Genomic DNA, 144,179 nt, shown 5'->3' on the forward strand with positions numbered 1-144,179 from the left:
ATAAAGGAAAAATTACATTTTGGCTTTGAGAAATATCTTCAAGAATAAAAACATTCTTTCATATTCATATATTCATAGAGCATAATGCTCTCTATAGTACATTTTTAGCTTTGCAAATATTTTTGAGTAGAACATAAAAGAAATATCTAACTTCCTAATATCAGGGATGGTGTGAACATCAGAAAGCTACCTTTGTTATCCTAAAACAACTTAGGTTTTGTTGAGAAAATAGAATTAAAAACAGTCTTATTCCAACCTTGAAAACCTCTCTACAGAGGTAGAAGAGAAAAAAAGCAATTTTATTATTGAATAAGCATGAAACCAGGATGTGGTGCACATCACAGGCAATCCACTAAAGAGAATGCAGACAGAAAGGAATCTCACCCTTTTATATAGCCAAACAGATGCAACCTATTGTATACACCTTTTCATTGTTGTGAGATAATCATAGGATGTAATGTACTTACACAAAATTGGATGTTGTTATAGCACATAGGCTATATTTTATAGCCTATTGCTCCTAGGCTACAAATCCGTACATTTTACCAATTACTGTAGGCAACTATAACACAATAGTATTTGTGTATCTAACTATATCTAAATATAGAAAAAGTACATGAAAAATACATTATAATCTTATGAGACCGCCATCGTAATATGATCCATTGTTGAACAAAATGTTGTGATGCAGCACATGACTCTGTAGGCCTTTTAGTAATTATTCAATCTTCCTAAATAGCTTTTTTCAGTTTTGCAACTCAGTAACATCCTTGGCCATCATCTAATATAAAAGTCTTGGCCGGGCACAGTGGCTCATGCCTGTGATCCCAGCACATTGAGAGGCCGAGACGGGTGGATCATGAGGTCAGGAGTTTGAGACAGCCTGGCCAACACGGTGAAACCCAGTCTCTACTAAAAATACAAAAATTAGCTGAGCGTGGTGGCGGGGGCCTGTAATCCCAGCTACTTGGGAGGCTGAGGCAGGAGAATCGGTGGAACCTGGGAGGCAGAGGTTGCAGTGAACCGAGATCATGCCATTGCACTCCAACCTGGGTGACAAGAGCAAGACTCTGTCACAAAAAAAGTCTTATTATAAGGTACAAACTGAAAGGCACAGATTAAACTTTGAGTGTTTAATGTATATAGCTATTATTATTTTAAATCTTGAAGACAAACCTGTAGCCTATAGGTATTTTTTTTTTCCAGTGTGGGATCTAAACCAATATCTCTACATTATAATAGTCAACAAAATATTCATGAGTAACAGAAATTTAGTTTCATGTATCAATCTATACTTAGTTGGGAGAGAAGTTACATCACAAAGTTAATTAAGTAACAATAAACCTGTTTTTGTAGTCGCTATCTTACAATGCCAAGTTTCTATTTTTCTATTAACTGGAATGTTTGTTTTCAATTAAGCCAATTAATTGTTTTTGTTTGTTTTACAAGTAGAGCTTGTCTTAGTCCATTGTGTTTTGAGATAGCAGAATACTAAGATGGGGTAATTTAAGAAGAAAACTTTTTCTTACATTTCTGGAGACTGGGAAGTCTAAGGTTGAGGAGCTACATCTGGAGAGGTCATCTTGCCGTATCATAACATGGCAGAAAGCACCATATGGCTCAGATTTCTCCTCCCTTTCTTATAAGGCCACTAATCTCATCACGGGGGCCCTATTCTTATGACATCATCTATCACTACATCCCAAAGACCCTGTCTCCAAATAGCAACAACACATAAATTTGGGAATTTAATTTCTGACACATGGAATTTGGGGACACATTCAAACCATAGCTAGGCTTGAATACTTGGATGCATATTAGTTTTATTTTATTATCAACAATTATAAAGAAGATGGTATCACTTTTACTCTGCCAATAATAAAACTGTTGGTTATACAATTCCAGATCCTGTTTCTGCTGGGAGGACAATTTGAACTAACTGGAAAGGACATCGTGAGAACCATTACTGGGAGTACAGAAAGAAAAGGTCATGTAACAAATAACTTTTGATTCCTAGTAAAATGTGATTCTTAAAGTAGTCAAAATAATCCACTGGAAATAAGACAGTAAGACCATCTAAAATGTAATATGTAATATGTTCTCTAGAGTACCTCTTCATCTGAATTCAGTACCAAGATCAGTTACTCTTGAAAACTTAAATTTCAAGGCCTTGTGAGAACCACAGTCAAGTCTTGCCTGGGTGCTGTCTCCGTGTGGGAAGCATGACTCCAGCTGAGTTGTTTCTCTTTTGTTTTGGTTTTGGTTTTTGTTTTATTTTGTTTTAATCTCTGATAGCCAAATGAGTGATCAGCAGCACGTGAAAGCCTTCTTTCCAGCATGGTGACTGTATTTTCTTTCTGGAATACCTTTTTGTAGATGAAATTTCCTGGTCCACAGAGATAGCCAATTTCCACTGGTGTGTCCTTCCAGATCCTATTGTCTTTAAGTTTTAGGGTTTCTAGGGAAGATATAAACCCTTTTAGGCATTGGAAATGGTTAGAAGAGGATTTGCTTATATCAGGCACAGGATGTGCTCTTAGACCCAAATTCATGGGCCTGCCAAATGTAGGTTCAAAGAGAAGATTCTGTGCTTGAATGCAGAGGCAGCAGGAAAAAGACTAATGATAAAACTGGAGATTTTAACCCAGTACATAGCTGAGTCTTAGCTAATTATTTTTTAAAATTTGATCTATCTACTTTATTTATCTGGAGGACTGAGGAATATAAGGTGTATGATACATTATGGAAATCAGCACACGTTTGCATAAATCCTAGGCAACGGTACAGATAAAATAACTTTCTCTGTCTGATTCAAATACTGTGGTATCCCAAAAGTTAGAACTAAGGCTTTTAAGAGAGTGTTTACCATTGCCTGAAAATCAGTTTTTATGTTTTGTTTCATTTTTTTTTTGAAGAGGGTAAGGCCTCAGGCCATCCAGACATCATACACACAGTAAACAGACAAAGCTCTTACCTTTTACATGTAGTTCTATGGAATTCAACTACCAAAAGGTTCCTGGTAGTTACTCAGAGAGCATTTCCTGTGGTTTCTTAGGAGTAGCATGTAAATAATTCTGCTGATGAATATCACATCTCTCTAATATGTTTGTATTAAAAAAATCTTTTTTGGTGTGCAGGCTCAGAGTCTAGTGACTTTAAAAATCATTTTTTCTTGAGATGATTTGTTGATGACATAATAACCCTAACCAAGCTGGGCACGGTGGATCACTCATGTAATCCCAGCACTTGGGGAGGCTGAGGTAGGCGGATCACGAGGTTAGGAGATTGAGACCATCCTGGCTACCATGGTGAAATCCCATCTCTACTAAAAATACAAAAAATTAGCCAGGCGTGGTGGCAGGCGCCTATAGTCCCAGCTACCTGGGAGACTGAGGCAGGAGAATGGTGTGAACCCAGGAGGCAGAGCTTGCAGTGAGCCAAGATCGTGCCACTGCACTCCAGCCTGGGCAACAGAGCAAGACTCCATCTCAAAAAAAAAAAAAAAAAAACCCTAACGAAAGCAAATAAAGGTTTTGATATAGGAATTATTATTTAATGGAATAAAGATCAGCGAAAACAGGACTTAGTAGAACATGGTAGGTACTTTGAATTTTTTCTTTGTGAGGTATAGAAACACTGGATCTTCTTACTTTGTGTAAGAAGTTAAACTCACTCCATTACAAAATGTTTATTCTGACTCTTGTGTTGAAAATAGAGTAAAGGCGATAAGACTGAAGGCAGAGAAACTGGCAGATGAGTCAGAAGATTGGTGAAGCAAGTGAGAGATGCAGCATGGACCAGAGTAGCACCTGTGGACTTGGTTATAAGTGGGGGGATTGGAGTTACGATTGGAAGGTAGAGCCAATGTTATTTCCTAATAAATTAAATGTGGGGGTAAGGGAAGAAACATGAGTTAAAAGTAACTTCAAAGTTTCTGCTGAGCTAAAGGAAAGTTATAGTTGCCATCATGGGGGATAGGTGAGACTATGGGTGGATCAGGTTTAGGTGTGAATAAGTAGGAAGAAGCCAGGAATTCAGGTTCTGGGACTTTTTAAAATTTCGACATGTATATTGAATATTCAAGTGGAATGCAAATAGGAGTTGGAAAGTCAGAAAAGTGTTCTGAGATGGAGACGTAAATATGTGAGTTACTGGCTTTTCAAGAGTGTTTAGAGCATGGTAATGAGTGAGGTCATCAAAAGCAGTAGCATGAATACACAAGAAGAGAGGTCTAAGGCCTGATACCTGGAATACTCCAATGTAAAGAGCTTGGGGAGAAGCAGAGAAACTACCAAAGGAGATTGAGATGGTGTTGCAAATAAAACAGAAGAAAAATCAAAAGCCATGTGATACCCAGCTCTAGGAAGCACAAATGGTAATTTTGTGCAAATCAAAAATGTGTCCTTTCCTCATGGCACAGTACTGCCATCTGCTGGAATATGTTTCTAAAAACTGTATTAAGATTATAATGCCCCCAAGGTAAATGTCCTTCAGTGCTTAGCTGTAAGCAGTAGAGAAAGTGTATGAAGGTGGAGGAAGTATCAAATGTTTCTGATCTGTTTAAGGCTTATGAGTATTGAAAAACAGTTAATGGATTTAGCAACATTAAGTATGTGGTGACGTTGACAAATGTCGGTTTGAAGTCATGAAAATGAAAGTTTAGTTACTGTTGAGTTTAAAAGAAAATGAAAAAAAATTGTACACATTTTCATTTCCTTTTAAACCCACAGTAACTAAACTTCCATTTTCATGACTTCAAAATGACATTTGTTATGGTCACCAAATAATCTGTACAACAAACCCCCATGACACAAGTTTACCTATATAACAAACTGCACATATGTCCCTGAACTTAAAATAAAAGTTAAAAAAAAAGAAATAACTGTAGATAGTGACAATGGACAATTCTATCAAGAAATTTTGTTGGAAGAAGAGGCAGAGAAATAGGTTAGTCTGTAGTTGACATGGAAGTTGCTTCAAGGAAGTAGGGTGGAAAAATTGGTAATGAAGGAGAAATAAGAAAAATTAAGACCACAGCAGTCTGTAGTAGATGAGAGAGAATAAGATCTAAGGCACTAATGAAGGAATTGTCTGTAGAGAGAGGGAAATATATAGTTCATGCACAGGAGATGGGGAAAAACAGAGCATGTGGGTAGAGGCTCTAGGAGGGCAGATATGGTAATTAGAGTCCATAGACACTTTCTTCTTTTCACAGTATAGTAAGAAGCAAGGCCAGCAAAAGCAAGTAGGGATGAAAAAGGAGATGTGAGGGCTCTCTGGCTAGCATCTTCTCACTTTACTATTGCTATGGGAACTGGGAGAATCTCAAAAGTATTTACATACTTCTTGGAGAATACATTTTTCTGATGAATATTTAGTAGCACCAGCCTAAACAAATATTATTTAGTAGAACATGCTTGTTTTTAATAATCTTCTTTCCTCACAGTGTAATCTGCTCTACTCATGTATTGCCAAGTGACCATTTCATCTGAATATTACCCAACAGGTTTGCATCCTTCTCTGACCTTGGACAGTGGCATGTGTTTCTAACCTGGTTTTCTTCTCCATTAATGATGCACATTATTATTTAATTTCCAAACTCTGTCAAATAAATGTGTGAAAATATATTCATGTGATAAAAATAATCACTGATAATTTGTAATACATTTGTAGAAGTGTGACTTGTACCTCATTTGTGTGCTGACGTCTAGCGCAGATCTGAGAGTCAGGCCAACTCTCCATTGTCCTCACTATCCTACTTGTCTTAGTCTGTTTTCTGATGGTTATAACAAAATATTTTGTACTGGGTAACTTATATTGAAAATACATTTATTTCTAACAGTTATGGGGACTGAGCATTCCAAGGTTAAGGGCTACATCTTGTGAGGGCTTTCTTGCTGATGGGAACTCTGTACAGACTTCTGAGCCAGCACAGGGAATCACATGATGAAAATGCCACATATGATAACATGCTGTGCTCAAGTCTCTCTCCCTCTTCTGATAAAAACACCAGTTTCTTTCCCATGAAAACCAATTAATTAATTAACTATTTAAATACACCAAACTATGAATGGGCTATTTCATGAGGCCAGAGCCCTCTTAAAGGCCTCATGTCTCAATACTGCCACGTTAGGGATTAAATTTCAACATGAGATTTGGAGGGGACCAACCATTGCGCTTCACTTCCCCATTTTCTGAACAAGGCCTTCAGACTACAAAGTAGCTATTTAATTCTATGTTTTTGACATTGTCCCATGCCTGCCTTTTAGTCGAAGAGGTATAGTTTCCATGGTTTGAAACAATAGTAACAGTCCCAACTATCTTTTCTTTATAAGATCAATATGGAAAATTTGATGAAATAAATGAAAAAAACTGTATATATACTAAACTACTATGATCTAGTTAATACAGAATTTCTTGTCTCCATTGTTGATGGGGGTGACTAAAATTTGAGTTGAGTTTCTACCTAATTTCAACTTTTATTCTTGAATGGGGGATTTCCCCACTTTTGAATACTACTATATTCAAGAAGCCAAGCACAAGAAATATTTAAGGATAATAATGGCTATTTTCTTGCCCAAAGTGGATATTTTGCATCTCTAGGTTTCCAAACTAATTTATATTGCTCTTACCAACTTGTTGCCTGTAATCATATTTTCCATATTGATAGTGAGAATCTTTGTCTCATTCCCTGCCTTTAAAGATAACTTTTATTATAGATTTTGTTACTGTTTACAGGATAGAATGTTACTTTAATTCTTAGTTTTCAAAGAGTTTTTATTACAACCAAGTATTGAACTTTTACTTATCTATTACACTAGCCATATATTTTTCTACTTTAGTTAACTACTTTGGTGCATTGAAAAAATACATTTTATAATGCGTAGTCAACTTTACAGTCCTGAAATAAACTGATAATTATGTCATAATTTTATTAATATATCCTGGGTTTAGGCTAACCACTGGTTCATTTAATGGCTTTAACATTTTCATCTGCCTCACTTTGAGTCCAAGATAAAACTGGCCTACGGTATTATATTTCTACTTTCTTTGTTCAATAATGTTACAAATGTTACCCTAACCTCATAAAACATATAAAATAAATTTTAGTATCATCAAGTGGTGAGATAATTTTTGTTTTCTATTTCCTCTTACTAATTGTTTCCAAGATACCTGGCTTCTCCGTAAGGCTAGTTTAAAATGTTACACTTCTTACAGAATTCTAGCTCTAGATAGGCCATAATTACATAAATAACAGAGGATGAAAATCCCTTCAAAGGATGAAACATAGAAATTGATGTAGTGAAGCTTCAGGCTGTCCAAGATAATGTTTTCTATTTAAAATATTGCAAATCTGGCCAATTGAAGTAAATTCACTTTGAACAGGCTATATAATAAGCACTTACTTTTGGTGTGGGTAAATAACAAATAAATCGCTTAAGAAAATATGGCATTATTCCCCCTCATGGTGCATTTAAACTAGAATAAAAAATTGTTACGAGAGGAAGATGAAGTCACCAAAAGAGCTGAGAATTGTTAAAGAATTTCAGGCAGAATACTCATAAGGTTGAACTGATAACATAATTAGGTACTTGCTAAAAACTTACCAAGATACAACCTGGGCAATAACACCCTCTAGAATGGCAACCAGACTATATAGAGTGTTAAAAAGAAGAATCTTGGTAAAAAGGAGGCTAGCAATTAAAAATGAGAAAACTAAGGATAAACAGAAAGGGTTCTAGAAACAATTCAGGAAGAGATATTTGAAAGGCATGTGGTATGATAAAGTTTAAGTGACAAAATTAATAGTAATATCATGAAGCAAAAAGCAGAAATGGAAAGATATAGAATGAAAGGGGATACTCATTTGAATCACAAGATTATATGTTTGAGTTCAGTACACTGAAATATTTCATTTTTCAATATGAAAGACATATAGTGACCTCTAGGCACTCATTTTAATATACAAGAGCCATTAAAAAGGCACTTCAAGGTGTTAGCAGGATCTACTCCATTATAACCATGGATGGGAGGTTTGCATTCACTCTGAAAAGAGTTTCCTTTGCAGTTTTATGTGAGAAAAATACAGTATCAAAATGATTATATTGCGATACAGAATCTCCCTATTAACCAATTGCAATGACCCAAATATAACCCCACAAGAAGTGAATCTGGTGCATATAACTAACGAGATGGGTGAAATTGTTCATCCTGTAAAATTGATGGTCAGTCACTGAAGAGAAGAATTTGGGACTGTATTTCAGGAAAAAGAACCAAAACAGTAACAGTTCTGCTTCTACATAATTATACGGACCCTCATGAATCACCTGTGAAGAAAACAAAACAAAACCTCTTCTCGAAATTCTGTCCACTAATTTCTAAGGAAAAAAATGTGGTAGATAGGAAACATGGTACTGCTAGAGCACAGAGATGCAGATAATGAATGAGAAATCTTTCTCTAAATTAAGATTTTTAAACATTGATTTTGCTATTTGAATATAGGAAGATGACTCCTGTTTTCTCATTTGATATATTTAATGGTGAGTTCACAGATACAATTGTTTCCTCGGCTTAAGGTCAATGATCATGGTGGAACAGGAAAATAGAGAAAAAATGCTGAAAGTTTTCAGCTTTAGTGTATTATCTGTTAAAAAGAGTATTTCAGAGACACTGTTTTTACACTGTTTTAATGAATTCAGACTATGTCTCATGATCTTTTGGAAAACTGAAATAATCTCAAATTATTTTCCTGAGTACAAAATGTCAATGTAATGAGAGTTTAAATGTGATGACCCAATTATTTCAATTAAATTATACAATATTTATTAGACTATAAGTTGCAAACTGCTATCACATAACTATGAATTGCAGAAGATAGAAGAGGATGAAATAATACATAAGACCATAAAATTAATTATATCATTCTCTCTTTCATAGAAACAGACAATATATGCTTATTATAATATCTGATGACTTAGCTATCATAATCAGTTCTATGTTTTCACAATACTGTTTATCCTGTTATAAACCTAAATTCCGTTTGATCAATTATCGGTCTCAGAGCAAGGGAATCAGTCTTGCATGTATTAATTGAAGCTTACGGTATGAAGTACAGCCCAAAGATTAATTTTGCAAGAAATATAACTATAAAACAGATTCTGACACCTCTATACAACACATTTACACATCTTTGTCATAAGCACGATTCAAGACAACACCACTTTAGAACTTTAGTTCTCTGCTGTTGAAGGTTGGGAGATTTTGTAAAAATTTTTTACAAAGAAAATCTAGTCATTTCAAAAATCTGCCATAAGAGAAAGATTTTAAGTTTGAAAGAAGTCAGAACTATAGTTAATGATACTGTATTGTTTACTTGAAATTTGCTAAGAGGGTAGCCTTAAGTGTAACACTATGTTACACGCATGTACAAGTGAGTCTTAAACACTCATGATTTTACTTGTAGCAACTTTGATTTGCTCTCTTTACAACAAAACTTCTTGAAAGTAATTTTGACTCCCAGTTTTCAATTCCTCATTTAATATTATTTTAAGTCATAACACATTGCTTCATTTAAAGCCCTCCTAGTCATACTCCTAACTGTTCTTGTCTCTACCAGGCACTTGACATTTATCCAAGCATTCAGTTATTAAACAAATATTTTTTCAGTGCTTAACCTGCTGCCTATTGCTGGGATATGTCCTGGAAATCCAACAGTGGATGCTTCTATTGTTTTGTCTACCTCCATAAATAGCTCTGCTTCTGTTGGTCTCCAGCAATGCTGTCCAATCTCAACCAGTTAGTTATGCAGAAAATGTTGTAAAACTCATGTGCCAGCATTATCTTTATTTTTGCCTCAAAAACAGAGCTTATTGACAATAAGAGTAAAATGTTTCAGTTCAGAGGCAAGAATTATACAAGTGAACATTTTGAAGTAATGACAATGAGTGACTATAACAAAATTTAGAGACTTATAAAGGAAACTACGTGATGCCCAGGTGCTGAAACACCATTCATAGTGGAGAAATCAAAGTCACACCATGTGTGTTTTACAAATCATTAACACATTCAGAATAAATGCTTGAAAATATGAATAGCTTAGAGAGGAAAGAGTTTTTCTGTCCTACTTACTTACCTATCTGATAACGTGTGAAAATGGCTGCTTCAACCTGTATACACATTCAGTGTAACATTTCCAAAACCTATACTTTCTCTAATATCACCGAGCCATGTCAGATGAAAATACACGTAATTTCTGTAGCTATTGTTTTGTGCTAACTTTACAGAATTTTTTCAGTCAACCAACAGTATTACATTACTTAGTAGTGCCCTTGTCTCAGAGCCAGTTAATCATAAACATTCCGACAGGTTGAACCATCTAACAATGGAATGGATTCTCATGTGTTTTCTGCACACTTGCTCCCCAATTATGTTCTATGAGAAGATCCAGAAGAGACTCCCTTCACTAAGGGACTAAGAAACATATGGGTAAGGGGAGATTTTCCATCAGTGAAAGTTCTCTGGTTGCTCACTTCTGTGGGCCAGATATGACTATAAAAGAGGCCACAATTGAGAAATGCTCACAGATTTCAATAAGAATGATGTGATTCCAGAAAATCACATGCAACATTGTAGCACTTAACCACCAAACAAAATGTGGGCATACCTACAATCAAGGCTACTAGAGTTGTACAGGTCATCAGAGTGTCTTGGACCAAGAAAACTTTGGCAGGGGCTAAATGATTTTGACATCCTTAGAACAAAATAGAGGCCCTTTTAGAATATTGCTTAATTCATATGACAAGAAATTCTTCAGGTCTGGAGCCAAAAACTTGACTCCAGTCACCACTGTGGAGATATAGCCTCCCACCAAGTTTTATGTTAATTTTCTGATTCAGAGCCCTTTGATTAAATAGGGTGCCTGGAGGACTCTGCACTATTGACGCACCACTCACAGTAAATCTTTCCCCATGCCTTCCCCAAAGAGACCTGTGGCCTTCTTTATAGCATATCTACTCTGTGAAGCAATTCACTGTGAATAGCTTTTCCTGGCACCTGAGAAGTTTACCTAGATACTACTCTTCATGGATTTCATAGTCTGGGACTACTGGTCACATCTTTCTTTCCAGAATACTTTCCCATTTTTTGTTGTTGTTGCTGTTGGTTGTTTTGAGACAGGGCCTCATTCTGTCCCCCAGGCTGGAGGGCAGTGACACTATCTCCACTCACTGCAACCTCCGCCTCCCAGGCTCAAACGATTCTCCCACCTCAGCCTCCTGAGTAGCTGAGAACACAGGTGTGTGCCACCGTGCCCAGCTGATTTTTATATTTTTGTAGAGACAAGGTTTTGCCATGTTGCCCAGGCTGGTCTTTAATTAGAGGGCTCAAGTGATCTTCCTGCCTTAGCCTCCCAAAAGGATGGGATTACAGATGTGAGCCACCACGCACGATCTGCTTTTCCATTTGGATTCATGGAATAGCCTCTCCTGATTCTACTTCTATATTTTTAGCTACTTTGTATTATTGGAGCATAATATAGACACAGAAATTGCCCTAAATTATGAGAGTGTAGGTCAATGAGTTTCTCAAATAGAACAACCTCATATAATCACTACATTGATCAACAAATAGGGCAGCCCCCACACCTTAGATATCATCATTTTGACCTCTTCCAGTTAGTGACCATCTAGGTTTGTCATTACCTTGACTTCTAACACTATGAATTAGTTTCATCTGATTTTGAGCTTAATATAAATGTATCATACGGTATGCATTCTTTTATGTGTGGCTTCTTTTGCTCAGCATTATAAATCTAATGTTTGGAAGATTGCTTCAATGTTATATATCATTATAGTAACATTCATTTTCTTACCTCTTTTGTATGAGTAAACACAAATTATCCATTCTACTTTTGATGAACATTTTGAGTTGTTTCCCAAATATTACTGTATTATAATGAAAACTGTTATGAACATTATGTACAAGTCTTTGGAGAACATATTATACACTTCTGTTGTTTGATTCACTCATTAAATATTATTTTTACCAGTGTTCTCAAATTGGTCCTCTTTGGTGATCACACATCACTTTTGTTACTACTTATTTCTTTAAAATTTCTACAAACACATCTGTCTGCTGAGAACTTCTGAACTTTTAACAGGTACTTCCAGTACTTAATATTTAATTATTTTTCTTCTTTAATTTTCCTTTCTATATTACCTTCTTAGATTAATGTGTGCAAGACACACGGTAGAGTTACTTAAAGTATTGCCTTTTTCTTCTCATTTGGTAATGAAATGTGTCAATTCTACTTAATTAACAACCCTATACTTAATGATCTTCTGCCACGGTCTTAGTTTCTGCCTTCATCTTATTTGAAAGTGTTTGTAAAACTAATTTTCTGATAGCAATGCTGATGTCTAGTGATTTAGAGTAGTTGGGTTGTTAAAAATTAGTTACCGCATTCCAAGATAAAAGTTGTTATTATCAACTTTTGATAAAACTCTTTGAGCAATCCTTCTTGTAGCAGTGCACGAGTGAATGAAGTGAATATCAACTGAGAAACTGGAAAATAATAAGCAACAAAATGCTTGAAAAGAAAAAGAAAAAGTAAACAGTTTTTGTGAATGTTTGGCAGGTGAATCCCCTGAGGAATGAATGCCTTGGTATTTGTGACTCCACATAAATCAAACGGACATAAAAAGAGATCTCAATTTTGGCACAAACAAATTGATCTGACCGGATGGTGGCTGATAAAATGTATCTTTACCCCAAGTTCAAAAAGATCTTGCCTGATCAAGGCAGCAATTCAGAAGATAATAAAGTCTGGAGAGACTTGAACAAGTTTTGTGGAGTTTATATAAAAGGAAGACTGAGAGGGAAATGTCAAAATATTGAGGAGTACAATACCATGATCATTATAAACATTACATTACTGAAGGTTGCATATATGGATATATGCAAATGATATGAAAGGGATGAAACCTTTTCATAAAAATATAATAAAAAATCAACATTCATTTTCACTGGTTATTTATTCTAAGCCTTATTTCTAATGATGTGTGTGTGTGTGTGTGTGTGTGTGTGTGTTTCTGGGATTAAATAAATATGTGCCTTTCTTCTGGGATTAAATCTTTTCACTCATTTTCTCATTGCTGCTTTGATTGTGTCCAAACATCTTATGACAGAGATTTGGCTTTTGCTTTATTTCTGAATGCTTCTCATTAGCACCTAGGTTCCTGCTGTATCAAACTTTAAATGTTTGAAATACTACATATAATTTTAGTTTTCTTGGCCTTGGCTCATATGGTTTAATTTTCCTGGAATAGTTTTACCTTACTTGACCATTTGGAAAATTCCTATTCTTTTCTAAGATTCCGTTCCTGGATCTCAGTATTTTTGAAAGCTTCTCTTGACCTTCATAAGCAAACCTGTGTTGTTACTTCTTCTTGTGTCATTTTTTTCATAATATACAGCCTTGGCTCTTCACCTTTAGCATTTAAAAAAATTGCCATTATTTTAAGTGGACTTTCCAGCCCCAATGCTAAATTTGCTCACAATAATTTTTAGAATAAATTCAAAAATACACTAAGAAGATTCTTATACAAAAAGTTTGAGTATCTTACTTTGAGAACACTGTTCCATAGCTATTATCACTTTTCACATTAATATTTTCTAACAGTCTTTGTTTTCCTTAAGGGAAGGAATGGATAACATTTATTTTCCTAGCACCTGTTATAGGGATGGACAAGTAGTATTAATTTAATAATTGATAATTTTTGTTTATTATACACTTATGTGGAACTTAATGTAGGTCTATACAATTGTAAGCTTTTTATAAGTATTAAACTGATTGTCTCATTATTAGCCTGTGAAGGTGCTACTCTTATTCCTTGTTTTCAGGTGAGTAAACTCAACAGACAAGTTACTAACTTGCCTAATTTCAGGCAGTTAGAAAGGCAGCTCTAATTAAAATATAAGAAACATGATTTCAAATTAAAGGAATTTATCCACTTCATAACACTCTGGAATGTTGATTTTTAAAATATTTATTGTAGCATAACACTGACATATGTACCAACATCAAATGTACAGCCTGAAAAATTATCCAAAAGTCAGCACAGCATTGTAAAGATGACTCATGTGAAGTAATAAAATCTGAGCTGAATCCTAGGAAATTCCTTCTTTCCCCTACACAGTAGTAAGTCTCCCTCCCACCATTATCCTCACATCTGTTCATACTTTACAGTTACTTCTTTCACTCAACATGCAGTTTCTGTGTAAACGTAACACATTGTACTTATTTATTCCATATTTGATATCTATTTTTCCAGTTTGGATCTAATATAAATTATGTTTCTAGAAATATTATTATACATATCTTTAGGAGGAAGTATATGTACACATTTATGTATGTATTTCTATACACACACTATATATACACACACTGTATATATGAATACATACACACAAACATGCAAACACCTGTATGCATATATAGTGAGGATGGATTTGGGCAATGAGGTCGAAAGGATACGTTCATTACGTTCATTACAAGATTAAGTCGAATGTTTTTCAGAGTCGTAGTGATTTACATTCCCTTCATCAGTGTGTGCAAATTTCGTTTGTGCAGCTTCTATAGAAACCCTAAATACACTTTATTTTTTAAAGTTTAGCTTTTTAGTAATTATAGAGTAGAATTTATTTTTATTTTTAATTTGTATTTAATAAAAGTAGCTTGATTTCCTTTTATTTTTTTCTTTCTTTAATTTTTTTTTTAAATTCCGTGTGGTAAAGTGCTTTGGAAAGGCCTTTCTTGATGTTTCATTTGGTTGTACTTTTATTTCTTATTTATTAATTTTTTTTTTTTTTTTTGGAGATGGTTCTAACTCTGTCACCCAGGCTGGAGTGCAGTGGTTGATTACAGCTCACTGCATCCTTGACCTAGGCAGAGTTCTCTCACTATGTTGCCCAGACAGGTCTCAAATTCTTGGGCTCAAATGGTCCTCCCACTTTGCCCTCCCAAAGTGCTGGGATTAATGTTGTGAGCCACCGTACCTGACCATGTTTTTATTTTTTCAAAAAATTCATTTGTAGAGTTTAAAAAGTATCTTTTAAGAGTTCTTACTGTATTTATGTTGCAAATTTCATTACCCATTCTGTTGCTTGCCTTTTCACTCTCAGTGAGTTATTTTATGATTACAAATCCTTGTTTATGTTATTTTATTACTATTAACTTATTTATCTTATTTATTAGCCTTCAGTGGTTAGTTTTTTAGTCTTTTTTTAAATCTTAAGGTCATAGAAGTGCCCTCTATATTACTTTTTAAAAACTGTACTGTTTTATGTTACACATTGGCTTGTATATGAAATAATTTTTGTGTATGTTGTGAAGTTGGATGTTAATATTCATTTTTCTCTATGGATTTATGAAAGACAACACAATTTATTGAAAATACATCTTTTCCTTGCTGTACTGAAGCACTATTTTTTTCACACATCAGCTAAATATATTGTTGTGTGGTTCTCTTTATGAGTTCTCCATTCTGTTTCATTGAAATATCTATACTTGCACCTTTTCCATAATGTCATAATTAATATACATTTATAAAAACTTTAATAGTGTAAGTCTTCACATTATATTTTTTTCTTCAAAGTTATTTATGCACTGCATTTTTATTTGCATTTTACAGTCAGTTTTCCAGTTGCCGCCAAATATAATGCAGACAAATTACACTATTACTAATCACAGTATTGTGATCTTCAGTGTATTACAAATATAGATTTATTTAAAATACTGACTCTTCTAATACTGGGAATAACATAGAAACATGGTACATCTTTATTTCTGTTGAATGTCTTTAATTTCTCTTAATCTTTCACAATTTTCAGTAAAGGGATTGAATATAATATGTTATATTTTATATTAGGAATTCAATGTTTCTTCCTGGAAACATTTCAGATTTTTAATATTTTACTTGATTTAGACTCACTACATTTGGAAAGCTTCAATTATAATTTTACTTTTAACAGATACAGAGCTACTCAGATTTGCTATTCTTGTGTCACTATTTACGATTTTTTAGAAATGTCATCTATTTCATCAAATTATTTCAAAATTTTTGACTTAAACTTACTTATTACATTCTCTTTTTCTCTCTCATGACTATAGAATCTATAATGATTTCCTTGTTATTATTCATGATATTTAGAATTTGTGGATACCCTTTTTTAATTTCATGCATAATCATGGTATATTTTCATCAGTCTTTTCATAGTAACTTTGGCTTTTGCTGATTTCATTTATTTTATGATTGTTTCTTTTTCTCCTGCTTCTTATGTATCTTCTCTTTTTTAATTCTTTGGATTTAATTTGACATTACATTTAAAATTTTTGAGATTGACGATTACATTATTAATTTTCAAGCTTAATTTTTTTAACATATTTATGTAACCATATACATTTATCTCCAAGCTGAGGTTTGCCTAAGTCTCCCAACTTTTAACAAGCAGTATTTTTACTTTCATTTTTATTAAATTCAAAATATATTTTAATGTTCACTGTAATTACTTTTTTGATCCATGAATAACTTAGAAATGTGATGCTTAATTTCCAAACATTTGTTAACTTTCAAAGTCTTGCTATAGATTTCCAGCTTAATAACATTGTTGTACAAAAAACACTGTCAAAGATTTCAAATTTTTGGTATTTATTGATTCTTGCTTGGGGCCTAACCTCAGCCTCTATCTATCTATCTATCTACCTATCTATCTATCTATCATCTATCATCTATCTACCTAGACAGAGATATCTATAGATATCTATGGTAAATTTTGAAACATGTTCCAAATACACTATAATAAATTGTATGTGTTGCTGTTTTTGAGTGCAGTTTTTATGTCAAAGTATTTAATTCTACTGATTTAAATGTTTGTATTATTGATATTTTGTATCCTTTTTGCTATCATGTATCAAAAAATGTGTATTAAAGTCTTTATGATTGAAGATGTGCCTATTGCTCCTTTTAGTTCTATAAATTATGCATGCGCGTTAACTGTGTGTGCGTGAATATAAATACACAAGTTAGACAACTTCCTCAATAATTGATTCTTTTATGTGAATGATGTATACATCTTCCTCTCAGGTAATAATTTCTGCCATAAAATCTCTATTGTCTGATATTAACATAGCTAAACAAATTTTCATTTGGCTTGTGTTTGATTATCTTTTATATACATATATGAAATTTTTAAATTTAGATGGTTCCATAGATAGAAGATAGATGATATATAGATAGAAGATAGTATATGTCTTCTACAGATACAGATATGTATATGTATATATACTTATATTAATATTTATACCTATGTTTATAAATGTATATATGTAGATAGCTATATATGTATATCTACATATATATCTACATACCTATATATCTCTATGTGTGTATATGATATCTATATACATATAGATATAGATATGCAGGTATATACATACATAGATAGCTATGTATATATATGCACATGTAGAAATATAGATGTAGATATAAATATATATCTGTATAGAGTTATGTGTAGACATATATAGATAGATAGGTCTATATAGAGAACCATCTACCTATATCTAGATAGATATCTATCAATTGATATCTCTATCTATCTAGCTCTAGATAGATTATCTAATCTATCTATAAAACTATCTTAAAACGATCCTAATTTAAAAATCAAGATTCGTTTTAATTTAAAAATCTTAACTTAAAAGTTAGGAACCATCTTTATTTTGTGGTTCATATACACCATGGAATACTAGGTAGCCATAAAGAGTGAGATCAAGTCATTTGCAGGAACATGGAGGGAGCTGGATGGAGGTCTTCATCCTTAGCAAACTAATGCAAGAACAGAAAACCAAATACTGCATGTTCTCATTTACAAGTGGGAGCTAAATTAGGAGAACACATGAACACATAGAGGGAAACAACAGGCACTGGGGTCTCTGGGAGTGTGGAGGGTGGGAGGAAGTTGAAGATCAGGAAAAACAACTAATGGGTACTAGGCTTAATAGCTGGGTGGTGAAATAATGTGCACAACAAACCTCTGTGACACTAGTTTACTCACATAACAAACCTACACAGGTGCCATTGAACTGAAAATAAAAGTTAAAAATGATGAAAATACGGAAATAAAAATCTTCAATCAACACAAGACGGTTCATCTCAAGAATCATCTTAATTTAAAAATCTTTACATCTTAAGAAGCTACACGGGAGGCTGAGGCAGGAGAATCATTTGAACCTGGGAGGCGATGGTTACAGTGAGGCAAGATCGCGCCATTGCACCCCAGCCCAAGTGAGAGTGTGAGACTCTGTCTCAAAAAAATAAAATGAAATAAAGAGCAACTTTGCTCTTAAATAGAGTATATATCCGTTTACATTTAATGTGGTGAATGAAAAATTTGGTTTTCATTTACCACCCTACAATTTGCCTTTCTCAACTAATACTTTATAGATAAAAGGACTTACAGAAAGCAAATATATGACTCAATATTCCAATAAAAGTGCTTGAAATAATTTATATTGAGCACGTTATCCTTCTTTCTTAAAAATCTTAAGCTATACACATTACATAGATAAGCACTGATGAGAATCTAGTACTAAATAACCATTATTCCAAAGGCATAGATAGAATGCTTTCCAGGTATGGAGTGTTTCCATACTCCCCTTCCACACATTTTCAAGCCATTGCATAACAAATACGGAATTTTGTGGAGAGGAGTGAATTTATATCCTTTAATATTTTCTCACTTTAGAAATGCAGTCTTGGAATGATATAAACTCTGTAAACAGACTATCATATTGTATTTATGGAGAATTATATTAAGGTGTCTATTTTTAAGACAAGAATAAAAAATATGTTTTTGTTCTAATAATAGAAATGGATAAGCAGAATTCTGGCTTATAATAATGAGAACATACTATCCCCTAGTTTAAAATAAGTTAAATAATTTAACTTTCTCATGTTATCTTGAAGTTAATACATCGTTTGTATTGAATGTATCAGTGCACTACATGAAATGGGACATTTGGTGCTGTCAGGCCTCTGAGCCCAAGCTAAGCCATCATATCCCCTGTGACCTGCAGGTACACATCCAAGTGGCCTGTTCCTGCCTTAACTGATGACATTCCACCACAAAAGAAGTGAAAATGGCTGGTCCTTGCCTTAAGTGATGACATTCCACCACAAAATAAGTGAAAATGGCTGGTCCTTGCCTTAACTGATGACATTTACCTTGTGAAATCCCTTTTCCGGGCTCATCCTGACTCAAAAACTCCCCCACTGAGCACCTTGTGACCCCCCATGCCTGCCTGCCAGAGAACAAGCCGCCTTTGACTATAATTTTCCTTTACCTACCCAAATCTTATAAAACAGCCCCACCCCTATCTCCCTTCGCTGATTCTCTTTTCGGACCCATCCCGCCTGCACCCAGGTGATTAAAAAGCTTTATTGCTTACACAGAGCCTGTTTTGTGGTCTCTTCACACGGACGCGCGTGAAAGTTACCATCCCTTTTATCCTACGCATAAAATGATTCCGTGGTTTAAAACACTTCTTTCCATATCCTGCAGTTTTGCATAGCAAAAGAAACATGCACTTTGAGGAAAATGTACCTTTTAATTTTTTGTATTTTAAATATTATGGGTACAAAATATTTGTATGTAATTATGGAGTACATGTGATGTTTCAATACCTCCTTTTTGATCCCAGATCTTCCCTGAATTTTTTGTCCAATTTGTATTGCATTATTTAAGTTTGAAAAGGAGTAATGATGTTTAGTATATACTGTTATAAAATAACTGATTCCAAAGATGTAAAGTATCTGATACTTACTATGTCCAAATATAATTTTTAAGGAAATGTTCCTAACAATGCGTAAATAATAACATGGAATAAAATAAATTCATATAACTTTATGATAATAATTTTACTTAAATTAAAAAGTGTTATGTGCAAACAGATGGTATATGACGCTTGGCATGCAATAATGCAATTGAGTCCAATTAAATATATTGTTTGATTTATTTCCACAATCTGATACGTGTATTGTAGACCAAAACATCAAAAACCATAAGTAGGGCCGGGCGCGGTGGCTCAAGCCTGTAATCCCAACACTTTGGCCAAGGCAGGCAGATCATGAGGTCAGGAGATTGAGACCATCGTGGCTAAGATGGTGAAACCCCGTCGTTACAAAAAATACAAAAAAATTAGCCGGGCGTCGTGGCGGGCGCCTGTAGTCTCAGCTAATCAGGAGGCTGAGGCAGAAGAATGGCGTGAACCCCGGAGGCGGAGCTTGCAGTGAGCGGAGATGGCACCACTGCACTCCAGCCTGGGCGACACAGCGAGACTCCGTCTCAAAAAAAAAAAAAAACAAAACAAAAAAACAAACCATAAGTAGCCTGTATAATGTCTTTTTATTCGCTGTCATGTTTTTAATATAAATATATAAGAGCATCTTAAATTATTTAAATAAGTCAATTATTTTATAAGTGAATTTAGTATTAGAACATATATATTCTTTTGCACAGGAAGCTTTTTTAAGTATCAGAAATTATATACTTATATAGAGACTTTTGTTCACAAAGTAGTTAGTTGTAGGTACATTCAACATACTTGAAAAATATTTTTGTCGACATTGGATGCATTTTTCTCTTATAGACTCTTAAAAATGTTAACAAGCCAACATGTGAATGTACTGAAGTATTTTTTTAATCTTTTCTAGTGTCGATAACGAGTTGGTTGATATAAAGTCATTAGAGTGGCAATTCAACAAATATTTTCTATCGCATAACAAATGTCATTAACTTGCTAGTCTCATGCTGTTGCAAAGATAAAGCCACATTCATTAGTGTTTTTTGTTGTTGTTTGTATTGGTGGTTTGTTTGTTTTGTTACATGAAGTGGCCCACTTCTTGTATTAAATTATTTATTCTTTCTGAAAATGTTCAATCAAAATGTAATAAAACCTTTGAAAAATGATTTAAAAATTTATTCCTGTAGGTGGGAAATTGAACAGGTGAGAACACTTAGACACAGGGCAGGGAACATCACACCCCTGTGCCTGTCGTGGGGTGGGGGCAGAGAGGGAGGGATAGCATTAGGAGAAATACCTAATGTAAATGAGGAGTTAACGGGTGCAGCAAACCAACACGGCACATTTATACCTATGTAACAAACCTGCACGTTGTGCACGTGTGCCCTAGAACTTAAAGTACAATAAAAAATATATATTTATTTCTACTGAACAAAATGTCTGTATATTAGATGGCCTAGGACTGGTAGGGGTCTCTAATCCAGGGGATTGTTGATAAACTGAGACAACTTCTATAATTTTTACATTGTTACTCTTAAAGTCTTGTCATTGTCTGATTGTCTCGATATTGGAAAATAACGTCAATATTCAGTGTAATAAACTAGAAGAAAAATGGGCCAATATCCCATTCAATTAAAGACATTGAAAAGAATGTGTATGTATTACTTTTACTCACATCTTAATACTCATCGTGTTGTCACCAAGCCAGATAGAACCATATACTGGGGAATGTAATGTTTATCTGAGAAACCAAATGCCTAAATACAAATTTTAATAGTATGAAGTAAGAGGAAATAAATATGGGGGATTTTCTAGTCTTCTCCATTAGATATAAATTGCAAGATTTGGCCACTTTAAAAAATATTAATATTTACTAATTTTTCATCAATTCAAATATCATATCATAGAGAGCAATTTAATCAAATTAGAAAACAGTTCTAAATACAAAATTTAACTGTATATCTCCCAGAAACCAAAAAATGAGAAATTATCTGTGGCTTTTGGCTAGACAAGGGTTTCTTAGATGTGGCCCAAAGAACAACCTAGGGAACAAGCAAAAAAACCAATTACAACAACAGTAAATGTGACTTCATAAAAACAAAAAATTCTATATTTCTAGCCTAAATGACTCAAACTTGGAATAGACATTTCCAAATTATGTCTGATAAAGGATGTGTATCCAAAATATGTAAACTCAATTTTAAGGCAAATTACAGTCCAATAATAAACAATAAGGAAAAGAATATATTTGAACACATACTTTGCCAGAGGAAATTTAGAGACAGCAAATAATCACATTGAAAGATGTTCAATATCTTTAGCCATTGGAGAAATACAAATTAAATGAGATGCCATTCCACACCTACTAGAATAAATATAATTAAAAATACTCATCATCTTGTGTGTTGGTGATGATTTAAAAAATCTGTAGCTCTCAAATACTGATGGTAGGAAAGTAAATGATACAGCCACTCTGGGGAAAAAAAATGGATTCTTTCTTACAAAGTTAAATAGACACCCACTATTTTACCTACTTACTCTACTGTTGTTCTTTAAGCAGAAAACAGTAGAGCATATATACATATAAGAATGTGTTTACAAGTGTCCATGGCAAACTTATTTATAATAAGACTAAACTGTCAACAACCCAAAGTTTATCAATGGGTGAATAAATAAATCCAACACGGTATACTCATAACATGAGATATAACTTCACACACACATAAAACCATATTTTCAGCAAATGGTGCTGGAACAATTGGACATCCACATCCAGAAAAAGAATCTAGACACTGTGTTTACACAATATACAAGAATGGATAATAGATTTAAATATAAAAATGCGAGACTGTAGAAGAATGTTATAAATTGAATTTTATATAAGTTAGTACTTCTGCTCTAGGAAAGACATAGTTTATATTTAAAAAACAAGCCAAGACTGGGAGACAATATTTACAAAACATGTATCCATTGAAGAACTGGTATGAGCACCCCACAGAACTCTTAAAACTCAAAAAGAAAAAAGGATAAATAATCCAGTTAAAAAGTGGGCAGGACATGGATGAAATTGGAAACCATCATTCTCAGTAAACTATCGCAAGAACAAAAAACCAAACACCGCATATTCTCACTCATAGGTGGGAATTGAACAATGAGATCACATGGACACAGGAAGGGGAATATCACACTCTGGGGACTCTTGTGGGGTGGGGGGAGGGGGGAGGGATAGCATTGGGAGATATACCTAATGCTAGATGACGAGTTAGTGGGTGCAGCGCACCAGAATGGCACATGTATACATATGTAACTAACCTGCACAATGTGCACATGTACCCTAAAACTTAAAGTATAATAAAAAAAAAAGTGGGCAGGAGATCTGAACAGACATTTCACCAAGGGAAACATATTAATGGCAAATAAGTAAATGAAATTTGCTCAACATCATATATTGTTAGAGAACTGCTCATTAGAACAAGATACCACCATAGGCCTACTAAAATGGCTAAAATCCAAATCACTGACAACACTAAATTGTGTTGAGGATAAAGAGCAAGGGAAACTCATTGATTGCTTGTGGGAATGCAAAATGGCACGACCACGTTAGAAGATAGCTTTGCATTTCTTACAAAGTTAAATGTAGTCTTACCACATGGACCAGTAACTTCACCCCTATCCAAATGAGTCAAAAATATTTCTACACAAAAATGTCACATGACTCCTTAAAACAGCTTTTCTCATAACAAAACTTGGTAGCTACTAAGATGCCCCCAACAGGTGAGTGATGGCTCAATAAACTGGCATATCTATAAAATGGGATATTCAGTGATAAAAAAATAAGCTATCAAGCCATACAAAACATGCAAGAACCTAGAGTACATATAACTAAGTGAAAGAAGCTAATCTGAAGAAGCTGTACACTGTATCATTCCAATGATGTAACATTCTTAAAAAGGGGAAAATCTATAAAAAGATCAGAATTTCCAGTAGTCTCCAAGGGAAAGGATGAATAAATCAAGCACAGAAATTTTTAAGAAAGTAAAACTATTCTTATAATACCATAGTAGTGGGTACATGACATATGCATTTGTCCCAGCCCATGAAATGTATAATGCCAAGAGTGAACCCTAATATAAAACTAATATATGGACTTTCATTTATAATAATATGTCAATATGGATGCATCAGTTATAACAAAGGCACCACACTAATGCAAGATACTAATCATAAAGAATATGGAGGGTAGAAGAAAGTGTTTGGAAATTCTCTGTGCTTTGTTAGTTTTTTCTATAAACCTAAAATTGTTCTCAAAATAAAATCTATTAATTTAAAAAAGAATGAACTATTGTTACCAGTATCAACATAGGTGAAAGTCAGAGTAGTTATGTTGAGTGCAAAAGACAGACAAAAAAGAATAGATTTTGTGTGATTACATTTACATAAAATTCTACCAAGTGTAAACCATTCTGTAGTATCAGAAATAGATTAGTAGTTGCATGGAGATTAAGTAGGGAAGAGGGGAAGAAGCCATTCCTAAAGACACAAAGCAACTTTGGGGGAATGAATATGTTCATTATCTTGATTGCCATGGTGTTTTCTTATGTACCAATATGCCAAAACTTTAAAAATAATATACACTGGATTATGTTCAGTTTATGTCAATTACACTTCAATGAAAAACATTTAAAAATATTATGTATCTTGATTTTATATTTATTCAGAGATATTATTATTCTCTATCTGCCATATATGCCTTTTGGCAGTGTAAAGATATATAAACATAGTATATAAATATGGTATTTGTAATATTCTTATTCATATGCAAAGATAGTTTACATTTAATTTTTTTAACTTTTCTTCTATTTGTATTCTGTATCCTCCAGACATTAACATTGAGAACTTCATATACTATTACATATTTAAAAATGAGTCATGTCCAGTATAATACAAAATTTCAGCAATGTAACATGACAGGAACAAAATATAAATGAAGTTGCTTTATATAGATTCATTTTTCTCATTAAAACATTTCATAGAATAAATCACTTATTCAAAAGTATTAACATATATATTTAAGTGCACTATGAAAAAACAGAATCAAGAAATGGATACCAGATTGATACTCACTAAATCGTATGTTAAAGCATATTGAATAATTTTGTAGTTTTTCAAAAGTAATTCACACATGTCACATATTAATAATGTATATATTTATTTTTAGGAACTCCTTTTAGATAACTATTAGGTATATAGTTTTATGCTGAGTTTTATGAGAACTAGAAAAAGCATATCATTTTATGTCAGAAATAGTATATTGGTTCCTAGGTCATTTTCTATAGCTGTCAAAATGTTTCAACATCTTTTAAAACTCAAGAAAATGAGGAAGAAATACAGAAATATTCCTAGGTTAATTGTTTTCATATCCTAATCTAGTTCTTTCTATTCTTAATTATATTAATTCTTCCCAATGGCTTATTTAAAAATGGGTCTTCAATTGTCTTTCATTAAAATTCTGTGGGGTCTCATTACCTGTAAAAAGGTTTTATTTCACACGAAGTATTTTTTGGTTATGTAAAAGGAAAATAAAGCTCTGGGCTAAATAAATAACTTTTTTAAATTTTCCCTATTGGGAAGTAGTTGAATATATACATTGCTGTATTCAGCTAAAACATATTAGAATGTGCTTTTATTTACAATAAAAATGAAATAAGGCTGTGTTACATTGGCAAGCTGTAATGGGAAATGTATTTGTCACCCTAGGCAAACTGAAAAGGCAGGTATATTGAATTCAGTAATGCTGGGTAATTAAGCCTTCACTTACAACCCTTATATTAGATAATTCAACTTAATAAGTTATTTTCCAAGTGTTTGTTAATGTATCAAAAGGATTTATACATTTCACAAACGGAGACTCAAGCTAAGCTGAAGATTTATAAACACAACCAATTCAGTAGAGAAAGAATTTTAAGCTTGTTTTTCTTGTTTTTCCAAACCTAACTCTTTCATGGAAAAAAATAAAGGCAATATTATAAAATAGATGAAAGTGCAGGTAATTACCTTAAGTGACATTGAGAAGCCTAGAGCTCACCTGGTCCACATTATTTGATAATCTATGTCACCCCTCATTTACTTCCACGGTTCCCTTCAAGATTGAAGAGCTGTCTGAATACCACAGTCTTAGTATATTATATTTTTGTAAGGAAACCTGCTCACTCAAGAACATCTGTGAGAGCCAATCCACTCAGCATGTTAGGAAGTTTCCTTCCATGTATGATTCAGGCCCACCTGATCCAGTGGATTGGACAATGAATGAACACTTGATTTAGGTGGAAGTTATCCATTTATTGATTAGAAATCAGTAAGCCTCTTTCACTTGAGAATTCCAATTGAGATGAAGAATATAATAGGTATGCATACTGGATGAGCAAAGCCAAATAGCCTCCGTAATGTTATAAAGAATAATATTGAGCCACAGGCAAGCAGTGGAGATACAAAGAGTACAAGAGTAAGGGAACAAATGTTGCCCTGGAGTGAGAGAAATTGATAAAAAGCCACTGCCTTGATGTTGGACAGGTTCTTAGTTCTATGTTCAGCCTTTATTTTCTGCTCTTGGATTCTACACTGTACATTTCAAGTTTATTTACAAATGATTTTGACTACAGAAAAAGCAAGTGTGCCATTATGTCATTTTTGACATATTTTGGGAGAAATAAAGTAAAAACTATTTTTTCCTTTTCTTTTATTTATTTTTATATTTATTTATTTATTTATTTTTTGAGATTGAGTTTCTCTCTTGCTGCCCAGGCTGGAGTGCAGTGGTGTGATCTTGGCTCACTGCAACCTCCTTCCCCCAGGTTCAGGTGATTCTCCTGCCTCAGCCTCCTGAGTACCTGGGAATACAGGCGTGTGCCACCATGCCCAGCTAATTTTTGTATTTTTAATAGAGTTAGGGTTTCACCTTGTTGGCCAGGCTGGTCTCGAACTCCAGATCTCAGATGAGCCACCCACCTTGGTCTCCCAAAGTGTTTGGATTACAGGCGTGAGCTACCGCACCCAGCCACAAAAAGTATTAAGAGAGTTTTTCAAAGTAGTTTCTGAGTTACATGTAAAAAGAAGATAAAAAAATTTACTAACAGCTCTGCAGCTTTCAAAATTAAGCAGTCAGATTTCTATGCGGCTGAGAATTTCTAGCAGTCTCCTCCATTAGAATTTGCCATGCCCAAAATGTCCTATGCTGTACAGTTAAATGATTGATGTTTGAGTAATATTCAGTTTGAAAGCTGACTTTAAATGTTTCCTTGAGGGGAAAACATGCTTAGCATTTCATTATAAAATTATCCAAGCTTTCCTCTCATTTCTATGTTCAAATTCAATGCATGAGTTAAAGCATCTTAAGACTTCCTTTTAAGCAATTTATATATTTGCCCTAAGATTTCAACTAGTCCTAATCTCAGAGGATCACTTCATTGGAAAAGTTGTGCAAAAGTAAAATGAAATGGAGATTAACTGTACTAAATTGTCATGTTGAGATTCGTGATAAATTTAGTTACAATGATATTATTCAAATTGGAATTAACTGCAACTTTCCTAGGTATGTAAATGAAAGTGGAGTGAAATTGCTATATAAACCTAGGGTTATGACCATCAAAATACATGATATAGCAATACAATAATTTAATGTTGACTCAGGGAGTAATAAATCAGATATTTCATTCAACAAGCTGTGATTTTTTAATTATAACATAAGAATTATAAATTAATATTTATAAGTATTGTTTCTTAATGAGTTGACAAAAATAATAGTTGAAAAATAAAATTATATAGCATGATTATATTGTGAAAATTTACATTAAAAATTAAAATAATGAATAAATCACCTTTGGAAACTACTGTTATTTAAAATATCAGGAGTCCAGAAAATTGCAACTTTTTTTGATCTACATAATCATTTTTACATGAAAATTTAATTCCAAAACCATTGCAAAGATTTATTATTTTCTTAATAACCATGGTATTAAGAATCAGTTTCTGGGAAAGTACAATAGAATACAAACATATCCTAGATGTATTGTTTTCTGCATTTATGCAAGAACAATAAGATTTTTTAAATGTTTAACTTATCTGTGGAAATAGGATAGAGACAATTGTATGATTTGGTTTAAGGATTACTCCTTTCTGCACTTAGATGAGGTAATTTTTTCTTTTCTAGATAAACTCTAATTCCACTTTTTTCATACAGTACACACCTACGCATGCATATATAAGTTTCTGTTAAACAACAGTAGTAAGATTTGAACAGATTATTTACCTGCCTTTCTGAAAAGTGTCTGTTAACATTGTTATAAGCCTATAGGGGAAGAAAGGGACTATATTACAGAAGAACAGAAATGATCCAGGAGAGTATGAATACAACTGGATTCTAAGAATACTGGGCTATTGGATATTGGGATGTAGATTGGGATAAAAGATTATACCCCTATCAGAACACTGTCAGTTTCACTACTGATATGGTACAAACACATGATAGGATGGTTTGCAGTATCAAGGAAAAAGTGATGGCCTCAGGTGAGGTTGCAATGTCAAATTTCCCATGGAAGCTGACAGAAGATGCACATGTCACAAAGAAAATAACATGTAGAATACTTAAAATCTACTCTCAATAATTTTTAAGTTATTTTAAATTATATGCTGTTGTTATTAAGTATAGTCACTATTGCCATAGTCGCTATAATTACAGTCACTACAGATCTATTACATAATGTACAATAGATCTCTGAAATTTACTTCTCCTGTCAATTTAAATTTTGTTTCCTTTGACCAACATCGAGACAGCAATTTTTATCACAATTTAAAAATTATAATAACATAAAACAATATAATTTTATAGCAAGGAAAAGGCATTTCTTGAAAGTTAATTCACAACATTGAATGAATTGCTAAACAAAACATTGTCAAGAACCAAAACAACTCTAGATATCTCAGGCAGAATGAATTCAAAGAAAATGACTGTGCATATTATTTCTCAACATTAGATTCACAATGGAATCACCTGGGGCAATTTTTTAAAGAAACAAATGCCTAAATATCATGTCCAGATTCTAATTTATTTGTTATTAGATATGGCCTGGAATCACTCTACTCCTGACGTCCCTGCTCAAGAATCAACTTCCAGGAAGAGAGATTGGGACTCACTGATTTTGGTGCTATTCAGTTGAACTATGCCCCTACTGATTTTCCACCTGCTGGTTCTATTCATTATGGATAGGGAGATGTTAACATCTCCAATTATAATAGTAGATTTATCTGTCTGTTCTTGCAGTTCTATCTGTTTTCACCTCATGTGTTTTTGACAGCCCATTACATGCAAACACATTAAGGATTGTTATGTTTTCTTGGAAAATTAAACCCTTTGTTACTATGTGATATCGCTTTGTATCCCCCTATAATTATTCTTGCTCTGAAGTCTTTTTGTTGGAAATTAATATATTAATCCAGCTTTCTTTTAATTAGTATTATCATGTTATATATTTTTCAAAGTTAACTCTCAAGCTTGTCCACAATGCGCTTCCAGAAATTAATCAACTACATGTTAAAGTTTTCCGCTCCATTACTAAAATCTATGGGGGCTCCTGGGCTTTTGCTCCACTAAGCTACAATTCTTTGCATTTCCCCATCTCTCTAATTAAGTGGGGATTTAGGGTGGGGGCAGCAGTTTGTTCTGTGGCCTCAGTCCCCTAACGGATCTAAAATGAGTTGTTGATACTCTGTTTATACAGCATTTTTCTTGTAAGGATGGGAGTGATGACTTCCAAGTTTCTTACATGCTCGAATAACTGACATTTTTTACTATATTCTCACCCCTATGGTGGTAGAAAAATGCTATAATTTTTGGATCCACAGAACTAAAGTACTAGGAGAGGGGTTTTTTCACAGGAAAGATGGTTGCTACTGAAAAAAAAAAAAAAGAAAAAGAAAAAAAGATAAAGTCTTCTCTGCTATCTCTGCTAGATTCTCTAAACTCTCTTCCTGTCTCTGGAGTCCAGACACACAAGCCTCCTTTTAGTTTTGAGCTTTCACTATGCTTTTATCTTAAAAACTTTGCCTACTATGTCCTTTCTGCTGAGAAAGCACCTTATCCCCTCAATTACCTAGTTAATATCAAATATCAAATCATTCTTCTTACTGAAGGCCAAGTACCACCTCTAGAAGTTTTCCCTAAGAACAGCCTACATACACTTAATTCTGTGAGCCCTTTTCTTATATCCTTCGAATGCTCTTCCTTCACATTACTCTTCCTTCACAGCCTTTAGCCGGGCAATATATTACAGGAAAACAGGGAGAACATGATTTTGCCATTCACTCTTACCTTTGCCTAGCCCAGTGCCTGGCAAACAATAGATTCTCATTATGTATTTTTTTGAATGAATTAATAAATCCAAGTAAAATAATTGATGTTTTGGAATTATCTAAGACTGTTAAAATCAGTTAAATATAGTTAATGTGAAGCAAAAAACAGTAAACAAAATTAATGTAATATACATGCTGATGTTATTATTTTAGAAAAAATACAATAATTTACAAATTACTTTCAATAATTCAATTAACTTTTATGAGATTTGATTGAAGACAAATCTATGAATGCTTTGTTATAAATAAAAGGTAATCCTTGTAATAAGCAAAAATAAATTAACATAACAAATATCAATTTACAGATAGACAAAAAGTGATTGTTTTCTAGATGAAAGCAAGATTATTAATAGTTGGCATAAGAAATCAAAAAATTAGTTCAACAATTAGTCATACAGAAATGTCGAATATTGACATTAATCTGATAAAGAAAACGAGAGTTTCTGCAAATAACCTCCCATCTCTGATGTGAATCTTTCACGTCATTCTATAGTTCAACTAGTTCTTAATAACTCAAAAACAAGAAGGATAAAATCCATCATTTTGTTTGGCTACCCAGATCCCTCCTGTAGCTGTCATACAGAGTGTGATTTATGAGTTGTAAGTTGTGCTGTGGAGCTTGACAAGTAAGTTTGATTTCATTTAGTATCTTCTTTAAACCATCTTAGATCTTCTCTTTGACAAGAATTTATGTTAGTGTTCTCAAAATGTAAAATGGGTAACTTAATGAGAACAAAAGTTGTACCCTAAGATATATTTGCATTATCTACATACTCACAATTAAATCTTAACAGTTCAAATATACCCATTTGTAATAGAATCTAACAGTTTTCCTCTTGAATTTTTTTAGACACCAGAAATTTTTAGTCCTAATAATGTTTAGCTTCCTAGTCACAAACCAAACAGAAAGCAAATTTCATCAGCTTAGAATGGTTAAAACCAACACAGCTGCAATATTTTTATTTTTGTTTTAAAATTTTGTTTAGTCAAATATAGTTTTAAGATGAGTAGAAATTCTCCTGAAGATAATAAAGAAAAAGTATGTCATATAATATCTTAAATAAAAATAATAATAGTTATTAATTTTTTCTGCTCATTATGTTCCAGAATCTGTACTAAGCATTTTAGAGGATTATTTTATTTAATTCACACAATAATCCCTTGAGAAATATATAATTATTATCTTTAATTCACAGTTATTGAAAATGAGACACAAACAGGTTAAGAATTTTGTCCAAGGTCAGGCAGCTAGTGTGACTTAGCAAGGGTGTAATTAAGAAAAAGTAAGTCTTTCTTATCTTATGGGAAATTTGGAAAAGCAAATATCTAGGTTCTCTTTTTAATTAAAAAATATAAAATGTAAAATGTGAGTCTCTCTTAAAGCAGGGAATCAACTTTAATTAAATTGAAACAATACAGAATCTTTTGTTATTCAGGCTCTATATTATTATTATCTCTGCTGACAGCAAAAGCTAAGAATAGAAAATATTTCTGACCCAAGTTGGTAAATTATGAATCAACCTGCTAGATAATCAGAATAGGCTAACAAGTGGAATTAAATGTAATTATTCTATATTAAATATAATATAAACAATTTCTTATTATAATTTTACTAAGATTCTACCAGTTGCAACTGAAATATAACATTTTAATCCAAGCTTAATAAAAGAACTTGGCATGAGATGTTTTCATAGGAAATAGTGACAATTCATATTATTTTTAAGTGTAAATGAGATGTATTATTTCTGTATTTCATTTTCCTTCTAAAAGTTATTTTTAAAGTTTTAGTTTTTCTGAAGTTGATAGCTATTACTAACTCTTTTGGGCAAAGTTTTTTGAGATAGATTAATTTATACAATTAGGAAGAAACTAAAGTAGTTGTGAAAGTTTCTAAAAAGATAATAAAGTAGTTGTCTTTATGTTATAATAGAAAATGAGAATGTGAACGCAGATCATTTTGACTCTCAGAGTTTGTGTTTTCAGCAAATATTACCTGAATATTGATATATAAATTAGAATTCCCCAAAGGAAAACATTTAAAAATGTTAAAATCAATAAAATCATTAGCTTATATACTTGTCCTTAGTATCAGGACATTCTCCAGTGGATTCAATAGAGCATCTGCAGTTTTTTTTGTTGAACAAAGGTTTCTGCAATATAGACTCATGGTGTGAGCTTACTGGGTCACGTTCTTTGTTCCTTCTTGAAGCTTTGGGAGGCATTTATAAAAGAGCTGCTGTAGTAGAAGGACTGAGTTGTATCACCCTGAGGATTTAAGTTTCTACGGGAGAATCAAATTCACTTTAGTATAGGGATTTAGTAGGTTTCCCTAGCCTTATTAACAAAATATCATGGACTGGATTATTAACAAAATACTAATACGACATGAAAAATGCACACTTTGTCTTACAATAATCCAGTTAAGACACTATTTTTGTATAGCAAAATTCTTTACTATACACTAGTTACAAATCAAGTGAGCAAGAGGTGATCATACTGCTCTGCTTCCTATTCCTGCCCTTTCCTCCTACCCCAGCTGAAAATACTTGCTGCAAATGTCCTTTTATAGGAGACTTTGACCCCAGGGTGTAGAAAGGGAAAGGAAAAGGTCAGATATATATGTCTTGTCTATAACTTAAATCTAATACCAGCACAAAAGCCTGAAAGGACTGATTTTTAGAGAGCGTTGGCAGGAAACTGCTCTGCTATCATCTGTTTTAAGCTACTTTTATACAATTTTTTTTTTTTGGCTTCTACTCTGCTACTATTCAACTGCAATTTGTTTTATTGTACACTTCAACACCATGAACAGTATCTTAGTTATTATTGAAATGTATTACAAGTTCATAAAGAAAACAGCATTTTGTTTCTTCAGTCATCTACTTTGGATGAAAGTGTTATTTAGAAAAGAATAAATGGGAAAAATAATACATTAAAAATAAAAATTGCATATTAATTTTTTAGATCAAATAAACCAATTTTCCGCATTTTCGTGGACCTTTATAACCAAAATAAATAAACATTTAAAGACAGATGATTTAATTCAGTATTTTGTTTCTTGAAAATACTGGAATATGTGTTTTAGATAATGTATATATTTCTGTTATTGAGAAAACCTAGGCATTACCATTCAGGACATAGGCATGGGCAAGGACTTCATGTCCAAAACACCAAAAGCAATGACAACAAAAGACAAAATTGACAAATGGGATCTAATTAAACTAAAGAGCTTCTGCACAGCAAAAGAAACTACCATCAGAGTGAACGGGCAACCTACAAAATGGGAGAAAATTTTCGCAACCTACTCATCTGACAAAGGGCTAATATCCAGAATCTACAATTAACTCAAACAAATTTACAAGAAAAAAACAAACAACCCCCTCAAAAAGTGGGCAAAGGACATGAACAGACACTTCTCAAAAGAAGACATTTATGCAGCCAAAAAACACATGAAAAAATGCTCATCATCACTGGCCATCAGAGAAATGCAAATCAAAACCACTATGAGATACCATCTCACACCAGTTAGAATGGCAATCATTAAAAAGTCAGGAAACAACAGGTGCTGGAGAGGATGTGGAGAAATAGGAACACTTACACTGTTGGTGGGACTGTAAACTAGTTCAACCATTGTGGAAGTCAGTGTGGCGATTCCTCAGGGATCTAGAACTGGAAATACCATTTGACCCAGCCATCCCATTACTGGGTATATACCCAAAGGACTATGAATCATGCTGCTATAAAGACACATGCACACGTATGTTTATTGTGGCACTATTCACAATAGCAAACACTTGGAACCAACCCAAATGTCCAACAATGATAGACTGGATTAAGAAAATGTGGCACATATACACCATGGAATACTAAGCAGCCATTAAAAATGATGAGTTCATGTCCTTTGTAGGGACATGGATGAAATTCGAAATCATCATTCTCAGTAAACTATCACAAGAACAAAAAACCAAACACCGCATATTCTCACTCATAGGTGGGAATTGAACAATGAGATCACATGGACATAGGAAGGGGAATATCACACTCTGGGGACTGTGGTGGGGTGTGGGGAGGGGGGAGGAGTAGCATTGGGAGATATACCTAAAGCTAGATGATGAGTTAGTGGGTGCAGCGCACCAGCATGGCACATGTATACATAGGTAACTAGCCTGCACAATGTGCACATGTACCCTAAAAGTTAAAGTATAATAAAAATAAAAAATTAAAAAATTAAAAAAAAGAAAAGTTTTCAATAGTCAGCTGACTTCATATGCAACTTTTTGCAAATAATAATACCATTTTAAACTTATTCAAGGATTTTAGGTGTTCTTAAATATTATTTCATAACTTATTTTACTCCCTTAAAGTAAATATTTATGGCATCTGTAAGCCATTGTACAATTGGTATAGCATAGTATTAGGATTGTCCTTTGTAATATTTTATAGTATTCACATTTGTATTTAATCACAAATTTGATATAATTTAGCCAAGCCTTCAATACATTTATAAAGAGAGCACTACTGAGACTTTATACAATGGAATAAAATAACAAAATGTGATGGCAGCATTCTTCCACTCAAAGATATATATATATATTTTATTCTATCTAATTTTTAACTAATTTTATTTTTTGCACCCAATGGAGGGGAAAATTACTAAAAGTGTGATTAAGGCTATTATAAGATAGTTAAACTGTATGACACAAGCATTCTCAACTCAACTTTACACTCCACACTGTTTACGAACTTAGTATGCCAGCTTTTTAAGTGTGGTGAGGTCTGGTATTCCACAGTTATATGTCTCTGAATCCCACCCTTGTGCTGATGCTAAGATGAACTGAAGCAGGGATGAATTTTTCTCTTACATGGAAACACGAATATATTCCAAACTGGACGGAGCTCTCACAAGCAGTTCGCCTACGGTAATTACTTTGTGCCTTGTAATGGGTCACACAGTGTCCTCAAAAAGGTGTGTCTGAGCCCTAGACCCTCTCCCATCCCAGTACCTGTAAATGTCACCTTATTTTGAAATAGGAGCTTTACAGATAAAATAAAGTTAAAGATCTCAGGGTGAGATCATCCTGAATTTAGAGTGAGTCATGGATATTTGGCACACAGAAACACAAGCAAGGTCATGTGAAGATAGAGACAAAGGTTACAGTTATGCTGTCACAAGCCAAGGAGTACCAGGAACCACCCGGAACTAGAAGAGGCAGGGAAGCCATCAGAGGAAGTATGGTCCTGAGTACACCTGGATTTTGGTCTTTTGGCCTCTATAAGTGAGAGATATTATTATATTATTATTATTATTATAATTTTAAGCCACAAGTTTTGTAGCAATTTCTTTTGGCAGCACTAGGAAACTAGTTAATGCCTCTATTATTTGGTTAAACAAAGAACACTATTAAGTATTTTTAAAACAATGTATGTCAATGTTGATTATGGTAAGCAAACAGTTTATAATCAGATCAGTTTCTATGTAAAATTTCATGTTATTATATTGATTTTGTTTTGTTTTAACCATACAAGACTTGCTTGGATGTGGTACCATTGAACACCATCCCCATTCCCTCCTGTCCCACAACTTTTTGAAATTTATGGGGCTTTGTTCTAGACTGAATATTTCTTTTCCCTCAAATTTCTTATGTTAAAGCCCTACCCCACAATGTGACAGTATTGGGAAGTGAGGTCTTTGAGAATTAATTAGGTTTAGACAAAGTCATGAGCTTAGGACCCTCATCAATGGAATTAGTGTCCTTATAAGAACAGGAAGTCTGTAGAGTGCTCTCTCTCTCTGTGTGTGTGTGTCTCTCTCTCTCTCTGTCTATCTGCTACGTGAGGAAAAAGCAAGCTGGGAAGAAGACCTCACGAGGAAACAAATTTGCCAGCACCTTAATCTTGCACTTTCCAGCTTCTAAAATTCTGAGAAATAAATGTCTGTTGTGTAAGCCATCCAGTCCATGACATTCTGTTATAGAATCCTGGACTGACTGATATGGGCTGGAACATGCTGGAGAGACGGTACAAAATCTAATTTTAGAAAAATATTTTAAGTTGTAAGATCTGAGGCAAAGATCAGCTAAATATTACCATTTACATTAACCAAATTACTCCATTTGCAGTATCAAATTAAGGAAATTTATGTTTTATTCAAGCTTTTAAAATCAGTACACCCACTTTGCAGAAGTAATTAATAACCCATGATTATTAATTATGTTTGCCAATTTAATTTTCATCCAGTATTACTTGCAGGGAAAGTTTGAAATTGATAAATCATCTTCCTTTTGAGATGTCACTTGTATCACTAAAGGCTACCTATAATTTCTGTAATTGTTACTTTTTAATGCAACTTTAAACTTCTAAGAAAGATGTTTCAATAAATTTTTTTTTGGTTTTTGTTTTTTCTTTTCCTTTTTGTTCATTTTGTTTGATAATGTATCTTTTTATATTATTATTATACTTTAAGTTTTAGGGTACATGTGCACAATGTGAAGGTTAGTTACATATGTATACATGTGCCATGCTGGTGTGCTGCACCCATTAACTCGTCATTTAGCATTAGGTGTATCTCCTAATGCTATCCCTACCCCCTACCCCCACCCCACAACAGTCCCCAGAGTGTGATGTTCTCCTTCCTGTGTCCATGTGTTCTCATTGTTCAATTCCCACCTGTGAGTGAGAATATGCGGTGTTTGGTTTTTTGTCCTTGCGATAGTTTACTGGGAATGATGATTTCCAATTTCATCCATGTCCCTACAAAGGACATGAACTCATCATTTTTTGTGGCTGCATAGTATTCCATGGTGTATATGTGCCACATTTTCTTAATCCAGTCTATCATTGTTGGACATTTGGGTTGGTTCCAAGTCTTTGCTATTGTGAATAGTGCCACAATAAACATACGTGTGCATGTGTCTTTATAGCAGCATGATTTATAGTCCTTTGGGTATATACCCAGTAATGGGATGGCTGGGTCAAATGGTATTTGTAGTTCTAGATCCCTGAGGAATCGCCACACTGACTTCCACAATGGTTGAACTAGTTTACAGTCCCACCAACAGTGTAAAAGTGTTCCTATTTCTCCACATCCTCTCCAGCACCTGTTGTTTCCTGACTTTTTAATGATTGCCATTCTAACTGGTGTGAGATGGTATCTCATTGTAGTTTTGATTTGCATTTCTCTGATGGCCAGTGATGGTGAGCATTTTTTCATATGCTTTTTGGCTGCATAAATGTCTTCTTTTGAGAAGTGTCTGTTCATATCCTCGCCCACTTTTTGAGGGGGTTGTTTGTTTTTTTCTTATAAATTTGTTTGAGTTCATTGTAGATTCTGGATATTAGCCCTTTGTCAGATGAGTAGGTTCGGAAAATTTTCTCCCATTTTGTAGGTTGCATGTTCACTCTGATGGGTTGCTGTGCAGAAGCTCTTTAGTTTAATTAGATCCCATTTGTCAATTTTGGCTTATTGTTAAATTGACTTAAATGACTAAGACTGTAGCTTAAATGAATGAGATTGTGGTGGAGAGGATATTCCCCAAACTAACTCTGTCTCTGACATTTAGGGGTTTGTTGTAATAGTAACACCTTGCTAGCGACCATCTAGTAGTGATTTGCTCACAGAACATGCTGGAGGGAAGGAGTGTCTGAGTCCTAGACCCTCTCCCATCCCAGTACTTGTAAATGTCACCTTATTTTGAAATAGGAGCTTTACAGATATAATAAAGTTAAAGATCTCAGGGTGAGATCATCCTGAATTAAGATTGAGTCATGGATATGAATATATGCATATATATATATTACATGCATGTGGAAGCAGGTTGTATATAATATAATATGTATATATATTACATATGTATAGTGTGTGTGTATATGTGTGTGTGTGTGTGTGTGTGTGTGTGTATTATATACATCCTGCCTCCACATGCATGGCCTCCCTCATTATCAGTATCCTCCCCTAGAGTGGTACAACTGTGAAAATTGACTTGCCTACATTAACACAATGTTGTCACCCAGTGGTAAATATACATAACATAAAAGATATAATTTAATCATTTTAAATTCTAAAACTCAGTGATATTGAATACATTCACAATGCTGTGTAATTAACACTGTTTTCATAACTTTTATATCACGTCAAACAGAAATTCTGTACCATTAAGCAATAATTCTCCATTCCCCTTGCCCCAGCCTCCATGCCCTAGAAACAAGCAATCTGCATTCCCCCTGCATGAATTTGACTATTCATGATCTTTCATATAAGTAGGATCGTGTACTATTTGTCCTTTTGTATCTGGCTTATTTTATTTAGCATAATGTTTTCAAGATTTATCCATGTTGTAAACATGTATCAGAACGTCATTCCCTTTTTATGGCTAAATAATATTCCCTTGTGTGTACATGCCACATTTTGTTTATCCACACATACCGGTTTGTTTTCACTTTTTGACTCTTGTGAATAAGAATGAGTGATGGTATCTGGCATGTGCAGGCAGCCACTTTCTTGCTAAAGACCAATAGCATCAAGCACTCTACTAATGGTTGTAATTTATCTGATTAGGATCCAGATTTCCAAAAATGTTAATTCTTATTTTTTCCAGTTTAATGGCAGTTTTCATGGAGGTATTGACTTCTAAAACTTCCTATTCCAATCTTCTGAAATCCACTTTAAAAGAATGGTTTAAATTCTGTGTTTGTAGGATGAAATTGATAAAAAATATTTTAACAACTTTCAAAATTGCATTACAGAGGTAATGTCTTTGGCTATTGGGTGTTCACATATTTGGTATGTTATAAACAACTTTCTGGAAGGTAAAGGCCTTTTATCTCACACTTAATATTAAGACAGGAACCATTGTCCTAGCAATGGCTTTTGGGTTTGATGTGATATATTGTATGTAATGAGTTTTTAAAAGTTAGAGTGAAAAGTCACCTCATACAAAACAAAATAGTTTTTATTGTTATAAGAAAGTAGTTATTAATTACTTATAAAACATGCAAGTATCTTTATGATATTTGGTGATTTATTTTTCTCCAGTCATCTTGTGTTGTTCTTAGTGGAGAAAAAAATATGGGTGCTCTTTGTCTATGACAATGTGAAAAGTAAGTATATGGTTTCCCTAAAAATTCTTCTTCTAAGTTTTTAATCCTCTAAAATGATCATTGATATGTACAAATAAATATTAATAATAGCGACTTAGGGATCATTTTTGCTGTTATCAGAAATTGAAAATACTGTAACAGTACATCAATAGAGAAATGGTTATGTATATTATGATATATAGCATACATAGCATATGTCCATATATAGAATATGTATGAAATGTATGCAACAAAGTACAATGAATACACGATTATATTAAGATGGATGGGCATGGATCCATGTATTACTCTGTTTATACATGGTCTTTTCCAAAAAGAAATAAAATGTAAGAAAGAAGAAAAAAATAAAGAGAAAGAGAATAAAGGCAACTAAATAAAATATAAACCAGGATGCGTAAGTGGTCTCATCTTAGGACTGCAACACCAGTAAAGCCTCTCTTCTCTGGAAGAAGTTTAGGTCTCTGAAGTTTTCTCAGTGCATCACAACTGACAGCAGCAGGAATGTGGTTTTGCTAACAGCAATAGAAAAGCAAAACTGTCTCAAGATTGTAATATTAATCCAAAGGTTAAAACTTCTTACCTTAGTGTTGCTGCTTTCTCTTTTTTTTTCTTACATGTCCATTTATTAAACAAGAGTTCCTTCATGACAATTTAATACAATAGTTATTAACGATTAGTGTTGAGAAAATTATTTCCCTCTACATACAAAAATACAGATTTGAACACTATGAAGAAGATCAAGACAAGTACCATGAAAAATTGGTCCTTCAAATGAAAGGGGGAAAATTGAGGGCAATGTGAGGCTTTGCCTGCTGTCGGGGACAAATCAATAGCAGCAAAGCTTTGGGGCCCCAACCCACTCCATACATACAGACTTGAACCTGAAAGCCAGGCCAGCCAGGGGACGCCCACCCAGGGCTTCCACGTCAGCTGAAAAACCAAACACATAAACCTAAGTTTGCCCAACGGGCATCGCCTCAGAAAGCCCACAGTTGTGTCTTTAAACTGCTGAAATGAAAGAGACTTGACGAGTAAAATGTGATAGTTGTTAACATTGCCCCCCAAAAGTGTCACCAGGTGAAGTACCACGGAGAAATCATATTGGAAAGTTACTACTTAGCCATCTGACTTGACTTCCTTGGTTAATAATAATAATAATAATAATAATTACATATTCTGACCCTTCAGAAGGACACCAAAAGCTACAATTTTATGTTTCAATCCATCTGTACCTTCATTTGCAATGGCTCAGCTAGTTTACTCAAGGGTTTTGGGACCAGACATAACTCACGTCCTACAGGAAGGAGAAGCAAAAGGAGCCGGTGAAGAGTATGTGTCTGAGTCTTGGTGTCATCTAGCTCCTCACAGCAAACAGCCTGTTTTGTTCAGGCTTGAAGCCTGGAAAAGGCTGCCAAGCCTAGCCAGAGCACCCACAACGAACCAATCTGAGATCCGAGTGGAAGATGAGAGCCCCGGAGCTGGCTCAAGTCCCCCGGGAAGCTTCCCACTCTGCAGCGGCAGGAAGGCCATGCCTCTGCAGGACGCCTGCACTGATTCTGGAAGGGGCCCGGGCCAGAGAATATGCATGGGCTCAGTTCACCAGCCCAAACCACAGGGGAAGGAGCCGGACACCGGCCTCTCACCATTTTACACCCAAAGACAGGAGGTCAGGGCTCTGATGTTACTCTTCTGTTTGTAAAACATGGAACCACTTAGTGTTGCTGCTTTCTCTATGCACATCCCAAAGGACCTAGGAAGGTGGAAAGGACATAGGAGGTGTAAAATGTAGAAAATAAAAAAATAAGGTAAATTTAAAAGGTAATAAGACTAACATTCATTCATTCACATTAAGCTCCTAAGTTGTAACACATTCTCTGGTAGACACTGCGGATATAGCAGTGAAAAAAAAGAAAAAAATATGCCTTTTTGGAGCTTATATTCTCTTGGAAGGAGATATTATATAGCTTAATTACTTTTGTTATTATATATGTTAAGTGTTGATAAGTGCTGTGGAGGAAAAAAAGGCAGACAAAGCAATCAGGCAGGAGAAAGAAAGAAAGGGTATTCAATTAGGAAAAGAGGAAGTCAAATTGTCCCTGTTCGCAGATGACATGATTGTATATCTAGAAAACCCCATTGTCTCAGCCCAAAATCTCCTTAAGCTGATAAGCAACTTCAGCAAAGTCTCAGGATACAAAATCAATGTGCAAAAATCACTTGCATTCTTATACACCAACAACAGACAAACAGAGAGCCAAATAATGAGTGAAATCCCATTCACAATTGCTTCAAAGAGAATAAAATACCTAGGAATCCAACTTACAAGGGATGTGAAGGACCTCTTCAAGGAGAACTACAAACCACTGCTCAAGGAAATAAAAGAGGACACAAACAAATGGAAGAACATTCCGTGTTCATGGATAGGAAGAATCAATATCGTGAAAATGGCTATACTGCCCAAGGTAATTTACAGATTCAATGCCATCCCCATCAAGCTACCAATGCCTTTCTTCACAGAATTGGAAAAAACTACTTTAAAGTTCATATGGAACCAAAAAAGAGCCTGCATTGTCAAGTCAATCCTAAGCCAGAGGAACAAAACTGGAGGCATCACGCTACCTGACTTCAAACTATACTACAAGGCTACAGTAACCAAAACAGCATGGTACTGGTACCAAAACAGAGACGTAGAATACTGGAACAGAACAGAGCCCTCAGAAATAATACCACACATCTACAACCATCTGATCTTTGACATACCTGACAAAAAAAGGAAATGGGGAAAGGATTCCCTATTTAATAAATGGTGCTGGGAAAACTGGCTAGCCATATGTAGAAAGCTGAAACTGGATCCCTTCCTTACACTTTATACAAAAATTAATTCAAGATGGATTAAAGGCTTAAATGTTAGACCTAAAACTATAAAAACCCTAGAAGAAAACCTAGGCAATACCATTCAGGACATAGGCATGGGCAAAGACTTCACGTCTAAAACACCAAAAGCAATGGCAACAAAAGCCAAAATTGACAAATGGGATCTAATTAAACTGAAGAGCTTCTGCACAGCAAAAGAAACTACCATCAGAGTGAACGGGCAACCTACAGAATGCTAGCAAATTTTTGCAATCTACTCATCTGACAAAGGGCTAATATCCAGAATCTACAAAGAACTCAAACAAATTTACAAGAAAAAAAACAACCCCATAAAAAAGTGGGCAAAAGTTATGGACAGATGCTTCTCAAAAGAAGACATTTATACAGCCAACAGACACATGAAAAAATGCTCATCATCACTGGCCATCAGAGAAATGCAAATCAAAACCACAATGAGATACCATCTCACACCAGTTAGAATGGCAATCATTAAAAAGTCAGGAAACAACAGGTGCTGGGGAGGATGTGGAGAAATAGGAACACTTTTATACTGTTGGTGGGACTGGAAACTAGTTCAACCATTGTGGAAGACAGTGTGATGATTCTTCAAGGATATGGAACTAGAAATACCATTTCACCCAGCCATCCCATTACTGGGCATATACCCAAAGGATTATAAATCATGCTGCCATAAAGACACATGCACATGTATGTTTATTGCAGCACTATTCACAATAGCAAAGACTTGCAACCAACCCAAATGTCCATCAATGATAGACTGGATTAAGAAAATGTGTCACATATACACCATGGAATACTATGCAGCCATAAAAAATGATGAGTTCATGTCCTTTGTAGGGAGATGGATGAAGCTGGAAACCATCATTCTCAGCAAACTATCGCAAGGACAGAAAAACCAAACACCACATGTTCTCACTCATAGGTGAGAATTGAACAATGAGAACACTTGGACACAGGAAGGGTAACATCACACACTGGGGCATGTTGTAGGGTGAGGAGAGAGGGGAGGGATAGCATTACAAGATACACCTAATGCTAAATGATGAGTTAATGGGTGCAGCACACCAACATGACACATGTATACATAGGTATGAAACCTGCACATTGTGCACATGTACCCTAGAACTTAAAGTATAATTAAAAAATAAATAAATAATAAATAACTTAAAAAAATTAAAAGAAACAAAACAACAACAAAAAAGCAAATAACATGAGGAGGAGATACAATTTTAAGTAGGGAAAAAAGGAAGGCATAACAGAGACAGTAGCATATGAGTGAAAGGCTTGAAAGAGGTGATGTGGTTTCACTGAGTCCCCCACTAAATCTAAAGCTTGAATTGTAGTTCCTGTAATCCCCATGTGTCATGGGAGGGACCTGGTGGGGGTTAATTTAATCATGGGGTCAGTTACCCCCATGCTGCTGTTCTTGTGGTATGAGTGAGTTCTTATGCTCTCTGGTGGTTTTATCAGGGTCTTTTTCCCCATTTTGCTTGGCACTTCTCCTTGCTGCCACCACGTGAAGAAGGATGTGTTGCTTCCCCTTATCATGGTTGTAAGTTTCCTGAGGTCTCACCAGCTGTGCAGAACTGTGACTCAATTAAACCTCTTTCCTTTATAAATTACCCAGTCTAGGATATGTTTTTATTAACAGCATGAGAAGGAACTAATACAGAAGGTAAGAAAGCAATCCAGGGGGGATTTGAAGACAGGTGTTTTCAGTCACAGAAACCATGTAAAAAGCATCTAATGTGAGAGTGCTATAATCTGAATGTTGACAGCCCCCCAAATTCATACATTGAAATCTAATTCACAGTATGATACTATTAAAAGCTAAGGTCTTTGGAAGGTGATTATGTCATGAATACAGAGTCTTCATGAAGGAGATTGGTGCCTTTATAAAAGATGCCTGAGGGGTTGGTTTGTCCCTTCCACCATATGATGACTCCACCATATGAAGAAGATGGGTGTATGAACTAGGAAATAGGGCCTCATCATATATGGAATATGTGAGCACATTGATCTGGGACTTAGCTTCCAGAACTGTGAATAATAAATTTATGTCCTTTATAAGCTACTTACTATATGATATTTTGTTATAGCTGCTCAAATGGACTAACACAGAGACAATTCCCAGCCTGCCCAAAGAGCATCAGGAAGTGTTGGGTGCAGTAAAGATGGAACAGAGCCATGAGGGGAAGAGCAACAGGGCTGTGATCAAAGAGGTGTGCCTGGTGGGGAGCATGAGTAGAGCTGTATAATCTGTACAATAATGACCCAGAGTGGAATTAGAAGTCCTTAAAAGTGGGTGAGCAGAGTGGCATGATCTCTATTATATTATGTTATATTCTTGCTTGGATATTGAGAATAGACTGAAGGTGAGGGCTAATGCAGAAGCAGGAAGAGAGATAAAAATTCAGAGGAGACATAATGTTGGCTTAGCCTGGGTGGATAACAGCAGTAGTAAAAATTATTTAAATGTTTTGAAGGTCGGTTTGCTGAGAAGTAATTGTGGAGGTACATTACCAAGACTAAATTTATATTTTATAAAATCAACAAATTTAAGGTGTATACCTTAACTTTATATATTTATGCACTCATATTCACACCACCCATATTAAGATAAAGAATGGAAAATCTTCTGGTGCTTTATTCCGTAGAAAATCTTCTGGTGCTTTATTCCAGTCAATAACAAACACTGGTGAAAGGATATTCTACTATGACCATAGTTTTCTTTTGCCTCTCGCTAAACTTAGTTTGTCTGGAGTCATACAGATTTTAAGCTTTTGTGTCTGACCTATTTTACTCAACATGATGTTTTGGAGATACATCCTTGCTGATTTATGTGTCTATTTTATTTTTTATTGCTATGTATTATTACTCTGTAAGTCAATATCATAATTTGTTTATCTCTTCTCCTCTTTATAGATGTTACATCCAGTTTTCGCCTACAAAGAAAAACAAACTGCTATGAATAAATTTATATCTGTCTCTATCGTGTGAATACACACCCTCATTTATTTTTGGAATATACCTATAAATTGAATTATGATGTCATTGGGTATGTGTGCAGTTTAACTTTATAAGAAATAGCCAAACTTATTTAAAATATAGCTATGCAATTTACTTTCCCACCACAAATGTATGAGATTTTCTTTGTTTCATAACCTCTTCAGAATTGCTATATTCAGTTCCCATTTTTTTGCTTAAGAGATGGGGTCTCGCTCTGTCACACAGGCTGGAGTGGAGTGGCATAATCATAGCTCACTGCAGCCTTGAACTCCTGGGCTCAACCTATCCTCCCATATTGGTCTCCAGGTATTTAGCCATTTTAATTTTACCAGTTCTCTTGGACATGTAATGACATCTCATTCAGGTTTTTATTTTAATTTTTCTGATGACCAACTGTGTTCAACACATTTTTTTATCCTGATCACCCACTTGGCTGTCTTCTTTTATAAACTGACTGTTCAAGTCTTTTGCCCACTTTTAATTGAGTGATTTATCTTTTGCATAACAATTTATAGGATTTGTTTACTCTCCAAAGAAATCTTTTGTCAGGTCTATGTATTTCAAATATGTTATCTCACTGTGACATTTCTATTCATTTTTAATTGGGATAAAAACATAACTTGTGATCTATCCTTTTAATAAGGTTTTAAATGTAAAATATAGTACTGTTAAGTATAGGCATGATGTTGTACAGAAAATCTCTGGAACTTATGCAACTTACACAACTGAAATTTTATCCCATTGAACAGCAACCCTTTTTCCTCCTTCCCCTAACCATTCTACTCTCTATTTCTATGAGTTTGACTTTTTTATTTTTATTTTTTTTTGAGACGGAGTCTCGCTTTGTTGCCCAGGCTGGAGTGCAATGGCGCAATTTCGGCTCACTCCAAGTTCCGCCTCCCAGGTTCACGCCATTCTGCCCTCAGCCTCCCGAGTAGCTGGGACTACAGGCACCCGCCACCACACCTGGCTAATTTTGTGTATTTTTAGTAGAGACGGGGGTTTCACCATGTTTGCCAGGATGGTCTCGATCTCTTGACCTCGTGATCCGCCCGCCTTGGCCTCCCAAAGTGCTGGGATTACAGGCTTGAGCCACCGCTCCCGGCCGAGTTTGACTATTTTAGAAAGCTCAAAGAAGTGAAATCATGCAGAATTTGTCCTCCTGTGACTGACATCATGCTGACATGATATCCTCCAGGTTTATCCATGTTGTTGCAAATGGCAGAATGTCCTTCTTAAAATTGAAAATATTCCATTGTATTTATACACCACATTGTCTTTATCCATTCATGCAGTAATGGACATTTAAGTTTTTAAATTTTGTTTTTTGTGAGTAATGCTGCAAAGAACGGGGGTATGCAGGTACATGTACCACATCCTGATTTCCATTCTTTTGGACATATGCCCAAGAGTAAGATGGGGGATCATATAGTAGTTCTAATTTTAGTGTTTTTGAGGAACCTCCATACTGTTATTCACAGTGACTGAACCAATTTACATCCCAATTTACAGCAAGAGTGTACAAGGATTCCAGTTTCTCCGCATCACTGCCAACACTTGTTACGTCTTGTTTTGTTTTATAACGGCTTTCCTAATGGGTGTGAAGTGATATCATATTGTGGCTTTCATTCGTATTTATCTGATCATTAGGGATGTTGAACATATTTTCATATACCTTTTGTCTATTTGTATGTCTTTGAAGAAAATTTATTCAATCATTTTGCCCCTCTTTTTTATTTTTTCTGTTGTTGAAGGAGTTCCTTATATATGTAATGAGGTTTTTAGAATAAATGAATTATAAGTTTAATATAGTAAAAACATTAATACAATTTTTATTTTTATGTTTAATACATTCTGTGCTCCAGAAAAAAATATCATTGTTTATCTCACCCAAGATCATTATGATGTTCCTCAAAGTTTTCTTCTAGAAGCTTTAGCATTCATGCTTAGGTGTGTGATCCATCTTACATTGAATTTTGTGGATGATATGAGTAAGATATTAAGATTAATGAAAATGTTAATTATAATAGGTTCTCAGGTCCTAGCCAAAGGTTTTGTATATTAGGATCTCTTGAGATCTAGGTTATTTAAAGGTAATAGACAATAAGTATTAATGAATTTGTTTTCTTTATCTATCTGGTTGTTCTTAAACTTTGTTGCATATTAGAATCAAGTGGTTTGCTTGCTTGCTTTGTTTTGTCTTGCTTTTAATAGCACTGCCCCAATAATACCTTCAAAAATTCTAATTTGATAACCTGGACATCAGGATTTTTGGAGGAGGAGGGGACAGGGTCTCACTCTGTCACCTAGGCTAGTGTACAGTGGCATGATCATATCCCACTTCAGCCTCGAACTCCTGGGCTTGAGGGATCCTTCTGCCTCAGCCTCTCACGTAGCTTGAATTACAGGTGTTGAGCCACCATGCCTGGTGACATTGGGATTTTAATGGGTCTCTGGGTGAGTGAATATAAAGTCATGTTTAGGAATCATTGACAAGCTCCAGAAGCCTGGAAAAATGTATTCATGAAGATACAGGTTAGTGTTACTGTCTCCTTGGATGAAAACACCTGACAAGATTTATGTATTTATGTATTGATTTATTGATTTATTTATTGGGAAACAACATTGGAAGCAGTTTCTGATCTTCCTCTTTAATCCCTTGGCCAGTGCAATCTTGAGTTCTTTGTAGTCTCACCATTAAGTCTTGTAGGGAGAATACATCTTTACTTCAAGTTTTCATGCACTTTATCTTCATCTTGGAGAATTATTATTTGAAAAAAAGTTCTCAATATATAAGTCATATTAAGTAAAAGACGTATAATACATTGCAATAATTCAACAAATATTGCTTGTGATGTTGTACTTACTTTACACTTGTGAAAAATGTAAGCAAAATTTTTAAATAGTATTACATTATTTTCATAGAAGAATCACAGTAAAATAAGAACTCTGCAAGTCCATATTTTACTAAGTTTCATTATTTGAAAAGCAAACTAATTTTGAAGTATCTGATGATTTCAAAACACAGTTCACTATTATTTAATTAGAGGATTTGAAATATAATTTTTAACATTGACTTAGATACTTTCCTGAAATCTATTAGACATAAAAGTAAATGGTATTTATACATTTGTTTGTAAGATGCTATGATTTTAAATTTAAAAGTCTATGTAGCTTTTTCTGAAGGAAGCTGTTCTACAATTGTAGAAGCAATTTTGGGGCATTTCTCTTACTTGATTGACTTTTTTCTTATCCAGATGCTACCGATTTTCAAGCTTGCACAAAGTCCACTTCTATGAGGGAACTCAGCCCACAAGGCTGTCATGTACATCAGTAACATCTATATCTTTATAGTACCACATATGCCTTGCCCTATCAAATGAAATTATATACCACGAAGTCAGGATCATATCTTGACTCTTCTGTAAACTCCACAATGCATAGCATAGTGTCACTCACGGGAAAAATGAAATACTTGTGATTGAAATGGATTAACATTCTTCTCATGTTAAGGAACATACTTCTTTTATTGTACATGTTGTTATGCAGGGTGTAAGATTTATTATTTTCTCCAGAATTGATATCAATAATTAAAAATATGTAAAAATTGAAGATAAATGGGGAAACAAACAATTTATGAAAGTCAAAACTATTAAGTAAATTTCAGTTCATGGATATTTGGTAGAAATACTAGGTTGGAGAGTATGGTTCACATTTGAGACCAAATTAAATATTATTTAATAGATTTCTTTCATACTTAGTTGAAGGAAAGCATGTAATAAAAACCTAGCTTGACCAAAAACCTGACTTGCTCTTGGCAAAAATTGTGGTGTAGAGAGAGAGAAAGAGAGAGAGAAGGAAGTAAGAAAATTAATAACCTCTACTCTGTGGGAAAGTCGTTCCATTCCAAATGACACAAATAGAGAATCTGATGAATCCGAGCCTAAGAAAGTCGAAAAGGAAGCAGATTGGTATCTAATCATTGAAGACAATAAACCTGAACACTAAAAAGACATGACTAAATAAATGTCAGGTTCTGAACAATGAAACTGGTTACTTCTCTTACATTGAAGTAAAGAGAGACTGGAAATTTCTGCCTCAACTCTCCCTATCAACTCAGTACCTTAGAGTCGAACATAGTGTTCCAAATAAAAATATAATGAGGCAGAAGATGACACCTTGTTTACTAAATTTTCTAGTTCATATTGAATAGTTCCATCTGAGCTTGAAAGCCAAGGTCTTGGGGAACCATTTTTAATGTGCTTTTCAAAGAGCTCATATTAAAACAATTACTTTATATGTAATTAGCAAATAATTAGATATGAGGCTCACAAAGGAAATATTTATGTTCATATAATATGGCTAATGTATGGTAACAATAGTATTAAATCTATAGATCTATGATGGGAGAATTACTAGAAAAACAATAGTAGGTCTCCCAATCCATGAGCATGGAATGATTTTCCATTTGCTTAGATGATTAGTTTTCAGCATACAAGTCTTGCACACATTTTGCTACATTTATTTCCAAGGGTTTATTTTTATAGTATTGTGAATATAATTATTTCTTAATTTTTTTTAAGAGAGAAAGTGTCTTGCTCTATCTACCTGGCTGGAGTGCAGCATCTTGCAATCATAGCTCACTGCAACCTTGAACTACTGGGTTCAAGCAATTCTCCTGCCTCAGTCTCCTGAGTACCTAGGACTGAGGTGAATGCCACCAAGCCTAGCTAATTAAAAATAAATAAATAAATTTTTAAAGAAGATCTCTCTTTGTTGCCCAGGCTGGTTTTGAACTCCTAGCCTCAAGTAATCCTCCTGACTTGACCTCCCAAGGCACTGGGATTACAGGCCTGAGCTCTTTAGCCCAGCCACTTCCATTTCCTGATGGTTTTATCAATGTATTCTTCATTGTATTGACTATAACTTCCAGTGCGATATTGGATAGAATTAGTGAGAGTGAACATTATAAACATCTTTGTCATGTTGCCAATTTTGAGGGGAAAACATTCAGTCTTTCACCATTAGATGTGCTGTAAAATACAGTGTTTTTGGTGGTTGTTGTTGCTGATGTCCTCTATGAGGTTGAAGAAATTCCATTCTATTTTTTTACTGATGTTAGATTCTGTCAAATCATTTTCCTGCATCATTGAGATAATCGTTTCATTTTAGTTCTTTATTTTACAACATAATATATTACATTATTTACTTTTTAAATACTAAAACAATCCTGCATTTCTGGGATTAATTTCACTTAGTCATGGAGTGCAATCATTTTTATACATGGTTGAATTTAGTTTGATAATATTTTATTGGAGATTTTCATGTCTATATTTGTGAGGTATATTGATCTGTAATTTTATTTTTATTTTTTCTTTTTAAAAATTTCTTTTTCTTTCTTCTTTCATTTTTGCTTTTGAATATAGGCCTTATAACATCAATTGGGAAGTTTTTCTCTTTCTCTATTTTCTGAGAATGAGTATCATTTCTTCATTGACTATGTGAAATAATTTACCAGTGAAGTCATGTGGTCCTGTTTATTCTCTTATGGAAGACTTTTAATTGTTAATTCAACATATTTATTCAGATTTTCTATTCATGTTTGTTTCAGCTGTGGTAATTTATACATTTTTAAGACTTTCTGCCATAAATATAAGTTGTATAATTTGTGGTCACAAAGTATTTAATAGTATTTCCCTTATAATTCATATATTTGGACAGGATGGGGGACAATTGGCAGTAGTAACCTTTGTTCCTGATTTTGGTAATCAACACTCTATCTCTTTTTTCTTTTCTTTTTTGAGACAGAGTTTTGCCATTGTCACCCAGGCTGGAGTGCAAAGGCAGGATCTGGGTTCACTGTAACCTCTGCCTCCTGGGTTCAAGCGATTCTCCTTCCTCAGCCTCCTGAGTAGCTGGGATTACAGGTGCCCACCACCACGCCCAGCTAATTTTTGTAATTTTTGGAGATGGGGTTTCACCATGTTGGCTAGGCTAGTCACGAACTGCTGGCCTCAAGTGATCCATCTGCCATGGCCTCCCAAAGTGTTGGGATTACAGGTGTGAGCCACCATGCCCGGCCTTTTTTATTATTCATCATCTAAATATTTCTCAGTTTTGTTTAACTTTTCAAAGATTTAGATTTTGGATCATTAAATTTCTTTGTTTTTTGTTTTATTTTCTTTTTTTTTTTTTAGCATAACATTTCTAATTAAAAAATAACTATTTTCCACAAGAACAAAAGTGTAGCGAGAGAAGTGGTGATAAAGGTTACATCCTGGCGAGTCTCTCTAAGGTCTGGCTAGCGGAGGATTGCTGACTTCTCGTACCTGCTTCTGCATTCACCCTGCTGCTACCACACCCTTATGTAGTCTCTGGAAAACTCCACTGTGTTCTTGTGACAGAATGACAGTAAAAATGGCAAAAAAAAATTATTAAAAGACTGAATTACATCCCCCACACCACCCACCAAAATTTATACACTGAAGTCCTAACCCCTGGTGTGACTCTATTTGGAGTGAAGAATTAAGGCTAATGAGGTCATAAGAGTAGAATCCTGGTCCCATACAATTAATGTCCTTATAAGAAGAGACACTGGAGAGCTTCCCTCTGCCATGTGAGGCCACAGCAGGAAGACAGCCATCCACAGGCCAGGAAGAGAGCCCTCACTACGACCTACAATGGGCAAGCACCTCGATTTGGAACTTCCCTGCCTCCACAATTGTGAGAAATCAATGATTCGTTTAAGCCTTTTTTTTAACAGGATTTGAGATTGGTTATATTAAGGTAACAATGGAAACATGAATACAAAATTAATCCACACATAGGAAAAAGGAATAATACATAAACCGCTGAGGTTGCTAATAATAATGATGTCTGTTTCCAAGGCAACTGAATACATTATGAGACCACTGAAGTGACTTTTAGTTACCTTGCTTAGTGCCTCTGTCTTTTTTTTTCTTTTTTTTTATTATTATTATACTTTTAAGTTTTAGGGTACATGTGCACATTCTGCAGGTTAGTTACATATGTATACATGTGCCATGCTGGTGCGCTGCACCCACTAACTCGTCATCTAGCATTAGGTATATCTCCCAGTGCTATCCCTCCCCCCTCCCCCCACCCCACCACAGTCCCCAGAGTGTGATATTCCCCTTCCTGTGTCCATGTGATCTCACTGTTCAATTCCCACCTATGAGTGAGAATATGTGGTGTTTGGTTTTTTGTTCTTGCGATAGTTTACTGAGAATGATGATTTCCAATTTCATCCATGTCCCTACAAAGGACATGAACTCATCATTTTTTATGGCTGCTTAGTATTCCATGGTGTATATGTGCCACATTTTCTTAATCCAGTCTATCATTGTTGGACATTTGGGTTGGTTCCAAGCGTTTGCTATCATGAATAATGCCACAATAAACATACGTGTGCATGTGTCTTTATAGCAGCATGATTTATAGTCATTTGGGTATATACCCAGTAATGGGATGGCTGGGTCAAATGGTATTTCTAGTTCTAGATCCCTGAGGAATCGCCACACTGACTTCCACAATGGTTGAACTAGTTTACAGTCCCACCAACAGTGTAAAAGTGTTCCTATTTCTCCACATCCTCTCCAGCACCTGTTGTTTCCTGACTTTTTAATGATTGCCGTTCTAACTGGTGTGAGATGGTATCTCATTGTGGTTTTGATTTGCATTTCTCTGATGGCCAGTGATGATGAGCATTTTTTCATGTGTTTTTTGGCTGCATAAATGTCTTCTTTTGAGAAGTGTCTGTTCATATCCTTCACCTGCTTTTTGATGGGGTTGTTTGTTTTTTTCTTGTAAATTTGTTTGAGTTCATTGCAGATTCTGGATATTAGCCCTTTGTCAGATGAGTAGGTTGCGAAAATTTTCTCCCATTTTGTAGGTTTCCTGTTCACTCTGATGGTAGTTTCTTTTGCTGTGCAGAATCTCTTTAGTTTAATTAGATCCCATTTGTCAATTTTGTCTTTTGTTGCCATTGCTTTTGGTGTTTTAGACATGAAGTCCTTGCCCATGCCTATGTCCTGAATGGTAATGCCTAGGTTTTCTTCTAGGGTTTTTATGGTTTTAGGTCTAACATTTAAGTCTTTAATCCATCTTGAATTGATTTTTGTATAAGGTGTAAGGAAGGGATCCAGTTTCAGCTTTCTACATATGGCTAGCCAGTTTTCCCAGCACCATTTATTAAATAGGGAATCCTTTCCCCATTTCCTGTTTTTCTCAGGTTTGTCAAAGATCAGATACTTGTAGATATGCGGTGTTATTTCTGAGGGCTCTGTTCTGTTCCATTGATCTATATCTCTGTTTTGGTACCAGTACCATGCTGTTTTGGTTACTGCAGCCTTGTAGTATAGTTTGAAGTCAGGTAGTGTGATGCCTCCAGCTTTGTTCTTTTGGCTTAGAGGGAAATTTATAGCACTAAATGCCCACAAGAGAAAGCAGGAAAGATCCAAAATTGACATCCTAACATCACAATTAAAAGAACTAGAAAAGCAAGAGCAAACACATTCCAAAGCTAGCAGAAGGCAAGAAATAACTAAAATCAGAGCAGAACTGAAGGAAATAGAGACAGAAAAAAAAACCTTCAAAAAATTAATGAATCCAGGAGCTGGTTTTTTGAAAGGATCAACAAAATTGATAGACCACTAGCAAGACTAATAAAGAAAAAAAGAGAGAAGAATCAAATAGACGCAATAAAAAATGATAAAGGGGATATCACCACCGATCCCACAGAAATACAAACTACCATCAGAGAATACTACAAACACTTCTATGCAAATAAACTAGAAAATCTAGAAGAAATGGATAAATTCCTCGACACATACACTCTCCCAAGACTAAACCAGGAAGAAGTTGAATCTCTGAATAGACCAATAACAGGAGCTGAAATTGTGGCAATAATTAATAGCTTACCAACCAAAAAGAGTCCAGGACCAGATGGATTAACAGCCAAATTCTACAAGAGGTACAACGAGGAACTGGTACCATTCCTTCTGAAACTGTTCCAATCAATAGAAAAAGAGGGAATCCTCCCTAACTCATTTTATGAGGCCAGCATCATTCTGATACCAAAGCCAGGCAGAGACACAATCAAAAAAGAGAATTTTAGACCAATATCCTTGATGAACACTGATGCAAAAATCCTCAATAAAATACTGGCAAAATGAATCCAGCAGCACATCAAAAAGCTTATCCACCATGATCAAGTGGGCTTCATCCCTGGGATGCAAGGCTGGTTCAATATATGCAAATCAATAAATGTAATCCAGCATATAAACAGAGCCAAAGACAAAAACCACATGATTATCTCAATAGATGCAGAAAAAGGCTTTGACAAAATTCAACAACTCTTCATGCTAAAAACTCTCAATAAATTAGGTATTGATGGGACATATTTCAAAATAATAAGAGCTATCTATGACAAACCCACAGCCAATGTCATACTTGATGGGCAAAAACTGGAAGCATTCCCTTTGAAAACTGGCACAAGACTGGGATGCCCTCTCTCACCACTCCTATTCAACATAGTGTTTTAAGTTCTGGCCAAGGCAATTAGGCAGGAGAAGGAAATAAAGTGTATTCATTTAGGAAAAGAGGAAGTCAAATTGTCCCTGTTTGCAGACGACATGATTGTATATCTGGAAAACCCCATTGTCTCATCCCAAAATCTCCTTAAGCTGATAAGCAACTTCAGCAAAGTCTCAGGATACAAAATCAATGTGCAAAAATCACAAGCATTCTTATACACCAACAACAGACAAACAGAGAGCCAAATAATGAGTGAAATCCCATTCACAATTGCTTCAAAGAGAATAAAATACCTAGGAATCCAACTTACAAGGGATGTGAAGGACCTCTTCAAGGAGAACTACAAACCACTGCTCAAGGAAATAAAAGAGGATACAAACAAATGGAAGAACATTCCATGCTCATGGGTAGGAAGAATCAATATCGTGAAAATGGCCATACTGCCCAAGGTCATTTACAGATTCAATGCCATCCCCGTCAAGCTACCAATGCCTTTCTTCACAGAATTGGATAAAACTACTTTAAAGTTCATATGGAACCAAAAAAGAGCCCGCATCGCCAAGTCAATCCTAAGCCAAAAGAACAAAGCTGGAGGCATCACACTGCCTGACTTAAAACTATACTACAAGGCTACAGTAACCAAAACAGCATGGTACTGGTACCAAAACAGAGATATAGATCAACGGAACAGAACAGAGCCCTCAGAAATAACGCCGCATATCTACAAGTATCTGATCTTTGACAAACCTGAGAAAAACAGGAAATGGGGAAAGGATTCCCTATTTAATAAATGGTGCTGGGAAAACTGGCTAGCCATATGTAGAAAGCTGAAACTGGATCCCTTCCTTACACCTTATACAAAAATCAATTCAAGATGGATTAAAGACTTAAATGTTAGACCTAAAACCATAAAAACCCTAGAAGAAAACCTAGGCATTACCATTCAGGACATAGGCATGGGCAAGGACTTCATGTCTAAAACACCAAAAGCAATGGCAACAAAAGACAAAATTGACAAACGGGATCTAATTAAACTAAAGAGATTCTGCACAGCAAAAGAAACTACCATCAGAGTGAACAGGAAACCTACAAAATGGGAGAAAATTTTCACAACCTACTCATCTGACAAAGGGCTAATATCCAGAATCTGCAATGAACTCAAACAAATTTACAAGAAAAAAACAAACAACCCCATCAAAAAGCAGGTGAAGGATATGAACAGACACTTCTCAAAAGAAGACATTTATGCAGCCAAAAAACACATGAAAAAATGCTCATCATCACTGGCCATCAGAGAAATGCAAATCAAAACCACAATGAGAGACCATCTCACACCAGTTAGAACGGCAATCATTAAAAAGTCAGGAAACAACAGGTGCTGGAGAGGATGTGGAGAAATAGGAACCCTTTTATAGTGTTGGTGGGACTGTCAACTAATTCAACCATTGTGGAAGTCAGTGTGGCGATTCCTCAGGGATCTAGAACTGGAAATACCATTTGACCCAGCCATCCCATTACTGGGTATATACCCAAAGGACTATAAATCATGCTGCTATAAAGACACATGCACACGTATGTTTATTGTGGCATTATTCATGATAGCAAACGCTTGGAACCAACCCAAATGTCCAACAATGATAGACTGGATTAAGAAAATGTGGCACATATACACCATGGAATACTAAGCAGCCATAAAAAATGATGAGTTCATGTCCTTTGTAGGGACATGGATGAAATTGGAAATCATCATTCTCAGTAAACTATCGCAAGAACAAAAAACCAAACACCGCATATTCTCACTCATAGGTGGGAATTGAACAGTGAGATCACATGGACACAGGAAGGGGAATATCACACTCTGGGGACTGTGGTGGGGTGGGGGGAGGGGGGAGGGATAGCATTGGGAGATATACCTAATGCTAGATGACGAGTTAGTGGGTGCAGCACACCAGCATGTCACATGTATACATATGTAACTAACCTGCAGAATGTGCACATGTACCCTAAAACTTAAAGTATAATAAAAAAAAAAGAAAAAAGAAACCCCCCCAAAAAAGAAAAAGATATTTATTCCTTCTATATTTTCCTATAAACTCTAAAGCCTATTAAAATATTAACTGTATGGAAAATACATAATACATACTGATGACAAATTTATTTATGATAAAAATATCTTAGTATCTTTATATGTGGATGATATTGACAAAGTTTTTCTCTTTAGTTATATTACAATTGACTTTTAAAATGTCTTGTTATTCGCTAACGTCTCTAAGTGCTTTCCAACAAAAACTGAGAAAAATAGGTGATTGAAACTTGAAAGTTTCATAGGCTTATTCTACTTCTGACGTGAGATGAGAAGTCACAGACAGACCATCTCTCAGCTATGATAGTAATCATAATTGATCTGAGAATTAAAAGAGGAATTTTGCTTTACTAGTTCTTAAGCTTATTGTTCTTTATTACCCATTATTTCTCACTTTGCAACTGACTGGGTATTTTGCCAGTGATCACAATGAATAAAATGTGGCTTCAGCGGCCTATTATTGTGCTCAATGTCTTTGCAAGTTGCTGGCAAACATGATTTTATTTTAGATACTCTTATATGAAGTAATTTTTTAAAATTTTTAGTTTGCCAATATATTCATAAATTTCTTAGTATCATTTTCATTATTAACACATTTACATACCGTGCTTCACACTTACCTGTAAAATAGTGAATTCTACATCAAAAGTATTTAACGAGAACACTGGTGGATGAAGTGACTATACTTCCAAAGCAAAATCATCTCTTTTTAATTTATCAGTTTAGACGGAGAATGTTTAATGTTACTTGTAAATAATGGACTAACAAAAATCCACTAACCCTACCTTTTGGGTTTTTATATGCAAAATAGAGTTGTGTTAGACTGTCTTGAAATTGACTGACCGGCTCTATATAAAGGCTTGAGGTGATCAGGAATACTCTATTCTAAGGATATGGGAGTTTTGAAAATTATAATATCCAGAAAATATAATATCCATTCATACAATATGAATGGGGAATGCAGGTGTACTTGTTTATATATATATATATTCTATTCATGTATACACATTTATTAACTACTTTCTGTGTTAGCCTGCCACAGTGTCATGAATGCTAGGAGAAGATACAGGACCCCTGGTTCATGGACAAAGACTTTATTTCTCAAGACACAGCAAGGGGCGTGAGTTACTCATTCTTATTGTTCCTTTTACCCCAAAAGTCTAACAAGACAAAGTAGAGGGACCTGAGTAGATACTACCCACAGTGGATTTACGTCAGAGCTTAGCTACTCTAGGCTGAAGGATCCCAATCATTTTATCATGAGATATAAGCAAACCTCCCCAGGATTTGCCTTGGAGGGAGACATCTTTATTACCAATAAGTAAGAAAATATATTCTTGCTTTAAAAGGGGATACTTTGTCTTTCAGAATTGTTCTCTACACAAAGATCCTTTAAAAGGGAGCCTAGTGCAGAACAACAGTTGTGCAGAAATGCAAAAGACACTTGGAGGACTGTCTCCTAACACCTATCAAATGCAGAGTACTACATTAGGTATCAGGGAAAGAAAGATGAAATTATTTGGGCTGATGGAAATCAGCAGCTCACTTAAAAGAAGCATGAGTGGAAAGTTAGTTATGGTAACGCAGGAGAGGAAGTGTTACCATAGTGTTTAAAGCAGGGAGACATTTAGCCAAGTCTAGGAGGTCAGGGCGTACTTTTCAAAGTTAATACCTGATAAGAGTTTTGATGTAAATTTTCTAAAAATGCTTCTATGTACGTGTGTCTTTCTTACTTTCTTAGGGGTTCTGGGTTATACAAAAGTCAAGAATTTCAAGGCTTTTTATTAAAAATTGCTCAACATATGTTTCTAAGATTTGTTTGCTACCAGTAGCCTCCTTTAGCCAAAATTTCATAAGGTTTCAAGATTATATAAAGATAATGAAAACTAATCTGAATTAGAGTTTTTGCTTAATTAGTAGGATCTTGGAAATTATCTTGAAGAATATAAGAAGATTTTAATAATAATTTTATGTGCAAACTCTTGCCCATAACAATAATGTTTTATAATTTTATCTCCTTCTCCTCTCACTTGAATATGCAATGTTCAACTAAAATCACTTATAAAAGAAGCAGGAATATGGGAATATTTAGCCTTTGGGGAATCTTATTTCCTATCTTGTTGACTATGGCCTCCAAGGAGGAATTTTAGATCCCGATTTCCCTGCAAGATGATCTATTATGGTGGATTATAACTTCTATGTCTCATTTTATCTCATAATGGATAAAGAAAACTTGGCACATATACCATGGAATATTATGCAGTCATAAAAGAGGATGGGTTCATGTCCTTTGCAGGGACATGGATGAAGCTGGTCTCCATGATGCTCAGCAAACTAACACAGGAACAGAAAACCAAACACCACATGTTCTCACTCGTAAATGGGGCTCGAACAATGAGAATACATGGACACAGGGAGGGAAACATCACACACTGTGGCCTGTTGGGGGTTGGGAGGGTTAGGGTATTAGGAGAAGTATCTAATGTAGATGATGAGTTGATGGGTGCAGCAAACTCTCATGGCTCATGTATACCTATGTAACAATCCTGTATGTTCTGCACATGTATCCCAGAATTGATGTACATATTATACCAGTATAGTTATATATGTAAAAATTTTAAGGATAAATACATATAAAACATATATTAGTCTTTGATCAGAATTGTATTACCAATATAAATAAGAATATCATTTAGAATATAAAATTCCTGATTCTGCAAATGACTTAATATTATCAATATTAATCATAATTATTTAAATGCTTTTTAGCCGCCCATCACCATATTAATAATAGGAATAATGACAGCTAATTTTAATTGAGTACTTCCTAAATGTGGCCCAGTTACAGTAAAACAAACACTATTAGATACACCCCATCAATCATTACAGCAAGTCTATGAAACATACAGCATTACTAAGCCATGAAAAACTCATGGGAAGGATATGTATAAAACTTGCTCAAAGTTACCCAGCTAATAAGAGGCTAGGACAAGATTAAACACCTATGTAGTTTTCTTTCCCGAGCTGAAGTTCCTAAATCCTTGGCTGCATGGCGCCTCATTCAAAAGTCCTAAATTGGCTAAAATATATATAACAGAAAATTCACAGAATCATTTCCTTCTACTTGTCCACTACCAGGGCTGTTAACAGTCCCAAGCAAAAGGACAAAAATTTTTTCTACTTGAGATAAGAAAAATATACAGTGTGACAGAAGGTGTTCTACCAATATAAAAACACTTTACCAGGAAAATTGAGAAGAGGGCTGTTAACCTTTGGGGAAATGTAGGCCTTCAGTGGATTCTTGTTAGAAACATAAAGATGTAGAGAGAAGATTTTCATTTAAAAGCCTCTTCCATTCAGCAAAGTATATTCTGAATCCATTATGGTATTAGGCTCCAATATAGTTACAAGTAACCCCATGTGGTTTTAGAATTCTTAAATATTCACACACATGGTCATCTGAAGAATGAATAAATCCATGAATGACTAAACAGAGTTTATTCCCATATCATTTTCAATATCCCTAAATTATGCTTACATCCTTAAATCTGTTACTTCATTCTCAAAGCACATAGTCTGTAACTCATAAAAATAAACCCCTGTTGGCCAGGCACAGTGGCTCACGCCTGTAATCCCAGTACTTTGGGAGACTGAGGTGGGCGGATCACCTGAGGTCAGGAGTTCCTGACCAGCCTGATCAACATGGAGAAACCGTGTCTCTACTAAAAATACAAAATTAGCCAGGATTGGTGGCGCATGCCTGTAATCCCAGCTACTGAGAAGGCTGAGGCAGCAGAATCGCTTGAACCTGGGAGGTGGAGGTTGCGGTAAGCCAAGATCACGCCATTGCACTCCAGCCTGGGCAGCAAGAGCGAAATTCTGTCTCAATAAATAAATAAATAAATACATAAATAAAACAAACAAACACCTGTCTTCCTAGTGTTTTATGTCTATAGTCCAGAAATGCTTTACCTACTTCATCATGTGTAGTTTGTTCTGATCTGTTCCTTTTCTTCATTGTGTCTAGCCTCATAAGTCATCTTCCTAGTTTTGGAATAACCTAATCCCATAAGGTCATTGCTAATGTTTCAGCTTTGAATAATTTCCTCTTTTCTGCCGTATGTATTGAACCCTTCTATTAATTATGCTGTCTTTAATATATCTTACTTGCTTTGAGTAGACTTCTGTACCATTCTACTTATAGGTTGTTCCAGCCAAACTCATTCTAAATAGGCCAGGCATGGCCTAAACATTCTAAATAGGCCAGGCATGGTGGCTCACGCCTGTAATCCCAGCACTTTAGGAGGCTGAGGTGGGCAAATCAAAAGGTCAGGAGTTCGAGACCAGCCTGGCTAAATGTTGAAACCCCATCTCTACTAAAGATACAAAAAATTAGCCGGGTGTGGTGACTTGTGCCTGAAATCGCAGCTACTCAGGAGGCTGAGGCAGTTGAATTGCTTGAACACAGGAGGTGGATGTTGCAGCGAGCCGAGATCTCACCATTGTACTCCAGCCTGGGTGACAGGCCGATACTCCATCTTCAAAAAAAAAAAAAAAAAAGTAAAGAAAAACATTTACGAAAGTATGCACAACAAAATTAAAATGTTGACTCTAAAGTGAGCAACCAAATGACTGGGATGCATAAGAGAAAAGGGTACTTAACATTTTTATACCTATTGAATTGTATCCTATGTATGTATTATAAATTTAAATATGCAATAATGCAGATAACTGAAATGTGGGTATGCTTTGATTAGGACTTTGCATTTCCCATTTGCTCAAACTCCTCATGATTCTGGATGCATATGAATAGAAATACAAAATGTAAGGGGACCGAGGACTTCTCATAGCCCTTTCTTCTTTCCACATTTTGTGTCTCTGGCTGTAGTTTGCCATATGAGTCTATATGGCTAATGAGCAAAATATTTTTCAGATGGATACCTGTGACCAAGCATTGCATTTTAAAGATATTTCTGAATCTTGGACCTCTTATTTACAGTGAAGCCCCCTCATGCATAGTAAAGCAGACAGGAATGTAAAAGGTTGCTGCATCGATAATCAATTTCTGGTGAGCAGTAATTATAGGTAATGTAAACTGGGACAATTATTGCTTTTCATCATATCTTGAGAGAAATCCTACAGCCAATGATTTTGAAAAAATAAAACATCTAAGTTCACTCTTTTCTGTAATGAAAAGACATTATCCAGTAGAAGTTCAAGAGTACAGTCTGAAGGCAGCTTATCTGACCTGGCCACATGGTCTTGCCACTTGATAAAGACAGCTTCCTACACAGTAACCTCTCCAGACCTCAGATCCTCAACTCTCTAAAATGGAAACCTAGTAGTATTTACCTCTATAACTGCAGCTGAACTGAGCATTTTAGGGAAGGAACAAACACACACACAATATATATAGTCAGATTATGAACCCAGTGTAGCCCAGAATGCAAAAATTTCTCAGTACTAGAGATTCTCAAGAGAAAAATGAGATGTAGTCTATCTCAGTGGCCTTTCATGTGGCAAATGAAAAGTGAAAGTCCATAATGAGAAATACATGGGCAGCCAGTGACACCACCCATTCAATGTAGACTCTCAACATCTCTGACAGTCATTACCTGTTGTACCCTGAACTGCTTATATATTGGGGCAATATCACCTTTTGACCAAAACATACATAAACCTCAAGCCTCAGTAAGAAATATTTATGGACAACCAGATTTTCTGTGTTTCCAGTCAAAACTCAGGTAGACCACATTTTATGTGACAGGAGAAGGCACAGTTGATGTCCAGTTAACCCTGAGATCATCTCTGCCTGCAGCATCCTATCATCATAGCAAGCTCTTTCCCTGAAGTACATCATCTGTATCTGCTATTTGCTATATAAGTAGCAAAAATAAGCATCTGAAAAGATGCTCGACACCATATGTCACTGGGGAATTCAGATTAAAACAACAATGAGATACCACTACACATCTATTAGACTGGCTTAAATCCAAACGCTGACACCATCAAATGCTGGTGAGGATATGGAGCAACAGGAACACTCATTGATTGCTGCTGGGAATGCAAAATGGTAAAGCCACTGTGGAAGGCAGTTTTGCAAATTCCTGCAAAACTAAACATATGCTTACATAAGATCTGGCAATTGCATTATTTGGTGTATACTCAAGTGACCTGAAACTTTATCCACTGAAATTCTGCACGTGAATGTTTAAAGCAGCTTATACATAATCGACAAAGATTGGAAGTAACCAAGATATCCTACAATAGGGAAATGGATAAACTATCTCTGAAACATTCATACAATGGAATATTCTTCAGGAATAAAAAGAAACTACCAAGGCATGAAGACTTGGAGGAATCTTAAACACGTATTTCTAAGTGAAAGAAGCCAATGCGAAAAGGCCACATAGTGTAGAGTTCCAATTATATGGAATACTAGAAAAGGCAAAACTAGGCAGATGGTATTATAAAAAGTTCAGTGGTTGCCAGGGGCTTGAGCAGAGGGAAGGATGAATAGGTGGAGCACAGAAGATTTTTCGGGCAGTGAAACTTTTCTCTGTGACCCTATAATGGTGAATATATGTCCTTAAGCATTTGTCAAAGCCCATAAATGGCAGAACACAAAGAGTGAATCTTAATATAAGCCATGAACTTAATAATATCAATATTGGCTCATCATGCATAACAAATGTACTACACTAACAAGATGATAATAGAGGAAGTGTGTGTACTATGGTGTGAGGCAGATATTAGAGCACAATAGGCCTTCTGCTCTATTTTTCTGTACGCCTACAATTGTTCTAAAAATTAAGTCAATTATTTATTTATTTATTATTTATTAATTTATTTTTTGAGATGGAGTCTCACTCTGTTGCCCATGCTGGAGTGCAATGGCACGATCTTTCCTTATTGCAACCTCTGCCTCCTGGGTTCAAGTGATTCCGCTGCTTCAGCCTCCCAAGTAGCTGGAGTTACAGGCACCCAGCACCATGCCCGGCTAATTTTTTGTATTTTTAGTAGAGACAGGGTTTCACCATGTTAGCCAGGATGGTCTTAATCTACTGACCCCGTGATTCACCCACCTTGCCCTCCCAAAGTGCTTGGATTACAGGCATGAGCCACTGTGCCAGGCCTTATTTATCTTTTCGAGACAGGTTTTAGCTCTGTCACTCAGGCTGGAGTGCAGTGGTGCAATCATGGCTCAATGCAGCCCCAACCTCCAGGGCTCAACCCTCCCACATCAGCCTCCTGAGTATCTGGGACCACAGGGGTGTGCCACCATGCCTGGCACATTTCTTAGACCTCTGAAAAGATGCTCAACACCATATGTCACTAGGAATATTCGGTATTCAACTAGAGGCTTCAATGGGCTCTGAAATATCCCCTGGTAAACTTTATAAATGTGTTTCCAACTGGCTGAATGAAAACAAAGGTTTACATCTGTGTGAGATGAATTCACACATCAGAAAGCATTTTCACTGAGAACTTTTCTAGTTTTATAGCAGGATGTTCGTTTTTTCAATATTGGTCTCAACGGGCTCCAAAATGTCCCTTTTTACAGTCTACAAAATTTTTTGCCAACATACTGAATCAAAACAAGTGTTTAGCACTGTGAGATGAATTTTCACATCACCAAACATTTTTACAGATAGTTTGTGTCTAGTTTTTAATCACAAATTTTTGAATTTTTCACTATAAGCCTCAAAGGGCTCTAAATTGTCCCCTCTTAGCTTCTACTAAGAGTTTTGAACCTACTGTGTAGAAACAAAAGTTTAACTCTGTGAAATGAATTCCCACATTGCAAAGCTATTTCACAGGTAGCCTGCTTCTAGTTTTTATCACGAATCATTTGGCTTTTCACTATAGGCCTCAAATGGGCTCCGAAATGTCCCTTCATACATTCTACAAAAAGAGTGTTTCCAACTTAGCTGAATCAGAGGAAAGTTTAAACTGTGTGAGATGAAACCGCAATTTACAAAGCATTTTGACATATAGCTTCTATAGTTTCTATCAGATAATATTCAGTTTTTCACTATAGGCCTCTGTGGACTATGAAATGTCCCTTCATAGGTTCTACAAAAAGGTGTTTCCAACATGTTGAATGAAAATAAAGATTTAACTTTGTGAGATGAACCCACACATCACAAAGCATTTTTATAGATAGATTTTCTCTAGTTTTTATTGCAGAATATTCAATTTCATACTATAGGCCTCAATTTGCTCCAAAATTTCACCTTGTAGATTCTACAAAAAGAATATTTCCAACCTGCTGAATCAAAACCGATGTTCAATTCTGTGAGATGATATGCAAAGCTTTTTCACAGATATCCTGTTTCTAGTTTTTATCCTGTGGTGTTTGGTTTTTCACTATAAGCATCAATGGGCTCTGAGATGTCCCTCTGCAGATTCTACAAAAAGAGTGTTTCCAACCTGTTGAATCAAAACAGTTTTAACTTTGTGAGATGAAGCCACACATCACAAAGCATTTTCACCCGTAGCTTGTTTCTAATTTTTACCATGGGTTATTGGTTTTTCACTAAATGCCTCAATGGACTAGGAATAATTGCCTTGCAGATTGTACAACCAAGGAGTTTCCAACCTGCAGAAGCAAAACACAGGTTTAACTTTGTAAGATGAATCTACACCTCGCAAAGCATTTTTACAGATAGGTTGCTTTGAGTTTTTATCAAGAGATATTTGATTCTTCACTGTATGCTTCAATGGGCTATGAAATCTCCCCTTACAGATTCTACAAAAAAAGTTTCCAAACTGATGAATCAAAAGAAAAGTTCAACTTTTGAGATGAAATCACACATCACAAAGTATTTTCAGAAATAGCTTCTTTATAGTTTTTATCACAGGATATTAGATTTTCCAATATTAGGGTCAATGAGCTCTGAAATGTCCCTTTGTAGACTGCACAAAATGAGTGTTTCCAACCTGTGGAATAAAAAGGAAGGTTTAACTCTGTGAGATAAATCCACACATCACAAAGCATCTTCACAGATGGCTTGTTTCTAATTTTTATTGTGGGATATTCTGTTTTTCACTAAAGGCCTCAAGCGCTCCAAAATGTCCCTTTGTAGATTCTATAACAAGACTGTTTTAAAACTGCTGAATCAAAACAAATGTATAACTCTTTGAGAGGAATCCACACATCACAAAGCATATTTTCAGATACTTGTTTCTAGTTTTTAAAGCAAGATATTCAGTTTTTCACTATATGCCCCATTGGGTTCAGAAATGTCTCATAGTAGATTTTACAAAAATAGTGTTTCCTACATGCCAAATCAAAAGAACAGTTTAAATCTGTGAGATGACTCCAAATCTCGCAAAGCATTTTCACAGATAGTTGTTTCCTAGTTTTTAATCACAGGATACTCGGTTTTTCAGTATAGGCATCAATGAACTCTGAAATGTCCACTCATAGGTTCTATAAAAGTGTGTTCCCAACTCCCTGTATAAAAGCAAAGGTTTAAGTCTGTGAAATGAATCTGCACATTGGAAAGCATTTTCACAAATAGCTTGTTTCTAGCTTTTATGATGAGATATTTGATTTTTTACTATTGGCCTCATTGGGCTCAGAAATGTCTCTTTGCAGATTCTAAAGAAAAAAAGGTTTTTCATTTTTTCTGAATAAAAATAAAGGTTTAACTCTTTGCTATGAAATCACATATCACAAAGAATTTTTACAAATAGCTTGTTTCTAGGGTTTATCACTGGATATTGGGTTTTTCACTATAGGCTTCAGTGGAGACTTAATTGTAACTTAATTCACAAAAAGAGTGTCCCCCAACCTGCTGTATGTAAATAAAGGTTTACCTCTGTGAGATAAATCTTCACATCACAAAGCATTTTCCCTGATAGCTTTTTTTTAGTTTTTATCTCGGGATATTGATTTTTCACTATAGGCTTCAATGGGTTTTTGAATTTCTCTGTAGATTCTACAAAAAGAGTGTATTAACCTGCTGAATCAAAACAACGTTTAACTTTTTGAGATAAATCCACACATCACAAAGCATTTTCAGATAGCTCTTTTTTTTTTTTTTTTTTTTTTTTAGATGGAGTCTCACTCAGTCGCCCAGGCTGGAGTGCAGTGGTGTGATCTCGGTTCACTGCAAGCTCTGCTTCCTGGGTCCATGCCATTCTCCTGCCTCAGCCTCCCAAGTAGCTGGGACTACAGATGCCCGCCACCAGGCCAGGCTAATTTTTTGTGTTTTTAGTAGAGACGGGGTTTCACCATGTTAGCCAGGATGGTCTCGATCTCCTGACCTCATGATCCACCCGCCTCAGCCTCCCAAAGTGTTGGGACTACAGGCGTGAGCCACCGCACCTGGCCGATAGCTTTTTTAACTTTTTATTGTGGGATATTGGTTTTTCACTACAGGCTGATACTGGCTTCAAATTGTACCCTCATAGATTCTACAAACAGTGAGTTTCCAAGCATCTGAAATGCTAGATATTCGGTTTTTCACTGTAGGCATCAATTTCCTCTGAAATGTCCTATTGAAGATTTTACCAAAAGAGTGTTTCCATGCTGCTGAATCAAAAGAAGGTTTAATTCTGTGAGATGAAATTACCCATTGTAAATCATTTTCAGAGACAGCTTCATATAGTTTTTATCTCAGAATATTCCGTTTTTCACTATAAGCCTCAATGGGCTTTGAAATGCCTCCTCATAAATTGTACAAAAAAAAAAGGAGTTTCCAACATGTTGAATCAAAACAAATATTTAATGTTGTGAGATAAATTCAAATATTGCAAAGCATTTTTACAGATTTTTTTTCTCATTTTTATCGCGGAATATTCGGTTTTTCACTAGTCCTCAGTGGACTCAGAAATGCCCCTTGTAGGTTCTACAAACAGAATGTTTCTAACCTGCTGAACCAAAACAAAACTTTAATGCTTTGAGGTGAAACCACACATTGCAAACATTTTCACAGATAGCTTGTTTCTAGTTTTGATCACGGAATATTGGATGTTTTACAATAGGCCTCGACGGGCTAAGAATTGTCCCCTCTTAGATTCTACTACAAGAGTGTTTCCAAAATGCTGTATAAAAATAAAGGCTTAACGCTGTGAGATGGATTGACACATCACAAAGCATTTTCACAAGTAGCTTGTTTCAACTTTTCATCATGTGATATTCAGTTTTTCAATATATTCCTCCATGGGCTCTGAAATGTCCCTTCATAGATTCTATGAAAAGACTGCATCCAACTACTGAATCAAGACAAAGGTATAACTCTGTGAGAGAAATGCACACATCTCAAAGCATTTTCACTGATATCTTGTTTCTAGTTTTTATCACGGGATAATTTGTTTTTGACTATAGGCCTCAATGGGTTTCAAAATGTCCCTTTGTAGATTCTACAAAAAGAGTGCTTCCATCCTGCTCAATCAAAGCAAAGGTTTAATTCTCTGAAATGAATCCACACATCACAAATCATTTTCCAGTATAGCTTGTTTCTAGTTTTTATTGTGGGATATTTGATTTTTTACTTTAGACCTCAATGGGTTCTGAAATGTGCCTTGTTAGATTCTACAAAGAGAGTGTTTCTCATCTGCTGAATCAAAACAAAGGTTTAATTTTGTGAGATAAGTCCACACATCACCAAGCATTTTTACAAATAGCTTGTTTCTAATTTTTATCATGGGATATTCAGTTTTTTCAGTGTAGGCCTCACTGGTCTCTGAAATGTCCCCTCATAGATTCTACAAGTAGAGTTGTTGCAACCTGATACACCAAAACAAACATTTAATTCTGTGAGATAAATCTATAACTCTACACGTCTGAAAGCATTTTCACAGATAGCTTGTTTCTAGTTTTTATCACAGGATATTTGATTTTTCACTATAGACCTCAATAGGCTCTGAAATGTCCCCTCATAGATTCTACAAAAAGAGTGTTTTCAACCTGCTGAATAAAAATGAAGTTTTAACTCTGAAAAATAATAAATCATAAAACATTTTCACAGTTGGCTTGTTTCTAGTTTTTATCACGCAATACTCAGTTTTTCGTGACAGGGCACAATGGGCTCCAAAATGTCCCTTTGTACATTCTACAAAAAGAGAGATTTTGGCCTGCTGAATAAAAACAAAGGTTTTATACTGTGAGAGGAATCCACACATAGGAAGGAATTTTCACAGATAGCTTGTTTCTAGTTTTCAACGCAGGATGTTCAGGTTTTTCATATACTTCTTGATGCGCTCTGAAACGTCCCTTCATAGACTCTACAAAGACAGCATTTACAACCTGCTGAATAAAAACAAAGGTTTAACCTGTGAGTTGAATCCACACATCACAAAGCATTCTCATATGTAGCTTGTTTCTAGTTTTTATCTTGAGATATAACGTTTTTAACTTTAGGCCTTAATGTTGTCTGAAATGTGCCATTTTAGTTTCTACAAATACAGTGTTTCAACCTGCTGAATTAAAACAAGGTTTAACTCTCTGATATGAATTGACACATCACAAACTATTTTCACAGATAGCTTTTTACTAGCTTTTGTCATGGGATTTTCAGTTTTTCACTAATGGCTTTCATGTACTCTGAAATGTCCCTATGTAGATTTTACAAAAAGAGTGTTTCCAACCTACTGAATCAAAACAAGGGTTTAAATCTGTGAGATATATCCATACATTGCAAAGCACTTTCACAGATTGCTAGTTTCTAGTTTTTATCATGAGATACTTGGTTTTTCACTATAGACCTCAATAGGCTCCCAAATGACTCTCATAGATTGTACAAAAAGAGTGTTTTCAAAGTGCTGAATCAAAATAAAGATTTAACTCAGTGAGGTGAATCCACGCATTGCAAAATATTTTCACAGATAGCTTGGTGTTTTTTTGTTTGTTTGTTTGTTTGTTTTGTTTTTATTGTGGGATATTTCACTTTTCACTACAGGCCTCAATGGGCACCAAAATGTCTTCTCCTAGATCCTACAAACTGACTGTTTCCAACTTGCTTAATCAAAACAAAGGTTTAACCCTGTGATATGAATACACACATCCCAAAGGATTTTCACAGATAGCTTGTTTCTAGTTTATATCTCCACTTATTTTGTTTTTCACTGTAGGTTTCAATGGGCTTTGAAATGTTTATTTGTAGATTCTGCAAAAAGAGCTTTTCAAATCTGCCAAATTAAAACAGTGTTTAACTCTTTGAGATGAATCCACGCACTGCAAAGCATTTTCACAGGTAGCTTGTTTCTAGTTTTTATCATGGGATATTTGGTCTTTCACTGTAGTAGTCCTCAATGGACTCTGAAATGGCCCTTAGTAGATTCTACAAAAAAGAGTGTTTCCAACCTGCTGAATCAAGATAAATGTTTAACTCTATGAAAGGAATCCACACAATGCAAAGCATTTTCACAGATAGCTTGTTTGTGGTTTTTATTGCAGGATAGTTGGTGTTTTAATGTACTTGTCCATGGGCTCCGAAATGTCCCTTCATATATTCTACAAAAATAGTGATTCCAACCTGCTGAAAAAATAACATGTGTTTAACTCTGAGAGATGATTCCCCAAATCACAAGACGTTTTCACAGACAGCTTGTTTCTAGTTTTCATTGTGGGAAATTTAACTTTTCACTAGAGGTCTTAATGAGCTTTGTAATGTCCTTTTGTACAATCTACAAAAAGAGAGTTTCCAGTCTGCTGAATCAAAACAAAGGTTTAACTCTGTGAGATAGATCTACACATTGCAAAACATTTTCACAGACATCTTGTTTCTACTTTTCATTGTAGCATACTTGCTTTTTCCAAATATTTCTCCAGGGGCTCCATATTGTCCCTTCGTAAATTCCACAAAAAGAGTGTTTCCAACCAGCTAAATCAAAACAAAGGTTTAAATCTGTGAGTTAAATCTATGCATTGCAAAGCATTTTCACAGATAGCCTGTTTCTCATTTTTATCATGGGATATTTGGTTTTTCACCATAGGCCTCAATGGGTACTAAAATGTCTTCTCATAGATTCTAAAAACAGACTGCTTTCAACCTGCTTAATCAAAAGAACGGTTTAACTCCATGTTATGAATCCACACATTGCAAAGCATTTTCACAGATAGCTTGTTTCTAGTTTTTTTCTCCACATATTTTGTTTTACACTATAGGCTTCAATGGGCTTTGAAATATTTCTTTGTAGATTCTGCAAAAAGAGTTTTTCCACCCTGTGTATTTAAAACACTGGTTTAACTCTGTGGCATGAATCCACAATGGCAAAGCATTTTCACAGATAGCTTTTTTCTTGTTTTTTTTTTTTTTTTTTTTTTTTTTTTTGGGTGGGGTGGGGGCGATATTTGGTCTTTCACTGTAGGTCTCAATGGGCTCTGAAATGGCCCTTCATAGATTCTACATAAAGAGTTTTTCCAGCCTGCTGAATCAAAACAAATGTTTAACTCTGGAAGATGAATCCACACATCACAAAGCATTTTCAGATATAGACTTTTATTGTTTTTATTGTGAAATATTTTGTTTTTTACTATAGGCATCAATGGGTGTGAAATGTCCATTCATATATTCTATAAAAAAGTGTTTTCAACCTGCTGAATAAATGCAAAGGTTTAAATATGTGAGATGCACCCACACATTGCAAAGCATTTTCAAAGACAGCTTGTTTCCACTTTTATCCTGAGATATTTGGTGTTTCACTATGGGCCTCAATGGGCTTCAAACTGTCCCTTTGTAGATTCTACAAAAAGAGTGTTTCCAATCTGCTTAATCAAAAAAATGATTAACTCTATGAGATGAATCCACATATCACAAAGAATTTTTACTGATAGCTTGTTTCTGGATGTTATCGCGGGATAATCGGTTTTTTATCAACCTGCTGAATCACAAGAAAGATTTAACTCTGTGAGATGAAATCACACATCACATATAACTTTCAGACACAGCTTTTTGTAGTTTTTATCACAGGACATTAAGTTTTTCACTACAGGCTTCAGTGGGCTTTGAAATATCCTTGTGTAGATTGTACAAAGAGAGTGTATCCAACCTGCTGAATGAAAACAATATCTAATGCTTTGAGATAAATCCACATGTCCCAAAGCATTTTTACAGATAGGTTGTTTCCATTTTTTATCACGAGATATTAGGGTTTTCACTATAGGTTTCAATGGGCTCTGAAATGTTTCTTCATAGATTCTAGAAAAGGAGTGTTTCAATTCGATTGAAATGAGTGTTCTGATTCTGCTGAATCAGAAGGAAGTTTTAACTCTGTGAGATGGATCCACACATTGCAGAGCTTTTTCACAGATACCTTACTTCTAGTTTTTTTCATGGGATATTTGGTCTTTCACTATAGGCCTCAATGAGCTCCGAAATGTTTTTATGTAGCATCTACAAAAAGAGTTTTTCCAAACTGATGAATTAAAACAAAGGTTTAAATATGTGACATTATTTCACATATCACAAAGCATTTTCACAGATATCTCGTTTGTAGTTTTTATCACGGGATATTCTGCTTCTCACTATAGGCCTCAAGGGTTCGAAATGTCTTTCCTTAGATTTACGAAAAACGTGTTTCTAGCCTACTGAATGACAAATGTTTAACTCTGTGAGATGAATCCAGACACTGCCAGTCGTTTTCACAGATAGCTGTTTCCTAGTTTTGTGTGTGTGGGATATTCGCTTTTTCACAATATGCCTCAAAGGTCTCAGAAATTCCCATTAGTAGATTCTACAAAAAGAGTGTTTCCAACATGCTAAATAAAAAAAAAAAGTTTAATTCTGTGAGAAGAATCCACACATCACAAAACATTTTCACTGAGAGCTTGTTTTTAGTTTTCATCGTGCAATATTTGTTTTTTGTTTTTGTTTTTTGTTTTTTGTTTTTTACTATAGGCCCCAATGAGCTCTGACATTTTTTCTTTTTAGATTCAACAAAAAGAGTGTTTCCAACCTGTTGAATCAAAAGAAAGTGTTAAATTTGTAAGATGAATCCACACATCGCAAAGCATATTCACAGATAGCAAGCTTCTAGTGTTTTTTTTTTTTTTTTTCCTGCAGGATATTCTGTTTTTCACTGTAGGCCTCAATGGGCTCTGACATGTTTATTGGTAAATACTACTAAAAGACTGTTTCAAACCTGCTGAATCAAAATAAAAGTATAACTCTTTGAGATGAGCCCACACATTCTAAAGCATTTTCACAGATAGCTTACTTCTAGTTTTTATCACGAGATATTCTGTTTTTCACTATAGACCTCCATGGGCTCCAAAATGTCCCCTTATAGATTCTACAAAAACAATGTTTCCAAATTGCTGAATTAAAACAAAGGTTTAACTGTGTGACATTATTTCACAGATCACAAAGCATTTTCACGGATAGCTTGTTTCTAGTTTTTATTGCAGGATATTTGGTTTTAAACTCTAGGCCTCAATGTGCTTCAAAATGTCTCATCTTAGATTCTACAAAAAAAACATGTTTCCAACATGCTGAATCAAAACAAAAGGTTGGCTCTGTGAGATAATTCCTTGTCTCACAAAGCCTTTTGACAGATGGCTTGCATCAAGTTTTCTTCATGGGATATTCCATTTTTCTCTATAGGCATCAGTGGGCTCCAAAATGTCCGTTTGTAGATACTACAGTGAAAGTGTTTCTAAACTGCTGAATTAAAACAAGAATTTAGTTTTGTGAGATAAATCCAGACATCACAAAGCACTTCACGGATACTTTGTTTCTAGTTTTTATCACAGGATAGTCAGTCTCTTACTATAGGCCTCAATTTGCTCTGTAATATCCCCTGTTAGATTCTAGAAAAGGAGAATTTCCAGGCTGTTGAATCACAAGAAATGTTTAACTCTGTGAGATAAAATCACACATTGGAAAGCATTTTCAGACATAGCTTCTTTGTAGTTTTTATCGCTGTATATTTGGTGTTTCATTATAGGCCTCAATGGATTTTGAAATTTTCCCTCATAGGGACACAAAAATGTCTTTATCCTTCTGAATCAAAACAAAGTTTTAACTGAAAAAAAATCCACACATAGCAAAGCATTTTTACCATATCTGCCAACAAGGAAACTCTTGTTCTCCCAATTTTATCAGAAGGCTGCATGATTCCTATAGGATGAGAAGCAGGCCGTGGTGTCTGGATTTGCCTGGTCATCTAGGCTCTGTTACATATCATCTGCATGTTCTTTTTCATTGTGGAGGGGATCTTTTATGGATCTGTTGCTAGCGGGGACTGCCTCTCTTTACAGATCTTTTGGCTGCCAGGGATTTCAAGGAGCAAAAAGTACTTTGGGTAGGCTGGCTGCACTCCAGGTTGTGAGTAGCCGTCTCACTGTGGGGGACTGAGATGTTTGCAGTTTGCAGGAGGCTTTTGGGTTCTCTGGCAGGAATCCTTGAACATGGCTTTGACTCTAGCACAGGCCCTCTCATTCTCCAAGGGAAGCATTGATTTTCCATTGCTTTCATGAGGAGTCCATACTATTCATCAGCACTCCTAAACACACTTTTTTTGGCTTGCAATTACCTCAGGCGGCCACTGAGACGCTCTCTGAACTGCATCTGCACCTGTGAGGTCAGTCCGAAGTGTGAGACTTCTGCTTCACTTTGAACTTGCCTTTGTCATGGTTCCTGCCTTTCCCAAAGAGCCATGTTGAGAAGCAGGAGCCCCTGTGAGGCCCAGGATGAAGGGAGGCAGTGAGCTCAAGGGCCCGGCCATTTTCTGCTGACATCTGCCTCTGGGGTCTCAGGTATGATTTCATCACCTGGACACCCCTTAACATCTCAGCAGACTGTATTCCCTTCCCCCATGGGACACGATTTTTGCACACAGCCTCTTTCGGGAATGGAATCGGAAGAACAGTTTCCAGCTCCCACCTCAGTCTCCAAGTGCCTCCTCCTCCAGCGGGACCTGACCATGGAGACAGCCCGAAGAGGCCTGCATAGAGGGTTTGGGGGTGAGTCTTTTTGAAACTTGCCCCCCCTGTGATGTCTAAGTACAGCCTGCCTGTGTTCCCCAGGCTGCTCTCTCCCAGGAGGAGCTTCCTGCAGAAACACACAGCCTCTGAAGCTGCTGGGATGTGTGTTTCTTTGGGAATGTTTCAAGTTGTGGATATCTGCGTGTGGGTGCAGACACGTGAGTGTGTGTGTGTGGGGGGGGTGGGTAAGTGGAGTCTGCTGAAAGAAATGCGGCTAACGCGCTGCAGCACTTTGTTTTTTGTCACTCCACCTTCCGGTGGCCTGTCTCTGTGGCTCTGCTTGGGCTGAGGGTCTCCATGTTCTTCATTTTTCCGTGGCTCCTGAGCCCACAGTGAATTGGAAAAATGGCTGACAACCGCCAGGGTCAAAATCACCTCCCCTTGCAAAAAAGCCACATTTCTACAAAGAAGAGAAGCACACCACACCCCAAAACAGACAACTCCCCGTGCTTTATTGTTCTGTGGCCAGCCCCGGGCCAGACCCCAGCAGTCCAGTCACAGGGCTTTTTGAATTTACCTCAATTTTGGTTTGTAGCTGAGCAGGTGCTTCAGGTCATCAGGAAGGACTCCTCTATTGTCTCGGAATTGTATTCTGGGATGCAGAGTGTGAGCAACAATAAGGTCAGATAGGGGTGAGGATACTGTCCGTTGAGGTATGGATGGGATCTCGCACCTTCACCTCAAAAAAGGTGCAGACAAATGACACAGAAGTTGCTTCTAACTGCATCCCCTCATTCCCTTCATTGCACAGTCAACAGCATGGCCCGGTGCCCAGGTGGGATGACTCAATCATGCAGGGAAAAGTTGGATTGTAAACTGGGGCCCTTCAGGCCAGCTCCAGAATTGAGCTTTCATTCCTGGAGCCACATTGGAGTGAGACGGATTGATGCTGGGTTGGATGTGGCCTCCACACTGGCCTCCTCTTTTCCTGACTTCCATGTCCCTTGTGGGCCTAGAGTTTCCTAGGTCTGGCTTAGAATGACTTCCATGTTCCTCATGAACCTGGGGTTTTTCAGGGTCTGGCTCAAAGTCTTCCACACAAAAAGTTTCTCAGTTCATGGAGGACGACTCTAATGGGAATCAATTGCATGAGTGTTTTCTTATAAACACTGTCATGTTTTAATGACTGGGCAGTTGTGATAGTTTTGGAATCGTAAATTTTGAGTATATCCATGATCAAGGTAATTCTTGTTCTCCCACTTCTAAAGGACAGCTGCATGACTCCTGTAGGATGAGAAACAGGCAGCTGTGTCTGGCTTTTACCTGGCAATCTAGGCTCTGTTTCATGTCACCTGCACTTCCTTTCTCATTGTGGATGGGGCTTTTCATTGGGCTGTTGGTGGGTGGGACTGCCTTTCATCGTGGATGTTTTGGTTGCCAGGAATATCAGAGAGCAAAAGGTATTTTGGGTAGGCTGGCTGCACACCAGGTTGTGGGTAGTGGTCTCATAGTGGTGGCTGGCATTGTTTGCACTTTGCAGGAGGCTTTTAAGTCCTGTGGCAGGAATCCTTGAACATGGTTTGGACTCCTGCACAAGTCTGCTCATTCTCCCAGGAAAGCCTTGATTTTTCTTTGCTTTCATGGGGGGTCCACAGTGCCCATCAATGGCACTCCTGGACGTTATTTTCAGGTTTCAAATTGCCCCAGACAGCCTCTGAGACACTCTCTCAACCTCAAGTGCACCCGTGAGAGGCCTGTTAGAGGTGTGAGAACACTGCTCCACCTTGAACTTGCTTTTGTCATGGTTTCTGCCTTTCCCAGAGAGCCGTGCTGAGAAGCAGGAGCCCCTGTGAGGCCCGGGATGAAGGAAGGCACGGGGTTCAAGGGCCTGGCTGTTTTCCACTGACACCTGCCTCTTGGATCTCAGATATTATCCCATCACCTGGAGACCTCTTAACAACTCACCAGACATTATTCCCATCCCCAGGAGACCCAATTCATGCACACAGCCTCTTTCGGGAATGGAGTCAGGAGAGCAGTCTCCAGAGCCCACCTTACAGTCTTCAAACTCCTCCTTCTCCTGTGGGACCCTACCACAGAGATGGATCATAAAGGCCCTATGTTCGAGACTATTAGCGTGCTGCAGTTGGTTGCTGCAGGCAGCCTTTTTCTGGCGACTAGGCCGGCTCTGGCTGTACCATTTTCCTGAGCTTTGGCAGGCTTACATCCCTGACAGCCAGGTGCCCGAGCCTGCCTGCTGAATGCGCATGTGACAGCCAGGTCACCAGGCAACAGTGGTGAGCAGTGGCTCACGTCACAGTGAATGCCACCGTTGCCTGGTGACAAGTCCCTTCGTCTTGGTGGAGAAGGAATCCTCTGTGGACGTGTGTCAGTGTTGGACTCTCACCTGTCTACTCTGAGGGCTCTATGGGATATTCCCACAATCCTTGGAGTGGGCAGTGGTGAGCCAGCCTGAAGAAACATCAAGTGGAGCCCCAGGAATAGACCACGAAATCCCTAAGGATCCAAAAGGATACCCATGATGAGTCAGGCCTGCCTAGACAGTGTGGGGGTGAGTCTTTTTGAAACTTCCCTCCCTGTGATTTCTAGGTACAGCCCACCTATGTTTCCCGGAGCTGCTCTCTCTCAGAAGGGGCTTTCTGCAGAACCACGCAGCCTCAGGAGCTGCCAGGCTGTGTGTTTCTGTGGGATTGTTGCGAGTGTTCGGATGTCTGCATGTGTGTGTGGCTGTGTGTGAGTGTGTTTTTGTGTGTCTGTGTGTGTGTGTGTAAGTGGCATCTGCTAAAAGGAATGTGGCTAACGCAGTGCAGCACTTTCTTTTTTTTGAGTCCGTTCACCTTCTGGTGCACCTGTCTGTGTGGCTCTGCTTGGCCTATGGGGCTGCATGTTCTTTGTTTTTCCATGGTTCCTGAGTCCACGGTGAGTTGGGGGGGGGGGGATGGCTGAGACTCACAGGTGTACAAATCACCTCCCCATATAAAGGAGCCACTCTTCTAGGAAAAAGAGGAACACATCACTGTCAGGAACAGACACCTGTCAGGGCCTCATTTTCCTTTGGCCAACCCAGAGTGGGACCCTAGCAGTCCTGTCTGCAGGCCCCTTGAATCCAATTCAAATTCAGTTTGCAGCTGAGCAGGTGCTTCACATCATGAAGGGAGCACTCCTCCAACATCTTGGGATTTCATTCTGGAACTAAGAGTGTGAGCAGCAATAAGGTCAGATAGGGGTGAGCATACAATCTGCTCCTTCATCTGCAAAAAAAGGTGCAGACAGATGACACAGGAAGTGCTTCCAACCCCATCCTTGCATTCCCTTCATTGCACTAGCTGTCCACAACATGGCCCTGTGGCCAGGTGGGAGGACTCCAACTTGCAGGGAATAAAAAATAAGGTTTAACTGATACAAAAAGGTTTATCTCTGTAAGATGAATCCACACATCACAAATCATTTGCAAAGATAGCTTCTTTCTAGTTTTTTATGCCAGGATATTAGGTTTTTCACTGTAGTCTACAATAGGCTCCGAAAAGTCCCTTCATATATTCTACAAAAAAAGGTGTTTTCATCCTGTTGAATTAAAACAAAGGTTTAACTCTGTGAGATAAATCCACACTTCACAAAGCATTTTCACAGATAGATAGTTTTTAGTTTTTTATCGTGAAATATTTGGTGTTTTACTTTAGTCCTCAAGGTTCACAAAAATGTCTTTTTTTGTGTATGTTACCTAAAGAGTTTTGTCAACCTACTGAATGATAATAAAGGTTTAACTTTGTGAGATGAATCCACACATCACAAAGTATTTTCACTAATAGATCATTGCTAGTGTGTATCGTGGGATATTCAGTTTTTCAATATACTTGTCAGTGGGCTCCAAAATGTCCTTTTGTAGATTCTTTAAAAAGAGTGTTTCCAATGTGCTGAATCAATATAAAGGTTTACCTCTGTGAGATGAATCCACACACCACCAAGCGTTCTCAAATATTGCTTGTTTCTAATTTTTATCTTGAAATATTCATTTTTTCACTATCAGCCTCAGTGAGCTCCAAAGTATCCCTTCATAGGTTGTACAAAAAGAGTGTTGCCAACCTGCTGAATCAAAACAAAGGTTTAAGTTTGAGTTCGTGAGACAAATCCACACATCAGAAAGCATTTTCACAGATAGCTTGCTGCTAGTTTTAATCACTGGTATTAGGTTTTTCAGTATATCCCTCAATGTACTTTGAAACATCCCTTTGTAGATTATATTAAAAGAATGTTTTCAGCCTGCTGAATCCAAACAAAGTTTTAACTCTGTAAGATGAACCCACATATGGCAAAGCATTTACACAGATAGCTTGTTTCTAGTTTTTATCAGAGAATATTCAATTTTTCATGGTAGGCCTCAATGGGCTCAGAAATATCCCTTTGTAGATTCTACAAAAAGAGCTATTCCAACATACTGAATCAAAAAAAATTATCTGTGATAGATGAATTCACACATCACAAAATATTTTCACAGATTTTTTTTCTAGTTTTTATCACAGGATATTAGGTTTTTCTCTATAGGCCTCAGTGGGCTCTGAAATGTTCCTTTATAGATTCTACAAAAAGAGTGTTTCCAACCTACTGATTCAAAACAAAAGTTTAACTCTATGAGACGAATCCACACATCGCAAAGCATTTTCACAGATAACTTGTTTCAAGTTTTTGTGATGGGGTATTTTGTTTTCCACTGCAGGCCTCAATTGACTTCAAAATATCCCTTTGAATGTTCTTCAAAAAGAGCGTTTTTGACTTGCTGTAACAAAAGAAAGGTTTAACTTTGTGAGATAAATCCACACATTGGAAAGTATTTTCACAGATAGCTTGTTTCCTGTTTTTACAGCAGAATATTCAATTTTACAAATATAGGCCTCTATAGGCTTCAAAAGGTCGCTTCATAGATTCTACAAAAGAGTTTTCCCAACCTGCTGAATCAAAACAATTTTAACTCTGTCAGTTGAATCCACACAACACAAAGGATTTTCACTGATAGATTTTTCTAGATTTTATCAAGGAATATTTGTTTTTTTATTATAGTTCTCAATGGGCCCTGAAATATCTTTTAACACATTTCACAATTAGACTGTCTGCAACCTGCTGAATAAAAACAGAGGTTTAACTCTGGGAGATATATCCATACATCAAAGCATTTTCACAGATAGTTTATTTCCCGTTTTTATTGTGAGACATTCGATTTTTTAAAAAAGGCCTCAATGGTCTCCAAAATATCCCTTATTAGATTCTCCATAAATAGTGCTTTCGATCTGCTAAATCAAAACAAAGCTTTAACCTTGTGAGATGAATCCACTCATTGCAAAGCATTTTCACATAAAACTTTTTCTATTTTTCATCATGGAATGTTTGCATTTTTACTACAGGCCTCAATGGGCTCCAAAGTGTCTCTTCATAGGTTCTACAAAAAAAGGTGTCTCCAACCTGCCTTCCATAGATTTTCCAGAAACAGTGTTTTCAACCCGCTGAATCAAAACAAAGATTTAACTCTGTGTGATGAGTCCAGACATCAGAAAGCATTTTCACAGATAGCTTGTTTATAGTTTTAATCACAGGATGTTCACTTTTTCACTATAAGCCTAAATAAGCTTTGAAATATCCCTTTGAAGATTCTATAAGAAGAATGTTTCCAACCTGCTGAATTGAAACAATGGTTTACCTATGGGAGATGAATTCACACATCACAAAGAATTTTCACAGATATCTTGTTTCTACTTTTTATCATGGGATATTCAGTTTTCCACTGTAGGCCTCACTGGGCTTTGTAGTATTCCTTCGTAGATTCTACAAAATGGATGTTCCCAACTTGCTGAATCAAAATAGGTTTATCTCCATGAGATAAATCCACACATCACAAAGCATTTTCACAGATACCTTGTATCTAGTTTTTATCACAGGACATTTGGTTTTTCCCTACAGGTCTCGATGGGCCCTAAGTGGTCCCTTCGTAGATTCTACAAAAAGGAATGTTTCCAACCTACTGAATCAAAACAAAGTTTAACCCTGTAAAACGAATCCACACATTGCAAAGCATTTTCACAGATACCTTGTTTCTAGTTTTTATCAGAGGACATTCAACTTTTTCTAACAGGCCTCAATGGGATAAAATTGTCCAATCACAGATTCTACAAAAAGAGTGTTTCCAAACTACTGAATCAAAACCAAGTTTAACTCTGTGAAATGAATCCATACATCGCCAAGCATTTTCACAGATAGCTTGTTTCCAGTTTCAATTGTGGGATATTTGGTTTATCACTATAGTCCTCAAAGTTCTCTGAAATGCCCCTTCAAAGATTTAACAAAAAAGTGTTTCCAACTTGCTGAGTCAAAATAAAGTTTAAACTCTGTGATATGAATCCACACACGGCAAAGCATTTTAACACATAGCTTGTTTCTCGTTTTTATTGCATGATATTTGATTTTTCTGTATAGACCTCAATAGGCTTTAAAATGTCTCTTCATAGACTCTACAAAAGTGTTTCTAACCTGCTAAATGAAAACCAATTTTAACTCTGAAATGAATGAACACATCACAAAACATTTTCACAGATAGGTTGTTTCTAGTTTTTATCATGGGATATTCGGGTTTTCACTATAGGCCTCAATATGGTTTTAAATGTCCCTTTCTAGATGCTACAATAAGAGTGTTTCCAAGCTACAGAATTAAAAAAAAGGTTTTTCTCTGAGAGATGAATTCACACATCGAATAGCATTTTCACAGATAGCTTGTTTCTCATTTTTGTCACAGGACATTCGCTTTCTCACTATAGGCCTCAATGGGCTTCAAAATGTTTCTTCCTAGATCCTACCAAAAGAGTGTTTCTAACCTGCTGAATCAAAAAAATGGTTTAACACTGAGATGAGTCCACAGATCACAAATCGTCACAGATAGCTTGTTTCTATTTTTTATTGTGGGATATTTGGTTTTTCATTATGTAACTCAATTGGCTTTGAAATGTTCCTTTGTAGATCCTAAGAAAGTAGTGTTTCTAACCTGATGAATCAAAACAAAGGTTTAACTCTGTGTGATGAATCCACACATTACAAAGGATTTTCCCAAGGAGCTTGTTTCTAGTTTTTATCATGGAATATTATGTTTTTCACTATAGGCCTCAATAAGCTCTGAAATGTCCTTTTGTAGATTCTACAAAAAGAGTGTTTCCAACATGCAGAATTCAAACAAACGGTTAACTCTGTAAAATGAATTCAAACATCACAAAACATTTTTATGGATAGCTTGTTTCTAGTTCTAATCACAGGATATTCAATATTTCACTATAGGCCTCAATGGTCTCCAAAATGTTTCTTCATAGATTTTTTACAAAAAGAGAGTTTCCAGACTGCTGTGCAATACAAAGATTTAACTCTGTGAGATGAATCCTCACATTGCAAAGCATATTCACAGATAGCTTATTTCTGTTTTTATCACGGGATCTTTGATTTTTCAGTATAGACCTCAATGGGCTTAGAAATGTCACATTGTAGATTCTACAAAACAGTGTTTCCAACATGCTGAATCAAAACAAAGGTTTAACTCTGTAAAATGAATGAACACATCACAAAGCATTTTCACAAATAGCTTGTTTCTAGTTTTTAATTGCAGGATATTTGGTTTTCCTCTGTACGCCTCAACGGGATCTGAAATGTCTCTTTGAAGATGGTACCAAAAGAGTGGTTCCAACCTGCTGAAACAAAAAAAAAGTTTGAACTCTGTTACATGAATCCACAATTGCAAAGCATTTTCACATACAACTTGTTTCTAGTTTTTACCATGGGATATTTGGTTTTCCACTGTAGGCCTCAATGGGCTCTGAAATGTCCCTTCACAGGTTCTACAAAAGGAGTGTTTCTAACCTGTTGATAAAAAAGAAAGATTTATCTCTTTCAGATAAGTCTACATATCAAAAAGCATTTTCACAGGTAGCTTGTTTCCAGTTTTTATCATGTGACATTTTGTTTTTCACTATAGACCTCAAAGGGATCAGAAATGTCTCTTTTACCTTCCACTAAAAGAGTGTTTCAAACCTGCAGTACAAAAAAAAAGGTTTAACTCTGTGAAGTAAATCCACATAATGCAAAGCATTTTCACATATAGCTTGTTTCTAGTTTTTATCCTGGGATATTCTGTTTTTGTCCCTAGGCCTCAATGGGCTTTGAAACATCCCTTTGTGGATAATGCAAAAAGAGTGTTTCCACCTTGCTGAATAAAAAAAACAAAAAGTTTATGTCTTTGAGATGAATCAATACATGGCAAATCTAATTCACAGATAGCTTGTTTCTAGTTTTTTTGAGGGTTATTCATTTTTCACTATAGGCATCATAGGCATCAATGGGATCTGAAATGTCCTGTCGGAGATTCTACAAAAAGAGTGTTTCCAAGCTGCTGAATTGAAACAAAGTTTTAACTTTTGAAGATAGAACCACACATCACAATGCGTTTTCACAAATAGCTTGTTTCTAGTTTTTATCATGGGATATTGGTTTTCACTACATGCCAAAATGGGCTCCAAATGGACCTCTCATAGATTCTACAAGCAGAGAGTTTCCAACCTGCTGATGCAATACAAAGGTTTAACTTTGTAAGATAAATCTACACATTGCAAAGCATTTTTACAGATACTTTGTTTCTAGCTTTTATCACAGTATATTCTGTTTTTCACTATAGGCCTCAATTTGTTCTGAAATGTCCTGCCGTATATTCTACAATAAGAATGTTTCCAACCTCCTGAATAAAAAGAAAGATTTAACTCTATGAGATGAAATCACGCATCTCAAAGCCTTTTTAGAGATAGCTTCTTTATAGTTTTTATTACGATTTTAGGTTTTTCACTATCAGCCTCAATGGGCTTTGAAATATCTCCTCATCAATTGTACAAAAAGAGAGTTTCCAACCTGCTGAATCAAAAGAAAGGTTTAACATTGTGAAACAAATCCATAAATTGCAAAGCGTTTTTACAGATTACTTGTTTCTAGTTTTTATCATGGGATATTTGGCTTTTCACTATAGGCCTCAGAGGGATAAGAAATGTCCCCTCATTGATTCTGCAAAACGAATGTTTCCAACCTGCTAAGATTCCAACCTGCTGAATCAAAACTAACATTCAACTCTGTGAGATGAATCCACACATTGCAAAGCATTTTCGCAGATACCTAGTTTCTAGTTTTTATCATGGGATATTCAGTTTTTTACTACAGGCCTCATTGGGTTTGAAATGTCCCCTTGCAGATTCTAGAAAAATAGTGTCTCCCACCTGCTAAGTCAAAATAAAGGTTAAACTCTGTGAGATGAAACCACACATTGCAAAACATTTTTACAGATAGCTTGTTCTAGTTTTTATCATGGCATATGCAGTTTTTCACTATAGGCCTCAATGAGCTCAAAATTGTCCCTTCCTTTATTCTACAAAAGGAATGTTTCCAACCTGCCCAATCAAAACAAGGTGTAACTCTGTGAGATGAATCTACACATTGCAAAACATTTTTGCACATAGCTTGTTTCTAGTTTTTATCCTGGGATATTTGGTTTTTAGTACAGGTCTCTATGGGCTCCGAAGTGTCCCTTCATAGATATTACAAAAAGAGTATTTTCAACCTTCTGAACTAAAACAAGGGTTTAACTCTGCAAGATGAATCCACACATCTCAAAGCATTTTCACAGATAATTTGTTGTCAGTCTTTATCAGGGATTTTTTTTTATAATAAGACTCAAGGACTCAGAAATTTCTTATTTTAGATTCTACTAAAACAGTGTTCTCAACCTGCTGTATACAAACATAGGTATAACTCTGTGAGATAAATCCACACATCACAAATATTTTCACAGATAGCTTGTTTCTAGTTTTTATCACAAGATATTCAGTTTTTTTCACTACAGGCCTCAATGGGCTCTGAAATGTTCCTTCGTAGATTCTACAAAAGAGTGTTTGAAACCTGCAGAATCAAAATAAAAGTTTAACTCTGTGAGATGAATACACACATCACAGAGCATTTTTGCTAATAATTTGTTTCTAGTTTCTATGGTGGGATATTTTGTTTATCAATATACTCACACATGGGCTTCAAAATGTCCCTTCATAGAGTCTTAAAAAAGACTATTTCCAATCTGCTAAGTCAAAACATATGTTTAACTCTGAGGGATAACCCACACATCACAAAGCATTTTCACAGATAGATAGTTTCTAGTTTTCATCGTGGAATATTGGGTTTTTGACTATGGGCTTCAATGGACTCTAAACCATCCTCTCTTAAATTCTACAAAAAGAGTGTTTCCAACCTGCTGCATATAAACAAGAGTTTAACTCTGTGAGATGAATTCAGACTCAAAGCATTTTTATAGATAGCTTGTTTCTAGTTTCCATTGTGAAATATTTGATTTTTCACTATAAGCCTTAATGGGCTCCAAAATATCCCTTCGTAAATTCTAAAAAAGAGTGTTTCAAAACTGCAGAATCAAAACAAAGGTTTAACTCTGTGAGATGAATCCACCCATTCCAAAGCATTTTTACTAATAATTCGTTGCTAGTTTCTATGATGGGAAATTCAGCTTATCAATGTACTCGTCCATGGGCTTCGAAATCACCATTCATAGACTCTTTAAAAAGAGTGTTTCCAATGTGCTGAATCAAGACAAATGTTTAAATCTGAGAGATGATTTGCATATTGCAAAGCATTTCACAGATAGCTTGATTCTAGTTTTTATCAGGGAATATTCAGTTTTTCACCATAAGCCTCAATGGGCTTTGAAATGTCCCTTCTTAGATTCTACTAAAAGTGTGTTTCCAACATGTTGAAGAGAAACAAAAATTTAATTATGTGAGATGATTCTATATGTCACTAAGCATTTTACCACATAGGTTGTTTCTAGTTTTTATTGTGGGATATTGTTTTTCACTATTGGCCCCAAAGGGCTCTGAAATGTCCCTTTGTATATTCCACAAAGTAAGTGATTCCAAACTGCTGAAATTAAAAAAAAAAAAAGTTTTTTTTTTGGTTTTTTTGAGATGGAGTCTCTCTCTGTCACCCAGGCTGGAGTGCAGCAGCGTGATCTCGGCTCACTGCAAGCTCCACCTCCTGGGTCCATGCCATTCTCCTGCCTCAGCCTCCCGTGTAGCTGGGACTACAGGCGCCGGCCACCAGGCCTGGCTAATTTTTTGTATTTTTAGTAGAGACAGGGTTTCACCGTGTTAGCCAGGATAGTCTTGATCGCCTGACTTCGTGATCTGCCTGCCTTGGCCTCCCAAAGTGCTGGGACTACAGGCGTGAGCCACCACATCAAGCAAAATAAGGTTTTACTATGTGAGATGAATCCACACATCACACAGCATTTTCAGAAGTAAATTTTTAATTGTTTTTATCATGAAATATTCGTTTTTTTTACTGTAGACTTTCATAGGTATGAAATGTCGTGTGTTCTAGAAAAAAAGGATTCCCAACCTGCTGAATAAACACAAGGGTTTAACTTTGTGAGATCAATCCACACATTGCAAAGTATTTTTACTGATAGCTTTTCTCTAGTTTTTATCACGGGATAATCAGTTTTTCAGTACAGGTCTCAATTTGCTTTGAAATGTCCTCTAGTACATTGTAGAAAAAGAGTGTTTCCAACCTGCTGAATGACATGATAGTTTAAACTCTGTGAGATAAAATTACATATTGCAAAGCATGTTCAGACATAGCTTCTTTGTAGTTTTTGTTTTTTTTCCCCCGTGGGACATTTGGTTTTTCACTGTATGCCTCAATGGGCTCTGAAACGCCCCCTCATAGATTGTACAAAAAGATTGTATTAAACATGCAGAGTCAAAAGAAAGGTATAACTCTGTGAGATAAATCCACACATAGCAGAGCATTTTCACAGATAGGTTGTTTCTAGTTTTTATCATGGGATATTCTGTTTTTCACTACATGCCTTAACGGGCTTCAAAATGTTGCTTCGTAGATTCTATAAAATAAGTGTTTACAGCCTGCTGAATCAGAATGAAGGTTTAACTCTGGAGGTGAATCTGCACATTGTAATGCATTTTCACAGAGAGCTTTCTTCTTTCTTTTTTAGTGAGGAATATTTGGTTTTTCATTGTTGGCCTCAATGGGCTCCAAAATGTCCTATCATAGATTCCACAAAATTAATGTTTCTGACCTACTTAAGCAAAAAAAAGTTTTAACTCTGTGACATGAATCCACACATCACAAAGCATTTTCACAAGTAGCTTGTTTGTAGTTTTTATCATGGGATATTTGGTTTTACACTATAGACTTCAATGGGCTTCAAAATGTCTTTTCTTAGATTCTACAAAAAAGTGTTTCCTACCTGGAATCAAAGCAAAAGTTTATCTCTGTAAGGTGAATTGACACATTGCAAGGTATTTTCACAAATAGCTTATTTCTAGTTTTTATCATGAAAAATTCGATTTTTTACTATTGGCTTCAATGGGCCCTGAAATGTCCCTTTGTAGATTCTACAAAGAGAGTTTTTCCAACCTGCTGAGTCAAAACAAAAGTTTAACTCTATGAGATGAATCCACATATTGCAAAGCATTTTTAGAGATTGCTTTTTCATTGTTTTCATCGCGAAACATTCGTTTTTTACTATAGGCGTCAATTCGTGTGAAATGTCCCATTCCATATTCTACAAAAAAAGTGTACCAAACTTGCTGAATAAAAACAAAGGTTTAACTTTGTGAGATGAATCCACACATTGCAAAGCATTTTCACAGATAGCTTGTTACTAGTTTCTATCTCGCAATATTCGTTTTTTAAATATAGGCCTCCACAGGCTCCAAAATGTCCCTTTGTAGATTCTACAAACCGAGTGTTTACAACCTGCTGAATCAAAACAAGGGTTTAACTCTGTGAGATGAATCCATATATCACAAAGCATTTTTACAGATAGTTTGTTTTCAGTTTTTATTGGGGGATATTTTGTTTTTCATTATAGGCCTCAAAGGTCTCAGAAATATCTTCTTTTAGATTCTACTAAGAGAGTGTTAGCAAACTGCTGTATATAAACATAGGTTTAAGTCTTTGAGGTAAATACACACATTGCAAACATTTTCAGATATAGCTTATTTCTAGATTTTGTCACAAGATATTTGGTTTTTCACTAGAGGCGTCAATGGGTTCAGAAATGTTCCCTCATAGATTATACAAAAAGTGTGTCTCCAGTCTGCTGAATCAAAAAAAAAAAAAAAAGGTTTGGCTCTGTGAGATAAATCCACACATTGCAAGCTAATGCATAATGCAGAGATAGTTTTTTTCTAGTTTTATCACAGGATATTGGTTTTTCACTATAGGCCTCAATGGGCTCAGAAATGTTCCTTTGTTGATTCTACAAAAAATGTGTTTCCAACCAGCTGAATCAAAACAAAAGTTTAACTCTGCAAGATCAACTCACACATCACAAAGCATTTTCACAGATAGCTTGTTTCTAGTTTTTATCAAGAGATACTCGATTTTTTTTTTATTGTAGACTTCAATGTGCTCTGAAATGTCCTTTCATAGATTCTACAAAAACAGTGTTTCCAACCTGCTGAATTAAAATGAAAGTTAAACTCTGTAATATGAAATCATACATCACAAAGCATTTTCACAAATAGCTTGTTTCTGGTTTTTATCATGGGATATTTGGTTTTTCAATATAAGCATCAATGGGCTTTGAAATGTTCCTTCTTAAATTTTACAAAGAGACTGTTTTCAACTTCCTGAATAAAAACAGTGGATAAATCTGTGAGATGAATCCACACATTACAAAGCATTTTCACAGGTAATTATTTTTTAGTTTTTCTCATGGAATATTGTGTTTTTCAATATAGGCTTCAATGGACTCTAAATTGTCCTCTCTTAAATTTTACAGAAACAGTGTTTGCAATGTGCTGTATATAAACAAAAGTTTTCCTCTGTGAGATAAATCTACACACACAAAGCATTTTCACAGATACCTTGTTTCTAGTTTTCATCATAAAATATTTGATTTTTCACTATGGGCCTCAATGGGCTCCAAAATGTCCCTTCATAGATTATACAAAAAAAGTATTTCCATCCTTCTGAATCAAAACTAAGGTTTTACTCTCTGTGATGAATTTACACATTGCAAAGCATTTTCATAGATAGCTTGTTTCTAGTTTTTATTGTGGGATATTTGGTTTTTTACTATAGGCCTAAAAGGGCTCAGAAATTTCTTCTTTTAGATTCTACTAAAAGAGTGTTTCCAAACTGCACTATAAAAACCAAGTTTACTTCTGTGCAATAAATCAACATATCACAAAGAATATTCACAGATAGCTTGTTTCTAGTTTTTATCACAGGATATTGTGTTTTTCACTAAAGCCTCAATGGGCTTTGAAATGTCCCTCTGTAGATTTTATAAAAAGAGTGTTTTTAACCTGCTGAATCAAAACAACGTTTAACTTTTTGAGATGAATCCACACATTGCAAAGTGTTTTCACAGATAGATTGTTTCTAGTTTTTATTGCAGGATATTGTTTTTTCACTCAGGCCAATATGGGCTTCGAATTATCCCCTCGTAGATTAGATTATACAAACATCGAGTTTCCAAGCTGCTGAAGCAAAACAAAGGCTTAACTTTGTAAGATGAATCTACATATTGCAAAGCATATTTTACAAATAGCTTGTTTCTAGTTTTTATTGCTGGATATTTGGTTTTTCACTGTAGGCTTCAATTTACTCTGAAATATCCTATCAAATATTCTACAAAAAGAGGGTTTCCAACCTACTGAACCAAAAAAAAAAGTTTAATTCTGTGAGACTAAATCACACATCGCAAAGCATTTTCAGAGACAGCTTTATATAGATTTATTGCAGGATATTTGGTTTGTCGCTATAAGCCTCAATGTTCCTTGAAATGTGTCTTCATCGACTGTGCAAAAACAGTTTCCAACTTTTTACTGTAGGCCTCAGTGGGCTCAGAAATGACTCTCAAAGATTCTACAAAAAGAATATTTCTAACCTGCTGAATCAAAACAAAAGTTTAACTCTTTGGGGTGAATCCACATATCAGGAAGCCTTTTCACAGATAGCTTCTTTCAAGATTTTATCGTGAAATATTCGTTTTTTTCTATAGGCCTCACTGGGCTCAGAATTGACCCCTCTTAGATTCTACTAAAAGAGTGTTTCCAAAATGCTGTAAAAAAATAAAGTTTTAACTCTGTATGATGAATCTACACATCACAAAGCATTTTCAGATATAGCTTGCTTCTAGTTTTTACCACGGGATATTCTGTTTTTCACTATAGGCCTCAAAGGGCTCCAAAAATGTCCCTTTGTAGATTCTGCAAAATGAGGGTTTTTAACCTGCTGAACATAAACAGAGGTTTACCTCTGTGAGATAAATCCACACATCACAAAACATGTTCAAAGGTAGTTTTTTATCTAGTTTTTATCACATGATATTCAGTTTTTCACTATAGGCCTAATGGGCTCTGAAATTTCCCTTTTTAGATTCTACAGAGTGTTTACAACCTGCTGAATCAAAACAAGGTTTTAACTATGTGAGATGAATCCATACATCTAAAGCATTTTCACAAATTGTTTGTTTTTATAGGGGGATAGTCAGTTTTTTACTACAGGCCACAAAAAGCTCAGAAATGTCTTCTTTTAGATTCTACTAAAAGAGTGTTTCCAACCTGCGGTATATAAATACAGGTTTAGCTCTGTGAAATAAATCCACACATTGCAAACATTTTCACAGATAGCTTGTTTCTAGTTTTTATCGCGGGATATTTGGTTTTTCACCATAAGCCTCAATAGGCTCCTAAATGTCCCTTTGTAGATTCTACAAAATGTTTCCAACTTGTTCTATTAAAAAAAAAAAAAGGTTTAACTCTCTGAGATGTATCCACACATCAAAAATCTTTTTCACGTATAGAGTATTTCTAGTTTTTATTGTGGGATATTGTTTTTCATTAAAAGTCTCATTGAGCTCCAAAAAATCCCTATGTAGATTCTACAAAAAGAGTGTTTCCAGACTGCTGAATCAAAACAAAGGTTTAATTCCAAGAGATCATTCCAAACATTGCAAGACACTTTTACAAATAAGTTGTTTCCAGGTTTTATCATGGGATATTTAATTTTTTAATATAGGCCTCAATGGGCTCCAAAATGTACCTTTGTAGATTCTACAAAAAGAGTGTTTTCAACTGGCTGAATCCAAACAAAGGTATAACACTGTGAGAGAAATGCACACATTGCAAAGCATTTTAATTGATAGCTTGTTTCTAGCTTTATTTCAGGATAATCAGTTTTTGACTACAGGCCTCGATGGGCTTCAAAATGTCCCCTCTTATATTCTACAAAAAGAGTGCTTTAACCCTGCTTAATCAAAGCAAAGGTTTAATTCTGTGAGATGAATCCAAACATTGCAAAGCATTTTCACTTATATCTTATTTCTAGTATTTAATGCAGGATATTTTGTTTTTCACTATAGACCTCAATAAGCTCTGAAATGTCCCCTCATAGATTCTACAAAAAGAGTTCTTTCAACCTGCTGAATAAAAACAAAGGTTTAACTCTGTAAAATGAAATGACACATTGTAAAGCATTTTCACAGATAGCTTGGTTCTAATTTTTATCGTGGGATATTCAGTTTTTCACCACAGGCCACAGTGGGCTCCAAAATGTCCATTTGTAGACTCTACAAAAGGAATGATTTTGGCCTCTTGAATCAAAACAAAGGTTTAACTCTGACAGATGAATCCATACATTGCAAAGAATTTTCACAGACAGCTTTTTCTAGTTATCATCACAGGACATTCTGTTTTTTCATACACTTCTTCATGGGCTCCGAAATGTCCCTTAGTAGTTTCTACAGAAAGAGTGTTTTCAACATGCTGAATCAAAACGAATGCTTAACTCTGTGAGTTGAATCCACACATCACAAAGCATTCTCTTATATAGCTGGTTTCTGGTTTTTATCTCGAGATATAAGGTTTTTAAATGTAGGCCTCAATGTTCTCTGAAATGTGTCCTCTTAGATTCTACAAAAACAGTGTTTCCAACCTGCTGAATCAAAACAAAATTTTAACTCCATGAGATGAATTGACACATCACAAAGCATTTTCACAGATAACTTTTCTAGTTTTTGTCACGGGATATTCGGTTTTTCACTAGTGGCCTTTGTGGTCTCCAAAATGTCCCTTCATAGAGTCTACAAAAAGAATATTTCCAACTGGCTGAATGAAAACAAAAGTTCATACCTGTGAGATATATCCACATATTGCAAAGCATTTTCACAAATAACTTGTTCCTAGTTTTTATCATGGGAAATTTGGTTTTTCACTATAGACCTCAATAGGCTCCAAAATGTCCCCTTGTAGATTGCACAAAAAGTGTTTTCCACATGCTAAATCAAAACAAAGGTTTTAATCTGTGATATGAATCCATACATCACAAAGCATTTCCATACATCACAAAGCATTTCCACAATCAAAACAAAGGTTTAACTCTGTGAGATGAATCCACATGCTGCAAAGTATTTTTGCAGATAGCTTTTTTCTATTTTACGTCATGGGATATTTGGTTTTTCACTGTGCTGGTCCGTGAGCTCCAAAATGTCCCTTTGTAGATTCTACAAAAAGAGTCTTTAATCTGCTCAATCAAAACAAATGTTTAACTCTGAGAGTTAAACCCATCACATAGCATTTTCACCGATCACATAGCATTTTCACCGATAGCTTGTTTCTAGTTTTATCACAGGATATTTAGTTTTTCACTGTAGGCCTCAATTGGCTACGAAATTTCCCTTCGTAGATTCTACAAAAAGTGTGATTCTGGCCTGCTGAATCAAAACAAAGGTTTAACTCTGTGAGATGAATCCTCACATTGCAAAGCATTTTCGCAGATAGCTTGTTTCTAGTTTTTGTCACACGACATTTGATTTTTCACGATATATCTCAATTTTCTCCAAAATGTCCCCTCATAGATTCTATAAAAAGAGTGTTTCCAATTTTCTGAATCATGATAAAGGATTAACTCTGTGAGATGAATATACACATGGCAAAGAATTTTTACTGATAGATTGTTTCTAGTTTTTTTGTTGGGATATTTGGATTTTCACTGTAGGCCTCAATGGCCTCTGAAACGTCCCCACCTAGATGGTACAAAAGGACTGCATCCAATGTGCTGAGTAAAAGCAAAGGTTTATCTCTATCAGAAGAATCCAAACATTAAAAAGCATTTTCACAGATAGCTTGTTTCTAGCTTTTATCATGGGATATTCAGTTTTTCACTAATGGCCCTAATGGGCTCTGAAATGTCCCTTCTTAGATTCTCCAAAGACAGTGTTTCCAACATGCTTAACCAAACAAAGGTTTAATTCTTTGAGATGGATCCAGACATCACAAAGCATTTTCAGAGATAGATTTTTTATTGTTTTTATCACAAAATATTCATTTTTTTACTATAGGCATCAATGGGTGTGAAATGTCCTTTTGTATATTCTATAAAAAAGTGTCTTTAACCTGCTAAATAAATACAAGGTTTAATTCTGTAAGATAAATCCACACATTGCAAAACATTTAAAAAGATAGCTTGTTTTTACTTTTTATTGCAGTATATTTGGTATTTCACTATGGGCCTCAATGGGCTTCAAAATGTCACTTTGTAGATTTTACAAAAAGAGTGTTTCCAACCTGCTGAATCAAGACAAAGGATTAACTCTGTTAGATGAATTCACACATTGCAAAGAATTTTTACTGATAGCTGGTTTCTGGTGTTTATCGTGGGATAATCAGTTGTTCATCAACCTGCTGAATCACAAGAAAGTGTAACTCTGTGAGATGAAATCACACTTTGCAAATAATTTTCAGAAACAGCTACTTTGTAGTTTTTATCATGGGAAATTCAAATTTTCACTGTTAGTCTCAATGGGCTTTGAAATGTCATTTTGTAGATTGTACAAAAAGAGTGTATCCAATCTGCTGAATCAAAACAAAGGTTTAATTCTGTGAGATAAACCCACACATTGCAAAGCATATTCACAGCTAGGTTGCTTTTAGTTTTTATTGTGGGATATTGGGGTTTTCACTACAGGCCTCAATGGGCCCTGAAATGTTTCTTCGTAGATTCTACATAAAAAGTGTTTTAAACCTGCTGAATCAGAAGAAAGGTTTAACTCTGTGAGATGAATCAACACATTGCAAAGCATTTTTACAGATAGCCTGCCTCCAGTTTTTGCCATGGGATATTTGGTTTTTTCATATAGGCTGCAATGGACTCCAAAATATTACTTTGTAGACTCTACAAACTGCTGAATTAAAACAAAGGTTTAACCCTATGAAATTGAATCCACACATCACAAAGCATTTTCACAGATACTTTACTTCGGTTTCTTACTGTAGGCCTCAGGGGTTTGAAATGTCTTTTCTTTGTTTCTATGAAAAGTGTGTTTCCAACCTGTGGAATCATAGTAAATGTTAAGCTCTGTGAAATGAATTCCAGACATTGCCAAGCATTTTCACAGATAGCTGGATTCTAATTTTTATTGAGGGATATTCGTTTTTTTACTATAGACCTCAAAGGGCTCAGAAATGCCCATTTGTAGATTTTACAAAAAGAGTGTTTCAAATTTCCTGTATCAAAACAAAGGCTTAACTCTATGAGATGAATCTACACATCTCAAAGCATTTTCACAGAGAGCTTGTTTCTACTTTTTATTATATATATTATATATATTTATACTTGGTTTCTCACTGTAGGCCTCAATGGGCTCCAAAATGTTTCTTCGTTGACTCTACAGAAACTTGGTTTCCACTCTGCTAAATCAGAAAAAAGGTTTAACTCTGTGAGCTAAATCCACACATCACAAAGCATTTTCACAGGTGGCTTGCTTCTAGTTTTTATTACAGGATATTTGGTTTTTCACTGTAAGTCTAAATGGGCTCCAAAATGTCCCTTCTTAGATTCTACAAATACATTGTTTCCAACCTGCTGAATCAAAACAAAGGTTTAACTCTGTAAGGTGAATCCACACATGGCAATGCATTTTCAGAGTTAGATTTTTTATTGCTTCTATCATGAAATATTTGGTTCATTACTATAGGTGTCAATGGCTGTTAAATGTCCCTTCATATAACCTATAAAACAAGTGTTCATAATTGGCTGAATAAATACAAAGTTTTAACTCTGTGAGATGAAATCACACATTGCAAAGCATTTTCAGACATAGTTTCTTTTTAGTTTTTATTGACGAACATTCATTTTTTCACTATAGGCCTCAATGGGCTCAGAAATGTATCTTCACAGATTGTACAAATAAAGTGTATCAACTTGTGGAATCAAAGCAAAGGTTTAGTTCTGTCAGATAAATCCAAACATCACAAAGCCTTTTCACAGATAGTTTGCTTCTAATTTTTATTGTCGGATATTCTGTATTTTACTGTAGGCCTCAATGGGCTCTGAAATGTTTTCTCCTAGATTCTATGAAAAAAAGTGTTTCCAACTCTATAAGATGCATCCCACATTACAAAGCATTTTCACAGAAAGCTTGCTTCTAGTTTTTGCTGCAAATATTCAGTTTTTCACTATAGGCCTCAATGGGCTCTGAAGTGACCCTTTGTTGATTCTACAAAAAGACTGTTTATGAACTGCTGAATTAAAACAAAGTTTTAACCCTGTGAGGTGAATCCACACATCACAAAGCATTTTCACAGGAAGCTTGTTTGTACTTTTTATCGTGGGATATTTGGTTTTTCACTATAGGCCTCACTGGGCTTCAAAAAGTATTTTATTAGATTATATGAAAAACATGTTTCCAACCTGCTAAATGGAAACAAAGGTTTCACTCTGTGAGATAAATACACACATTGCAAAGCATTTTCGCAAATAGCTTTTTTCTAGTTTTTATCATGGGATAATCGATTTTTCACTATAGGCCTCAATGGGCTTTGAAAAGGCCCTTTGTAGATTCTACAATTAAAGTGTTTTCAACCTGTTGAAACAAAACAAAGGTTTAACTCTATGAGATAAATCCACACATTACAAAGCTTTTCACTGATAGTTTTTTTCTAGGTTCTATCGTGGGATATATAGTTTTTCTTTTTCTTTTTCTTTGTTTTTCTTTTTTTTTTTTTTTTTTTGGGACGGAGTTTTGCCCTTGTTGCCCAGGCTGGTGTGCAATGGTGCTATCTCTGGCTCACTGCAAGCTCCTCCTCCCCAGTTCAAGCCATTCTCCTGCCTCAGCCTCCCGAGTAGCTGGGATTACAGGCATGTGCCACCACACCCGGCTAATTTTGTATTTTTAGCAGAGATGGGGTTTTCCCATATTGGTCAGGGTGGTCTTGAACTCCCAACCTCAGGTGATCCGCCCTCCTAGGCCTCCCAAAGTGCTGGGATTACAGGCATGAGCCACCATGCATGGCGGGATATAGAGTTTTTCACTGAACGCCTCAATGGGCTTCAAAATGTCCCTTCATTGATTCTACAAAAAGAGTGTTTCCAACGTGCTAAATCAAAACAAACAAACAAACAAACAAAAACTTTAACTCTCTGAGATGAATCCACACATCACAAAGCATTTTCACTGATGGCTTGTTTCTAGTTTGTACTGGGAATATTTGGTTTTTCACTATAGAACTCAATGGGCTCCAAAATTTTCTTTTGTAGATTGTAAAAAAGGAGTGTTTCCAACTTATTGAAGCAAAAGAAAGGTTTCACTCTGTGAGATTAGTCCACATATCATAAAGCATTTTCACAGATAGCTTGCTTCTAGTTTTTACCGCCAGATATTCTGTTTTTCACTCTAGGCCTCCATGGGCTCCAAAGTGTCCCCTTGTAGATTCTACAGAAAGAGTGTTTCCAAACTGCTGAATTGAAACAAATGTTTGACTGTGTGACATAATTTTACACATCCCAAAGCATTTTCACGGATAGCTTGTTTGTAGTTTTTATTGCAGGATATTTGGTTTTTCACTATAGACCTCAATGTGTTTTGAAATGTCCCTTCTTAGAATCTACAGAAAATGTGCTTCCAAATAGCTGAATCAAAACAAGGTTTTAACTCTGTGAGATAAATCAACATGCAGTAAAGCCATTTGACAGATAGCTTTCATTAAGTTTTTATTGTGGGATATTCTGCTTTTCTCTATAGGCATCAATGGGCTTTGAAACGTCCCTTCATAGGTTCTACAAAAAAGGTGTTTACAGACTGCTGAATCAAAACAAAGATTTAGCTTTGTGTGATTAATCCAGATATCACAAAGCATCTCACTGATAGTTGGTTTCTAGTTTTTATCGCAGGATAATTTGTTTTCCACTATAGTCTCTATTGGCTTCTGAATCACCCTGGTAGATTCTAGAAAAAGAGTGCTTCCAAATGGCTGAATCACAAGAAAGGTTTAACACTGTGAAATGAAACCACAAATCGGAAAGCATTTTCAGTGATGGCTTCTTTGTAGGTTTTATCACGGGATATTCGGTGTTACACTATAGGCCTCAAAGAATTTTGAAATGTCCCTTCATTGATTGTACAAAAAGAGTGTATCCATCCTTCTGAATCAAAACAAGCGTTTAACTCTGTATAACAAATCCACACACCCTAAAGAATTTTCACCTTATCCCCCAGCAAGGAAACTCTTGTTCTCTTCTATCGGAGGGCTGCATGATTCCTGTAGGATGAGAAACAGGCAGCCATGTCTGGCTTTTACCTGGTAATCTAGGCTGTTTCATTTCGTCTGCCCATCCTCTCTCATTGTAGAGGAGGTCTTTCACTGGGCTGTTGCTGGGTGGGACTGCTTCTCACTGGGGATCTTTTGTCTGTCACAGATTTCAGAGAGCAAAAGGGATTTCAGGTAGGCTGGCTGCGCTCCAAGTTGTGGATAGCGATCTCATTGAGGGGGTTGGGTTAGTTTGCACTTTGCAGGAGACTTTTGGGTCTTCTGACAGGAATCCTTGAACATGGCTTGGACTCCAGCACAAATCCGCTTGTTCTCCCAGGCAAGCGTTGATTTTTCTTTGCTTTCATGGTGGGTCCACAGTGCCCCTCAACAGCACTCCTAGACACCATTTTCAGGCTTGCAATTGCCCTAAACGGCCTCTGAGACACCCTCTCAACGTCATCTGCACCCGTGAGATGCTAGTTCCAGGTTTGAGAACACTGCCTCACCTCGGACTTGCCTTTGTCATGGTTCCTGCCTTCTAGAGCGCCGTGATGAGAAGCAGGAGCCCCTGCAAGGCCCAGAATGAAGGGACGTACTGAGCTCAAGGGCCCGGCCATCTTCCACTGACCCCCGCCTCTGGGGTCTCAGGTATGATTCCATCACCTGGACACCCGTCAACAACTCACCGGACTGTATTTCCATTCCCATGCGACCGGATTCTTGCACACAGCCTCTTTCTGGAACAGAGTCAGAAGAGCAATTTCCAGCACCCACCTCACAGTTTCGAAACGCCTCCTCCTCCAGCGGGACCCGACCTCAGAGACGTGCCGAGGAGGCCTTATTGTCGAGACATTCAGGGTCCCGCAGTGGGTTGTCGCGGGCAGCATTTTCCCGAGACCAGGTGCGCTCTGCCTGCACCATTTTCCTCTGCTTAGGTAGGCTGACAGCACTGACAACCGGGTGCCCAAGACTGCTTCACGAATGCGAATGCGTCAGTCTCTAGGCACCAGGCGCCAGTGGTGAGCAATGGCTCGCGTCACAGTGGCCACCGTTGCCTGGAGACAAGTCCCTGCGGCTTGGTGGAGGAGACCTCTGTGGACATGCATTGGTGTTGGACTCTCGCCTGTGCTCTCTGGGGGATCCACGGGATAGTCCCCCAATTCTAGGAACTGGCAGGGGGAAGCAAGCCTAAAGAAACATCAAGTGGAGCCTCAGGAATAAATCGCGTAATTTCTAAGGATCCAAAAGGAACTGCAGGATGCGCCAAGCATGCCTAGTGGTCTCCTTGTGGGGTCTGGGGTGGTTTGCAGTTTGCGGGAGGCATCTGGGTCGTCTAGCTGGAATCCTTGAACGTGGCTTGGAGTCAAGCACAAGTCCGCTCGTTCTCCCAGGCGGGCCTTGATTTTTCTTTGATTTTATGGGGGTTCCACAGTGCCAATGAACAGAACTTGTGGACACCCTTTTCAGGCTTGCAATTGCCCCAGTGGGCCTCTGAGACACTCTCTCAACCTCATCTGAACCCGTGAGAGGCCAGTTCGAAGTGTGAGAACACTGCTCCACCTTGGAGTTGCCTTTGTCTTGGTTCCTGCCTTCTCAGAGCCGTGCTGAGAACAGGAGTCCCTGCGAGGCCCGGGATGAAGGTCTTCTCTCTGGATCCGGAAGAATCATAATATTTATCAACTCTGTAAACTCTTGGGAAAGCACTTGTGCTATCAAGGTAACCTGGCCTGTGTGAATTCATGCACTAGTCTCCATTTCTGGGAAGAGCTTCAGCACCAGCAGCACATACCACTGTGAGGGCAAGTGAAAAAGTATCACTTTGGGTAGATGGATATAATCCTCCCGTAAAGCTTCATTTGCAAGAAAACCGCTATCACGCTTTTCCACCTGTGGAATAAAGATCCTTCTTACATGTCCAAGATCACCTGTGTTTAACATATTTATGTTGGCTCCCCAGTCATCTCCGTCTTGTTCAGAGGCAGTATTTGGGATTGAGATTCGAGATGTAAGAGTAATACTAGATTTTGTATCCCTGTGAACCAAAGATATTGAATGAATATACCTCAAGCCCTGGCTACCTTGCAAAAGGAGAGCCTTCAACTCTGCTTCTTTAAAGTAATTTACGATTCTGCAGTTTTCATCCACTTCAGTATCAGCTAAATTTCCACCATGACAATATTCATCCTGTGTAAGCATAGCACCATCTTCTGCCCAGACAGAGAAATACGGAACTGCATGAGGAAGCCGTCCAGGCACTGCAGTAGAGCCTGTGCTCCTCTCAGAGTTCTTTGCTCACTGCAGAGTCGGCTTAAGGCTTTCCTGATCACCTAATGTGGTGCATGCACCCATGCTGCCTCTTCACACAGTAAACACAGAACCAAAGCCTCCAGAGCAACTTTCTGCAGCTCCTGAAACTGCTGTGCGCCTTAACCTCGCTTTGCTCTCAGTCACTGCAGTTCTCTCAGCAGGCCAAGTTTCATCTCCCAGCTCCTGAGCACTGGCTTCCATGTCTTCACCACAACAATCATCCCCATACCCCCAACAGAATCCGGAGTGAAAGGATCCGAATTCACTTGAAGTCTGTTGCACATCCAATTCCCATTTCCTGATTTTTCTGTATCACGAAGAAGAACGGTCCCAGAGTTTAACAGAGCTGGGATCAATTCTTCCAGCTCTGGAGAGAAAAACCGGGAGTGCAAGTGGCAGGTGGCAGAGCCGAAGCTTGCAGGAGGTCCACTGGGACCCCCGGGATCCCTCAGCGCCCAGCAGCGCCCTCCCCGCCCGGGCCCCCACAGTCCCGCGAAGCCTCCCCCCGGTGCCCCCAGCACTCGCCAGAACCAGTAGCCCAGGAAGCAGGTGCCGCTGGCCACCAGGAGTCCAAGCACCCTTCCTTCACCGGTCACACAGAGATCCGCTCCCAGGCCGGTCAGCGCAGGGCAGGGCCCCAGAAGCTCCTCAGGCTCCAGCTCCAGGGGCTGCTGGGCCTGGCGGGCAAGGTTCCGCTCACCCCCAGAAAAGGAGACGGAGACCCACAAGGACCTCAGCTTGTCTGGTGCTGGAGGCCTGGGCTGTCAGAATGCCTCTCCGCCTTGCGGCAGGCGGGAGCCTCATGCGCCCCATAGTGGCCGCGGCCAGAAGCTGTCACACCCCATGGGCGCGGGCGCCTCAGCCCCGCAAGGGGCGGGCTGGAGGTGCCACTCCCATTCATAGACCAGGAATCAGAGCCCTGGGCTGGAAGAGTCTGGTCAAAATTCTTCCAAACTGAGCGGGGACAGAGACCAACTCACCCCCAGCTGCAGTGTATGCAGTGTAGACAGATCTGGACTTTAGCCATTCCTGAGCCCCCCCTTGCCTCACCCGTACATGCCCGGCCCACCTTTCCCTTCCTCGCCAGGACCTCACATCCCTCCCTCTGAGTCGCTTCCTCTCTGAAACAAATAGTGGTGATAGCGAGTAACACATCAGTAACAAGAAACTAGCAGGTGCTCAGTAAAATGGTCTACCCTGGCCTCTTCCACAGTCAAGTAAGCATTAACCGGAAAATGCTCATTGGAAGTGGAGAGTCGCCGGCAGCCCCTCCACCTCCCTCCGGCTTGGCCTTCCCGCAGAGCCAACTGGGGCCCAGAAAGGGTGTGGGAGAAGACCCTGTCACCTCCCAGCAGGGGGCTTGCTGCCCGCGGTTTTCGGGATCCTGGGCATGGAGCCATCCTCACAGGACCCTCAGAGGTGGAGAGGAGAAAGAGCACACTCATTTGACAGGTGCAGAGACTGAGGTCCGTGGGGCAGGGGTGAGCGGCGCAGGGCGGCCAGACCTGTGAACAGTAGAGCTAGGATTCCAGCAGCTCCCCAGCCAGTCACTGGGTGAGCCCCTGTTGTGTGGGGATCACTGAGGTGCAGACATTCTGATAACCACCGGCTTGAGGAACTCATGGTGCTCCATCCTGAATTCTGGGGCGCTTTCTAGGACACGATATGGTAAAGGTTGTGTAACATGTGTGAGGTCCAGCATGTGCACGAAGCAAACAGGGAGGTGCAAACAGCACCTCCATCCTTCCAGTTAGCTATCTAGGCCACCACTCTCACCCTCCCACACCCACATCCTGTGGGCCCCACATTCGAGAGACAAGAATTCAGTTGCTTCTCACCCTCCATGGCTGCTCATCACCTGGTCTGAGTCCCCATCCTCTCTCTCCCCATACTTGGTCTCTGCTTCCATCCTTGACTCCTGACGTCTAATTGCAACTCAATACTAGGTCAGATCATGTCACACTTCTGCTCTGGTGCAAGAATTATGTGGTTCTTTCAGTTCAGTGTCCACCAGGATTTGATATTCCCAAGGCATATCTTTCACTCCTTTGTTCTCATTTTACCTTCACACAGGAAAACACTTTTTCTTCTTGAAGTGTGCTGTTATGTAGCTACTCTTGGTGATGAAATCTCTGTGTTATTACTTTTGAAATTATTTTAATTGTCCTTATGCCGTAAAGATATTTAGCTATATATTCAATGCTAGCTTGAATAATAATTTTTCTAAGCATGCGTTTTGGCTTTTTAAAATTTAAGATGACATTGGATGATTTTATTATGTACATCATGATGTTTTGAACATTCCACATATAGATTGTTGAGGTTAAATCTAACTATTAACAAATGCATTATCTAAGATTGTTATCATTTTTGTTGTGAGAACACTTATCATCCACTATCGTTGCAATTTTCTAGAATGCAATATATCATCAGTAACTGTAGCCACCTTGCTATACAATAGAATTATTGAAATTTGCTTTTTCTATCCAGTTTTAATTATGAGCCCTCTGACCAACATCTCCCCATCCTGTTCCCCTCTCTAACCACTCCAGCCTCTGCTCACTGCCATTCTGCTCTCTACTTCTATGAGACCAACTAGTTTAGATCCCTCATATGCATGAGATAATGCAGCATTTTTCTTTCTGCACTTGGATTATTTCACTTAATGTACTGTCTTCCAGGATCATCCATGTTGACAGTAATGACAGCATTTTATTCTGTTGTATGACTAAATATCATTCCATTGTATGTGTTTATGTACATACATACATACATGTATGTATACAAGCATATGTAGACATACCATTCTTCAAATATATTATTTTGCATTTATTTTTATTAAAAGTATATTTCTCCCTTATCTAAATGCTGATAAAAATATGAGGTATTTTCAGTCCTTCCTCTTAATAAAAGCCAAAGTTAAAGGTCTGTTTCCCTGTTTTTTAATAAGATTCTTTTTCTTGCTGATTTTTTTGAGTTCCCTGCAGATTCTGCATATTACTGCTTAATCGTAAGCATGGTTTGGATTTTTTTTTCCTTTCTGTATAATGTCTGTTTCCTCTGTGGTTTATTTGTTTTCTTTGCCAAAACTTTTTATTAGTTTAATTCAGTCCCATTTATTTATTTTTGTTTTTGTTGCATTTGCTTTTGGGGTATTTGTCATAAATTATTTATCTAGGCCAACGTCTGGAAGAGTTTTTACTAGGCTTTTCTTCTAGAATTGTTATGGTTTCAGGTCTTAGATTTAAGTCTCTAATCCACCTGGAGTTCATGTTTGGATATGGTGAGAGATACAAACACAGTTTCATTCTTCTACATCTGGCCACCCAATTTTCCCGGCACCTTTTATTATGTATGTGTATGTTTTTGTCTAATTTGTCAAAGGTTGTTATTGTTTGGCTGTATTTGTTAGATTCTCTATTCTGTTACATTGTTGTATGTGTTTATTTTTATACCAGCACAATGCTGTTTTGGTTACTGTATCCTTGTAGAATAAATTGAAGCCGAAGGAAAGACAAAGGAAAGTTGTTGTCTTTCCTTTATTTTGAAGGAGAGTTTTAGCAAATATAACTGTTCCTAAATAGCAATATTTCTTTCAATACTTTGAATATATTATCCCACTTGGCCCTGGCCTGAAAGAAGAATTTGAGAATTGCGCTGATAGTTATGTGATGAGTAGATTTTCTCTTGCTGCTTTTAAAATTCACTTTTTCTCTTTGACTTTTGACAATTTTATTAAAATATGTCTTGGTGTAAGGTTCTTCATGTTCAATCTACTTAAGGACTCTTGAACTTCATGATTCTGGATGTCCACCTCCCACCTCAAATTCAGCAAATTCTCAGTCAGTATTTCTCAAAATAAGCTTTCTATTCTTTCCTCTGTTTCACCTTCTTGTATCCACATAATGCATATATTGCTTTATTTGATGATGTTTCATAAGTCTCATAGATTTTTTTTACTCTTTATCTTTTGCTATTTTTTTTGTTTTTTGCACCTCTGTCAGGATAATTTCAAGATAGCTGTTTCCCACTTTGCCATTTCCTCTTCATGACTGAACCTGCTGTTAAAACTCTCTATTAAATTTTTCAGTGTACTCATTATATTCTTCAGCACTAACATTTCTGTGTTTATTTTTATCGCTTCTATTTATTAGTGTAACTTCTGATTTTCTTTATGTATTGCTTTCCTAATTTTGTTTAGTTGTCTATACGTGTTCCCATATAGTTCACTGAGCTTAGTATCTAAAATAATTACTTCCAATTTTTAAAAGCACATTGTCAATTCCTATTTCTTTGGGGTCTGCTATTAAAGCTTTTTTGCTTTACTTAAATTGTGTGATATTTTCCTGATTCTTCATGATTCTTGTGGCCTTGTGCTGGTATACATATTTTTGAGAAGGTGGTCACTTTTTCTAGTCTTTACAGGTTGGCTTCAGCAGGAAAAGTTCTTCACCATTAAGTGTGGCCTGGTGTTCTTGTTCGGTCAGGTGGTTGAGCCTGTTGATGGATTTGGCTGACTGGCGGTGCTTCATGGTCAGAAATGTCTGCTGGTTTTAATCCCTCTGATTTGGTAGCTTTGTTGGGTGAGGCCACTTGAAGCATTGTGGGGCACATTGAGATTTGCATGTACCAGTCACTGAGTGTTTCACCCCATTTATTTGGTGCTAGTTATCTTCATGTGGTCTAAGTATTAAAATTCTTCCAGTGTTTGTTTTGAGACAAAGCAGAAGTTTGCCCATCAGGCAGCACTCCCCAGATAGACGTTGAATATCCACTTTGATCTACTTTTCTCCCACTGGAAAAATAATGGGCTGAGGGTATACTTCTCAGCACAGTATTGTTCTGGATATGGAAGTGGTAAAGCAAACAAAGTAAAATCATTCCTCTTATCCTTTCTAATGAGTCTGTCTTTGCTTTTGAGCTCTTTTTGGGTTTTGCAACCTCACAGTGGTATTTGGAGTTCTCACAAAAGCATTCTTTCCTGTGGGTAGTTGCCAAATAGATGTCTCTTTGAGGGAACAGGGCTGGGAACCTACTATTCCACCATCTTACCAGACTCCCTCTACATCCAACCACTTCCATCTCTCAATCTCTCAGTAATTTGTAAAATAGGAAAATACAAACATGTCTAGAAATCATTACAAAAACTAACAGATGAGTTGAGTGAAGCCACAGTATATAAGCCAAATGTGTAAAAAAGTCAATGTGTATTTTTATAGACTGAGAGTGAAAATCAAACCTTACCCTGAAAAACCTGAAGGAAGTACTGAGGAAAATTAAAGAGTACCTACATAAATAGAGCTATCATGTTCACATGTCAGACTATTCAATATAATTAATATGTAAATTTTCCCCAAATTAACATGCAGCATCAACACAATTCAGTAAAATTTCAACAAAGGGCTTTGTAAAATTTGATAAACCAATTCTTAAAGTACTTTGAAAATATAAATAATCTAAATTAGTGAAAGCAATAATGAAAAACAGTCACATTTAGAGACATATCTGAAATAAATACTATAAAGCTACAGTATTCACAACAGTGTGTTGTTACTTGAAGAAATAATTATAAATAACTGTAACGATATAGGAAGCTCAGATTATATATATATATATACACATATATAAACACACACATATATGTGTGTATATAGATGTATATATTTACACACATATATAATTTTTTATTAAGGAATGCATGAAGGCAATTCAAAGGGAAGAATAGAAATTTACATAAATATTCTTGGAGAAGTTGAATACCCATATGTAAATATGTGAACATTGATTAATCAAAGTACATCTGAAAAATTAACTTCAAATGAATTTGAGATGCAAGTGTAATAGATAAAAGTATATATTTTGTATGAATAAAGCATAGGAGAAATTTATTGTGACCCTGGGATAGGAAATGGTTTCTTAGATAGCCTACACATGCAGAAAACATAAAATAAAATGTATAAATTGAGTCTTCATGAGACACTGTTAAAAATAAATTGACAACCACAGCCTGAGAGAAATATTGAAATACATATATTTAATAAATGTTGGTGTTCAGATTTGTATATACATAAATCATACAACTCAGTTAAAAGAAGGCAAATGACATGAAAACATTAATGGGCAAGGTCCATTAGCTGCTGATGGGTAAACACATTGTGGCATGCCCATATGATGGACTATTTCTCAGCAATAACAAGTAAGAAATTAATGATATGTACAACTTGGATGATTTCAAAGGAATTATTATGAATTAACAGAAGACACTAAAGACTACATAAACGTTAAAATCACAATTATGTGAAATGTTTCAAAAGGCAAATGCAGTAGCTAAAATATAATAGTTTTGTCATGGGCATCATGTATAAGGAGATAATTTAATCAAAAGGACCAGATTGAGCTTTTCACGGTCATGGGAATGTTCTACAACATGTTTGTGGTAGTGATTATACAGTCAGATGCATTTTGAAATGATAATGTGTAAAATTTTACAAATTATTCATTTATAATTGATGAATTTTAAAGAATGTAAATTGAACCTCAATAAAATTATTTCAAATTATGCTATGGAAGAATGTGTGGGACAATTGGAGCATGCTCAAAACATAGTGAATGTCTGCAATCATTTAGAAAAACTGTATTTTAGTATTTATTTAAGCCAAACAGATGCTCTCCCTGTGACTAAGCAACGTTCCTGTAAATATATATACCACAGAAATGTATCCTTATAATCATGGCACCTTTCTTTATAATGGCTAAAACAGGGAATGTATCCAAATGTTTGTCAACAGTAGAATGAATAAATTCTAAAATATTTGGAAAGAAAGCTCTCAGGACAGGGCAGAGTGGGATAACATATTCAAAGTATTGAAAGAAAAATTTCTAATTAAGAACACTTATATTTGCTAAAACTCTCCTTCAAAATAAAGGAAAGACAAAAACATTCCTTTATCTCTCCTTTGACTTCAATTTATACTACAAGGATACAGTAACAAAAACAGCATTTTGCTGGTATAAAAATAAACACATAGTTCAGTGGTACAGAATGGGGAATCTAGATATATAGCCAAACAGTAACAACCTTTGACAAATCAGACAAAAACAAACACATACATAATAAATGGTGCTGGAAAATTGGGTGGCCACATGTAGAAGAATGAAACTCACCATATCCAAAGATTAACTCCTGGTAGATTAGAGACTAAATCTAAGACCTGAGACAGTAAAATTCTAGAAGAGAAACCTAATAAAAAACTCACAATAAATCACAGAGGAAACAGACATTATATAGAACGTGAAATAAATTCCAAACTATACTTACGATTAAGCAGTAATATGCAGACTCTGCAGGGAACTCAAAAAAATCAGCAAGAAAAAAGAATCATTAAAAAATGGGGAAACTGCCCTTTAACTTTGGCTTTTATTAAGAGGAAGGCCTGAAAAGACCTCATATTTTTATCAGTATTTAGATAAGGGAAATATATTTTAATGAAAATAAATGCAAAATAATATATTTGAAGAATGGTGTGTCTACATATGCTTGTATACATACATGTATGTACATACATACATAAACACATACAATGGAATGATACTTAGTCATACAACAGAATAAAATCCTGTCGTTACTGTCAACATGGATGATCCTGGAGGATATATTAAGTGAAATAAGCCAGGCACAGAAAGAAAAATGCTGCATTATCTCATGCATATGAGGGATCTAAACAAGTTGGTCTCATAGAAGTAGAGAGCAGAATGGTGGTTACCAGAGGCTGGAGTGGTTAGAGAGGGGAACAGGATGGGGAGATGTTGGTCAGAGGTCACATAATTAAAATTAGATAGATAAAATAAATTTCAAGAAATCTATTGTATAGCAAGGTGGCTACAGTTACTGGTGATATATTGCATTCTAGAAAATTGCAACGATAGTGGATGTGTTCTCACAACAAAAATGATAACTATGTTAAATAATGCCTGTGTTATTAGCTAGATTTAGATTTAGCCATTCAACAATCTATATGTGGAATGTTCAAAACATCATGCTGTACGTAATAAAAATCATCCAATGTCATCTTAAATTTTAAAAAGCCAAAACGCATGCTTAGAAAAATTATTATTCAAGCTAGCATTGAATATATAGCTAAATATCTTTACTTGGTAAGGAGTATTAAAATAACTTCAAAAGTAATAACACAGAGATTTCATTACCAAGAGTAGCTACATAACAGCACACTTCAAGAAGAAAAAGTGTTTTCCTGTGTAAAGGTAAAATGAGAACAAAGGAGTGAGAGACATACCTTGGGAATATCAAATCCTGCTGGACACTGAACTGAAGGAACCACATAATTCTTGCACCAGAGCAGAAGTGTGACATGATCTGACCTAGTATTGAGTTGCTAGGAGATGTCAGGAGTCAAGGATGGAAGCAGAGACCAAGTATGGGGAGAGAGAGGATGGGGACTCAGACCAGGTGATGAGCAGCCATGGGGTTGGGGGGTGAGAAGCAACTGAATTCTTGTTTCTCAAATGTGGGGCCCACAGGATGTGGGTGTGAGAGGGTGAGGGGGGTGGTCTGGATAGTTAACTGGAAGGATGGACGTGCTGTGGGGGGAGCAAGTCCAGGGAGAAGGATGCAGTGTGAACAGCCTGTGCGCGGCACTTAGAGCTTCCCCTCCAGCCGTGTGTCAGGGGAAGCTTGCCTCTATGCCTTTGCACGTGCCAGTCTGGGTGCCCAGAAGGCTTCTCCTGCCCTGGCAGAAAAACTCCAACTGCCTTCTCAAGGGTCCCAACTGTGATTCTGTCCCTGTACTCCCACGCCTATCTATCCCTCTTTGCTTCGTGCACATGCTGGACCTCACACATGTTGCACAGCCTTTACTGTATTGTGTCCCACAAAGCGCCCCAGAATTCAGGATGGAGCGCCATGACTTCCTCATGCTGGTGGTTATCAGAATGCCTGCACCTCAGTGATCCCCACCAGCAGGGGCTCACCCTTTTACTGGCTGGCGGCCTGTTGGACTCCTTGCTCTACTGTTCACTGGTCTGGCCGCCCTGGGCCGCTCACCCCTCCCCCACGGACCTCAGTCTCTGCACCTGTCAAATGGGTGTGCTCTTTCTCCTCCCCACGTCTGAGGGTCCTATGCGGAGGGCACCAGGCCCAGGATCCTGAAAACCGCGGGCAGTGCGCCCTCTGCTGGGAGGTGACGGGGTCTTCGCCCACACCCTTTCCGTGCCCCAGTTGGTGCTGGGGGAAGGCAAAGCCAGAGGGAGGCGGAGGGGCTTCCGGTGACTGTCCACTTCCTGGAAAGTGGATTCATTTTCCTGTTAATGCTCACCTTGACTGTGGAAGAGGCCAGTGTAGACCATTTTACTGAGCACCTGCTAGTTTCTTGTTACTGATGTGTTACCCGCTATAACTCCTATTTGTTTAAAAGAAATAAGCGACTCAGAGCGCGGGGTGTGAATACCGGAGAGGAAGGGAAAGGTGGGCCGGGCATGTACCGGCGAGGTAAGGGGGGAGTCTCAGGAGTGGCTGAAGTCCTGATCTGCCTACACTGCATACAGTGCGGCTGGGGTTGAGTTGGTCTCCGTTCCCGCTCAGTTTGGGAGAATTTTGACCAGACCCTGCCACCCGAGGGCTTTGATTCCTGGTCTATGAAGGAGGGTGGCACCCCCAGCCCTCCCCTTGCTGGTCTGAAGCACCCCCTCCCACAGGGTGTGACAGATTCTGACCGCGGCCAGAAGGGGCCGCGCGAGGCTGCCGCTGGCCGCAACACAGAGCTGCATTCTGGCAGCCCAGGCTCTAGCACCCAGATTGGCTGAGGTCTCCGCGGCTCTTCGTCTCCTTTTCGGGGGGCGGCGTGAGCGGAACCTTGTACTTCAGGCTCAGCAGCCCCAGGAGCTGGAGCCTGAGGAGCTGCTGGGGTCCTGCCCAGCGCTGACCGGCCTGGCAGCGGGTCCCAGTGCGACCGGTGAGGGGAGGGTGCTTAGAATCCTGGTGGCCAGCGGCACCTGCTTCCTGGGCCACTGGTTCTGGCGAGTTCTGGGGGCGCCTGGGGGAGGCTTCACGGGACTGTAGGGGTCCCAGGCGGGGAGGGCTGTGCTGGGCGCTGAGGGATCCGGGCCCCCTAGTGGACCTCCTGCAAGCTTCGGCTCTGCCACCTGCCACTTGCACTCCCGGTTTTCCTCTCCAGAACTGGAGGAATTAATCCCAGCTCTGTTAAACTCCGGGACGGTTCTTCTTCGTGGTACAGAAAAGTCAGGAAAAGGGGAATTGGATGTGCAACAGACTCCAAGTGAATTCGGATCCTTTCACTCCGGATTCTGTTGGGGTCATGGGGATGATTCTTGTGATGAAGACATGGAAGCCAGTGCTCAGGAGCTGGGAGATGAAACGTGGCCTGCTGAGAGAACTGCAGTGACTGAGAGCAAAGCGAGGTTAAGGCGCACAGCAGTTTCAGGAGCTGCAGATAATTGCTCTGGAGGTTTTGGTTCTGTGTTTACTGTGTGAAGAGGCAGGATGGATGCATGCACCGCATTAGGTGATCAGAAGAGCCTTAGGCCAATTCTACAGTGAGAAAAGCGCTCTGAGAGGAGCACAGGCTCTACTGCAGTGCCTGGACGGCTTCGTCATGCGGTTCCGTGTTTCTCTGCCTGGGCAGAAGATGGTGCTATGCTTACTCAGGATGAATACTGTCATAGTGGAAGTTTAGCTATGCTTCAGTGAAAACTGCAGAATCATGAGTTACTTCAAAGAAGCAGAGTTGAAGGGTCTCCTTTTGCAAGGCAGCTGGGGTTTGACCTATATTCATTCAATGTCTTTGGTTCACAGGGATACAAAATCTAGTACTATTTTTACTTCTCGAGTCTCAATCCCAGATGCTGTCTCTGAAGAAGAGGAAGATGACTGGGGATCCAACCAAATTATGTTAAACACAGGTGATCTTGGACTTGTAACAAGGATCTCTAGTCCACGGTTTGAAGAGGGTGATAGGTGTTTTCCTGCAAATGAAGTTTTACAGGAGAATTATACCCATCTACTCAAAGAGATGTTTTCCTGAAAATGAAGTTTTACAGGAGAATTATACCCATCTACCCAAAGAGATGTGTTCCTGCTGCTGAACCTCTTCTCAGAAATAGAGACCAGTGCATGAATTCACACAGGCCAGGTTACCTGGATACCACAAGGGCTTTCCCGAAAGTTTACAGAGTTGATAAAAGTTATGATTCCTCCAGATCCAGAGAGAAGACCTTCAAGCAATGGCCCTGGTAAGCATTCGGTACTGCTGTCTGCTTCTAGAAAGAGAGCAGAACAGTAACAAATAGAATCGAAGCCTGGAAAGTTCAAAAATTTGCTTTTAGAAGGATAACTCAAGGAAGCACAGATGGCAGAGGCTGCAGCTGAAGCAGAGCGCTCTGCTGGCGGGACAGCCATCGTGTCCAGCACCCAGAGTAATGGGCCATTCAGCCTAGTGGAAGGCACATGAGCTGCTCCATCAACCTTCCTGCATACTCACCTACTCATGTCCCACCTCTTCCAGAAACTGTGACAAAAGGAAGCTAGGTTGAAATCACTGCTGGAATCCCATATAATGACTTTCACTCTTGGTGTCAGTAGTTTTACTGCTTGGGACTTTTATTTGTGAATTACAGTTGAAAGCTGCATTTTTACCTATGTCAGGCTCTCATCTGGCCTTACCAGTCTTTCCTCTGTAGGATGGCAGTCACTGTTAGATATTACACCATCCTGTCCAGGGTTAGCCACTGTGGTGGTGTGCTGCTTATAGCTTGCTGTTGTATTGTAATAAAAGATATCTTTCCCTGTCGTGATTTGTCAGAAGAACTCAAGGGCATTGTTACAAAAATATTTTCCCTTCAAAAAGAGAAAAGCTAAAAGACTCATTACTACTCAGCCTTCAATACACCTGTGTGTCAATCTTATATTTCTTTTTTTATACAAAACTGTAAAATATACTTTTAGGTCCAAAAGTGTACTTTTAGTGCTTTGTAAGCATTGCGTGAAGCCTGAGATGATAATTCCATGGAAGCATTGCCTTGGGAATTTGCTGTCTTTGCTGTAAGCTTGTAGCATTAAACAAACATTGTAGTTAATAGGCTTTCTCTCTGAAACGATTATGTGAAATGTACAGCTGTTCTTGAGGAACTTTGAAGCTAGTTCATTGAAAAATGCTCCTTTCCCTTCCCTTGTAATGCTATATTAATGAAGTATAATAATTACTGGTTTTGTAATTTTTTTTCTGGTAATGTTCTTCTCTGACTCTTTAAAAATGTCCCTTCCCTCCTCCCAAGTTTTATACTAGACTGTGGTTAGTCTGATTCTACATGTTTTACTTAGTTTCTCCTCAATATTCATGTATATAAATTGATCCTGGTGATCCTGTACATGGCTGTTTGCAATGCCAGAATGATTTCTGACATTCCAGGTTTTTCACAAAATATATTTTATTTGTGATTAGTCATTTCACTAATAATATCAGCTAAAAGATGTCACAAAAAATAAAATAAAAAAATGGCTGGGCTCAGTGTTCACACTTGTAATCCCAGGACTTTGGGAGGCTGAGGGAGGTGGATCACGAAGTCGGGAGATGGAGACCATCCTGGCTAACACGGGGAAACCCCATCTCTACTATAATACAAAAAATTAGCCGGGTGTGGTTGCAGGCGCCTGCAGTCCCAGCTGTTCATGAGGCTGAGGCAGGAGAATGGCGTGAACCCAGGAGGCAGAACTTGCAGTGATCGGAGATCGCGTCACTACACTCCAGCCTGGGCGACAGAGCGAGACTCTGTCTCAAAAATAAATAAAATAAAATAAAATAAAATAAAATAAAATAAAATAAAATAAAATAAAATAAAAAATTAAAAAGAATTTGTGTCTTGTTTGTTTCCTCATTAATGTTGGTTGAAAGCATATTTGCACTTGTCTTTGACTTGCATTTTATTAACATAGATTGGCATATTAAAAGTCCCTCTGAGTTTACCTTAATTGTCTAAAAAAAAGTAAGAAAAAGGGCTTGTGGGAAGGACAACCAGGCAGAGGGGCTAGTGTGAGCACATGCTGGGCAGGAGGGAAGAGATAATGACGCGGACCAGGGAAATCCCCAAATCCAGCAAGTCAGGGAGCCAAATGAAAGCCTTTCATCCTTTATTGGCCACCTAACCCCATCGACACTCCAAGTGAGCATTCTCTTTTAGAGATACTCATTGCCGTTTTTTTCTGTAATCTTGTAAAGGAATCTGATTTCTCCCATTAGACTTTCACAGGACTAAAATTTCACATTAGAATGCTATTCTTTAGAAGGCACCTTCCTAGACTAGGCTGCAAGGAGGCTGAGGAAGTTACTGTCAGTCACTTAAACCCCACAGGGACATTAATTCAACAGAGCTTTGGTGGGGGAGTAGAGGAGCTCACTGCAAGCAGGTCTGGATGCTGCACAGAGTGTAAAGGGAGCAGAAAGACCCAGGACACCTAGGCCTGGAGATAGCTCCAATCCTGGGAGGTACTGTTATTATCCCCATTTTACAGAGGAGGAAACTGAGACACAGGCAGGTAATATGATCAAGACCACGCTGCCCCACAGTAGAGAAGCCAGGATCTAAACCCAGGCAGCCTGCCTTGCTATCAGAGCTCTCACCCATAACCTCATGCTGCTGTTAAGCAGGATTGCCCTGTGGTGAGGGTCACAGCCTCTGGGTTCACATTCTAGCTGCTCTACCATTTCAAGGTGTGTGTCCTTGGGCAAGTTACTTGTCTGTGCTCAGTGTCCTCTATACAGTGGGTGTAGCAGTACCTGCCTCATGGAGTCCCTTAAGTGAGTTAATAGCTGTAACATGCTTAGAATTGTGTCATGTCCATCATCACCATCCACTACATATGGGCCATCATACCTGAATCCCAGATGGACACATATCCTTGAAGGGTCTAAAATCCAGGATCCTGAAATGCCTGGCAGTGGTATCCTTAAATCCTCTGGCAGCATTCTAACATCTTTTGACTGCAGAATTGTACCCTGCTTCCCAGGGCTAGAAGGTGTGGGGTAATGTGCTACCCAGTTCAGCCCCAAAGTAGGCAAAGAAAGTTTTGTCACAGGCTTGTCTGGGGCCCAGCCCCTGTAACCTCCCCCATCCCTCCTTTGCATGCTCCCTCACCCAGATTCACACATGCACTCCAGGTCTTCTGGGCCCAAAGGGAAGGAGAGAGGGTGGGGAGTGGGTTCACTGGTCCACTGGAGCATGTTGCCTCCAGCCCTGCTAAACTGGTGGGTCCAGGGAATGGGCCTGGAGCTGAAGGGGTCTTGATCCCCCTTTAACTTTAAGCCTTCATTTGCAGTGACCCAACAGCTTCACTTCTTCCTGTGAGCCTGTCTGGATGTTTATGCTGGATGGCACGGGCCCCTTCTGGCAGGGCTGCAAAGGTCAGGGCCTGGCTGGCAGCCATGGCAGGTGAGGAGACCTTGGCAGACGAGAAGACCTTCTGCTTCAGCTTCAATGTATGGGCCTTCTCCTAGCTCTCAGTACATTCCTCCTGAGCCATGATTGGCCCCAGTTCAATGACACCTTCTGCGGCAGCATCATGGTGTCCAGGGGTATAATCTGTAGCATGTGCCAGTGCTACCCCAAGGTATATGGTGGTGGGGCTGAGTGGAGCCAGAAGGGCTGGATCTTGTTCCTCTCTTCCGTGTATGAGCCCCATCCTTCAATCATCTTCTTGTTCTTTTCATTTTGACTCCCTGTTTTATTCTGTCTTCTCTTCTGAGTATCCATCCATTCATTTATCCATTCATCCATCTATTCATCCCTCCATTCATTTCAGCATTAATCTATCAATCCATGCATCCATCCATTTATTTATCCAACCACCCATCCATCTATCTGTCCATCATTTAGCATAAAGATTGATCATAAGCCTCCTGGTTCTGGAGCCATGGACCAGACACCATGGGGAGACATGACGAAAAAGAAGATATAATTTGTGTGCTTGAAACAAAAGTTAATGAGTGCTTACCACCTGCCTGGCAGTCCTGCATTCAGGGTGCAGTTCTCCCCTCATCCTGAGTTTTTGGTACCTTCTGTAGTTTCATTTTGTAGTAGAGAATGCTGAGCCTCACAAAATGTGGTCACTTAGCTGCATAGTGGAGTTTGGATTGGAGCTCAGATGTGTGTGACTTAGACATCACCCTCTGCCTTGAGTCCTCCACTCCAGGGTCCCAGAGCTGCTGAGCATTCTGGGGTTGGTCAGCTCTAACCTTGGTGGCATGCATTGAGCAACTCTCCATATTTTGGAGTCTTAATGTATTCCTAGCCTTAGTGATGGCAAGGACCCTGCTTTGGGAGACTTGGGTTCTAGTTCCAGTTCTGTCCCAAACTTGCTGTGTGATCTTTGTCTTTCTGAGCCCAGTATTTGCATCTGCACAATAGGACACAAGCACTAATTTTCATAGCCTCATAGGGGTGTTGCAGAGGTCAGAGAAGAGAAGAGACATATGAATATTTGTAGACTGTAGAGTGTTTTGTTTAGGTGAAGGGCTGTCAGATCCTGATAACCCTCTGGAATGAAGATGTCAGAAATTGTAAACCTTCAATGCCCAGAGAGGTGGAGTGACTCTTCCAAGGTCACATAGCTAGTCAGAGACAGACTTAGGGGAAAAAAGAAGAGAAACATGGATTCTAACTTGGGCTCTGTCTCTAACTGCCTGGGAGACTGCTCAAGCTCCTTCCCTCTCTGGGCCTCAGTTTCCTTGTTTGTACAATATGTGAGACAGGATGAGGGGATGGAAGATGGAGGGAGGGACCTGCTAGAGCTCACCTCTACGGCCCAGGCTTGGGAATCCCCAGAACCCCCATATTGTCCTTTACACCTGGGTGGCTGTGCTCAAGGGCTCAGGGAGGGGGAACTCCTGTGGCCCTGGACTCCCTAGCCATTCCCCTTCTGTGGGCCCACCCTAGGCTGTCAGCGTGTTAGGTGCTGGAATGGTCTGAGCTGGTTTGTAGTCATTTCCGAGGCAGTTTATGGTCGCCTCACCTCTGTCCATGCCATGTCCTGAGCAGAGGCCCCAGAGAGAAGAAGTCCTGGGGGCCAGAGCCACCCGTGTCACCACTAGCCATGGTAGTCCTCTTCCCCATGAGGAGGGTGCACCCTGGGAGATGGCATCGGGTGGAACGAAGCATCTGTCCTGAACTCCCTGTTAACCAGAGGTGGCTCTGGGGCTCTGGGCAGGGATACAGGAGTGGCAGTGGGAAGCAAAGTGGAGGAGGAAATATTGCTGGGTACTAATGAGTCACAGTTGATAGACTCATGTCTTCATGTGCTGTGGAGGCAGTGTGGTGGGGTGCAGATGGCATATGTTTTGGTGACCTACAGGCTTACATTCAAATAGCTGTTACCTCATGTTCCACATCTGTGACCTTGGCAGGGGGAGCTCCTCAACCCTGAACCTTGCACAGCTGAGTGGGAGAAACCAGAAGGGTCTTGTGTTGTTGGGGACCTGGCATCATGCCTGGCACAGAGAGCTTGCAAAATCTTCATTCTCAAGATTGGCATTTGTAGCTCTAGGGGATACACACAGAGGTCTCTGTATGTATGGGCAGTTACATGTGGATAGGTGTGGGTCTGTTTGTGTGTGTGGGAATGCATGTTTCATGGACACAGGCTATTCAAACCAGCACAAGTTGACTCTAATAAGGGAAGGGAGGAAAGCACATGGTAAACCAGGAAGACACTCTAGAGATGAGGCTTCCGGCACCCCTCATGGCCTCTTGGTGCCTGTGCCATTGTAGCCTTCGGTGCTCATGCATGTCCTACCCTCAGGGTCCTCCCTTGGACCTCAGTGCCTGGCCTGTGGAAAGCTTCAGTAAATGGGGAAACATAAATATAAGGGAATATAACTAGCTAATTAGGGTAATTAAGTGAGGAGTAGCCATTTCCAACATACATTAAGCTGTCTCTGATTTTTAGGGGCTGGAGGTCTAGTGAGAGAGACAATTTGCTGCATGATGGGGAAGAAGGAGGATTCACAGAGAAGGTGAGTTGGGCTTTGTAGGTTAAGTAGAAATTCACCAGGCAGAGAAGATGTAGGAAGACACTTCAGGAAGAAGAGCAACAGGATCAAAGCCATGTGGTGAAAGGAAAAGGCAAGTGGGTCAGCAATGCTACTAGAGGGGGAGAACAAGTCAAAGTGGAAATGGAGGGGCCTCAGCTCCTCAGTGCCTGGGGTGTCATGCTAAGAAATTTGGATCTTACCCTTTAGTTGATAGGACAAGGGAGGGGCATGACCAGGTTTGCAGTTTGAGAAAATTATCAGGCTGATATCTGGAAAGAGGAAGGTCTGGGGCAGCGAGACCAATGGAAGGCTTCTCTGCTCAGGTGAGAGATGGTGGTCATCTGGATTAGGGAGAATTTGAACCCAAGGCTGTAGAAACTGAGAAGACAGTTCCAGTTTACCATATGTAGAGTACCTGCTGTGGCTGGCAGGGCACCAGTACTTCTACCCAGGTTATTTCATTAAAATTCTAAAGTAGACCTGGTCAGCTCTGGAAGCCACCTGGGCCTCAGGCATGAGAGAGGAGAAGGAATTGGGGCAAATCTAGTGGGTGGGTGCAGCTGGAGATGCTGAGCCTGTTAGCAAAGATGGGACAGGAAAGTGGGGAGCAGGGAAAGGAGTGGAAGGGAGAGTGAGGCCTTTCCCTGCCTGGCTGAAGCCCTTGCCCATAAGCCTCCCATTCCTCATTCCTGCCAGATCTGCTGGACCCAGGACCAGGACCCTGGTTGGTGTTAAAGGTTCTGTCTCCCCTGTGGGCCTCCCTCCCTCTGCTTCTTCCTTCTGAGGATTGCTCAGTGTTCTGCCTAACCATAAATCTGATGGCATACTCTCCTGCTGGTAAATATTCAAGGATGCCTCTGATTCTGGGCAAAGCCTGAGCTGCTTAGTTTTATGTTCTGGGGGTCTGCATTCTTTGATATCCCCTCCCCAGCTTCAACTCTGCCTTTTCCTCCTCATCAAAGTACATGTATTTTAATATGCTACCTCCTCTCCTTTTCCTCCAAGATTTTCATAATTGTGGTTGTGATGATGATGATGATGGTGAGGATGGTGATGGTGAAGGTGGTGATAATGATAGTGATAGTTATGTTGAGGATGATGGTGAGGATAGTGATGGTGATAATGATGGTGATGGTGAGGAAGGTGATGGTGAAGGTGGTGATAATGATAGTGATAGTTATGCTGAGGATGATGGTGATGATGAAGATGATGCTGAGAATGGTGAAGGTGAGTATGGTGATGGTGATGATAAGGATGGTGATGGTGAGGTGATAATAAAGGTGATGGTCAGGATGGTGATGGTGAAAATGGTGATGGTGATGATGATGGTGATGGTGAGGATGGTGATGGTGGAGGTGGGGATGATAGTGATAATTATGGTGAGGATGCTGCTGCTGATGCTGGTGAGAATGGTGAGGGTGAGACTGATGATGACAATGAGGATGGTGATGATGCACCCCTTGATTTGGCAATTCGACATCTGAGAATTGTTCATTTCTTCTAGGGTTTTCTTTGAGTCAAGACTTCCCTACGTTACCCAGGCAGGCCATGAACTACTGGCCACTAGTTATCCTCCCACTTTGGCCTCCTGAGTAGCTGTGATTACAGGCATGAACAGTGGTGCCTGGTTTTACCTTAGGAATTTATCCTGAGGATATAACCAGACAAGTGTGCCAAGCGGTACTTAGAGAAGGGTATTTATTGTTGCATTGATGATAGTAGGTAAGACGTGGGAAGAATGTAAATGTCCAGCAATAAGAGAATGGCCAAATAATTGTGCTATAGCTAGGCAAGGGGCTGGCTTATGGCCATTCAGGACACAGACCCTCCTGATTGAGTCAAATCTCCTGTCACTGCTCTCACACACCACACACCTCCCTCCTTTTCAGCACAAATTACCATCATAATTTTACATTTCTTTGTGAACCTCTTTGATGAATTTCTGTATCCCTCATTAGATGCTAAGCTCCAAGGAGGCAAGGAGTATACTATGTTCATTATTTTGTCTTCTGTGCCAAGTTAAGTTCCTGGAACACAGTACACTCTCAATAATTTGTTGTTAAATGAATGACTGAGTCCATATTTCTTAGTATGGAAAGATGTTTGAAATATGCAATTAAGAGAAAGAGCAGATTATAAAACAGCATGCATGCCGTAGTACACACTGCAAATTCCCTCCTTTCTTGATCTTCTTTGGGGGACCAAATGTGCACTCTCAGTCAATAAATTATGATTGCCCCTTGCCTAGCTGTAGCACAAAGTCAATCATGACAATGTTATTCTCTGATGCTAGGGATGGTCATGAGATCAGGTTCTGGCCAATCTAAACACAGATTTCCAGACCTAAAGAGAAATCCTCTGGTGGTCACCTCAGAAGTTCTTGCTTTTCTAATAAAAATGCAGAAGTGACTGCTTTTGCTGGCCTTGGAAACACTTGTAGTGGTTGGAGCTGCAGTAACCATCTTACAGCCATGAGCTAAATTCCAATAGACTCACAAAGATGCTGGGCCTAACATTGTTGAACCAGTGCACCACAGCCAGGGACCATAGATACTCTAACTATGAAAGAAAAATGAAACTGTATTTGTTTAGGTGACTGAACATTCAGATAAACGCACTCCCAACAGATACAGAGCATGATCCCATATATACCTGTATGTGCAAATATGAATAGAAAAATAATTAAAGTGATTATCTCTGCCTGGTAGGATTCTCCTTCATATTTTTTATTTTATAAAGTTTTCCCAAACGGTGTGTAAATAATAATCAGACACATATTTCTGCACATTCAGAAAATAAACAATGGTACTAATTTTATTTTTTTTAAATAAACAAAATATTGGGGCTCCAGAAGGTAGTTCACTACCATATGATAAGTTAATTAGCCACAACTGAGAAGAACACTTGTGGGTTTCCTGGACGACAGGTTCAGCAGCAGTGAGAGGTCCCCTCCAGAAGAGTATGTGGTTCCAAACTCCTGAGGGCGGCGGGGCAGACCCCAGGGAAGTAGATGAGAAGCTGAGTGAGGCTCTGTGGGGAGAGAGGATGTTCCTCAGCCCTCACAAGGACATGTCAGTTTCACTTGAGATTAGGCCCTGGCCTTGGCTGGGCAGCATGCCAGGCAGGTTCTCAGCAGCATGGGGTGATAACAGGAGGAGGGGAAGCCTGGCATGCTGGGGCAGCTCTGGGGTCCTCAGGTGGGGCTGTCTCGGGCAGCAACTCTGTTGGCTGTAAACACAGATTTCTAGGAGGCAGAGCATTGCAATCTCTCCCACCATAAACCTGGACCATCAGAGATGTTTCCATAGCAGCATCAACATCAGTGAGGAATCGGGACGCGATCTGTAATCCCCTCTCCCACTTTTCCTTTTCTCTTAGAATGGGACAGAGCAGCCTCGAGCAGCTAGTGTCCTGTAGTGACTCCAGTTTGCTGCTCTCTTCCTCATCTTCTTCCTCCTGCCTTCTGCCTCCTCTACATTCTTCACCTTCTACATCAGGAAGCTCAAGTCACCAGGCTAAGCCTGGGCTTCTCATCTAAATCACGGAGTGCCAGTCAATGCCTCCCTTCCTCTTCCCAGGGAGCAACTTCAATCTTCCCTGCCTGCAGTGGGGAGCTAGGCCCTGCTCCTTATTCCCTGTGGGACCATCTGCAGCCTGTTTCCTCACCCCTGTAATGGGACTGCAGTCCTCCCTGCCCATCTGGCAGTGCTAATTCCAGGCCAGGGGCCTTCCTGGGAAAATCACCAGTGTGGGTGAAATGGTGAGTGTTTGTGTGTGTGGAGGGGTGGAGCTGCCCTCTGGCCATTTACAGACCCTGTCCTTCCTCTCTCCCCATGCTTGTCGCATGTCTGGAATCCCTCTCCTTTGTGCCATGAAACATAAGGCATTTTCAGATCCATCATCTCATTGAGGCTTGCATCTCCTTGGTGAAGTTGGAGTTATTGTCACCATTTTACTGATGAGTAAAACGAGTCTCAGAAAGGGGAAAGTCGTCGCCCAGGGTTACGCTGTGGACTTATAGTGGAGCTGGGATTAGGATGCGTGTTCTGGATTCCTGGCGGGGTCCTGGCCCATCTGCAGCTAAGGCCTGTCTTTCTGCTCCCATGAGGTCCCTTTTCCATTACTTTCCTCCCCATGACAGCCACTGTCACACCACCCTTTGCTGACACCTGCGTCTTGGTTGGAGCCCACCATGTCCATCAGACAGATTTTCCTCAATGGTGGTTGGGCTCCAAATCTACCCTCCCCAGACTGACACAAATTGCACTACAGGGGGCCCCAACTGTAGGCGTTTCTGGTCTAGAGAGGGAGATGGTCCCATAGAAATGTCAACATCATTTGGTACAGGAGAGTGGAAGCACAGGAGAAAGTTCAGGAAGTGACATCAGGAGGAGATGGCCCTTGAATTGGGCCTTGAGGGATGTGTAAGAGTTACCAGGTGAGGAATGCTGGGAAGGGAATTCCAGGAGGAAAGAGCAGCATTCTCCAAGGCTCAGACTGGTCTGGTTGCTGCAGGGTAGAGCTAGGTGACCTGGACCCCTTGAGACAGTGCTCCCCTTTTAGGAGGACATCTGCAGTTCCCATACTTTGGGCTGTCTCAGAATCCCCCAGAGATCTTGGGAAATTCCTGGGTCCAGTTCCCAGGGATTCTGGTCCAGGCAGAGGAATCTGCACTTCTCACACGCAGGGGCTGTGACCTTGCCCCACAGTTCTGATGCAGTTGGTCCCTGGATCACTCTTGGAGAAATACAAGCAGGACTGAGAGGCTTTGACCCAAGCACTGTGCAGGGGGTGGGATGGGGATAGATGTGGAATGGGCCAGAGGAATAGTGGTTAGATCTATACCCTCCTGTATGACCCTGTCTAAAATGTGGCTCTCCCATTCCCCTCTCCCACTGACACATTCTATCCTCCTTCACTTTTCCTTTATTTTATTTTACTTTTTGTAGATACAGGGTCTCACTATGTTATCCAGACAGGTCTCAAATTCCTGACCTCAACCATCCTCACATCTTGGCCTCCCAAAGCACTAGGATTACACGCATGAAGCGTCATGCTCTCGTCACCAACTCACATGCTGACCATTTGACTAGTTCAGTTATTACCTGTTTTACTCTATTAGCATGAGGGCTACATGAGGAAAGTGACTTTGTGTATATCATTCACTGCTGTAGCCAAGCATCTACAATGTGTAAGGTCATGGAAGCTTTTTATGTTTTGGTTTGTAATTTTAATTTTGGGAAGCAGAAGATATCTGATTGGACTCAGTGGCTGAGAGGAAAAGGAAGAACAATCCTGGTGTGCACAAGAGTGACAGGGAGACCTAGATGGAGAGATGTCAGAGGACAGTTCCTGGAAGAGGCTGACGGAAAGGTAAGGCAACTGGGGAGGGTATCTCTGGACATCAATTCCTTTGAAGTTGGCAGGGAGGGAGGAAGTGCATGGGTGGAGAGGAATGCCTGAAGAAGACCTCCTTGGCTTCCATATTCTTCATGAAGTGACAGGTGAGGGGTTTCCTGGGAAGAGAGGGTAGGAGGGGAACAAGTGTAGGCTGGTGATGGTGGGCCAGGAGCAGTGCCCCAGGGTGAAGGGGTGAATGCATTACTGAGGCTGGACTCTGGTCATGACCCTTGACTTGGCCTCAAGACTCATTAAAAACCAGACTCCTCCAGTGAGCTTAGATCATGCCACTGCACTCCAGCCTGGAGACAGAGTGAGACTCCATCTCAAAAACAAAAACAAAAAAACAGCCTCCAGTCCCAATGTGCCCAGCTGGACCATGTGCTGCTTCCTGGATGTGCCACCATCACAACTGGAACACAAATCCTGAGTCACCACCTCTAGAAAGCCTACCTGGATTGAGTGCCCCTCTGAGTGGGCTCCTGCAGCACCTGGTCTGTCCCTACTATGTGACTTGCCTCTGCCTGCCTCTTATCACAGGTGCCTGTGGTTTTACTTGCCTCAGTGAGGGCTGTTGAGGACTGGGCCAGGCTGATCCATCTTAGGGGCTACAGCAGGTGCCAGCAATGGCTGGGCTTTGTCAGGCCTGGGCAATAGGCAGGCCTGTTTCTCACGCTAGGCACTGGGTGCCCTTTGTGGGCCCAACTGGGCATGGCCACTGCTTCTGAGTGTCCCGAAGATTCCTGGGAGAGGCCTGGCTATCTTGGGCTGACCCTCACTCCCCAGTTCCTTCCTCCCTCTGTCCCTTGCAGAAACCCTTTTGCATGTCCTCAAAATCCTGCTCCAGCACCAGCAGCCCCCTGGTTTTCAGCAGCCTCAGGGAACTCTTCCTTTTGTTCCTTGCTGTGAGTAAGAGGCCCAATCCCCTGAGGACACTGCTCCCTTGCTGTCCTCTGCTGCAGCCCTTCCCTGGGCCTGAGCAGGGTAGGTCCTCCTTGCTTCTCATTGCCTCCCTCTTTCAGCTCATCATACTTCTCTCCCATATAAAGACATATATAAAGACATTCATGTGCCAGGAAACGATGTTTCGGTCAACATAGACCACATGTGCAATGGTGGACCCATGAAACTATAATGGAGCCGAAAGACACCTACTGCTTAGCCCAGTGACATAACAAGTGTAACATTATGGCAGAGTTACTTTAAAAATATATTTATTAAAAAATATTTATAAGTCTATAGAAAAAGAAATATATATCTCATAGTGTAGCCTAAGCTTCCAGTGTTTATAAAATCTATAATAGTGCACAGTCATGCCCTATGACTTCACCTTCACTCACCACTCACTGACTCACCCAGAGAAGTTTCCAGCCCTGCACGTTGCATTAATGGTAAGTGTCCTAGACCAGTGCACCATGTCTAGGTACCATACTATATTTTGATATAGTGCAATACTCTGTTTTTACTGTACCTTTCATGATATGTTTAGATGTACAAGTACTGACAATTGTGCTACAACTGCGAACAGTATTCACTGCAGTAAACTGTGCCCAGGTGTGCAGCCTGAGAGCAGAAGGCTGTGCCATAGAGCCTAGGTGTGTGGTAGGTACAATATTCAGATGTGTGTAAGCACACTCTGTGAAGTTTGCACAAAGAAAATTTACCAAAGGAGATGGTGACACATGAAGGGAATCAATATTGAAGCTCTTGCTCTCAGATTGCACCCAGGACCACATCCCTATTCACTGAAGACTTAGTTCCCAGTTCATGGGCACTTTCTCCTGTGGGGAGGATGCCAACATGCTCATACAGAGCCCTTCTCATGCTCTGGCTCTTGGTCCCTCCACCCCTAGAGACATTGTCTGCACCCTCCCTGAGTCACCCACTCCTACCTGTATATTCTTGACCATATCACTGCGGAAACTGTAGCTACTCCAGACCCTGAATTTAAAACACCATTTTTTGACCACCACTTTCCTTTTTCCAGCTGCCTCCCAACTCCAACACACTTCAATGACTCCAAATTTTCACTTTGTGTCTTACTCACCTTCTTGCAAATTTCCCCTCCTCCCAGCTGAGACTATATGGTCCAGCCTGTCATCCACCCTCTTAACACTCTCCACTCTCTTGCCCCACTATTGATTGTACTCCCAGGGCAAAACTGCACTCCCCTGAAACCCAGCCACACACTCCCTCTGCTCCTGCACTCAGGTGGGTGAGCACAGCCAGAGAGAAACACACGTGCCTTCTGGTCTCAATTAATCATCAAGCCCAAACATCCAGTGGACCATGGATGCTGTCCTAAAAAACTCACTCATCTCCTGAGTCCTTAAGTCTTTATTTGTTATTTTAATAAAAACATACATAATATGTGTAAAATATTCTGCATATATGATTATATATGCAATTGTATATATGTAATTCACATAATTATATAAAAATGTATATCATATTCTTCACATAAAAACTAGACAGAAGGTTTCTGAGAAACTTCTTTGTGATGTGCACATTAATCAAATAGATTTGAACCATTCTTTTTATTCAGCAGTTTGGAAACAGACTTTTTGTAGAATCTGCAAAGACATATTTGTGAGTGCTTTGAGACCTATGGTGAAAAAGGAAATATCTTCACATAAAAACTAGAAGGAAAGTTTCTGAGAAACTTCTTTGTGATATGTGCATTCATCTCACAGAGTTGAACCTTTCTTTTGATTGAGCAATTTGGAAACAGTCTTTTTGTAGAATCTGCAAAGGGATATTTGAGAGCGCTTTGAGGGATTTGGTGAAAAAGAAAATATCTTCACATAAAAACTAGACAGAAGCTTTCTGAGAAACCTCTTTGTGATGTGTGCATTCATCTCATGACCTTGAAGCTTTCTTTTGATTGAGAAATTTGGGAACAGTCTTTTTTAGAATCTGCAAAAGTATATTTGTGAGCGCTTTGAGGGCTATGGTGAAAAAGGAAATATCCCCACATAAAAAATAGACAGAAGATTTCTGACACACTTCTTTGTGATGTGTGCATTAATCTCACCAAGTTGAACCTTTCTTCTGATTGAGCAGTTTGGAAAGAGTCTTTTCGTAGTATATGCAGAGGGATATTTGTGACTGCTTTGAGGCCTATGGTGAAAAAGGAAATACCTTCACATAAAAATTATAAAGAAGATTTCTGAGAAACTGCTTTGTGCTGTGTTCATTCATCTCACAGAGTTCAACATTTATTTTCTTTGATCAGTCAGGAAACTCTGTTCTTGTAGAATCTACAAGGGGATATTTGTGAGTGCTTTGAGGCCTATGGTGAAAAACTAAATATTTTCACTTAAAAACTGGACAGAAACTTCCTGAGAAACTTCTTTGTGATGTGTCCATTCATCTCACAGCGTTGAAACTTTCTTTTGATTGATCAGTTTGGGAACAGTCTTTTTGTAGAATCTGCAAGGGATATTTGAGAGTGCTTTGAGGCCTATGGTGAAAAAGGAAATATCCTCACATAAAAACTACACAGAAGCTTTCTGAGAAACTTCTTTGTGATGTGTGCATTCATCTCACAGAGTTGAACCTTGCTTTTGATTGAGCAGTTTGGAAACAATCTTTTTGTAGAATTTGCAAAGGGATATTTGTGAGTGCTTTGAGGGCTTTGGTGAAAAAGGAAATATCTTCACAAAAACCTAGACAGAAACTTTCTGAGAAACCTAGTTGTGATGTGTGCATTAATCTCATGGACTTGAAGCTTTCTTTTGAGTAAGCAGTTTGGAAACAGTCTTTTTGTAGAATCTACAAAGGGATATTTGTGACTGCTTTGAGGGCTATGGTGATAAAGGAAATATCTTTACATAAAAACTATAAAGAAGATTTCTGAGAAACTTCTTTGTGATGGGTGCATTCATCTCACAGACTTGAACATTTATTTCGATTGAGCAGATTGGAAACAGTCTTTTTGTAGAATCTGCAAAGGGATATTTGTGGGCACTTTGAGGCATATGTTAAAAAAGGAAATATCTTCACATAAAATCTATAAAGAAGGTTTCTGAGAAACTGCTTTGTGATGTGTGCATTCATCTCACAGGGGTAAAGGTTTCCTTTCTTTGACCATTTGGGAAACTCTGTTCTTGAAGAATCTGCAAAGTGTTATTAGTGAACACTTTGTGGCCTATGGTGAAACAGGAAATATCTTCACATAAAAACTAGACAGAAGCTTTCTGAGAAACTTCTTTGGATATGTGCATTCATCTCACAGAGGTGAAGCATTCTTTTGACTGAGCAGTTTGGAAACAGTCTTTTTGTACAATCTGCGAGAGGATATTTTTGAGTGCTTGAGGGCTATGGTGAAAAAGGAAGTATCTTCATAAAAAAACTAGACAGAGCCTTTCTGAGAAACTTCTTTGTGATGTGGGTATTCATCTCACAGTGTTGAAACATTCTTTTGATTGAGCAGTTTGGAAACAGTCTTTTTATAGAATCTGCAAAGGGATAATTTTGAGCACTTTGAGGGCTGTGGTGAAAAACGAAATATCTTCACATAAAAAGTAGACAGAAAGTTTCTGAGAAACTGCTTTTTGAGTGTGCATTCATCTCACAGGGTTGAACCATTCTTTTGATTCAGCAGTTTGGAAATCGTCTTTTTGTAGAATCTGCAAAGGGATATTTGTTAGCGCTTTGAAGCCTACGTTGAAAAAGGAAATACCTTCACATAAAAACTAGGCAGAAGCTTTCTGAGAAACCTCTTTGTGATGTGTGCATTCATCTCATGGAGTTGAAACTTTCTTGATTGAGGAATTTGGAAACAGTCTTTTTGTAGAATCTGCACAGGGATATTTGTGAGTGATTTGAGGCCTATGATATATCTTCCCATAAAAACTAGACAGAAGATTTCTGAGAAACTTCCTTGTGATGTGTGCATTCATCTCACAGAGTTGAAACTTTCCTTTTATTGAGCAGTTTGGAAACAGCCTTTTTGAGGAATCTGCAAAGGTATAATTTTGAGCACTTTGAGGGCTATGGTGAAAAAAGAAATATCTTCCCATAAAAACTAGACAGAAGTTTTCTGTGAAACTTCTTTCTGAGGTGTGAATTCATTTCACAGAGTTGAACCATTCTTTTGATTGAGCAGTTTGGAAACAGTCTTTTTGTAGAATCTGCAAAGGGATATTTGTGAGTGCTTTGAGGCCTATGTTGAGAAAGGAAATATCTTCACATAGAAACTATAAAGAAGGTTTCTGAGAAACTGATTTGTGATGTGTGCATTCATCTCACAAAGTTGAACGTTTCTTTTTTTTGATCCATGAGGAAATTCTGTTCTTGTAGAATCTGCAAAGGAATATCTGTGAGCTCTTTGAGGCCCATGATGAAAAAAGAAATATGTTCACATAAAAACTGGACAGAAGTTTTCTGAGAAAATTCTTTGTGATGTGTGCATTGATCTCACAGAGTTGAAACTTTCTTTTGATTGAGCAGTTTGGAAACTGTCTTTTTGTAGAATCTGCAAAGGGATATTTGGGAGCGCTTTGTGGCCTATGGTGAAAAAGGAAATATCTTCACATAAAAACTAGGCAGAAACTTTCTGTTAAACTTCTTTGTGATATGTGCATTCATCTCACAGAGTTGAAACTTTCTTTTGTTTGAGCAGTTTGGAAAAAGTCTCTTTGTAGAATCTGCATAGCAATATTTTTGAGCGCTTTGATGGCTATGGTGAAAAAGGAAATATCTTCACATAAAAAGTAGACAGCAGCTTTCTGGGACGTTTCTTTGTGATGTCTGCATTCATCTCACAGAGATGAACCACTCTTTTGATTGAACAGTTTGGAAGCACTCTTTCTGTAGAATCTGCAAAGGGATATTTGTGAGTGCTTTGAGGACTATGTTGAAAAATGAAATATCTTCACATAAAAACTAGACAGAAGCTTTCTGAGAAACTTTTGTGAAGCTTGCATTCATCTCACAGATGTAAATGTTTCTTTTCTTTGATCAGTCAGGAAACTCTGTTCTTGTAGAATATGCAAAGGGATATTTGTGAGTGCTTTGAGGCCTATTGTGAAAAAGGAAATATCTTCACATAAAAACTAGACAGACACTTTCTGATAAATTTCTGAGAAATTTCTGTGCATTAATCTCACAGAGATGAACCTTTCTTTTGATCGAGCAGTTTGGAAACCGTCTTTTTGTAGAATCTTCAAAGGGATATTTGGGAGTGCTTTGAGGCCTATGGTGGAAAAGGAAATATCTTCACATAAAAACTGGAAAGAAGGTTTCTGAGAAACTGCTTTGTGATATGTATATTCATCTCCCAGAGGTAAACGTTTCTTTTCATTGAGTAGATTGGAAACTCTGTTCTTCTAGAATCTGCAAAGGGATATTTGTGAGCACTTTGAGGCCTATGCTGAAAAAGGAAATATCTTCTCATAAAAAGTAGACACAAGCTTTGTTACAAACTTCTTTGTGATGTGGGCATTCATCTCACGGATTTGAACACTTCTTTTGATTGAGCTGTATGGAAACAGTCTTTTTGTGGAAGCTGCAAAGCGATTATTTGTGAGCGGTTTGTGGCCTATGGTGAAAAAGGAAATATATTCACATAAAAACTAGACAGAAGCTTTCTGAGAAACTTCTCTGTGATGTGTGCATTGATCTCACAGAGTTGCACCTTTGTTTTGATTGAGCAGTTTGGAAACAGTCTTTTTATAGAGTCTGCAAAGGGATATTGGTGAGCACTTTGAGAGCTATTTGAAAAAGGAAACATCTTCACATAAAAACTAGACAGAATTTTTCTGAGAAACTGCTTTGTGAAGTGCTCATTCATCTCACAGGGGTTAATGTTTCTTTTCATAGAGCAGATTTGAAATTCTGTTCTTGTAGGATCTGCAAAGTGATATTTGTGAGGGCTTTGAGGCCTATGGAGAAAAAGGAAATATCTTCACATAAAAACAAGTATCGAGGTACCTGCCCCAATATTCACATAGGTTCTTTTCTATTTTCCTTAAACCTTGGCCAGCTTGAGAAATAAAGGGACAGAGTACAAAAGAGAGAAATTTTAAAGGTAGGCATCTGGGAGAGATATCACATTTCAGTAAGTTCCATGTTGCCCTGCAATCTACAAAAACCAGCAAGTTTTTATTAGAGATTTTCAAAAGGGGAGGGACTGTGCGAAAAGCTATGGGTCACAGACATCTGGTACTTTACAAGATAATAGAATATTACAAGGCAAGCTGAGGCAGGGTGAGATCACAGGACTACAGGACCCAGGTGAAATTAAAATTACTAATGAAGTTTTGGGCACCATTGTCATTGATAACATCTTATCAGGAGACAGGGTTTTGAGATCAACCAGTCTGACCAAAATTTATTAGGCGGGAATTTCCTCTTCCTAATAAGCCTGGGAGTGCTATGGGAGACTGGGGCCTATTTCACCCTGGCAGTCTCGACCATAAGAGGCGGTCACACCTACGGGTGCTGTTAATAAGCCTAAACTTCCAGGCACATATTCTCCTTCTCAGGGATGTCCCTTGCTGAGAAAAAGAATTCAGTGATATTTCTCCCATTTGCTTTTGAAAGAACAGAAATATGGCTTTGTTCTGCCCAGCTCGCCAGCGGTCAGATTTTAAGGTTATCTCTCTTATTCCCTGAACAGTTGCTCTTATCCTGTTCTTTTTTCAAGGTTCCCAGATTTCATATTGCTGAAACACAAATGCTGTACAGTTTGTGCAGTTAACTCAATTATCACATGGTCCTGAAGTGACATACATCCTCCTCAGCTGACAGGATTTAGAGATTAAAGTAAAGAGAGGCATAGGAAAGCACAAGGGTATTGATTGGGGAAGTGATCAGTGTCCATGAATTGTATACAATTTATGTTTAGAGATTGCAGTAAAGACAGGAATAAGAAATTATAAAAGTATTAATTTGGGGAACTAATAAATGTCCATGAAATGTTCACAATCCACGCACTTCTGCCATGGCTTCAGCCAGTCCCTCTGTTTGTGGTCTCTGACTTCCCACAACAAACTAGACAGAAGCTTTCTGAGAAACTTCTTTCTGATGTGCGCATTCATCTCACAGAGTTGATCCATTCTTTTGATAGAGCAGTTTGGAAACAGTCTTTTTGTAGAATCTGCAAAGGGATATTCTTGAGTGCTTTGAGGGCTATGGTGAAAAAGGAAACTTCTTCACATAAAAACTAGAAAGAAGCTTTCTGAGAAACTTCTTTGTGGTGTGAGCATTCATCTCAAAGAATTGAACAATTCCATTCACTGAACAGCTTGGAAACAATCTTTTTGTAGGAACTGCAAAGGGATATTTGCAAGCACTTTGAGGCCCGGGAGAAAAAGGAAATATCTTCACATAAAAACTAGAATGAAACTTTTTAAGAAACTGCTTTGTGATGTGTGCATTCATATCACACAGGTAAATATTCCTTTTCATTGAGCAGATTGGAGTCTCTGTTCTTGTAGAATCTGCAAAGGAATATGTGTGAGTGCTTTGAAGCCTATGGTGAGAAAAGAAATAATCTCACATAAAAACTAGACAGAAGCTTTCAGAGAAACTTCTCTGTGTTGTGTGCATTCATCTCACAGAGTTGAAATTTCCATTTGATAGAGTAGTTTGGAAACAGTCTTTTTGTGGAATCTGCAAAGGGATATTTGTGAGCACTTTGAGGGCTTTGGTGAAAAAGGAAATATCTTCACATAAAAACTACACAGAAGCATTCTGAGAAACCACTTTGTGATGTGTGCCTTCATCTCATTGAGATGAACCTTTGTTTTGATTGAGCAGTTTAGAAACGGTCTTTTTGTAGAATCTGCAAAGCAGTATTGTGAGAGCTTTGAGGCCTAGGATGAAAAAGGAAATATCCTTACATAAAAACTAGACAGAGGTTTTCTGAGAAACTTCTTCATGATGTGCACATTCACATAACAGAGTTGAACAATTCTTTAGATTTACGAGTTTGGAAACAGTCTTTTTGGAGAATCTGCAAAGGGATATTTGTAAGCACTTTGAGGCTTATGGTGAAAAAGGAAATATCTCCACATAAAAACTAGAGAGAAGCATTCTCAGAAACTTCTTTGTGATGTGTGCATTCATTTCAAAGACTTGAAACACGTTTTTGATTGAGCAGTTTTGAAACAGTCTTTTTGTAGTATCTGCAAAGGGATATTTGTGAGTGCTTTGAGGGCTATGGTGAAAAAGGAAATATTATCACATAAAAACTAGACAGAAGCTTTTTGAGAAACGTCTTTGTGATGTGGGCATTCATCTCACAGAGTTGAACCATTCTTTTTATTGAGCAGTTTGGAAGTGGTCTTTTCATAGAATTTGCAAAGGGATAACTGTGAGCACTTTGAGGGCTACAGTGAAAAAGGAAATATCTTCACATAAAAACTAGACAGAAACTTTCTGAGAAACTGCTTTGTGACGTGTGCATTCATCTCACAAAGGTCAAAGTTTCTTTTCTTTGATCAGTCTGGAAACTCCATTCTTGTAGAATCTGCAAAGGGATATTTCTGAGTACTTTGAGGCCAATGGCAAAGAAGGAAATATCTTCACATAAAAATACACAGAAGGTTTCTGAGAAACTGTTTGTGAAGTGTGCATTCATCTCACAGAGGTAAAAGTTTGTTTTTATTGAGCAGATTGGAAACTCTGTTTTTGTAGAATCTGCAAGGGGATATTTGAGAGCACGTTGAGGCCTATGGTGAAACAGGAAATATGTTCAAATAAAAACTAGACACAACTTTTGTGAGAAAATTCATTGTGATGTGCACATTCATCTCACAGATTTGAACCATTCTTTTGATTTAGTAGTTTGGAAACTGTCTTTTTGTAGAATCTGCAATGGGATATTTGTGAGTGCTTTGAGACCTATGGTGAAAAAGGAAATATATTCACATAATAACTAGACAGAAGGTTTCTGAGAAACTGCTTTGTAATGTGTGCATTCATCTCACAGAGCTAAACGTTTCTTTTCCTTGAGCAGATTGGAAACTCTGTTCTTGTAGAATCTGCAAAGGGATATTTGTGAGCACTTTGAGGCCTATGGTGAAAAAGGAAATATCTCTGAAAAAACTAGACAGAAGCTTCGTGAGAAACTTCTTTGTGATGTGTGCATTCATCTCAGGGAGTTGAACCAATCTTTTAATTGAGCGGTTTGGAAACAGGCCTATTGCAGAATCTGCAAAGGGATATTTGTGAGCACTTTGAGGCCTATGGTGCAAAAGGAAATATCTTCCAATAAAAACTAGACAGAAGCTTTCTGAGAAAACAATTTGGATGTGTTCATTTGTCTCACTGATTTCAACTATTCTTTTGATTGAGCAGTTTGCAAAGTCTTTTTTTAGAATCCACAAAGGGATATTTATGAATGCTTTGAGGCCTTTGGTGAAAAATGAAATATTTCCACATAAAATCGAGACAGAGGATTTATGTAAAACTCCTTTATGATGTGTGCATTCATCTCAGAGAGTTGAACCTTTCTTTTGATTGAGCAGTTTGGAAACAGTCTTTTTGTACCATTTGCAAAGGGATATTTGTGAGTGCTTTGAGGTCTATGGTGAAAAAGGAAACATCTTCACATAAAAACTGGACAGAAGCTTTCTGAGAAACTTCTTGTAATGTGTTCATTCATCTCACAGATTTCAAACTTTCTTTTGATTGAGCAGTTTGGAAATGGCTTTTTGTAGAATGTGCAAAGGGATACTTGTGAGAACTTTGAGGCCTATGGTGCAAAAGGAAATGACTTCACATAAATACTAGAAAGAAGGTCTCTGAGAAACAGCTTTGTGATGTTTGCATTCATCTCACAGATGTAAACGTTTCTTTTCATTGAGCAGATTGGAAAATCTATTCTTGTAAAATCTGCAAAGGGATATTTGTGAGCGCTTTGTGGCCTATGGTGAAAAAGGAAATATCTTCATATAAAAACTGGACAGAAGGTTTCTGAGAAACTGATTTGTGAAATGTGCATTCATCTCACAGAAGTAAACATTTCTTTTCATGGAGCAGATTGGAAACTCTGTTCCTGTAGAATCTACAAAGGGATATTTGTGAAAGCTTTGAGGCCTATGGTGAAAAAGGAAATATCTTCACCTAAAAACTAGATGGAAGCTTTCTCAGAAACTTCCTTTTGATGAGTGCATTCATCTGACAGAGTTGAAGCTTTCTTTTGATTGAGCAGTTTTGAAAGAGTCTTTTTTTAGAATCTGCAAGGGGATATTTATGAGTGCTTTGAGGCCTATGGTGAAACAGGAAATATCTTCACATAAAAACTAGGCAGAAGATTAGTGAGAATCTTCTTTGTGATGTGCATATTAACCTCACAGAGTTGAAACTTTCTTTTGATTGAGCAGTTTGGAAACAGTCTTTTTGTACAATCTGCAAAGGATTATTTTGGAGCTCTTTGAGGCCTATGGTGAAAAAAGAAATGTCGTCACAAAAAACGAGACAGAAGGTTTCTGAGAAACTTCTTTGTGATGTGTGCATTCATCTCACAGAGGCAAAGGTTTCTTCTCATTGAGTAGATTGGAAACCCTTTTCTTGTAGATTCTGCAAAGGGATACTTGTGAGCAATTTGAGGCCTGTGGTGAGAAAGGAAAGATCTTCACATAAAAACTAGACAGAAGCCTTCTGAGAAACTTCTTTGTAATGTATGCATTGAACTCACAGAGGTAAAAGTTTCTTCTCATTGACCAGACTGGAAACTCTGTTCTTGCAGAATCTACAATGGGATATTTGTGAGTGCTCTGAGGCCTATGCTGAAAAAGAAAATATCTTCACATAAAAACTAGACAGAAAGTTTCAGAGAAACTTCTTTGTGATGTGTGCATTCACCTCGCAGGGGAAAGGTTTCTTTTCATTGAGTAGATTGGAAACCCTGTTCTTGTAGATTCTGCAAAGGGATACCTGTGAGTGATTTGAGGCCTGTGGTGAGAAAGGAAAGATCTTCACAGAAAAACTAGACAGAAGCCTTCTAAGAAACTTCTTTGTGATGTGTGCATTTATCTCACAGAGTTGAACCTTTCTTTTGATTGAGCAGGTTGGAAACAGTCTTTTTATAGAATCTGCGAAGGGATATTTGTGAGCACTTTGAGGCCTATGGTGAAAAAGGAAATATCTTCACATAAAAAGTAGACAGAAGCTTTCTGAGAAGGTTCTTTGTGATGTGTGCATTAATCTCACAGAGATGAAACTTTCTTTTGATTGAGCAGTTTGGAAACAGTCTTTCTGTAGAATCTGCAAAGGGATATTAGTGAGCCCTTTTAGGCCTATGGTGAAAAAGGAAATATCTTTAAATAAAATCTAGACAGAAGCTTTCTGAGAAACTTCTATGTGATGTGTGCATTCATCTCACAGAACTGAACCTCTCTGTTGATTGAGCAGTTTGGAAACAGTATTTTTGAAGGATCTACAAGAGGATACTTGTGAATGGTTTGATGCCCATGGGGAAAAAGGAAATCTCTTCAAATAAAAACTGGGCAGAAGCTTCCTGAGAAACTTCTATGTGCCATATGCATTCATCTCAGAGTTGAAACTTTCTTTTGATTGAGCAGTTTGGAAACAGTCTTTTTGTAGACTCTGCAAAAGGATATTTGTGATGTGCACATTCATCTCTGAGAGGAAAACGTTTCTTTTCATTGAGTGAATTGGAAACTGTTCTTGTAGAATCTGCAAACGGATATTTGTGAGCGGTTTGAGGTCTATTTTGAAAAAGGAAATATCTTCACATAAAAAACAGAAAGAAGCCTTCTGAGAAGCTTCTTTGTCATGTGTGCATTCATCTCACAGAGTTGAACCTTTCTTTTGATTAAGCAGTTTGGAAACAGTCTTTTTGTAGAATCTGCAAAGGGGTATTTGTGAACACTTTTTGGCCTATGGTGAAAAGCAAATATCTTCACATAAAAACTAGACAGAATCTTTCTGAGAGACTTCTTTGTGATGTGTGCATTCATATCACAGAGTTGAAACTTTCTTTTGATTGAGCAGTGTGGAAACAGTGTTTTTATAGAATCTACTAATTGATGTTGGTGAATGGTTTCAGACCTGTGGTGAAAAAGGAAATGTCTTCACATAAAAACTAGACAGAAGGTTTCTGAGACACTTCTTTATGATGTGCACAATGTTCTCAAAGAGTTCACCCTTTCTTTTGTTGAGCAGTTTAGAAAAAGTCTTTCTATAGAATCTGCAGAGGGATATTTGTGAGCTCTTTGTGTCATGCAGAAAAAAAGGAAATACCTTCACATAAAAACTTGACAGAAGCTTTCTGAGAAACTGCTTTGTGATGTGTGCATTCATCTCTCAGAAGTAAATGTTTCTTTTCAGTTAGCAGATTGGAAGGTCTCTTACTGTAGAATCTACAAAGGGATATTTCTGAGTGCTTTGAGGCCTATGGTAAAAAAGGACATATCTTCACATAAAAACTAGATAGAAACTTTTTGAGAAACTTCTTTGTGATGTGTGCATTCACCTCACAGAGGTGAACTTTTCTTTTGATTCAGAAGTTTGGAAACAGTCTTTTTATAGAATCTGCAAAGGGATATTTGTAGGAGGTTGGAGTCATATGTTGAAAAGTAAACATCTTCAGATAAAAACTAGACTGAAGCTTTCTGAGAAACTTCCTTGTGATGTCTGCATTCATTGCACAGAACTGAACCTTTCTTTTGATTGAGCATTTGGAAACAGTCTGTTTGTAGAATCTGCAAAGGGGTATTTATAGGTGGTTGGAGGCATATGGTGAAAGGTAAATATCTTCACATAAAAACTAGACAGGAGCTTTCTGAGAAACTTCTTTGTGATGTGTGTATTCATCTCACAGAGTTGAACTTATCTGTTGATTGAGGAGTTTGGCAACAGGCTTTTTTTATATTCTGCAAAGGGATATTTGTGAACCATTTGAGGATTATGGTGAAAAAGGAAATATTTTCACATAAAAACTAGACTGAAGCTTTCTGAGAAACTTTTTTGTGATGTGTACATTCATCTCACAGAGTTGAACCTTTCTTTTGACTGAACAGTTTGGAAACAGTCTTTTTGGAGAATCTGCAAAGGGATATTTGTGAGTGATTTGAGGCCTATGGTGAGAAAGGAAGTATATTCACAAAAAAACTATACAGAATCTTTCTGAGAAATTTCTTTGTGATGTGTGCATTCGTCTCAAAGAACTGAAACTTTCTTTTGATTGAGAGGTTTGGAAACAGTCTTTTTGTAGAATCTGCAGATGGATATTTGTTTGCAGTGTGAAGCCTATGGTGAAAAAGGAAATATCCACAAATAAAATGTAGACAGAAGCTTTCTGAGAAACTTCTTTGTGATGTGTGCATTCATCTCACAGAGTTCAACCTTTCCTTTCATTGAGCAGTTTGGAAACAGTCTTTTTATAGAATCTGCAAAGTGATATTTGTGAATGCTTTGAGGCTTATTGTAAAAAAGGAAAACCTTCACATTAAGACTAGACAGCAGCTTTCTGAGAAACTTCTTTGTGGTGCGTGCATTCATCTCACAGAATTGAATCTTTCTTTTGATTGAGAAATTTGGAAACAGTCTTTTGGTAGAATCTGTAATGGAATACTTGTGAGCAGTTTGAGGCACATGGTGAAAAAGGAAATATCCACAAATAAAATCTAGACAGAAGCTTTCTGGGAAACTTCTTTGTGATGTGTGCATTCATCTCACAGATTGAAAACTTTCTTTTGATTGAGCAGTTTGGAAACAGTCTTTTTGTATATCCTGCATAGAGATATTTGTGAGCCCTTTGAGGCCTATGGTGAAAAAGGAAATATCTTCACATTAAAACTGGAGAGAAGCTTTCTGTGAAACTTATTTGTGATGTGTGCATTCATCTCACAGAGTTGAAACTGTCTTTTGATTGAGCAGTTTGGTAACCGTCTTTGTGCAGAATCTGCAAAGGGATATTTGTGATCCCTTTGTGAACTATGGTGAAAAAGGAAATGTGTTCACTTAAAAACTAGACAGAAGCTTTCTGGGAAACTTCTTTGTGATGTGTGCCTTCATCCCACAGAGTTTAACCTTTGTTTTGATTGAGCAGTTTGGAAACAGTCCTTTTGTAGATTCTGCAAGGGGATATTTGTGAGTGGTTTGAGGTGTATGGTGAAAAAGGAAATATCCATAAATGAAATCCGGACAGATGCTTTCTGAGAAACTTCTTTGTGATGTGTGCATTCATCTCACAGAGTTGAAACTTTCTTTTGTTTGAGCAGTCTGGAAACAGTCTTTTTGTGGAATCTGCAAAGTGATACTTGTGAATGCTTTTTGGCTTATGGTGAAAAAGGAAATATCTTCACATAAAAACTAGACAGAAGCTTTCTGAGAAACTTCTTTGGGATGTGTGCATTCACCTGACAGAGTTTAACCTTTCTTTTGATTGAGCAGTTTGTAAACAGTCTTTTTTATTTACTTATTTATTTATTTATTTTTTATTATTATTAAACTTTAAGTTTTAGGGTACATGTGCACAATGTGCTGGTTAGTTACATATGTATGCATGTGCCATACTGGTGTGCTGCACCCATTAACTCGTCATTTAGCATTAGATAGATCTCCTAATGTTATGCTACCCCCCTCCCCCCACCCCACAGCAGTCCCCAGAGGGTGATGTTCCCCTTCCTGTGTCCATATGTTCTCATTGTTCAATTCCCGTCTATGAGTCAGAACACTCAGTGTTTGTTTTTTTGTCCTTGTGATAGTTACTGAGAATGATGATTTCCAATTTCATCCATGTCCCTGCAAAGGACATGAACTCATCATTTTTAATGGCTGCTTAGTATTCCATGGTGTATATGTGCCACATTTCCTTAATCCAATCTATCATTGTTGGACATTTGGGTTGGTTCCAAGTCTTTGCTATTGTGAATAGTGCTGCAATAAACATACGTGTGCATGTGTCTTTATAGCAGCATGATTTATAGTCCTTTGGGTATATACTCAGTAATGGGATGGCTGGGTCAAATGGTATTTCTAGTTCTAGATCCCTGAGGAATCGCCACACTGACTTCCACAATGGTTGAACTAGTCTACAGTCCCACCAACAGTGTAAAATTGTTCCTATTTCTCCACATCCTGTCCAGCACCTGTTGTTTCCTGACTTTTTAATGATTACCATTCTAACTGGTGTGAAATGGTATCTCACTGTGGTTTTGATTTACATTTCTCTGATGGCCAGTGATAATAAGCATTTTTTCATGTGTCTTTTGGCTGCATAAATGTCTTCTTTTGAGAAGTGTCTGTTCATATCCTTTGCCCACTTTTTGATGGGGTTGTTTGTTTTTTTCTTGTAAATTTGTTTGAGTTCATTGTAGATTCTTGATATTAGCCCTTTGTCAGATGAGTAGGTTGCGAAAATTTTCTCCCATTTTGTAGGTTGCCTGTTCACTCTGATGGTAGTTTCTTTTGCTGTGCAGAAGCTGTTTAGTTTAGTTAGATCCAGTTTGTCAATTTTGGCTTTTGTTGCCATTGCTTTTGGTGTTTTAGACATGAAATCCTTGCCCATGCCTATGTCCTGAATGGTATTGCCTAGGTTTTCTTCTAGGGTTTTTATGGTTTTAGGTCTAACGTTTAAGTCCTTAATTCATCTTGAATTAATTTTTGTTTAAGGTGTAAGGAAGGGATCCAGTTTCAGCTTTCTACATTTGGCTATCCAGAGTTCCCAGCACCATTTATTAAATAGGGAATCCTTTCCCCATTGCTTGTTTTTCTCAGGTTTGTCAAAGATCAGATAGTTGTAGATATGCAGCATTATTTCTGAGGGCTCTGTTCTGTTCCATTGATCTATATCTCTGTTTTGGTACCAGTACCATGCTGTTTTGATTACTGTAGCCTTGTAGTATCATTAGAAGTCAGGTAGCATGAGGCCTCCAGCTTTGTTCTTCGGGCTTAGGATTGACTTGGCAATGTGGGCTCCTTTTTGGTTCCATATGAACTTTAATGTAGTTTTTTCCAGTTCTGTGAAGAAAGTCATTGGTAGCTTGATGGGGATGGCATTGAATCTATAAATTACCTTGGGCAGTATCGCCATTTTCATGATATTGATTCTTCCTACCAGTGAGCATGGAATGTTCTTCCATTTGTTTGTGTCCTCTTTTATTTCCTTGAGCAGCAGTTTGTAGTTCTCCTTGAAGAGGTCCTTCAAGTCCCTTGTAAGTTGGATTCCTAAGTATTTTATTGTATTTGAAGCAATTGTGAATGGGAGTTCACTCATGATTTGGCTCTCTGTTTGTCTGTTATTGGTGTATAAGAATGCTTGTGATTTTTGTACATTGATTTTGCATCCTGAGACTTTGCTGAATTTGCTTATCAGCTTAAGGAGATTTTGGGCTGAGACTTTGGGGTTTTCTAGATATACAATCATGTCATCTGCCAACAGGCACAATTTGACTTCCTTGTTTCCTAATTGAATACCCTTTATTTCCTTCTCCTGCCTAATTGCCCTGGCCAGAACTTCCAACACTATGTTGAATAGGAGTGGTGAGAGAGGGTATCCCTGTCTTGTGCCAGTTTTCAAAGGGAATGCTTCCAGTTTTTGCCCATTCAGTATGATATTGGCTGTGGGCTTGCCATAGATAGCTCTTATTTTGAGATATGTCCCATCAATACCTAGATGCGGAAAAGACCTTTGACAAAATTCAAAAACGCTTCATGCTGAAAACTCTCAATAAATTCGGTATGGAAACAGTCTTTTTGTATAAACTGCATAGGGATATACGTGAGTCTTTTGAGGCTTATGGTGAAAAATGTCATATCTTCACAAAAATCTATGCAGAAGGTTTCTGAGAAACGTCTTTGTGATGTGTGCATTCATCTCACAGAGTTGATCCTTTGTTTTGATTGAGCAGTTCGGAAACAGTCTTTTTGTAGTATCTGCAAAGGGATGTGTGTGAGCAGTTTGAAGCCAATGGTGAAAAAGTAAATATCCACAAATAAAATCTAAACAGAAGCTTTCTGAGAAACTTCTTTGTTATGTGTACATTCATCTCACAGAGTTAAACTTTTTTTTCATTGAGCAGTTTGATAACAGTCTTTTTGGAGAATCTGGAAAGGGATAATTTTGAGTGGTTTGAGGCTTATGGTGAGAAAGGAAATATATTCATATAAAAACTAGACAGAAGCTTTCTGAGAAACTTCTTTTTGATGTGTGCATTCACCTCACAGAGTTGAACCATTCTTTTGATTGAGCAGTTTGGAAACAGTCTTTTTGAAGTTTCTGCAGAGGGATATTTGTGAGTGGTTTGAGGCCAATGGTGAAAAAGGAATTGTCTTCACATAAAAACTAGACAGAAGCTTTCTGGGAAACTTCTTTGTGATGTGTGCATTCATCTCACAGAGTTGAACATTTCTTTGGATGGAGCAGTTTGGAAACAGTCTTTGTGTAGCTTTTACAAAGGGATATTTTAGAGCAGTTTGAGACCCATAATGAAAAAGGAATTATCTTCACATAAAAACTATACAGAAGCTTTCTGTGAAACTTCTTTGTGATTTGTGCATTCATCTCACAGAGTTGAACATTTCTTTGGATGGAGCAGTTAGGAAACGCCTTTTTGTAGAATCTGCAAAGTGATATTTGTGAACGTTTTGAGGCTTATGGTGAAAAAAGAAAATCTTCACATAAAAACTAGATAGAAGCTTTCTGAGAAACTTCTTAGTGATGTGTGTAGTCATCTCATTGATTTGAAGCTTTCTTTTGATGGAGCAGTTTGGAAACAGTCTTTTTGTGGCATCTGCATATGGATATTTGTGAGCCTTTTGAGGCCTATGGTGAAAAACTATGTATCTTCACATAAAAACTAGACAGAAGCTTTCTGAGAAACTTCTTTGTGATGTGTTCATTCATTTCGCAGAGGTGAACATTTCTTTTGATTGAGTAGTTTGGTAACTGTCTTTTTTAAAAACCTGCTAAGGGATATAAATAGCCGGTTTGAGGCCTATGGTGAAAATAGAAATATCTCCACATTAAAACTAGACAAAAGCTTTCTGAGAAACTTCTTCAGCTGTGTGCATTCATCACACACAGTTGAATCTTTCTTTTGATGGAGCAGTCTGGAAACAGTCTTTTTGGAGAATCTGCAAAGGGATATTTGTGAGTGGTTTGAGGCCTATGGTGAAAATAGAAATATCTTCACGTTAAAACTAGACAAAATCTTTCTGAGAAACTTCTTTGTGATGTGTGCATTCATCTGACAGAGCTCAACCTTTCTACTGATTGAGCAGTTTGGATACAGTCTTTTTGTGGAATCTGCAATGGATAAATATGAGCGCTTTGAGGCTTATGATGAAAAAGGAAATATCTTCACATAAAAGCTAGACAGAAGATTTCTGAGAAACTTATTTGTGATGTGTGCATTCATCACACAAAGTTGAACCTTCCTTTTTATTGAACAGTTTGTAAACAGTCTTTTTGTAGAATCTGCAAAGGCATATTTGTAAGCACTTTGAGGCCTATGCTGAAAAATATCTTCACATAAAAACTAGACAGAAGACTTCTGAGAAACTTCTTTATGATGTGCGCTTTCATTTCTCAGAGTTGAACTTTTCTGTTGATTGAGCAGTTGGCAAACAGTCTATTTGTAGAATCTGCAAAGGGATATTTGTGAGCCCTTTGAGGCCTATTGTTGAAAAGGAAATATCTTCACATAAAAAGTAGACAGAATGTTTCTGAGAAACTGCTTTGTGATGTGTGCATTCATCTCACAAAGGTAAACGTTTCTTTTCATTGAGCAGATTGGATACTCTGTTCTTGTAGAATCTGCAAAGGGATATTTGTGAGCAATTTAAGGCCTATGGTGAAAAAGGAAATGTCTTCTCATAAAATTTAGACAGAAGCTTTCTGAGAAACTATTGGTGATGTGTGCATTCATCTCAAAGAGCTGAATCTTTCTTTTGAGAGAGCATTTTGGAAAAAGTCTTTTGGTAGTATCTGCAGAGGGATATTGTGAGCGCTATGAGGCCTATGGTGAAAAAGGAAATATCTTCACATAAAAACCAGACAGAAGCTTTCTGAGAAACTTCTTTGTGATGTGTGCATTTATCCCACCGAGGTAATGCTTTCTTTCCATTGAGCAGATTGGAAACTCTATTCTTGTAGAATCTGCAAAGTGGTATTTGTGAGCCCTTTGAGGTGTATGGTGAAAAAGGAAATATCTTCACACGAAAACTAGACAGAAAGTTTCTGGGAAACTACTTTGTGATGTGTGCATTCATCTCGCAGATGTAAACGTATCTTTTCATTGAGCAGACTGGAAACTCCATTCTTGTAGAATCTGCAAAGGGATATTTGTGAGCTCCTTGGGGCCTAAGATGAAAAAGGAAATATCTTCACATAAAAACTAGACAGAAGCACTCTGAGAAAGTTCTTTGTAATGTGTGCATTCATCTCACAGAGTTGACATTTTCTTTTGATTGAGCAGTTTGGAAACAGTCTTTTTATGGATTCTGCAAATGGATATTTGGAGTGCTTTGAGGCCTATGTTGAAAAAGATAATATCTTCAGGTAAAAAACAGATAGAAGCTTTCTGAGAAACTTCTTTGTGATGTGTACATTCATCTCACAGAGTTGGAAATTTCTTTTGGTTGAGCCCTTTGGAAACAGTCTTTTTGTAGAATCTGCAAAGGCATATTTGTGAGTGCTTTTAGGCCTACGGTGAAAGACCAAATATCTTCACACAAGAACTAGACTGAATTTTCTGAGAAACATCTTCGTGATGTGTGCATTCATCTCATAGAGTAGAATCTTTCTTTTGATTCAGCAGTTTGGAAACAGTCTTTTTGTAGATACTGCAAAGGGATATTTGTGAACCCATTGAGGACTATGGTGAAAAAGGAAATATCTTTACATAAAAACTAGACAGAAGCTTTCTGAGAAACTGCTTTGTGATGTGTGCATACATCTCACAGAGTTGAAACTTTCTTTTGATTGAGCAGTTTGGAAGCAGTCTTTTTGTAGAATCTTCAATGGGATATTTGTGAGCCCTTGGAGGCCTATGGTGAAAAAGGATATATATTCACATAAAAACTAGACAGAAGTTTTCTGAGAAACTGATTTGTGATGTGTGCATTCATCTCACAGAGGTAAATGACTCTTTTCATTGCACAGATTGGAAACTCTCTTCTTGTAGAATCTGCAAAGGGATATTTGTGAGTGTTCTTAGGCCTATGGTGAAAAAGGAAATACCTTCAGATAAAAACCAGACAGAACATTTCTGAGAAACTTCTTTGTGATGTGTGCATTCATCTCACAAATTTGAGCCTTGCTTTTGATTGAGTAGTTTTGAAACGTATTTTTTTAGAATCTGCAAGGGATAATTGTGAGCACTTTGAGGCTTATGGTGAAAAAGGAAATATCTTCACATAAAAAGTAGACAGAAGCTTTCTGAGAAACTTCTTTGTTATGTGTCCATTCATCTCACAGAGATGAAAGTTACTTTTGATTGAGCGGTTTGCAAACAGTCTTTTTGTAGTATCTGCAAGGGGATATTTGTGAGCACCCTGAGGCCTATGGAGAAATCGGAAATATCTTCACATGAAAACGAGACAGAAGCTTTCAGAGAAACTTCTTTGTGATGTGTACATTCATCTTACAGCGTTGAACATTTCTTATGATTGAGCAGATTGGAAACAGTCTTTTTGTAGAATCTGCAAAGTGATATTTGTGAGCCCTTTGAGGCCTATGGTGAAAAAGGAAATATCTTCATGTGAGAACTAGACAGAAGCATTCTGAGAAACTTCTTTGTGATGTATGCATTCATCTTACAGAGTTGAACATTTCTTATGATTGAGCAGATTGGAAACAGTCTTTTTGTAGAATCTTGAAAGGGATATTTGTGTGTGCTTTGAGGTCTATGGTGAAAAATGAAATATCTTCACATTAAAACTAGAGAGAAGTTTTCTGAGAAGCTGATTTGTGGTGTGTGCATTCATCTCACAGAAATAAATGCTTCTTTCCTTGAGCAGATTGGAAACTCTGTTCTTATACAATCTACAAAGTGATATTTGTGAG

This window comes from Gorilla gorilla, chromosome 4 (assembly GCF_029281585.2).
Source record: "Gorilla gorilla gorilla isolate KB3781 chromosome 4, NHGRI_mGorGor1-v2.1_pri, whole genome shotgun sequence".
Lineage (NCBI taxonomy): Eukaryota > Metazoa > Chordata > Mammalia > Primates > Hominidae > Gorilla > Gorilla gorilla.